This window comes from Phasianus colchicus, chromosome 3 (assembly GCF_987193195.1).
Source record: "Phasianus colchicus chromosome 3, bPhaCol1.hap1.1, whole genome shotgun sequence".
NCBI lineage: Eukaryota > Metazoa > Chordata > Aves > Galliformes > Phasianidae > Phasianus > Phasianus colchicus.
The window spans coordinates 74964139-75108317 of NC_143438.1; the positions used below are offsets into that span (position 1 = coordinate 74964139).

A 144179-nucleotide genomic window follows, 5' to 3' on the forward strand; every position below is an offset into this window, starting at 1 on the left:
ATTCTCCCTGATCAAGGGACATTTTAAACCTGGAGCCAAATCTGACTTGTAAAGGCTTCTGCTGTAGAGCAGTCTCCAGGACATCATGGGAACTTCTCTGGTGGTTTGTCTAGCCTGCTTCTCATGTTAAGTTGGTGGAGGCCAAATAATATAAATTCAAAGAAGGCAATTTTCATTCCTTAAAATGTTATTGCACAAAATGTAAATATTGCTAACATTTTCACTGTTTGGTTAGAGATTTTGCTATGCATTGTACGCATTCAGAGACCTACTTCTGGCCAATATCATGAATTTCTTCTGTGAAAATTGATGGGCTGGGGAATGTCCCTGTTTGTAGGCTGAAAGGGATGACTGCCTGACTGAGAGCAGTGGCTGGCCCTTGGGCCAAGTAGGTGCTAACTGAGGTGCTTGGGGAAATCAAGCTGGGAGGGCTGTATTTGGGCAGTGGAGAAGGGTAACATGGAAACCTTTTCCTGAAAACATGGAAGGAATTGAGTGATGGCCAAAGCTGCCTTGCAGGCAAGATTATTTTCTGGTTCTGTGAGAAGAATGTGGTCAAGGAGTGCTCCAGGCTGTGGGGACTATGCAGGTGGAAATTACTTGTCCAGGTGTCACTCATCAGCTGATTTATGTTCCTGGGTCTGAGACTTGTCATTTCGATTTTGTTCATTACAGCTCCCTCAAAAACTAAGAATAAAAAAAAAAAAAAAAGGAAAAAATGGGGAAAAAAAAAGAAAAAAAAGAAAGAGAGAGAGAAAGGGAGAGAAAATGAGTAATTATACTCCTTTATGTGAAAAAAAGATCTCTGGCTAAAGGTCAGTACTGCTAATGACTACCTCCAGACATGTATGATGCATACAGTGTGCCTGTCTGTAAGCAACTGCGTTGCTGGTAAAATGGCAGCATCCTGGCCTCTGAGGTCAAGGCTGAACCTTCTTCATCAGCTTCAGTATTTGCTCTGATAATACAAATTTCTGCATGGACCCCTGGGCATTGGATGTTTCTGAGGATGTTTTCACCTTTAGACTCTGTACCAAGGGCTCACAACCAGCATGCCTTCATGAGAAAAGCACTCAAACTGTGCAAAAAACAAGAAGAGGAACATCGTACATCGTAGGTGTGCTGAGAAGATGCAAGGTGAAGGTCCTACCACTTTTGGATGGAGTCCTGTTGACTGCCCTCTCCTCATGTACTCTGAGTCAAAAGCTGGAGAGGAGTCCATGGCACTGTGCAGCCCATAATGCCCTCTACACCTGTCCCCACTGCACCCCTCAAACCCTGCAGTCAGCGGGGAAGGACGCTGAAAGCAAAGAATGAGCAACATAAGTATGAGAAATAATGATACGGGGAATCCTGGATAGCATGTGGTAAACAAAACAAAGACGGAGCAGCCTCCCACTCCCAGAGACTGTATCTCACACTGCATTGTCTTTAATCATTACCCAGCAGCTATGACATGCAGTAATCTACTTCTTCAGCTTCATTTAGGATTTACATGACAAAGTCTTATCAAAATAGAACTACAGGGAACTCAAAACAAACACTTAATTAAAGTAGAGTGTTTCTAATTAAATCCAGTAGGATGAGCACATTACATGAATGTCATTTCCAATGGTGTCCTGAGAAGTGACAAAGCAAAGTGGCTGTGAGGTGCACACCCTGTGGAGGACCACCACGCTCTGGTTTCTATCAGAGATGTCTCCAGAAGCTGCTGGCAAACCACAGCTAGTAGTGACCTCTGAGAGCAACACTTCCCTGGATTGTCATTGTCACAGCCAGCTTCGTTCTGTGAGAGAAGCTGGGTAAAGGGAGGGATGAATGGGAAAGTAACCCACAGATTTCTTGCAGCTGTGGCTGAATGTGAGTTAAAGTGGCCAGTTTCAGTGCACAGACCTGGAATGATATACACCTTGTTCTCGGAAAATGTGTGCTCATAGACTAAGAAAAGGGAGATTAGCTGCAGAGACAGGAACTGAGGCAAACTTTTGGGGAGAATCCTTCAGACATCCTTCCAGAACAATACCTGGAATTATGTTTTTTCAAAACGTAACTGTTCGATTCTGTTGGTGAGGAGCCAGAGGCTGAGTAGGTCCAGAAGGATTAAGTCAGTTGTGTTTGTGTAGTCTGTGACAATGGAGCGGTTATTTCTTTCAAAAATAATGCTCACCCCCTCAAAAGAGGATCTCAGCAAAGGGCGCTGGAAGCTGTACTTCCCCAGCAAAGCACACATTTCAAAGAAAACCAGGCCAGGGTGCAGCCCTAGTACCAGTTTTAGGACACTTGTAGTCATACAGAAACCCTTATTGTGGGAGATACGTGTTTCAGAAGTTTTGTTCTGTCTCTCTGTTCATTTTTTTGTGTTTTCCACTGTTTGAGGGATCTGGTGCTGGAGATTGGGTTGCCCTCAGGGAACAATGGTTGGCACATAGGAACAGCAGGAGTGCTCTTCACCCTGCCTTACTCCAAAAGAAGGACTGGAGAGCTCACAAGGCCCCAGGAAATCCTATTTTTCTACGCTTCACAGTTGTTGTTTTTCTACTCCTTGTGCCCAGATGCAAGAAGACAACATGTTTCACTGCTGTTCACCTTATGCTGCTGTGTTTCTCCATGCTGCATGTGAACTGCACTAAAATCAAGTCTCTGCTGATGACAGACTTGTCAGTGGGACTTGAAGACTTCATACTGTTTTATTTGTACTGTAGAAAAGACTTGCAGCAAGATATTTATAGTAAGTCTATATGTAGAAGAATATTGTAATGCACTGGAAATAGATTGCTGACAGAGAAATAGCCTTTATTCACATATTCTCTATCATAAACTTCACAAAACTGTCAAATGAGACCAACCCCTTTATTGCATTTGGCCATCAGCAGGCAGTGATGTTGTGCACCCTGACCAGGAAGATGAGATTGGAGCCACCATGGAGCCTGTGGTCAGCATGGGGTGAGCCATTTTTTATTAAGTCTGAGTGAGGTATCAAACCAACCACAACATCTGGGGGAATTGCGTGGTGAAGACTTCACAAGATTAAAGAGAAAAGACCATAACTACCACTTCTCATCTTGGTTACCTGCAAGACACTAAGAAGTGTCTGATAGGTGGCAAATTAAACAAAAAAGGCACAAACGATGCAACCTTGGAGAAAACAGCCCTGGGCATCTTTAAGGAGTGTAGATATAGTTTGAAAATCTAAGCTGGAATGTATGAACTTCATGAAGTCAACAGGACTTATACATCAGCACAAGGAAAGAGGTCAGTCCCAGGGACAAGAAAGGTGGGAATTTCTGGCTTAGTAGCACTTATGCTGAGTGATTAATCACAGCATGTTGCTAAAAAGTCAAGCATGGCTTTCAAGGCAGGAGTTCATGCAATAACCAGGTTTTATGGGACACAACACAAAGTAAAAATTAAAGGTGTCAAAAACCATTCTTCATGCCACAAAGACCTTGTATACTAATTATTTACTTTGTACTGAGATCTTTTGTGATCAAATGAAGAAGCATTTGGACAATGATCTCAGATGCAGGGTTTGAATTTTGGGTGGTCCTGTGTGGAGCCAGGGGTTGGACTCAATGATCCTTGGGGGTCTTGTCCAACTCAGGCTATGCTACAGTTCTCTCTGTGACTTGAAGACCTTCCTACTGGCAGCTGGAAAGGACCACTACCAGTCACATTGTGGTACCAATGTGCTCTCAACTCAATAGCTCCAGCTTTGCACCACCACCTAGCAACACCAAGAACCAGGCCTGGGCTGCATGCACACAAGTTGGCACTGTAGACAAACCCAAAATCAGACTTATTGTATAATTACTTCTAAGAGGTAAAAATCTGCTTTTAATGCAAAATTAATCTTCAGTGACTCACAGCTCCATTGAACCTTACAGAAATCTTTGTGGTGGTGACATTTATTACCCAAGTAACAGATATCACCTTGATTATTTAGTTAGAATAATCTTAATGAGTGCTCTTGTCAGCATTTCTTGGATAAACTTCTCTTCTCTGCACAAGAGCACTTCACACTTGCAGACCAAAATAGATCTCCACCAGCCCACAGATTCCAATTATAGGCTTATGGTTTTGGACACTGCCTTGAGGCTGAGCTATCAACAGTTTTATTAGCAAATTGCAACGATAAACCTACACCTGTGTTGAAAGTTTTTCTTTATGTATTTTTCTTTTCTACCATGTTATTTTCTTCAAAATAAAAGCTATCATTTTCTCTGTTCTTTCACAGCACATTGTTCTAGTCAACGCTGTTTACCTTTCCTTTCATCTATTTGCACCTTAGAAGATTGAGGAAAACAAAAACTGTATTTTGCCAGATAACAATTGACAGAGAATAGTTTTAATTTAATAGAACCATGGCAGTATCAGTTCTGGACAGGATAGTTTAGCACCACCATGTTCTTACCCAGTAGGATTATTACAGACCCAGCAAAAACTTCACATATAATGGGATAGATTGGATTTAATCCCATGAAGTTGTGCTCCAGTTGGAGCAACACTTCTTACTAACCTCTCTGATATCACTGCAGGAAACTCATGTTCAGAACCAACGCTTAACAGTTAATTGTATTTCTGGGCACTTTAAAAACAAAAACAAAAAAAAAAAACAAAGAAAACCAGGCTATCTGTGCCACATTTTACCTGGAGAGTTATGTTCCAATTAAGAGTTTTAAGTAATAAATAAATAAATAAATAATCACTCTACTAGTCTGTTAGTAAGATCGCTCAGAAACATCTTAGGAGAAAGGAAAACCATAAATAAACATTTTTGATCCAGTTATATAAAATATTTTCCTTTTGGCATATGTTTTTTTTACAAATAAGTAAAAATTCTATGGCTCTCCAAGAAAGACACCAAAGGGGATTATTCCCTGCTTGCCTTGTCCCATGGTTTGTGCAGTGTGTTTTTACATTAACCTCAAAAAGAGGGAACATTTGAAAGATGAACCATAACAACTTTGAAATTTGTTACGCATCAGTAGAAAATTCATTTGAAGTCTAATGAGAAATTAAATTATGACTTGTTAATGCAATTTCATCTTGTTATCCAGCACACACAGTTCTTCAAAACTTAATCAAATACAGGTATTGAATTTTTAAAATGAATGCTACTTATAACAGCTAATTTGAGATTTCACTTTAAATTGTAGCAGCTTTACAACCTCAAAAGCCACCAAAAAAGGAACAGTAGATCTTAGATGCACTTTATTTTCATTTTCCATTGTTTACATGGCTTGAGCTATTGTCAGTGATAATGAGGATGACTCTAAAAGCAGAAGCAGATTGCCTTGTCCCTTAGCCTGTAGGCAGTGAGGAAGCAGGAAGCCAAAGCTGAGGCAGTCAAAGCCTCGCTGTTAGGTGCTCCTCTGTTGCTCAGCAGCTTACACTTGAGACCCTTACCTGAGACCCTTTTCAGCTTACTGAAGCAAATATACTTCTGCAATTATCAAAACACTAGAATCGCTGCACCTGGCCTTGCTGTCCTCCTCATGCTTGTCATCTCATGTAGCTGCACCAGGAAGAGGAAATGGAACTGGAAGGAAAAGAGATGCAGATATAGAAAATTATTTAGAAAAAGGATGTTTTGGAGGAAAGAATGTCCATCAATATCATAATAACAACCATCTTAGATTTCAAAAATGTATGAGGTGTAGCATTATAGTCTCGTAAAATTACATACAATCTAGTTCAGTAATGCATACAATAAAAATCCTTGGATTTGATTATGATGGTGAAATGGAAGCTCTGCATGGAAGAAATAAAGCTCTTCTGGTATCCCACAACATCTTACAGCTTTCAGTGCTGTAGACAGAGGTGGAGAGGTTTGATAGCCAAGTATTCAATACATTTTTTCTCCCTCTACAGCATACAAATATCTTCACTTTCCAGAAGAAAATGAGAACTTGGAGTTTTTTCTCTACTTGGAAGTGACTGCTCAAAATAGTGGCAGGTAACACATCACATGCAGAGGGAATTGCCAGCTCTCCTCTGAGCTCCAGCCCCAAGTAGAAAACACAGGAGCTGCCGAAGTCACTGGGCTAAAAGGTAAGGGAATCATGAAGCTCAGGAATAGCTGACAACCCACCATAATAAACACTTGAAAGGATCAGACAGATAGTAGATTCCTGGTGTGGAAGTCTATGCAATCCAAAATAAGTTCCCTGAGCACTTTCTCTGTGCAGAGACATGTCTTTGCCATGCAGCACATCTAACAGACAAGACGTGGCTGATGTGACAGAGCTAATGAGTTGAGATATGCAACAGGAAACTGGAGAAAAAGGCACTGCCTTGAATGACCCAGGGTAGAGCTGTAACTGTAAGAAGAGATTTGGGGCTTTTTTTCTTTTTCTTTTTTCTTTAATTTCTTTCTTCTTTAAGAACACTGCTTGCTGTGCATAGCAGAGGGGTAAAATCCATCTTCTTCCAAGCAAAGCCAGGAGACACATAGAGCTGAAAGTGAATTCCTCCACGTACAATGCTGTGACTGCACTCAAGCCCACTAAGATCTGGGGGAACCCATCAGGGGGTCACTGAAAGTCAAGTTGAGTCAGCCTTGAAATCATCCTCATCGTAAGACATTTCTGTTTATGGAAGTTCTTGATCATGGACTGATACATTTTTAAACCAGATGCTGACCATCTGCTCTGATTTCTAGTATGATTTAGGTTCAAAAATGCATACAAAACATTTCAAGGCCAGTCCATCACGTCATGATTAAACCCAGGTTGTTCTGCAGGAATCCATTCTCATCACTGGCTTGATGCAGAGCCAGACATACTGGCTGTATACCTCTATGTACATAGGGAGTTGAACAGTTCCAAGCACTGACCTGCAGTGCTTAACCACCAGCACAGATCCAGTCCCTACCCAGCAACAGCACCGAGCAGACCTACTTCTGGTGAGGAAAATGGGCACAGCCACTGTGGTTGTGGAACTGGAGAAGGGAAGAGTTTGGCCATACAGGCATGAGCCATGTTTTCTCATGCCCATGGAAGAATAAAAAGAATGTGTTAAACAGATAATGGCAATGTAATGACTAAAGAGCAACCATGGCTGGTGTACTTGATACCTACAGCTCCCAGTTGATGTAGCATTTGGCAAACATTTTGTGATTCCTTCTGGATCTTCTAACACAATAAATGATTGATTGAACTGCTCCCTCATGCCACTTTCAGGAATGGCAAAGTTCTGCCACTGAACATCAAGGATTCTGCAAGAAAGACCCAAAAATGCAACAGCTTCTCCTCAGTGGTGGACAGCACCAGTCCTTCAGCAAACCCAGGAGATACATATCAAATGTTCCACATACCCACTGGTGCCCCAGCTTCCATCAAGCTCTTGCAGGATCCCTCAGCTGGGAGTCAGAGCCTGCACATCATGCAGTGCTGGGGCTGTGGGCTGGATTTTGTCCACAAATGTGAGAGGAGGACACTGCACACCTCAAAAGAACAAGAGTTAATGAACTATAACTTCACCCTGATCTCTGTGTTGCGAGTTCCATAAATTGTATTCATCAATGGATGTGATTTACAGCAAGATCCTACTGCATCTCACTGACACTCCTGAACTTGGAAGAACTGTGAGGATGAGAGCAAGGTGCCAATTACAACAGGTCACATCAGGATTCCTCTCATTCACCTCTCCTGATGCTTGCAGAGCCAACTTCCACTGCAGCTCCTGGCCCAGAACTCACACTAATTAGGCTCCTAGTGCAAGATTCACGTTATTAAATGGGTAGGAATACAGATGCAGTGTGACTTTGTCCACTGGCCAGCCCCATCCCTGCCCCCAGTGCTCTCCATAGCTCCACCCTCCCCCCCCCGCAGCCCCATCTCTGGCTGCTCCCACCCTGATCAGGAGCCCTCCTCACCCCAAGCAGCTGGTGACTGTGTCCCCAGGAAAAAACAACCAAAAAATAACTACCCATCAGCGGCAGGGCCACTGAGACGCTGCTGCTGCGTGGGAGCAGATGCCAAGGAACAGCTGAGCGGGGGGCTGGGGTTTATTTTTAATTGGTAAAGTAAATTTGCCTTCTGCATGATTCTCTCTTTTTTTTTTCTTGCAGGAGATGTAAGCAGAGTCAGTGAAAAGCACAGAATGAGCCCTAGCACAGAGCTGCTGCAAACCGCAGTGCTTGCCATCCCCACCTCACCCACAGACAGCAGCTGCCTTCGTGCCACCCCCTGAGCTGATACCACGGCCCCCTGCTCTGCCCATAGGCCTGCACTCGCTCCGCAGTGCCCAGACCACAGGGCACGGCCCCACACCACTGTGTGCTTGTGCACCCTCAGGATGCAGCCCTTTGCCCAACAGAACCACGTCTGCGAGACCCTTGGAAAGTTTACTGGCTAATCTAAAAATCCCTCAGATATATTTATGAGCCTGTAAATTCCCTGCCACGGAAGCAGTCCCAGGAGCCAAGAGCAACATACGTGGGGTTCCCTGCTTTGCAGGGCTGTGTGTCAGCAGCTGCAGCCCCACAGGATGGACATGGCCCCAGTCATCCCCAGCCAAAGGCCCTCTTTTATGGCCTCGTGTTTCTCCCTTTCATCCCAATCGCCATAAAATCAGGACAGCTGCTGCTGACAATTAATCAGCTTCAGATGAGGTCTTCAGGGTGGCCACTGGGAACTAAAGGAACCCCCTCCCAGCTGTGCAGCCCCTTTGGTAGCTGCCTGCCCTGTGGGGGCAGGGCCCACACGGCCCAGCACGGCTCAGCAGGGCCCAGGCCCACTCACAGACTGCAGGCCTCCTCATGGGCTTCTGCTTCAAAAAAAAAATTCACACCTGTGCTCTAGTGTGCTCTGAAATACTGCTGAGACTTTAGGAGGGCAAACCATGCCACCATCCTAGCTTTGGTAGAGTGGGAAGTTCTGCTGACTGTGCCGTGGTGGCAGACTCCAGGTAGAAAGGCTTGCTGGGCAGACGCTGTGCTGCAGCCTGGCAGCTCCTGCACCCCAGTCACTGCCTGACAGAGGATCCCTTCTTCCTCATAACACAACTCGAAGGCAGTCCTTCCTGAGGCTTGGCTGTGCCCGACACTGAGCATCACAGGGAAGTACTTGGGCAGTAAAAAAAAATTCCTCTGGGCAGCCAAAAGCCTCATGCAGCTCTGGAGTTCAAGTTGACTCCAGTGCCAGAGGCTTTCAGCAACAAATAAAAACTAGTTGCCCATTAAGAGTTGTTCTTAACGCTTCTCCTGGATCTGCCAACTGCAAAGAAGAAAAAAAAAAATTTCAACTGCTCTGCCACTCCCATGAGGCCTGCTTCTTCCCCAGCTCTCATTTCAGATACATAAACTGTGTTTCCCTACCTGTACACACTGACATGCACTTTATGCATGTGCTGTTTCTGCAGAACACAACGCAGGGCAGAGAGCCACCCCCATCACACAAGCAGCCCTCTGGCTAACATGCTAGCCTATGGGTATTGTTATCACGTGGGCATCTTCAGCCGATGTTTCTCTCCCAGAACCAGTCCTGGAGAACTTAGCAGCTGATAAATGAGTATTTGCTGACTCGAGGGCTCCACCAGGAGGAAAACCAGCCCTGGTCAGCCCTTAGCCTACCACGATGGGTGGGAACGGTGTCAGCTTGCCAGGGCTGGCTGCAGATTCAGGTAGAGCTATGCATATTGTCCTCACTCCATCACTGTTTTTCTTTCCAGCAAGAGCTGGGAATTATCACCCACCTAGTGAACTCCACAGCAATATCATGATGGCTAGCAGTATGCTGTCAGCTTGTAGTAAGCATCTTTGGCTACTGTTGATCAGTTTATCTGTTTTTCCTCAGACCCATGTTCCTCTGCTTGAAAGAAAACATAAGGAGTTGCAAAGTTATTATACAAGCAGGGGTTGTCCTTACTCAAGGCTTCTGAACAGCTACACCTCAGCTCACAGAAAGTGACTGGTATGGGGCAAGCAGCGAGACCTCATGGAATGGCAGGGCAGGAGGTGATGCCCTAGGACTGCATGGTGCCATGTAGTGCTAACCCATCCCACCAGCACAGGATGTAGCCCACAGCTCTCCTTTAGGTGCCTCTTCACAGCTGGCAAGGCATAATGCTGCATTCCTCCTGGCATCTCCTTGTAGCAGTAGCATGGTATTTACTCCTGTTGAGCTTGGGATCCTTTCCAAAGCACTGCTCTTGAGCCCAGCAGACCCCAACACTCCTGGATCATGCCATCCCAGACACAGGATCCAATGCTTGTCTTTGCTGACCTTCATATGGTTCTTGTTAGCTCACTCCCTGTCAAGGTCTTGCTGTAGGGTGGCTCTCCCTTCAGAAGTGTCTGCTTCCCTACTTAATTTAGTGTTACCAGCAAACTTCATCAAGGCACATTCAATCCCACCATCCAGATAGTTTATGAAGACACTGAATAGTAGAGGGCCTTACAACAATCACTGGGGCACCCCACTCCTAACAGGCTGCCAGCTTGAAGAGAAGACACTGCGATCACAATCTCAGTCAACATCTCCATCTCCTGATATTCAGGTATTTTTCCCCAAATAAATACATTCCCAGCCACTGAACAGAGGAAGAGTAGCCAACTACCCTTAAAGGCAGAGGGCTGCTCCCCTCCAGCTCCAGGTATCAGACAGCACAGTGAAATTACTTTCCTGGAGTGTTTCTTCTTTGAATCTGAAAGACTCCCAGGAGGTTTCTCCTTAATCCAGAAAATTCCAGGACAAAAAATGTTCTCTGTTCCCTAAACTGCATACTCTGGAACAAGAAACAGCGAGTCAAGAGCTTACAAAGCACAAGACAGCATACAGGCACATTTAGCTTTCTCCCAGAAACCATCTGCTAAGAACACCAAGTTTCTCTGGCACGGCCTAATTATATCCTTTTAGATCACAATAAAGCACACAACTAGCAAACAAAGGCATGTTCCTGTCCATGTTCAAGTGTTATTGAAACTATACAGATATTTTACACACAAATAGAGTATGAGCTGTAATCACTTTGGTATCCCGTGTACATTTAGAAAATCTGAGCACAGAATAGTTTCATTTTAAACCATCTGTATACTCCCAATTGACAGCACTCAAAACAAATGCTTTTTATTTCTTTCAGTGACATCAAAACACTTTCCATTCCTCCAACAACTGATCCATTTACAGCATATTCTCCAACATCAATACAGTATTTGCAAAAGGTGCTGGATTTTAACTCAGGATTCCACAGTTCTCTTGCAGTTATAGAGCATTACTTAGCGACAGCAGATCTATTTTTGTCTCTGTATTTTCCAGGTCTCCCTCTATCCCCACAAGTACTTTATGTCAAATGATGCAAGCTCTTCTCTAGGAAAAAAACAAAAAGCTGTCCTGTTCATATGCTCACTAAGTATTCCATGATCTTACTGTGGCCAAACAAAAAGTCAGTTTTGCTGCTAATGTTCACAGCAGAGAAAGCTATTCACTAGGAACTATGCTACTGCAGTGAACTCACTTCATGGAGTGCGGCTACCTGGGGCTGTGGCTAATCTAGGCTGCTGGAGAAACAACCTTGTACCACCCCACCACCACTAAACGCTGCCAGCTCATCTCATGCCAGGTATATTTAGAGCAGCACAAGATGTTTGCAACAACAGAAAGAACTTAAAAAAGCTCTTATACAAATTGCTTAATCTTGTGAAAAAATGCTTGGGTTTAATAAAGCAGAACTCTTTGTCTAGCTCGTTCACACTTACATCATCCTAGGGTAAAAAAAAAAAACCTCTCTATTTGCAAACAATCCACCTGTATGTGAATAATATCCCTTTCACCCTATCACTGCAGTATTTTAAGGTCTTCTTCAAATGCCCTATTCTCAGCACGCAGTATAAAGGGACTTCAAATCTTGGGCGCGCAAACTGAAGCACACTAAAAATCCAACAGCAGTCCTTTGTAAGATGCTGCCAATCCATGCTACTTCAAGATTTGTTTCTGTAAGGTTTAATATTTAATACCTTACTGCAGAAGTTCTGCTGTGACAATGCTTTTAATAAATAGTTCACATTAAACACACAAGTTGAAGCACCTCAGTACGTTACTGGTGCTTCTCCACAGCTCAAGCAGCATGTTTGTAGCACCTCAAGGAACCATCCCTTGCAGCAATATGCCTTTTCCCTCTCATCAGTGCACAATGAAATGGAGAAGGAGAGAACATCCACCTAACACAACAGAGAAAGTACAGACAACACCCAGTGCTCACTGTTCCAGCTGCGCAGCATGGCAGAACCACAGACCGCTATAAGGCACTTGTTCATAGAAGTAGTGAAAAACAGCACAAGGCAGAGAACTACAGGATGTGTTTTTTCTCCACTATTAACAGGCTTGCTTTGTCAAGGACCACTCAAGGTCTGCTGACATGCTTCACAACAGCTGCAATACAAAACTCATATGTATTTGTTTTGTACTCCTACTGACAGCCATCGTGTTTGCAAACTGAGTAAAAACTGTTCCAGATAGAACCCAGGTTAATGCAGAGATCAAACTGTATCCCTGGGTGTAACAAGCTCCTACCTTATCGAACTCATGTCTTCTCAGAATCCCTTATTACTCTATCTGCAGCAGGACAAAAGGGAAGAGCTTCTACTGTTGATCAGATTTATAAACATGAAAATAGTAACCATGAAAATAATTTATAGCAACATATATACATAGAGTGATACTTCATCTGTTTTTTCAGACTAAAGTACTACAATAGGAGGTAAGTAAGCCGACTGCTTTCTTAAAACAGCACTGAAGTCTTTAAAAAAGTAGCAGTACTCAGATCATCTTTAAAGACAGCAATTACAGCAGATTAACCACATGAATCTTAAAAAGGCTGTCCTTTTAAAAAGCCTTACAAATTTTTTAAAAAGAATTCCTTTTTCTTTTTTTTCTTTTTCTTAGTAACACAGAGCAAAATGCATTTACTCTTCAAAAAAACAACATGAAAACCCAGGAAAAAAATCCCAGTAGACTCCAACTCCAGCAGAGGAAATGGAGACAACTTCACAGCAGAAAGTGAGATGGGGAGAGGGAGACAGTCAGTGCTAATTTGCCAAGGCATCAAAAATCTGCATCCAGAGTGAAAACATTGTCCATTGTTTCTGCCATAACAGCAAAACGTTGATACTCCGAAACCCGCTTCTCAAAGAAATTTGTTTTTCCTTCCAGAGAAATATTCTCCATGAAATCAAAAGGATTTTCTGCATGAAAAACCTGGGGAAAATAAACATTATTACACTGCTGATTCTGAAAAGGTAACAATGTGTAACAAAAAAAAAAATATATATATATATATATCAGATTAGATTATCCCTCAGTGTAATATGCTGTAGAATTTATGGGCGCAATGTAAGGAAGTTCAGTACTGTGTGCCCCCAGGAGTTTGAAGTTCATCTGTGCGAGGTGCTCATCAGCCTTCTAAGAGCACAGCATTTGAGCACAGCATAATTTCCCAACACAAAACTGCAGAGCAACTGAAGAGAAACAATGGCCTGAATTACTCTTGCTCTTTTAAATAGGGAAGCACATATATTAATGTTGTGGTTTCATCTGTCACTCACAGAAGTACAAGCACTAAAAGCAACCTGCTTGCAGGTACATCTGGAAAGCACGTTGTGCTGACAGCTTTCTGGGCTGCTCCAGCAGGCCAGCGTTTCTGCAGTTTCTTCACTTACCTTTGAGAACCCAAGCTCCATTAGTAACCGATCTGCAACAAATTCAATATACTGCTTCATCAAAGTGCAATTCATTCCAATCAGACCTACGGGTAATGCCTCTGTGAGAAACTCCTGGAAGTTAAAATACAGATGACATTTAGAGAAATGAAATTTAAGAGGAGAAAAGGAGAGAAGACACCTGTGTTTCACAGTAACACAATTTGTGATATTCCAGACTCCCCAGGCAGATGTCTGAATAAATAACATGCATCACCAAATTCAACAAGTATCTCCTGCTTTCAGTAGTTGCTTGTATCTTCCTTTATTTTTAGCACATTTTTCTAGAAAAGGTACAAGAATTTTTATGAGTGCACCCCTCCTTTTTTTTTTTTCCCACAAGATCCCAAGCTTCAGTGAAAGCTTGCGTTCAAACTTCAATAAAACCTACAGACCAGAGGAGTGGGAGAAGGAATAGATCCAGAAATCTCCAGTTTTCCTTGGCTTCCAGCTATTACAGAGCAACAAACCAGAGGACAGTGATACACGAGCACTGAGCTCAAGCATGTGCATGTTTAGGCACTGATGCAAGACCTTTCATGGCTGTAAGGCAAGGCCAGGGCATTTGTCATCATCACAGCAGTTAGATGACAACAGAAAAGAAAGGGTAAATTACAGTCCTGCAAAACACTCCGCAATGCAGAAACACGTAGCTGAAGTTGGGTAGCAGTTCCTATGAAAGAACAGCAAGGTTTTTTAAAGTTAGAACACAGCATTGTACCCACATCCAGAACAGACCCTGGGCTCTCACAGAGGACAAACAGCTATGCGTATATATGAGTAGGGAAAGACAAAGATCCTAAAGGTCAGAGGTAAAGCTCTTCTCCAAGAGCGAATGTTTTCTTCTTTTTGGCTTTTGAGGAAGAAAGCAGCCTGCCAGCTTCAGCTCCTCACCTATACTTGACAGCTGTATCAAAAAGTATCTGCTTTTTATTGTCACAGTTAAGGAAGAGGGAAAGAATGGTATAATGCATCAGGGATCCAAGCATTAAATATGAAATTCCAAAAGTTAGAAGTTAATTTGCTTATTTTTGCACATACATTTCCTGCTGTGCTGCTCGTGATACTGTCTGGCCAGACTTACCTGTTCAATTTCGACAGCATTAACAATGATCTCCCGGACCCTCTCTTCTGATGGTCTGTTCACTAAATAATGGAACATTAGACAAGCAAAATCACAGTGTAGACCCTGAAACAATAGAGAACAACAACAATAAAGAGAGTTTTTCCCTATTGCACAGTTTGCTCTTAATTAGAGGCAGCCTCAATTTAGGTTTAAGCTTCCTACACACTTGATTGTTGACAGTCCTAATGTTACTACACGTAACAGACACATAAGGGCACTTTTGGTTAAAAACTCAGTAACATCTGAAATCCAACAGGTGCCGCCTATAACAAAATAACAATCAGCATACACTTTCTCCAGTCCCATTTTGAGAGTTGTTGTACCGCTAAGGATTCCATGCAGAGCCATGCTGGGTTCCTGCCTCCTATCAGAGATGCTTTTGCGGAAAGACTCCTACATATGGACCTGCAGAAATATGTCAGTCAGCATAAACTCACTAGCCATTCTTGACTTTGAAATACCTATGCATCAATCTTTATTTTTTTAGTAGCCTTTCTTCCCTTGCTTTTCCTTACAGCATTTTCAAGAGTAGATTCAGATTAGAGTCATCAAATCAGAGATAAGTCATCTCTCTCTCCACACAAAATGCAGTTAGTGTGAAGGACTTGCTATCAGGCCCTCTATAGATTTGTAATGTTTTGTTTCCACATCCCAATTCAACCCACCAAACATAAGCCTGTACATTTCACCCAGCTACTTGACAGAGAGCCTAACAAACTGCACTCATTCCAAATGAGCACTGTGATACCACACCGCTCCTATTGACAACACATTGATTAAGGCACACGAGTACCATGAGGGCACATTCAGAGTGCATGATCAGGCAGGCTGTGGGTAAAAAAAGACAACCCACTGTTATCATGAAGGAGGGTTAAAACAAAATATGGAAGCAAAAAGTTTTTCAAAAAGGCTATGAAATCTGCATGCTTCAGGTCATGAAAGAGTCCTGAAACCATATAATCTGGCACACACGCCCCTGCCATGGACACATCAGCTATCTGGGCAGAACCACCAGCAGGAGGTGACTGGCTTCTTAGTCAAACCAGTGTGCTGTGCTGACTGCTGCCTCGGGCAGGTTGGCATCTCTAAGAATGAGAGTTAGCAGCTCAAGGAGTCTGCAGCTCAAAACCAGACTGAGCATCAACCATTTATCTGCTCAGATGCATCAGAAAACATTCATGTTGTAGTTTTCCAATGTAGATTCTTTAACTGTCACTGCTTTTTAACAGTATTTCCTGTTTTTTGATGCAGGTGCAGTGTGGTCCGTGCCTTACTCTTCATAATCAACAGCTTTGCAGCTGGAAACATGCCAGCGGAACTCAAAAAATCCTACACCTTTCTGTATTCAACACTGCAGAGAAACAGTTACACTGCTGTAGTGGGGAATTTGCATCCCATTCATCTACAAGTCATCTTTCTAACAAATAAATACTTCCTTATTTGAATGGATCAGCTCATGATGACTCACAGAAACAAGACATAAGGAAATCAAGACTGAAGAATTGTTTGGCTTTATTTACCAGTTGTAGCATTTTCTTCAACAACAAAAGTCTTTCAAATTAAAGACATTTCACAAGATGTCTCCTTTCAAATCAGTTTATCTAACCCACAGTGATTACTTCCATTATGATAAAGCTCTTTACTTTTAGACCTTTAGAACTCTGATAAATTCAATTGTAAGCAGATTTATCTTGCAAATAAAACTGATCTAGCTGCTTTTTCAGTGCTGACAGCGCCATAAATCGTGTGCTGCCTTACAGACAGGCCTCAGCCATAGGGAACTGCTGCCAACTAGTAGGCAGCAGTGAAAAGAAAGGGCACTCATGAGGACACAGTCTCACAGCCCACCTTCAGTGCACTGCCATGCACCCCTCAGACACCTCACAGAGACACAGACAGGACCAATATCTGCTGTTTCTGCAGCAGCTCATCCACAGCTGGCCAGGTGATGGATGCAGGTGGCTGTTTGCAAGCTGTGGGATCCATAACTAGGGGGATAAGGGGGTGGGATAAGAGACCTCAACCTTCAACACTGTCAGCTGAGTTTCACCACACCCAGACACGCATCCCCTGCTCACTGCTGGATTCGCTTTTTCACTCGTCCCTGCCCAAACGCTACTTCTGCACCCACTCACCTGCTTTGTTCCCTTTCTGCTTTTCAGCTTGCTCCAAGCCTACCCACCTCCACAGCGCTGACTTCCTCTAGCAAAACAACGGGTTATTTACAAATGCAATTCTGCCTTTCTCCTTGAAACTCACTTTTCTTCAAATACGTAGGACACAATACATTACCTCATCTCTGCTAATAAGTTCATTGGAGAAAGTCAATCCAGGCATCAGGCCCCTCTTCTTCAGCCAAAATATAGCAGCAAATGAACCCGAAAAGAAGATGCCTTCAACTGCAGCAAAGGCAACCACTCTCTCACCTGTTTAACATAACACATTTTCCATTAGACATGAAAGAGTGTGTTGCCAGTCAGCACAGTGCACCATTTGCATCAAACAGACTGATGCTGGATGGGAAGTATCTACTGCCACACCAGGGGCTGTAGCTGACCACATCTTTCAGCAGATCCTATGGCACAGAAAGTCAACACGTGCAACAGAACATAGCCACAGGCAACCCCAAGCAGAACAGAAACAGGGTACCCACTGAAACTGCTGCAGGAAAATGAGAAGGGAAAAGCCTCAAGTGTCAGAAGCAAGTAAAGTATTAGTACAGCTTTCTCTCTTTCTCCAAAGAGGCAGAAAAATGGCTGTGTAGCTAATATACAGAAGGGGAAAAGCTCCTATGAAATAAACAAAAAACCTTCATCACATCACAAATATTTATGTTATTCCACCTTTCATCCAAGAAAATCATAGCATTATCAGTCCCAGTTCTTTCTGTTCTCTACAGGAAAGTGTTTCTTCAGACTACAAGATTATCTGATTGCATATGCTCTATTTTAAACAAATCCAGAAGATTCTTGAATATATTTCAATATGCAGATCTTTAGCATTAAATGCTGCTGTCTTTTTCACCACTGAGAACTGCACAGACTTTTGTTTTTAAAAAATAAAAACAATGAACTCCAAACTCCATCTGTTCTGCATCCTCAAATGAGATGCAAATGCCACCTGCTGGCTTATCTGAAGAAATTCAACATGTACTTAAAGTATCACAGAAGTTACTAAGGAGAGAGTTTATCTGACAACACTAAAATTTGCAAGGTTAGCTCTAGACAGGAGGGGAGATGTGCTGCATAAACATCTCCTGGACACCAGTGTTTTTTACTGCATTCCACCTGACTAACATTCATATAAATGAGTTATGCTGAAACAAAATCTCCTGCCAGCAGTACCACAGATGTCTGCATACACTGGGAGGCTGATAGTATAAACACAGCAACTAATCCCTCAGTGTAAGAAATCAAACACAGCTACCCTGTTGAAGGCCAGCCTTCCAGTCCGGAAGGAAGCACTAACTAAGCATGCCACTTTCAGATAACATATCTCACAATCCATATGAATAAGGTCCAAGCCCCCAGAATGTTTTAAGATTGGGTAACTTTTCTCAGTAAGATGAAAAAAGCAGAAAAGTAGAAACACATTTTACAAAATTTGGATAGGATGAAGTTTGGAGAGAAGGAATTAAAAATAGAAAGAAAGAAAGAAAGAAAGAAAGAAAGAGAGAGAGAGAGAGAGAGAGAGAGAAAGAAAGAAAAAGAAAGAAAGAAAGAAAGAAAGAAAGAAAGAAAGAAAGAGAGAGAGAGAGAGAGAGAGAGAGAGAGAGAGAGAGAGAAAAAAAAAGGACACTGCTTTTATAGTCAGGAAACCTTCTGATTCCTTGCACGGCCCCATACTGACAGGAGCTGAATGAAAGAGATGAGGAGACTCAACATAAAGCAAGCAAAGCCAGACTAAGGAGGCAGAAGGACACTTCAGGACAACAGAATCTACTGTTCTGAAAAGAACTACGCTCAAAACAAAAGCTGTGAATAATGAATGTTGTAAAACAATGATACGCAGAATGACATTTTCTTAGTCTTGCCAAGTCTCACCATCTCCTACACTTTCGTCAAGTAAAGAGGATACTTCTTTTAGAAAATTCACCTGTCTGCCCACCATTCATTTCAGATACAACATATACTTTAATGTTAACATTATAAGCTGAACATTAGCATGGATGTCCTGCATACATTCTGATGGAAACTGATCTGGTGACCCAGCTCTGAGATGAGACACAGTAGCTGGAAACCTAGTCACAACAGTGAGCCAGAAAAGAGAGAGAGATGACTCTCGAATCTTTTTTTCCCAAGTTCATTCATAATGTTGCAAAAAAAAAAAAAAAAGATAATGTCACACACAAATTTGTCTATCTGAACGTGCACACAAAGAAAGCCTGGACTTGCAAGGCTTCAGCTGTCCAGTTCTTAACACTGGTGTACAAAATAGGAACCAACTTCATGATGTGCAACAGAAACAAGTTTTTAAGAAGATACACACCAAAAGTGGATTGTCTGTCTTCAATCCACTTCAGAGCCCAGTCTGCTTTCTTCTTGACACAAGGCATTGTTTCAATAGCATTAAATAAGAAATCCCTACAAAAGAAAAAAAAAGGGAACACCAGAATAACAAAGCAAAAAATGGATTTATGTATATCTGTCCTGATTGTCTACACCAGAAAGTGGAACCCATTACACTATAAGCTCCGAAATCACCCAATTCGAGTTCCTGCCCTGAAGGGAGGATGATGTCTGACGACAAGAGGCAGAACAGGGAGGCAGATGTGCAGAAAGTGGTGTACCCAAGGTCTCAGAGGAGCTGCAGAGATGGGAAGGGAACACAAACCCTCAATGCCAGTGGGACTATCCACCAGATTCTGCTGGCTCTCAGACCAAGACAAACAGCAGCCTGACCCTGCTCAAGGAGATAACCCTCACCTCTCCCAGTTCCACAAAAGGAATCAGATAAGTCCCCCAAGCACAAGATCTGTTCCCATGCTAAGCACCTCAGAAAACCTTGAAGACCTCCTGCTAGCCCTGTACTGTGGGGTTGCAGGACACTATTTCAACACATAGCATGTCACCGTGGAAACTGAGCTCTATCTGACCATCACCACAATTTCTGATGGAAAGTACTTTTTTCCAAATGTATTATCTTTTCAACTAGGCACATCTGCAGACCACAAAGGTGTGGGGGCTCTCCAAACAAACCAGTTATTTAAAAATAAGTCGCTCTTGTTGCATGGAAAAGCAACTGATGATAAAAAAGCTGAAAGGATGCAAGGCATTGATCAACATGTGTTACAAACGGCAGTTACAAGTACCTCTGGAGCACAATAACCACAAGAAGGCTGTTTAATGCTTAACAGAGTTTTGCAGTCTGCACTGCCTGCAATCACAAATATTAACCAGCCTTTTGAACACTCCTATGGAAGGTCATCAGTCAGTAATACTTCCCTACATTTTGGGGGCCAGGAGTGATTGCTCAGAGAGCTCTAAGGAAGTTCTCCAGTAAGTCAATGTGAAACAGCTGTTACCACCCATCCACAGCGCCAATGGACCAGCTAAAAGATTTCCCTTGGGTCTGCAGCCCATTCAGAAACTTACCTTTTTTCAGGATCTTTGATGTAAGTGTCTATAAGCAAGCTGTACATCTCTGAGTGAACGTTCTCAATGAGAATCTGGAAGCCATAGAAACAACGAGCTTCTGGGATCTGCACCTCCTGACTGAAGCGTGCCACCTACCAAAACCAAAAAGCATGACAGTGAGTACAGCAAAACTGGTCCTGCATGAGCCAAATAAGAAAGACAACAGACCTGTGCAACAGAGAAGGGAAGGGAGCAATTCAGGCCTACTTTATTAACAAATATGTCAGTAGGATAGGTGTGATGCAGAAGCAAATACAGAAAGCCAGCTAGAAGTAAAGACACCTGTTATGCATACTGTGTAAGAACTGCAGTGATGTGTGATGGCACACACAGGAAGAAAAGAGCAAAATGCTGCAGCAGTAAAAACTTCACAGCAAACAAAGCCTCATACTTTCTGTTCACCATGAAAAAGTAAATAGTATAACATTGTCATGGTTTTATGTTTTTTTTGATTTTCAGTATTCCACATCAAAACATCATGTACTGGAATTAAAGTGTTAATGCTCTAATTCTACGTACCTATCCCTATACATTACGGAAGTCATGGGATCTGACCCTTCCGGGTGGGGCGGGCTCTTACTGCCTGGCAGTGGGTGCTGCAGGGTGCTTTCCTAGCCTTTCAGGTTTCACTCGGTCTCGGGAACTCTCCCTCATATCTTATTTGATTTATTAGTCTCAATTTCAATTAGATTGTATTATATTGTGTTATCTTGCATTCCAATATCATAGTTAGTAAAATAAGTTTACCTCCATAGATTGTTGCCGCTGTTTTTTTTCCCCCCTTCCTTCCTTCCCATTTTGTGGGGCCAGGCGGGGGGTGGAGAGGGCAGGGGCCTACTGCCCCCTGTCACGGGCATAAACTGATGTAGTTAGCTCCGTGACAGACATGTTCATGTAATATATAAAAATTTATTATCATATAATCTGTGTTACAGATACTCAAGATCTAAAAAGAGCATTTCTGGTCTAACAGCAACCTGCAGTGAGACATTCTGCAGCCCAGAAGTGATTTCAGCAGAAAGGTTTCCCCATCATTTTGACAGCACCCACCCTTATGCCTGAAATATTCCAGGGTGCCATTTAGTGAGAGCAGAATGGGTTTTACCTAAATAAAGAACACTGAGCACGGCACAGCATAAACCCCTTGCTACTTCTCATCTAACACAGGTATGTGAAGAAGCATGGGTTCTATTAATTCACCGGTAACTGCAGATGAACACAGTCAGGCAGAAGTCTAAGCTTCAAAACTGTGTTCAAGAGGCATCATTTGGAGTCCTGCTGACAACAGTGGCTCCAACGTATCTCAGATGATGAGCAGAACAAGCTGCTTACTTCCTTTGGCAAAGGTGAGACGATGGGAAGCAAATACACTCATTTAATAATCTTATGCATTAATATGAGAAAACCAAACTGAAAAGCCAATAGCTAATAAAGTGTTCAAACTGTAAGGCTTTCTTACCAGATTTTCATTTACAATTCCATCACTGGCTGCAAAGAAGGCGAGAACATGAGAGATAAAGTACTTTTCATCTGCTTTTAGCTTGTTCCAGTGAGGAAGGTCCTTTGATAAATCAACCTAATGAAAAAAGATAAAAAAAAAAAAGAAAGAAAAAATGTTGCCATCCCTTTGTGCTTGTTATTCTGTAGGAACAAAAGTGGCCTTGTCAAACAATTGAGACGAAGCTTTGGCATTGGCTTTCACGATCTTTGCATGTAGAGAATTTAAATATGCATTAATATCAAGCACAACAAACTACTGCAGTACTGCTGCCTCTCTGCAACAGCAACATCCTGTGTTTGCTTTGCAGTTTACACTATTGTAATTCAATATATATTGTTTTTATTCCATGTTATAAATAAACCAGATTTCAAAAAGCATCAGTGTCTTACTGGCATGAGGATGAACATGCATCAACGAGCAGATCTCTCTCTGAGACATTTACAAACTCTACTTGAAATAAATGCTGGTACTGCAAGAAACCTGTGCCTAAGTGTGCCGAAAGATGTATGGAAGGCAATGTTGCCTTTGACAGGTGTTCAGCCTCCAGGCCACCCCAGAAGAGCACGTGTAGATACTGTGGAACTGCACTGCCTGTGACACTTGGTTCTCACCATGGCAGAAAACCACAAGTTCCTTAGCATTGGCCATCTTTCTTTGTCTGTTTGTTTCTGAGGGATTTCTGAGCCGCAGCAGCAGTTAAGCAGGGCCAGATGGGAAAACTGCAGCAAGGCCTAAAAAAGCTTTTAGAATTGTGTGTGTGCGCATATAATTTATGTACAAATATATATGCATGCTCATGATTAAGTACACACAAACCAATTTTACGTCTAACTTTCCAATTCATTTGGAAATGTGATGACAGATGGTAGGACAGTGGAAGAAGGAACCAGTGATAAGTAAGAGTAGTGCTATTCAGGCAGGAGTTTCAGTGCTTCGTAATTGTTTAAATCAACTTCTACTGACACCAGACAGCAGCCTCCCCAGCAGGCAATGGAATGAAGTCTACATAGTATTGCTATGCCAGGATGCTTTCTGGACTATTTAGAGTCTGCCATTCTTCAGCAATTGCAGAATTCTGCTCACAGATGAACAAAGATTACAGAAGTTTTGAGCTGCAACAAGGTGCTCACTGGCAGGTAATCCATGCAAATCCAGAAGTCTCCATTGCTGCAAGTGCAGTGAGCTAATTACTGCTCGGGCCTGGCTAATCAGCAATCTCAGGGAAAATGACATGTCCTAACTCACAGTCAGTTCCAACATGGCGATGAGCATCTAACCAGGGCACTCAGCAGCAAATTACACACACTGTTAGCAAGTATTTCTGATTATCACTACCTTTCTGAAAAATAAGTGCCTAATATTAAAGAGCAGCATTCTCATGAAACTGCTCAGAACTTTTTACATGAGCAAGGAGGTAGCTGCAGGCACAGTGATCACAGCAGGTCACAGCCTGACACAGGCTCCCTCTATACCCAGAGAAGTGCCCCAGGATACAATTCCACTTCATCCTAAATGAAACACTCAAACCAGGCCAACTGAACCACCTGATGGAAGCAGCTTTCCATCCACTGTTCCTGAAGGGAGTCCTACTCTGGTGCAGGCGCCTCATGTTCAGTAAAATGAACCCCAACCCATACAAAACACAAGCCAGCAGCAGAGCTAGGAATGACACTCCAGGCTCTATATCCCAGAGCTCACCTCTTCTGCCGTCCAAAAGGAGGCTTGGGCCTGTTTGTACATTTTCCATATGTCCGGGTACTGGATGGGGAAGATGACGAACCGACGAGGATTTTTTCTGAGAAGAGGCTCCTCGTGAGGTTTCAAGCCATTTTCACTTGGAGAGGAGCTCTGAAAATAAAGCACAGTCCTGGTTAAGGCTGCTGTTACTATTCCCTACTTTTCCTTCTGTCACAAAAATACATCCCAAAAGTCCACAGTCTCAGGCAGACACTCACCCACTCCCCACAGGCAGCTGCATCACCCTTCCCTGGGGTGCTCACCCCTTCACCCTCCATCCGTGCCCAGCTCAGGCGGCAGCACTGCCTTCCTGCCCTGCTCTGTCCTGCACTTCTCACATCAACCAGTCCCTGAGCAGCTGCACCTCTTGAGTGCCAAAGTGAGCACTTTTCTGCAGTACAAGAAGGAAACTGCAGCTGCACTTGCACTGCGCCCTCAAAAGATGCCATCAAACATGGTGGGGATGCATGCAAGGTGACAGTGCTGCCCAACGGCTCCTCAAGGCCAGCCTGCACCTGGCATCACACATCCCCATTCCGCTCCCTAACCCCAGTGTGCTGTTCCTGCACCATTCAAAAAGCAGCACGCAGGGCCCATCATGTAGAAAGATAACCTGGAAAATACTTCTGGTGTATAGAAGTGGAGGGAAGGCATAGCAAGAAAACTGGAGATTAACACTGAGGCAAGAGAGTGTGTCTTTCCCAATGGCCTCTAACAGCATGCCAGTAGTACTGTCAGCACACTCCACAAAAAGGTAACAGAAGAAGTGGGCCAGGAAGCAGTATATACAGACAGGAGAGTCCCAGTGGCAGGAAAACGGAGCATGGCTTCCAGGTTCCAGTGAGAGCTCCCTGAGAACTGCAGAAGTAGAAAGTGATACCAGTTTAAAAAATAGTTATAATTTTTAAAAATGTAAGAATGGGCTGGATGTGGCTCTGGAGAGCCTAGCATAGTTGGTCCCCATGGCAGGGGAGTCAAAACTAGATGATCTTTGAGGTCCTTTTCAACCCAGGCCATTCTATGATTCTATGAACAAGGAAGAATCGGTCCACAGAGAACACGCCGTGCTGGGGACTCCCTCTCTCTGCACCCTCAATATCATCTAAGCTCTTCTGAGGATGGAGTATTGCACATATGCTCTGTCTCTGCGTTCACAGGAGGCAAATCTTGCTGTGACAATGGTGCTCAGTTCTGAACAAATACAGATGACTCCCTGATTTCTACTTCTGTAATACAGTAGAAGCTGATCACTGCCAGGGCTCCCCTTGCCGTCCCCTTGCACAACAAGAGCATGACACAGTCCTAGGCCTGCCCTTCTGACCCCAAAAAAGCAGTGGGGGAACATAGAGCTGGGGAGGTAATCTTCACACAGCTTGTACACCTCCTGCTTCCATTTGGCACCCTGCATTCTTTCCTTTCTCATGATGGTGTACAAAGTACAGTCAGTAGGTTGCTCAAGGCAGTATCCAGTTGGCAGTCTGAGCATCTCCACTGATGAGAACTCTGCAACCTCGCTGTGCAACCTGTGCCAGTGTTTGACCCCCTGAACAGCAAGAAAGTGGGTTTTTAATGCACAAGTGGAACCTTCTGTCACTGCCTCCTGCCCTGTCACTGGCACCACTGAGAAGAGGCTGACTCCATTTCCTCTATTTTCTCCAAGCAGGCTGAGCTCTTCCAGCCTCACAGTGTATGACTGAAGTTCCACTCTACATTCCCAGCCTTTCGCCAAACAAACTCCAGTTATTCTGCAACTGCTGCAGGTTAAGTGCTGCTAGTGAAGACAATAAACCTAACAGATAACAAAGATTGCCTAATGGTACTGAAATTCTTTCCATGAATCTCATATTCAGCACACTAGGAAAATATTAGTATATATACACAGAAAATCACTGCCCTCCAGCAGTAAATGCTGGACTATACATGCAAGTATCTCATAGAATCATAGAACAGTTTGGGCTGGAAGGGACCTTGAAGATCATACAGTTCAACTCCCTGCCATAGACAGGGACACCTCCCATTAGACCAGGTTGCTCACAGCCCCATCCAGTCTGGTCTTGAGTACTTCCAGGAAGGAGCATCCACAACTTCAGTGGGCAACCTGTTCCAGTGTCTCACCACCCTCACAGTGAAGAATTTCTTCCTAACATCTAGTCTAAATCTGCCCTCTTCCAGTTTAAAGCCACCTCCCCTCATCATGTCGCTACATGCCCTTATAGAAAGTTCCTCCCCAGCTTTCCTGAACACCCCTTTAGGTACTGGAAGAATGCTATAATGTCTCCTCAGGGCCATCTCTAGGCTAAGAAGCCCCAGCTCTCTCAGCCTATCCCCACAGGGGAGGTGCTCCAGCCCACCGATCATCTTGGACCTATTCCAACAGCTCCATGTACTTCTTGTGTTGGGGGCCCCAATACTGGACACAGTGCTCCAGGCGGAGCACTCACAAGAGCAAAGTAGAGGAGCAGAATCACCTTCCTCGACCTGCTGGTCATGCTTCTCTTGATGCAACCCAGGATATTGTTGGTCTTCTGGGCCCCAAACATACATCACTGGCTCGTGTTGAGTTTTTCATCAACAGACACTCCCAAATCCTTCTCCTCAGGTCTCCTCTCAAGCCATTCTCCACCCAGCCTGTATCTGTGCTTGAGATTGCCCTGACCCAGGTGCAGGACCTTGTGCTTTGCTTTGCTGAACTTCATGAGGTTGGCATGGCCCCACCTCTCAAGCCAGTCCTCTGGATGGCATCCCTTCTCTCTAGTGTGTCAACTGCACCACTCAGCTTGGTGTCACCTGCAAACTTGCTGAGGATGCACTCAATCCCACTGTCTGTGTTGCCTACAAAGACATGAAATAGCACCGGTCCCAGCACCGATTTCAGCTACATGCCCTGCATTAATTACAGCAAAGGAAGAGAAAGAAGAGCACCGGCAGGGCTGGCACTGTGATACATCAGGTCCATGTCTGATAAAAGCCGTTGGGGCATACAAGGAAGGATGCCTTCCACGCTGCCATATAAGCCACAGGCTCCCAAAGGCGTGGGGCAGCGCTGGGCAGCGGAGGCTCCACGTGCAGCAGATGGGTTTACCTGACCAGGGAGATCGCCTGCACCCCAGAGGGAAGAGCACAGCTAATTGTTTCTGGCAGGCCAGAGTAAGCCAACCGCATTAGGGGAATAGCACAACACTGATTAAAGAAATAAGTGTGCGTGTACAGATGTTTTATCAGGCTTGTATTTAATACAGCACATGCCAGTTTCCAGCAGCTCGAGTACGGCTGGAACCCAGCCTTTGGAAAGATCGGCTGCGTTTCCTCCCCGCACGCCGTCAGCTTCACGCTCTCAGGCCCGGCTGCGCAGACCGTGCCCTGAGGACGCAGAAAGGGCCTCGGGCAGCTCCCCAGCAGAGCCCCTCAGGCCCGCAGAGTTAAGGAGAGGATTCTCCCCGCCCTTCCCTTCCCGCCGCACTTCCCGACACGGAGGCCAGCCGCGCGGGCAGCCCACCGAACCCCGAGGCCGGGCCGGAGCCCGGGGCCGAATCCCGTCAGCCGCACAGCGAGGCGCTGCGCGAGCAGCCCGCAGTCACGCAGCGCCCGAGGCGCAGCCCCCCGCCCGACAGGGCTCGGCGCCCCGCCCGCCCTTACCCGCTCCGGCCCGGCCGCCTCCCGCAGGGCCGCTCGCCCCCGGCGCTCCCCCATGGCCCGCGGTGACTGGGCCGCACGAGCGCCGGCTGAGGGCGGAACGGCCGCGGCCGCCCCTCCTCCGCGAGGCGGAGCCCGGCAGGCGGCGGCGCGGCCTCCTCCCGGCCCGGCCGTTTCCCGGCGCCGCGTTCCCCGGCCGCGCCGAGCCCTGCGTCCAGTGTGCGTGCCGCACGGCGGGCTTCGGCGGCGCGACTGCGCTGGCGGCCAGCAGGAACTCTGAGGAAGACGGCGTGCTTAGCTGGCGCTGCTTCATCGCCCGAAAGCGTCAGCTAGCGGATAAACGCTAAAAAGCACGTGGCAGAACCCAACCAACTCATGCGGCAACGAAACCCGCATTTTTTTGATCTTGATACAGACGTCAGAATACATTTAAGCAATCGGGTAACAGACGTGGTTGCTCCCAGCTGTAAAACTCTCGTTCCTTCCCCTGGACTTGCTTGTAGGGACTGTGAGAGCAAGCAGCGAGAGTGAAAGCATTGCTAAGATGTTTCTGCCCTTTATTGCAAGTCACTTCTTACGAACAGAGATTTCTGCAAGAGACTGTAATTGTCAGAGTTTTTGTTTCTTTCCTCGTCTCCAGGCTGGCCAGGCCCTTGGGCTCCAGTTTCTGTGGATGCATGGCGTATTTGTCAACACAATCCCAGGGAGGCAGGAGGGAGAAAAAAGAAAAGCCCTGCTCCAGGCAGCAGGGAGTGGTTTGGTGCAACCGTTTGAAATTGGACAAATGTGAAAGCAAACACCAGTGACGAGCACCCAAGACAGTTAGCTGACGCAGATCCAGGACTGAGCCACTCTGTAAAAGTAGAGAGGAGCACTTGAAGTGCCAGGAATAAACACTTGAGGAGGAGGATGTGGAGGTCTGATGTTCCTCGTGGAGAAGAGTCTGCACTCACCGCACCATCCCCATCACCGCTGCCTGGTTGCTCTTGAGTTCAGGTGACTGCTGGTCCCAAGCATAGAACAGGTTTGGTTTCCTTAAATGGAGTTTTCTGACAAGAAACACATTCCTAAGTGTCACATCACTAAACAGTGCACCAGAATATAGAACAGGCATTAAAATGAGAAAATACAGTCTTATACAAACATTTGCTGTTACCCAACTACTGCTCTTTTTGAGTCAGTTTTGAAGTTTCATTGCTCAAACGTACCCATACATGCTGTGTAATGTCTGTGTTTAACTATAGCTCCAGTCTTTCACGTACTGAGTACCAGGGATTCCATTTCTTCATCCAGAGCAAATGATGAGAGGAACTCTGAGTTGAAGCAAGCCCAAATGACCCATCAACACCAACACGTTTCATTGGTGCATCCAATACAGTGCTGATTTCCCAGGAACTCATGCTTCCTCCTCAACAAGAACAAGCACCAAAACTCAAGTACCAATCATACTATTTAATAACACTGACCTGCCTATTGATAGTTCCAGATCTCTGCCCCTAAATCCAGTCACCCCCAAATTAGGGACTGTCCTTGAAAAACCCTCGGCTTTTTTAAACCTAAACCATAAATTCACGTAATTAAAAACAGAAAGGACTTTGAATATTTAGGGATAATTTCTTAAAGACACACTTCCCCTTCTACAGATGCACAGCAAACATCTATTTACACAGAGCCTGAAGAATAATACAGAGAAAAAACGTGGCAAAGGACATGTACCGTGAAAGAGAGGATTAACAAAACAGCAGTTGGCTCTTCTCACATCTCCACAAGAATCCACCAACTTCTGTCAACTGCATATAAATTAATTACATAACGTACATGATAATGAAATATGGAAAAGCACTTGTGGAATAGTAAAATAGTTTACATCCAGATTAAATACATGTAGTATTATGCACGGTTTTGCAAGACAAAGATTACCGAGGAGAACCTGTACTGTTCTATTGAAAACATCACCAGGTGAATGGGACGTTTTCCTCCTTCTTCAGCTCCTAACCTACTTGGTGGCACAGAAGCTGAACTCAGGGGTCGTACCTTCTCTTTCTCAGGACAGCATACAAGTGCCAACTCAGCATCCCTGCCATCATTGCACTGGACCAAGAAATGGAATCTCTGGTACTCGTGTTCACCAAACTTTCATAGATCTCTCCTGAAAGTGCAGGGGTGTTATCCAGAGGAGCAGGATGCAGAAATCCAGAACAAGATGTCCCTGAAATTTGTCAACAGTAACATCCAAAATGCAGATCACAATTTGAGCTACAGTGCCTCTTTGCTCCCTCCCCCTAATGATACTATTTACTTTGAGAATATTTGTCTGTATTTTAAAAATACATTTATAGAGATTGCATTTTATGTAAAGAATGCTATTTTAGGTAGGTTGAAGAATTTTCATTTATAAATCAAAGTCAAATCAATCTTCCTAGCTGAAAATTGTTCATAATGTGCAAATCAGTATGTGAATAATTTCAGCATGTCCAAAATAAGCATTTCCTGGAAAGCCACCTTAGAAGTCTCCTTGCACAGAAGCTAACAAGGGTTGTGGCAGCAATGTGTTTTCCAGTAAGTTCATATTGACTACTGTATTCAAACATACACTGTGTTAGATGTTGTCATGGATGAAGGAAGTTTCAACATTATGGAGAAGAAATGTTCTGAAACACTGGGTAGCAACCAACTGCTTCTTACTAAACAGTATATCACAATGGTAACTTGTGATTAATGACAAAAATGAGCATTACATTCAGAAAATTGTGGACAGAGACACTGTGATGCAAGTCACCTTTAGAACAGATTTTGATTACAGGTTACAGAGATACAGAGCACGCATGAACTTCTAGCACTGAGGGGTCGAGGTGCTCAGTGAAGCTTTTGCATGACTAATCCGCACCCACATTGTGTGTGTGGATGTTCAGAGCTTAGGATAAGTGAACACTACGCATGCTGAAATCCAATTATTAGGATTTGCAAAGTCTTACATTTCGGTTTGGCAGACTATTTACTAAGAAGAATTAGGCCAACTGAAGAGTTTAGGTTAAAAGGTCAAATTATCCAGTTTAAAAAGAGAAAGCAAAACAAAGCTAGTAAGCTAGGTAGCTGTTTGCCATAGGAAGCTAGAGAAATGAAAGCATCAATGAGTGCAGAAAGGTTTAGAATGCCATTTACATAAATTCATGCACTGAGACATGATCTACAGCTTATAAGATGAAAGAGGAGCAGATAAGATTGCTGAAATTAGAATCACAGAAGGAACACTGAAGATTGTCCCGGTCCAACCGCCTGCTGTAGCAGGGCTGCCATCCCCTAGCTCAGGCTGCCCAGGGCCCATCCAATCTGGCCCTGGAATGCAGTACCCACAGCTCTCTGGGCATCCTGTGCCAGAGCCTCACCAAGGCCCTAATGTACTGAGCAATCTGTCACAGCATTAGAAACGACCAAGCTGTGCTAAACTAGGCCTCCAGAAAGAGCACTGTGTGAAACAGACCTGCTAGATACAAGGTGGTGTGACTCGTATGTTTCTGCCATCCGTAAAACTGAAATCAGAAGCTCCTACATGTTATTCTCTGTGCACTTCTATTTGGACACACAGTGAAGCAAACTTCTTTTTAAACAGTAGATCTGTACACAACTGCACGTATCTTTTAAAAGATAAACACAGGCTATTAGGAAATTTTCATTTTTTTTTTACACCTCCCTGAATGACTGATTCTGTACAAGATGGGTAGCACTTTTGATTCACAAGTTCACCAGTTCACTTTTTTCCAATAAATGCTACCTATAACCAGTAACTTACTTGCAGGAAAGAAAAGTAACTCCCAAACCAAGTGGAAAGAAAAGGCCACTCTGTAAGAAAAGTCTGTGTAATTTTTCATTTCTGGTAAGGTAAGCAATCCGAAGCAAGCAGTCTACCTTCTGGACTGGACAGAGTAAACTATCCAACAGAATCTATCACTGAGGACTAACTATGGGAAGACCACGCTAAAGAGTCAGTTCACTTTAGCTTCAGAATAGGAACCGGCGAGCTGGTGGCAACATTTTGTTAGTTGCTAACCTCTATCTTCTATTTCAGAAGTTATAAATATAGGTAATTATCTGGACTATATAAAAAGTATTAGAGATTTTTGCTTTAACTTGTTTCTCTACCACATCTTGGAAGTGAACTAATAGAAGGGCTTAAGTCAAAGGGAGACGAGGTGTATGATTTTAATAAACATTTTTTTTCTTATTAAAATCTTGATATAGTTTAAATATACCATACAGAGGAAAAAAAGCTATTTATACATATTTCAAGTCAATGACCACAGCATAAATCAAACTAGATTCCCTCTCCACTTCTGTCATCAGAATGCCTTGTGTGTATATATGGTGAGCTACTATGAGTTATCTGCATAATTTCTGTCTAGCTATACATTACAGGACTTAAAAAAAGTTTAATCTATATACAGAAATATATATACATATAACATATATTTATATGTTATACATACACATACACTTATATACATATACACACAATACATATATATATACACACAGTACTTTACATTTATATATGGCCTTTTATCCAAGGACCTTGAATACTTTTTAATACATCAAGTCTCACAAAGCTTTGTGAGGGAGGGAGCTTTAATTTTACAGACTGTAGAACTGAGGCCTATTCTTAACAGGTTCCTGTTGTTTGCTTTTGTTTATTCCTGCTTCCTACCAACTTCACAACATTCCCATTAGAGGCATTTTTGGTAATGAAATAATTATACCGGTTCGAAACCCAGGCAGAAGACACACAATGCTTTGTACCTCTCTAACTATATTCCTTACTATATGAGAATAGTCATGCCAGTAAATTTTCTCTATACTGCTCCTTAAATTTAGACTTGCATAGCTGTACTGGGTTTTCTCTTTTTAAAGAAGCATTAGCATAGTGAAATGAGATAATTTAAGATACACTGAAAATCACAAAAGAAAATCCAGAACAGACTCCAATCCCCACACACTGAAACAGTTCTTTTCTAGAATGATTGATTTAGAAAGTGTCAGTAAATACAGAAATAATTCTACATCTGTGTATTGATTTATCTGCAGATTAACTACATAAGCCTGAAACAATCAATTTTATCTAGTAAATAAGATTTTCAGCATCAGTTTGGCAACTGGTGATTGAAACTTATCTCAACCATGTTCCACACCTGTAGGTACTAAATAATCAAAACTGGAAAAAAAACCCAACCAATCACAAACACAGGTAACTTCTGGCCATCCTCAACTAGCTGACACAAAAGGAAAATCTAGTGGAACTGCAGAATTGAATTCCACTCAGATTTTAATGAAACATCAATTAACTCTCTCCAGCAAAACAAAACAAAAAAAACTTACTAACAGACTCATGGCATTGAAAAAGCAGGAAAAAGCCCTGTAAGCCCTTAAGCTTCAATTCTTCAGTCCACTAAGCTTTCAGAAATCTATGATACAGAAAAAAGCAGCTCTTGCCTTTAGTTATCACTCCAAGTCTCCAAAGTCATGCATGCACTGGGAAAACCAATACCTAGGTCACGTTCAATGACTGCCCTCCCCAAAGCAACCACTTCCAAAGTGAAAATACAGTAGAACCCACTACAACACAGTTTGAGAACTTTATTCTAAACTAATAACCTTGAGATTTTTTTTAAAACAAGCCACCTTCCCTTCAAACCAATACTGTCAGCAGAAGGGGTTGCCTGGCCCATTTGATTCAAGATTCTCTGCTAACTGTAAAATGCGGGTTGAATATCTTCTGCATGTCAATTTTTCAGTTACAAAATTCTGATTTTGATGAAGAACTGTGCTTGGTGTATGCTGTTAGCTAAATTATAAATGGCTAAATAAATAAAAACTATTGTTTCTTCAGTATGACTTGGTATTTTGTCTGTAATTTCTTTATTAAAAAACTGTAACAAGATACTTAAAAAAAGGCTAGATACAAAAGAAGTTAAGCTGCTCACGAACATTAAAGTTTTCCAAAAAAGTATCTTCAATAATCATGATCTTATAAACATTTTACAGTTACCAGAAAGTGCCCAGGCTGAGTTTACATAGTTAGACAATGTAGTACAAGTGTTGGGTTAGAACTGGTAGTGGAACAATCTCCTGACTGTCTGTTCACTGAAAAAGGGATACAAAATGTTGATTGTGATCTATGAAATACTGTGCATTGGCCTCAGCATATGTACAAAAAAAAAACCCCAAAACACTGGAGGTACAGATTACATGCAAAATATTAGTGGTGGCATCTGATGTGCCAGAGTTCAATGCAGCTAGAGCAAAAATTGCAATGAAAGTGGTTTCGTAAGTGAACGATCACAACTCTGGGATCTGAGCTGTCAGCAACTTTTTCTTTTTTTCCTTTCTTTCTTTCTTTCTTTTTTTTTTTTTTTACAAGTTCAATATACATGGTACACAACCGCAGCCAACCACAAATTAAACACCATAAAAAAGTTAAAATAAACCACAGAACATACTTAATTTTTTATTTTGAAATTCCCTACTCCCTCTATACAAGAACCTTTGCTGAAACACTTTCCACAAAGGCAGCAGTGAATTTTCAGAACATTTTACATATTTTCCCTCAGCAAAAAGATAAATCACAGTGTAAATTATATTGTTCTGCTGTCATCTTTGGCTGGGGTTAGTCCAAGGAGTTATTGACTAGCAAACTGTCGCAATCAGATATTGCCAGTGCTCCTTAGGCCTTTACATTACAAATTTAGTACAGGAATGTTTGCATTTAAATCTTTAAAGTACCACCAGGGGTATGACAGCATTAGCTTTCATAAACTTTTATAGACAAATGGAAAAATCTACAAAACTTAGCTAGTAATATTACACAGCAATACACACTTTTTATACTCTACACAAAACCAAAATTCTTGGTCTTAATGGCGAGTAACAACTTCTGTTTCAAAATCTGCTTAGAGGAATAGAGTGGGACATAAAGGCGAGAAATGCAAGTGTTTGCTGTAGGAAGGTGTTGGTCATCTGGTGGTCTTATTGTGATTGATGGCATGGGCTGGAATCCCTCTTCACTGGCTGGCAATGATGGACTTGACGTCCAGAAGTAAACCTGATAAAAAGAAGACAGCATTTAAAATTGTGATGGGCAAGGCTACAATTCACACTGCATACAAATGACTGTTATGGCATGAGTTTAAAAAAAATAATAACTGCACAGAATAGTTGCAGTAGTTTGATCACAGTACAATCCTGTCAGTATGTCAACTCAACTCAGTGATCACGCTATATACTTCTGTAATAGCTTCCTTCATTTCCTTTCCTGTGCTGCTCATTATATTATACACTTCTAAAACTAATAACAGCAGTGCTCAAGATGATCCTGCATCAACAAATCCTCAGTAAATATGATGTCCCCAGCTCCATTTGGGAAGATTTTAACTCTCAACAATATGAAACCAAAAAAAAAAAAATCTCTCACATCAGAAATCGCTCCCAAGCCGGTTCATGACCAGGTGATATAGCACTTGTACAGACAGAAATCAACAATGGAGAACATTGGGTTTATAGTCTCAAGGGTGAAATAATGACTTGCAGAGCAGAGCCACTACCCAAAGTATAATTAGAGATATTCCTTAACAATTATGATCCAGATTTTCCACTTTTCAGATTAGTCCTTGTTTCCTGTTAGCAAATCGTAAAGGAAAGATAGTACCTTAAGTAGTAAGTTAAATGCAAGTAGTTTTAAGAAGCGAATGGATACAATGTACAGGCAAGTTTTCCAAAGTGAAACAATCTTTTTTCTTTCATGCTTCTCATCAGCTATTCTGAAAGGGCTTTGAGAAAAAGGAGATGATATCATTACTGACATCTTATAGACAGGACACATGCATTGCCCTCAGGATACACAGAAGTTAAGAGAGCAACTAATCCAGGGAAAGAAAAAAAAAAAAAAAAAATCAATCTCAAGAAATCTAATATACCAGCCCACAAAACACTTGACTAACAACAGTAGCTTAGCTTAAGAACTATTTTGCAAGGAATGTGAGCATGCTTCCACATAACAGATTTGTAAATAAGGGCAAGAAAACACCACATTTACTTTCAGCTGCAAAGTCTAGGATTCACACCCTAATGTTTCCAGAACTGAAAGTTTAACCAATTCTTACTACTATAGTCTACCACCTTACTGTTAGCATACAAAGTTGGTATACACACTGAATGAACAGTAATGATACAAAAGTAATCCCAGCTGTTCTGCACGCTTCCACTAAAAATGAACAACTTACCAGATCTTGTCTTTCTGTCATACTCATCTTCTCAACTATGGACCAAAACCAACGCTTGAACTGCAAAAGCTTCTCAGCATTTTCTCCTATATGAGAAAAAACAATATACATTGTGTATTTATGTAATTTGTTGGTGTGCTGAACAATAAATATTAAGAGATCTGTTCTAAATATACTGCATGCAAGCTGGATCTCAGCCAGTTTCTGATACTGGAGACAGACTCATTTCAAAGCTAATATATGCTACTGAGTTTAAAGGCTAAGTCTGTCATACCTCAGTGTATCACACCCTCCCAACCAAAAAGTCCAGTAAAGCTAAATAAGTTTTTTTTTTAACTCTGTTTAAGACATTAGACTGCATACATCACATTTATAGTTCTAACATTAGGTCAGAAATTCCAGAAGGAAAGACGCACTACCAGTAACATAATTCTTTTATCTCACACCAAGTGACAGTGAAGTTGGAAAATGTGCCCTTTTTTTTTGCCTTCACTCAAGGTAAATGCTCTAAAAGGTATGTAAAGAACACAGAAATTTTGTCATCAACTTGAGTGACTTAGCAACTGATGACAAATTTTAAGAGATAGTTTCAGCTTAAAGCTGGTAACTTCGTGTAGAACAGTGTTAAAGTTATTCAAACAGAGTTGCAGAGAAGTTGTTTCATACCTGACTCATCATTGAAAGAGGTAAAGCTGATTAGCATTTGCACATTTACTTCACCACAGCCATTTACCAAAAGCCTGAAATCTTCTGCTGTCAAATCTTCTAATGAATTCTTTGGAAGTACATCCAGAAGACCCTTCCTCATTGCCTTAAGTGAAAACCACAAGATTCACATTACAGCCATTTCATTTACTGACAAGTTCCATGTCCAATTCCCTATCAACTTGAAGTTATAACCATTATACTCTTGGCTGTTCTTTTCTGTCAAAGCTTTATGATCCAAGATGCCAATCTTTTGAAACAAAAAAACTGCAGCAAATTAAGCAGCAGAGCAGTACAAGTATATGATTGCAAAAGAAAACACTAATGGTTTCAGTAGTATTGCACCAACTACAGGAGCAGATGCAAATTATATTCTAGTATTGAAAATATCAGATATTTTACTGACCTATACTGAATCTAATGAGAGTTACAAAATGCACATCGCATCTTAATTGCACTTTGCTTCCCCAGTCACTCACATCGCTCTTCTGCTTTAAAAATGTAATATACGTGCATATGTGTGTACACATACATACATGTTTCAACGTAAGTGTTACAATTTTCAACTCTTATAATAAAGAGAGAGTTTAAATACTTATTAATTCATGCAGACAGGGAGACTGAGTGACTTAATTCCAGGAACACTTTTTTTTTTTTGTAGAATTTTGGACTTAATATGCACACAAGTGATCTAGAATCTGCTAGCCTGACTCAGAACTGCAGCAGAAATTACAAAGTTTAGGTGCAGTACGCCATTCTTTTAAAAGAGCTTCAAAATTCAATGTTTTTAATATAGTTTTACAGTCAATTAATAGTTTTTTGCTATACCAGTAAAAAAGAACAAAGTTGTGTTTCATAACAGATTCTTCCTTTTAAAGCAAAACTACAGTCAAGTCAGAAGTTCAAGGTGAGTTATATACATTTTTGCCTGTAAGGCTAAACAAAAGGTGATGGAGATTACTAGTATAAAGTCACTGCTAAACCCAATTCCAAGAGGTCATTTAAGCTTAAGGTGCAATTGTATATACTTAACCAATGAGATCACATTTAAAAGGAATCATCTTTGATCATGTTAAAAAAAACTGGTCATTCTTCACAGCACCACATAACTAGAGGTGCAATTACAACAAAAAAAGATTCTTTTTAACGAAGCTGTCACACTTCAAAAAGAACCTGATTAGCAATACCATAATGAGGAAAGAGAGGGAAAAAAAGCCCACAACACTCTACCAAGAACTTACATGCAGAGGCTGTTCTGCTACTACCAACATTCGGTGTTCCGCATATTTCCGGACATATTCATAAACATTCTGAGGAGTGACTGGTATATTTACACCATTGGAAATAAGTTCAACCTATGGCAAATTACCAAAGATCATTGGAGGAAAGAAAGACAAAATGAGATTATTATTACAACAGACACGTATGTTGATCAGTGATTTATAGTTCAACATTTCTCCAAATTGAAATAAAATATACTACAACACCCTAATGTTAGAGATTCTCTAGGATTGATTATGCTCTCCAGGTTTTATGGTAGGCTCTACCTACACTACCTTCAAGGAAAGACGGACAAACTCAACCAAATGGAACACACACACTTCAATGTCTAAAGAGAATGCTGAATTTGAATCTAGAAAAAGGTAGAAGATCAGCTTTGAAACCTTACAAGAGCCTACATTATATGTACAAGACAACATGCTAAGTTATAAAATTCTGAAATTACAGTGAGTCAGCTTTTTGTCCTTACCTGCCCTCCACCCTCCTCCTTGCAGAGGTCTATTGCAAATGCTAAATCCATTGCTGCAAACACTGCATCAGCATCTGTACTTTGGGAAGCAAGTATAAGTTGCCGAAGGCTTTCATACATAACCGGATCAAAAAAAGCAAAGTCATGCCAGTTCACCTATTAAAAAACAAACAAAACCCTTACCTTTAGTTACAGAGAGATTCAAAATTATGTGACCTGTGCCTAATCGCTAGTATACAACAGCGCACATGTAACAACACAAAATAACTCACGTAACAAAGCATACAAACACTTAAAAATAACAGCAGTCAAACTCCTGTTTTCAGCATGCTGTCAAAGATGCTTAAGAATACTCAATTCAAGTGCATTAGCAGAACATAAAGACTTGTAAAGCCTTTCCTGCTATTATGGGCATAGATCTTACAAAGAAATTTAATAGCACAAAGAAGTTTAATAGTTCTGTTTGTTTTCTTGTTTTTGGAGAAGTATAAGGGGACTTTGTTTTTAAGAAATTCTTCTACATATTACTTAGATCAGTACAGATTTGATGGTGGCTGACTGAAGTTGGAAATGATTTGCATCAGTGCTCCAGAACACTGAAAGATTATTCTCCACTTAAGTACTTACTGCTGTTATACATTTAATGACTGACATATACTGCAGCTTCCAAAAATTAGTATAACACCACCTATTTTTTGCTGTTTCTTGCTTTGTGTATTATCAGGCTGTAAAGAAAAGTAATCCATTATTCACTAACTAAAATATCCTTGGATATACTGAACATGTAACTGGAAGAAATATATATTCAAAAAGAAAACCCTCAAAGGCAACCTCTCTTGGAAGGTATTGTGGAGACAACATATCTTCTTGTCACTAACACTATTTGTTAAGATCATAAATACACTGAGTAATTGGTTATGTGATCAGAATTGTTTTCTGTTATAAAAGGCCAACATTAACAAACTTTGGCTTAAGTTTTTGCATCAGAAATCTTACGATGCTATTAACTAATGAATGAAATGTGAAGGATTAAGTGGTGGGTTTTTTGAGGGGCAAGTGGGGAGGGAAGCAGGAGGGAAGGGCATTTTTACTAAATTTTAGATAACAATCTGAATTAATTTATCCCTGCACTTGTGAAAAAATTGTAATTATAATCCAATTCAGTTAGTTCCATCAAGTAGGAAAATGCTTTTGGGTAACAAGTGATGTTGATATAGTCCAACAGTACCTCTTCAAGCCATCAGTCTTAGGGCTAACTCAAAGGGTAACCTATTGCAAATCCTTCCATCTTAGTCAAATACCTGACTTCAAGTAGATCTACTCATTTCACAATCTAAAATAAAATAACTTCTTCAATTCAAGTTAAAAACATACCTACAGTTCCAGGACTAACTCTACTAGTCAATGCACACAAGGAAGAAAAAGCAGTTAAAGATGAGTTTCTACATGAATAAATCAAATTCAAATTTCTATGATCAACTTACCTTTCTGCCAAGAAGAACTTTGATTACATGTCTATTTAATGTGATAGGACACAACTCATTCTGCAACAGGCACAATCCTAAGATTCTGAAAATAAACATGATTTTTGTTTTAGTATGACAAGTTACATTGGTGATTTTTCAGATTAAAAAATTTAAAATAAGAATTAAGCTTCCCAGTCCTATCGATCCACAAAAGAAAACATTGTATTTTCTGCAGTATAAAACCTTAAGATTATCAAAAAAGATGAATTATAACATGAAGAGAAATATCCAGGTGTGCAAATTCTCCACTATTCAGCACCCAGAGCAAATAAAGTATAAATGAAGTTTCTGCAGCTTGCATCAACAGCACTCTTCCTTGGTACTTTGAATACTCCTCTTTTACATTTTTTTCAGACAAGTTAATCACATACCTGCCAATATTTCTGAAGCAATTCAGCCTTGCTTCTGTGTTTTTACCAGGTCTTGGTGTATAAAAACCTCGTTTTCCAGGTTGGTAGAAAAGTGGTGCATTATCATCCCCATCATCCGTATCATCTAATTCCATATCTACTACACTGCGGCTGGAACCATGTCGCTTTCTATTCTCCTGTTTTGAAAGCCAGAACAGTAATCCACAAATGTACTTCTAGCTACCAAGCCACTTCAGCAAGCTCTTGCAACCCGACTCAAAGACTATATTTTATAATGGTAATGTTTTATATTTTTGAGTGATTACTACTTAATCTTTTCAAAGGCATAAACAAATAGCAATAAATAAATAAAATCTTTTTATCTGAGTAAAGATATATTCTTGATAACCCCACAAGATAATTACATAAAACTTTGCATTGCATGATGAGAGATGGCTCCAGCCAGTTTCTAAAATTAACTGATAACCGGATCTCCCCCTTCTATTTAAGCATCAGTACATTACCTGCACTTTATCTGAAGAGTCTAGCAATCCAAGATCCAATATACTGTCAGCACCATTCTCCCTTGACAGGGAAAAAAAACCAAAGGCAAATGATGAATTAATTTCACAATAAGAAATATTCTGAAACCAGACAGATTTAATCAAACCAAAGTCAACAAGTCACTTATCCAAAGAAAAAAGTCTAGAACAAAGCAATGAGTAAGGTAGATGCATCAGTCAAATTCAGCACAGCACAAAGTGCTTTTAACCACAAAATCAGATTTCATCTCTTACAGTATCCTCAATACTTTACCTGCCATGTGCAATAATGAGTTCCATTGCTTCATCAACTCTTGCTCTAAGGGAATCTTCACTAGCTAGTAACAGAAGCAGCTGAGCAGGGGACAATTCCAACAACATTCCTGTGATCTTACTTGCAAATGCCTGGAGATACAGAATGACATGTTACTGTTCTCTGCCTGTTCTCCCATTTTCAAATATAGTTTTATGAAAGTTTAAGGACTTAAAATATAGAATGCATTACATGATACCTCACAGGCCCCATGACAAATTACAGAAGCAAAATCTGAAGAATATCCTAAAGAATACAAAGCAGGCATACACGTTCAACTATGTTCAGGTAAGTTAATAACTGACTACTAGGAAATTAATTTCTCAATTAAATGATGCAGGGATACTTGACATATCATTTAATGTACTAGCTAAGACATACTGGCTGCATTGCTTGCACTCGAGGGTAGAGCCTTTCTCCAAGCGCCTGTCTGTGTGCGGGAAGTGGATCAGGATCATCACTAGGATTTCCTTCTGATGCTGGTCTAAAAGGCCTTGTATCAATGGAAAGTTGTCTTCTAAAGTCCCTTAAAAAAAAGTTAGAGCAGTTTGTACTAATTTCAGAGGAAATAAAAATACTCTGGACTTTTTTTTATTCCCCCCCACACAAATTCTAAATAGCATTAGCATTTTATACCAGGAATATTTCTCATAGCTATATAGAGAGAATTATTCAGAATCAGAGAATCAAAACAAAACAGATATTTTGATACTATCAGTACTTCAGATGAAGCAGTCAAGTGTGTCACCAATGACAATACTGTTTCTAAACCACCCTGTAACTTCATGCTAGTACACAAGCTTTTTATTTATTGTTTTAGCAGAGATTTATGCCATACTGTTGAGACCATCTATCAGCACTAATATCAACTATATAATTTTTTAAAAAAGTATATGTGGCCATTTCTTTAAATTCATTATCATTTGGTCTCAAAAGTGAAAGAGACATTTAATTGAGTAAGAAGTATCTTTCTGAAAACAACCCAGGCAGTTATTCCATTTGACAAATCAGCTCCAACAAATTAAAAATGTCTCACTTACCTATCCCTGTCTCTCCGAGAACCAGCTCTTAAGCCACTACTTCTCCGCATTTCTCTCTCACGCTCCCTCTCTCGATCTCTCTCCCCCCTATTTCGCAATCTCTGCATCAGACCTTATGGAGAAGGAAAAAAACCATAACCCTCAGTATCTTTATACTGAAATTTAGGATGGAGAGAGAAGTATAAGAAGGATGCAGTTCTGGAAGGCAGTTTGAAAGACATGAAAGAAGTGGTTCTCTCATTAACGTAGTGATCCACGTTCAGCCAAGCTTAAGAAAGGAACCTGAAGTGTTTGTATGAACTTACAAATGCAAAAAAGATCTCAAAAGTTCATACAGTTTCAGAAAACATTTACAAATATTTGTGACAAGCCAGATGCAGCTGACTGAACAGCGAGCATTTTAACATAAAAAAAGCATTTGATGCTTTTACAAATATTATCTGTAAATTAACTGCAGCATTTCACTTACTTGTATGGGTACCCTTGTTGGCATTCTGAATACAATCTAGATTTGGCAGTTTCTCATTTGACAAAAAAGCCTGTGCAATGGCAGTATAAAAGCTCCGTGCTACACCACTGCCTTCTCCGGGCTCATCTTTAAAAGTAACTTTTACTCTGTGGACAGCCATCGGAGTGGTGGCACACCTGCGACCAAAATGATTGTTGAGCTGCCTCATGGTCTGCTGAATTAGAAGATCTCTGTCTCGATCAACCTAGTGAAAAAAAAAATAAACAACTTTTTTTTTCTGTTCTTTATCAATCATCATATTGAGAGAATTTCAGCTTCACAAGGAAGCATCTGGACACTTCCGCATAGATTCAAAAAATACCAAATAGATAATGGAAAACCACACCATAATCACAACACAGCTCATACAGTAAGGTTTTAGACAACTGCTTGCAGATTCTGAAACATAGCTTCTTCTATTAAGTTAATGCAACGTCTTATGGTTCAACTTCTAATGAGACAAATTTGGAAGAACAACTAACATTTTTTACCTCCAACGTTAAATCCCTGGATTGCTGGTTTCTAAGTTTTTCCATCTCCCTGCGGAACTTCGATTCCTTCACTTCAAAGCCACCTAGTTCAGTCAGGATCTTAAAATAAAAATTAAAACCAAAATCAGAATAAGGGAAGTTCATAGTTAGTTGGAAAAGTAATTGTTTTCATACTAAGAAGTACATACCGATCCAGGCTCTGCTCCAACATCTTCCATGAATACTCTACCAAACAACTCTAAAGAAAGACGCCAACGTCCCAGCAACATGTCATGAGATATAACCATGCCCATGAAGCTACACTGTGGTCTGGTAAAAGAAGGATAAAAAATAAAATTAAATTTAGATACATTCGGTGACTTCTGCTTTGACATAATATCTTGCCTCCAAGTAAGTTCTTGATTTCTGACAAACTGGTCTATCACCCAACTACACTCTAGAGGAACATGTAGAGCTCAAATGACTGTGTTAATTACTTGATTACAAGCTAAGCAAGATGCTAGATAAAACATTCTACACTGCACTCACAGATAAAACCAATCCACTTTAAATAATAAAACCTGTTATCTACAGTAAGGTAATCTGATCATAAATCCTCGAGAGGTCTTTCCACGTGCTGTACAGGGTTAACCAATACTACTTGTCTTAATATATATGGAATTATACACAATGAGCCCAGTCTTACAATGGCCTAGAGTGTGGCCAGTTAAAAATGCCTTCTGCCTACTGTGCTAAGCAGTTACTATGTATTAGCATATGAAGGAGCTAATAACTTGATACGCATTTGGAATGAACAAAGAATGAGTAAGAGTACTTGGCAGCAATTGCAATGGAGGAAAAAAGTCTTCAAAAATAAACTGAATGTGAAAGTCTAGCAGATCTACCAAGAAGAAAAATATAAAAAATGCTGACATAATGGAGTCTTTCCTCCTCCACTCCAGTAAACAAGTTGTGAGCTCTATTTACTTAGATTAGGCATTGTCTCCAGACTAAGAAGTTTCAGTAATTTAGATAAGTTAAATTTTTCAATTCAGAATTCTTCTCAAAAATGTGGTCACACTTTGTGACACAGGTGAAAGAAAGATGAAAAAACTTTCTGTATGTCACTCCTCCTTTTATGTAAAGCTGCATTACAGCTCTCCTTTTTAAACAGGAAGAGCAGACTGGACATTCATACTGAAGTGCTAGTTATAAACCTTAAGATTTTTAAGAAGTTAGTACTTTTCAGTTCTGTGTTATAATCCCCAAACTTCTAAACATAACCCTTTGCTCCTACAGCTGTGCTTGAGAATCCTCTACTGAGGCTTAGGATTTTGCATATTGTTGTACCAGTTGCAAATTTCAGCACTGATTTTAGCAGTTCTAGGTTTTAAATATTCACAAGTACTTAAGTACTTTATCATAAAAATGCTTAAGTAATTTTTATGAAGCCAGTCAAATGAACTTTAATTTCATAGAAAGTAATTAAGCTGGATGTCTATTCTTCATGATAACTTAATGGTAACTTATCCTAATCCTTCCAATCTTTATAAAGCCTTTATTAAATTATCTGTCTCCCATAATACACGTTGATTTAAACAGAGAAGTTAAATTTACGTTGGCTAACAGTCACTAAAATAGAACACTACCACAGCTGAAATTCAAATCCTGCTTCAAAAAGATAATTACTCCACAAGCATGCAACTTCATTGCTACTTGGAATGCACTCTTCTGGAGCTGCCTTCAACTGAAAACTGTTTAAAAAAATAAGAGTCAACTCCAAGTGAAGATTGTTCAATCCCTAACTGCATAAAATGGAACTGGTATCTAAAGACACAGGCGGAAGCTGTCAATTCCCATTTTTCACATGGCTTACTAATAAGTCATACTATGTCTGCAGAAGAAAGTCAGGTAGTAAAGGACTTTAGTAGTTTGCATAGACTTCGAGACTGTTCAACTGTTTATTTAAAAGCTACTAAATACAAACAACACATTCAAACTAAATAAATATACCTGTTTTAATTTAAAAGATTTTAGAGTCCTAAATATCCTTTTATCAGTTCAGTGACATTTCATACAGTAATTTTAAGTCCAACTACCTGAAAGATGTGAGAGGTGGTCCTTCGCTTTCTGTCAGTCCTATCTCTGCCAACAAGCTGCTTTTCAGTTGTGCTGCAAGGTCATGAGCTGAAGGCCCTGGTTTTGAACTCTCAGATTCTTCTGTAGGCACATTTTGTTCTTCTCCTTCTCTCTTCTGCCGATTTTGCATACTCATAACATTTTTTAAGTTGGCTGCATAAGACATTTTAGTTGGAAGAACCTAAACAAGGAAAAGTTAAAGTTAATTACAATTTATTGAAAGCAAAGGCTTTTTCAGAAAACACATTGTTCTTAAAAAATAGAAAAATAACTGCAATTGCTTAATTGCTTTGATAATATGCAAACTCAATGGTTTCAACAAATAGGAAACACAGTTTTCCTGTTTTACTTGTTTCACAACAGGCATAGGCATTCAGTAGGCATAATGCAGGCATGTCAGATCTGCCCCACACAGTAATATCTCTTATTAGAAATCATTACTCAATTGGCATTTCAAAATTAACATAGATCATACTGTAGCCTTTAAAAGTATCACCTGAAATCTGCTATTAATCAGTAACTATACAAATCCTAACATTTCAAAAAAAATTAATACTTAAGTAGAAACTAAAATAGAAGTCAAAAGTTTTCACACTTAAAGTGGTTTTGAATTATTGTTCTGAAAGCTACTTAAAATTTTTACTATAAATTGAAGCATCTTTTTTGGGAATTAAGGTACTGGCTTAAATTATCTGCATTGCTTAAAATAATAAAATCTTTAAATCTACCTCAAGGCAGTTTCTATCCACTGTAACTTCCATTAAGCACTTCCCACTGTTGGCAGAAGATGAATACAGACCCTGGCTTGGTCGACCAAACAGATCTTCTTTGCGAGCGTTTGGCTGAAAATTAACAAAAGCATTCTGGGTAAATAATATACTTCAGTTAGAAAAGAAAAAGTAAATTTCAGTTATCTTCCCGAATGCTATCTCTGGTGTCACCTGTAGTAAGTGGGGCTGGTCTGCCAAGGGAATGGCTTCTGCCAGAGGAACTTCAAAAGGATTGGGTGGAATGCAGCCAAGGAATGTCATTGAGTCTGATCGTCTGAAAAATGGATGGTTTTGGCCAGTCTCTGCTGGAAGGGAGTCATCATCTTTGTCATTGAGTGCAGCACCTAAACAGAGAGATGCCACTTCAATTTTCAGTTATAAAAGCAAAAAACTGAAATTATCAAAAATTAAGCATCCTTCTTAGCTATCTGACTGGAGGAGCAGGAATGCCAGCCACCTCCCAATAATTTTAACAGTTCTATAGATGTTTCTGCTGATCCACAACCCCCCATTTTTATTTTTTAAGTTGTTTGTTGTCATTTTTTATACCTTTCACTGCAACAAATTTTACTGAATATGCACTGCTCCTCTATACACACTACACTACTTTTGGCAACATTTTCAGAACTGTTACAGTTCAACTCAAATTCAAATTTTGAATTCGGCAATTGCACACAACTCCAAGGGCACAAACTGCAGCTTTTTTTTTTTAGAGAAAGTAGATGAAATAGCAAGTATATAAACAATTTATTAAAAGTCTCAACTAGCTAATTGGGACAAAAACACTACAAAAGTGTTGTACTTTAGCATGCTAAAAGAGCATTTCTGTATACTAACTTTGATTGGTGTCATCATCGTTCTCATGTTCTGAATCTTCATTGTCAAGACCCAGTTCCAAAAGCTCTCGAGTTCTAAAAGAATAAAAAGCATTTACAGCTGTAGAAGTCAATAAAAAGCCAAACCCTAAACGACAGTTATATCTGCAAGCTATAAATAATAAGAACTCTAAAATGACTGGTGAATAAGTAGAGCTGTTGCATGAGGAGGCGGTGTTCAGAGCTGTAGAGTACTTTTTATTACATAATCACTACATTACTCACACAGTTACCCCATTTGACCACCTCTAGAGCTTGAGCTGAAGTTAAAGCTTAAGACATCAGTGGGTATGTTCTTTTTTAAAGACTATGCCAATATTAAAAAAACAGGGAACCTTGAATTAGGGGAAGAATTACAGGTGAATAATAGTCCATAATATATTCACTTGTGTAGAATACACTAGATAACCTAAAAAATAATGCCAATCATATATCAAAATTAATCAGGTTTCTGAATTGTTTACTAGAGAAATGGATTCTACTGTATTATAAAAAGGATCAAGAATTTTGATTAGTATTCATTTGTGGCAGCATGTGGATTCTCAAATATGTTCTGGAATTACAAGGGCTGTCCAAAAGTAATGCCTCCTATTTCATTACGTCCTCCTGGATTTCCTGGAAACCAGATAAACCATTAACTCTGATTGATGCATTGTGATATCAACTAAGCTGAAGGTTCAAGCTGCCAGAGAAGAAAATCTTTCTCTCGCAACATAATAATAATAATTTCAGGCCTCATACCAGTCTGAAGATCATGGAGGACACTGTCAATCTTGGCTGGACTGTCCTTATCATCCCACAGTATAGTCTGGATTTGGCACCTTATGACTTCCATTATTTGGGCCAATGAAAGATGGGTTGTGTAGGCAACATTTTCCTAGCAATGATGCCATCATAGCAGCTGTGAAAGTGTGGGTGACCTCCACTAGTACAGATTTTTACAAGTGTGGTATGCCTGCTTTTGTTCATCACTGGCAAAAGCACACAGGTAATGGTAGTAACCATGTTGAAAAAGCGTTCTGTAGCTGAAAATCTGCTTTATCAATTAGTAATACTGTGCTCTTTGTATCTGTTGTAGTTTCCACGGAAATAAATAGGAGGCATTCCTCTCATAGTCGCTTACGTATATAGATAAACCTAAGTATTCGAGCTGCTGATTACCATCCAAAGATGAAAAGATGGGGGCATGTGCAACATTTACAAAAGTTTGTTTCTATGACTCAGACTTGGTACCTTTTCCGTTCCAGCTGAGGTGTATCCAATGTTGTCTGTTGATTCATCGCTTTAATCCAATAAATAAGCGCTTGAAAAACATAGGCTACATGTTTTAGTGAACAGACATCGAGAACAGGAAGAACATCTGAGTGCTCATCATTGTGAGAACGCATCAAAGACAGCGCGTAGTTCAGGAAATCACCACGTGCTGACATCATTCCCTGACGGGCACTGAGTAAAGTAGCACGTCTGGTGAAAGAAAAGAAAGGAATACAATGGAATTAGGCACCACAGGCATCCTTTCCAAGTTAGTCTCTGCATCTGAAATACAGATGTCAAAATTCAAAGAAGTACGGTAAGAGTAATGATCACGATTTCATGCTTCACTATGCATTAGTGGCTCAAGTGCAATATATTACTAACAGTTAATACTTCAGACAAATCTAGTAAATCAGAATAAACTAAATTGTAACACCACAAAAAGCAAACATCAAAATTACTGTTATGTTACCAAAGTAAATCCTTAGAAGTCTGTGAATGTAAAGATTTGATTGTAAAAACAGCAATGTAAAAATAGTACTCATACCACATCCAGCAATCAGACTGTTTTCATACCTTCTTCCCTCAAGCGTTCTTAAGCTGGCTTCCTCCCGGGCCGTCATCCTTTCCCTTCTGGCTGAGTTTTGAGAAGCATGGAGAGGATGATTTGGATGCCCAGGATCACCAGCAGATGCTAATGCAGAACCATAACGCAGCTGAGCTTCTGTGGAGTCCATTATACTAACCATCCAATTCCAAGTAGGAATAAGCTTTTCTTCTACATAATTCTATACAGAATGAGATTTAGTGAGTTTTACAGACAACAGATTTAGGTGATAAGAATGCAATTTCAGCAGAAGCCCTCACCCATGGCTTCTACATTTACTCCACTGCTCCCACAAACAGGTTATAAAAGCCCATTCAGGAGTGAAAAAATTTAAAAATTACACGGTACTATTAACAGCAAAAGAAAACCAATCACTGCTTGAATTCCTGAACTCTCTAACACAGCAGTAATACTCTTTCAGCTGATTTCTGAACTGAAGTCTGTTTAGATTATTTGCCTCTATACAGTATGCCCATATTCAAACCTATAAACACAGTCAAAACACCAAAGTTCCTCCTTCAAACAATTTTTAGTGTCTGAGACTAGTTTCTCCCTATGCATGCCAGGAACTAATTCTCCCTTCCAATTATTTCTCTAAAGGTGAATTTTGCATTTCACATATACTTTCAGAGATCAGCAGTCAAGAGCACAGTACCAAAAATATGCACATAAGAGGGAAGGGATGATTATGTCCCTGCAAGAAGCAAAAGCAAACAAGTACATTTTCAAAATTCTTTACCTCAACTATTTGAGCCTCGCTAACTTCCATATTTTATGAGACTCAACAGCTCAGGTCACAGAAGGTCAAAGAAGAATGTTGATATAAATATACAAACAACTTAATGGAACTAGTAAACTAGAGATACTTCAATCTATGTTCTCTCTCAAACAAGAAGAGCCTAGAAGAGTTGGTGTCATTTAGCCTCAAGAAACAGTAGGCTCTTAATGACTCTTTACCTGATGAAAAGGTGAAAAGCCTTCTCAGTGGTATCCAGTGAATGGACAGAGAGCAACAGGCAAAACTGAAATACTTGGAAAACTCATTTAAACAGAAGAAAAATCTGTTTTCACTGTGAGATCTGTCCAGAACTGAAGTAAGTTGCGCAGACTAGTTGAGAAGTTTTCACTCTTGGAGAATTTCAAAGTCCTCAAAAGCCTTCTCCACTTAGACTGCAGTGAATTTAGACTAGCTAGTCTCCAAAGGTCTCTTTCAACCTCAACAATTCTATAATTCTACCTCAGCAAAAAAATTCCACTATATTGAAATTATGCTTATCTGCAAACTTTTGGATATTCTTACCTGCAAGTTAACTGCATCTTGATAAGTCAGCTTCACTGCAGCTGGGATCTGGGAGTACACTAGATGATTGTACTTGGGAATGAGACCCATTAGGTCAGATATCTGTCGTATCACTATACTGTATGCTCGTGCTAAACTGCTTGCAGATGTTAAATAGCTGCTTGCATTGCTGGCTTCAAGTGCTGCAGCTGCTGCTGCAGCGCTCGTACTGATGGTGCCACTCCGACGTAGGTTTGATGGATCAATGTAAATCAAGCCTGCTGAACTCGCTAAATATAAAAATATGACATTAATTAATTTAAGCTTTGCCATGCATTTTATGTATTGACCAATATAATTAACATTTCTAGGAAAGAAAAAAACTTGTAAATATTACTGATCTTAACAACCATACCTATTAAAAAGTTACTATCTCCAAAAAAGAATTAAGTACGCTTACTGTAGTTAGTAACATCTCAAGAACTAAACTAGATCCCTCCTTTTGTTAAATTCAAACCCAGAACTGGAACAGTCAAGACATATCATTGCTATCCTTCTGAAAAAAATACGTAACATTCCATTCTTATATGAACAAAAGAAAACAGAGAAGAGAGCAAAGCCACGAATTAACTGACATTCACACATGCATTTTGCTCATACTTGCCTGCTGGGGTAGATGTGCTGGAAGGAGCAGTGCTAGTCGTTCTCTGGTTCTGGGTATTACGTACAGCCCACTGCATCGAACGGGGTGCCTGGGCAGCACCAGTGGCATGTGAGCTATTTGTGGTTCGCTCCAGAGGCTCATCAAGCATGAAGGTCTCCTGTTCCATGTCATCACTCTGACTGCTGCTGCTATCCGAGTCACTAGAATCATTTGATTGAGAGTCATCTTCAGAAAAAAATGCTGGAACACTGCTAGCTCCTATTAAAGAAAACAAGCAATGAGCAGTAATTGACAACTACAGCTGTATACACACATGCATATATCATGTTATCAGTGTAAATGTTTTCATAAGAACAAACTACACACACTATAAAAGTTCAGGTGCCACAACTGCTAATTTAACAAGCTATCCTTATGACATACTGTAAATTTTCCATAGCAGGTTCATAAGAAACCACTAAGATTATCTAAGTTTCAGAAGAGAAATTAAGAAATAATTCAATTCTTAAAATCTTCACTGATTTTGTCCCCAGGCAATGAGTTCTAAAATTGGGCTTTCAAACTGGACAGCACAACAGTTTCTTTTAAAGAAACCTTAAAGTGACTGGCCAAGTTTCGCATTTTCTTTTAAACCACAACTAACTGCTACACTAAAAATGAGTGAAACCATTTCATTGCCCTTCACAACGATACCAGATAATTTCTAGCTAACTAACACAGGCAGAAGCTTCATAAAAGTAGAGAAAACAGGTCTAATTTTAGCACAAGTTCTGAAAATGTCTGCATAGCTTTTTCCAACTACAGGCAAAGGAAAAGCAAAGGAAAAACAAGAAAAATGGAAAGATGGAGGTGGGAGAGAAGAAGGTGGGTGAAGAGGAAAAAGAAAGGGAAAATAAGATTACAAGGAAAAGGTATTTGTTATGAAATGTCATAATCAGGTAATTCTTGCTCTGCTCAATCTAACTGCAAAGTAAATAATTTCTCCAGGGCATCTTTGAAATGCCAGATAAGAGTCCAGATCCAAACGTGAAGGATAATATTTTTTAGATGAAAACAGCCCCGCCCTTGTTAAAGCTGAATTAAACCCACTAGCATTTCTTTGTCCTGTGTAACTTAGTTTTAATACCTCAACAGCTAGATGAAACACAAGATGATGTGGCATACCTGCTTCTGACCCAGCAGTAGCTGCAGTGACAACACTTCTGCGCCCACTAGCATTGTCCTGATTACTGTGGTTACTCTCACTGTCACTTTCTGTTTCAGCAGCAGCTAGCAAATCCAACTCCATATCACTGCCTACAAAAACAATATAAAAAAAAATCTTATGTTTAAAAACAGAAAAAAACAGAATGGCTGTGGTGGATCAAAGACATTAAACTAAACCCAGAGCCTCTTGCTATAGCAAAAACTAATAGATATGCAGGGAAAGAGCACAGAGAGAGTGCAAATATGCAGCAATACTTGTAGCTTATTTCCTCATTTTCCAGCAGTTAGCAATCCCTGGCCTTCTCACTCAATGTGCGTACACATTCAACACACACATGCTGAAAATTAAGGCTTGAAGGATTCACGGCATCACTAAAACCAAAAGACTTTGTGACTTTTCCCATATGTGTATTAGGACAATTAACAACATGCTGTTTCAAACAAATGCCCAAGAAACATCGGAAAACTGAAAATAACTAAGTAAATCTAACTAAACATACAGGTTCTATCCAATTTCAAGTTTTGAGATGAGTGTTCTAAATACTCAACAAGCAAATAAACTCGTTTTCTGTCCAGTAAATTAGCTGACTGGAAACACGAGGCACAGTAAGAAAGAAGGTCATTTTTTTCTTTATCATAGCTTTGGGCAATCTAATCCCAAAGTGACTCATACAAGATAATCACATTACAGGCAAAAAAGTTTCATACATAATGGATGAATTTTATCTATTAAAAACCTGATCTAGAATTTAGTGTTACATGATTGATTTGAAGCTCATGACGCTTCAGATCCCTTTTGAGAACACCTACTATAACCACTACTCTATCATTAGCCATTTGAGAGTAAACTATTTTTCAATCCACCTAAGAGTTTGTGTAAGAAACTGTACCAATACAGTCAGCAGCAGCAAATACAAAACGTAAAACAGAAGCTGGTACCAAAACTTTTTTTTTTTTTTTTTTTGGATATTTCAATATTCTCTCCTCATGCATGAAGAAAAATAAAAATGCTTCCACACGGTCCTAACACAAACTGTGTGACATAATTTTGCCCTAAAATCATCTCCTAAGCCCTTTAGTTCTCTCTGCTCATGTCAGTCTCACAGATCACAACCATTGGTGGCAATGAAGATCTCATTTTTGATGCACAGTTTGTTAACCTAACCAGCAATGTGCACAATGTACAGTATACATACCATCTTCATCATGCTCATCATGCTGCCCTTCTGCTTCAGCATTTTCTTCACCATGTTCTTCCTGCTCATCGTGATGGTCTTCCTCACCAGCTACCCCCTCAACAACCTCAACCTGGAAAGAATATTTTAATGTTATGTTACAATAAATTCCATATAAAAGATGATTTACATATTTTCAGAAACAAACAAGCACAACATTTTGATATAAGAAACTACTGAACAAGAAAATACATTTAAGAAAGATAACCTCACAATTGAATTGACATAAAGAGAAAATGAACTTTCAGCTGCAGTATTTGTTTACAGTTATTGAGGCCACAGCATCATAAAAAAATTGCCAACAAACAAGAAATTGCTTTGGATATTAGATTTTTATGCTGAAAGGATAAAACTGACTATATAACCTAGAAGTGATTTCAATATATTGAAGAATCACCATCCTCTAGTAACCATATACCTTCTAAGTGTTTTAATGGGGAGTTCTAATACAGTGTAAAATTACATACAAAGGATACTACAGATGCATTTATTGGTAGATTAAAGTATATTCAGCCAAACTCAAGGCATATCTCATACTCTGAAGAGACTACTTTTGAATACAAAATAATGTTGATTACAAAGTTCTGTGAAAGCAAAATGCTTATGGCATTTCACTGACTCAATAGTACTGTAGGGGATAGTTTCAGTTTTGCAAAGTGGAGGTCCTGATGTATGGATTTTTGGGTCAGGTGTTAAAGCATATGCTAATGCATCAGGTGCCATACTTAGGAAGTAAAATAGTTAGAAAACTGACCTCTTCCACATCTGCTGAAACTATATCATCTTGTTCTTCATCCCTGCCACGAACTGGCTGCGACTGGCTGATTCGTCTTTGCTGAGGATTCCTTATGATGTAGGATGACTGAGACTGACTAGAACTTAAATTAATCAACAAATAAATAAATAAAATGGGGAAGAAAGAGAATGTGTTATAACAAAAAAACATTAAGAAAGAAATAATGCAACACTTCAGATAGATAGATATCTTTTTTTTTTTTAAATGGAAATCTAACAACCCACTGAAATAGCTAGACAAAAAACAGATTGAAGCAAAAAAAAAAAAAACTTCTGTAGGTTTATGATGAAAGTATGATCAACTTTGTTCCTAGATGGGTGCATAGGAAGCCAAATGACTTGCTGATAGCAAAGCCAAACTGAAATGGTAAATTAGCACAAATGGAACACCTAAGCCAGTAAAATCTTTTAAACTAGTAAGAGAAACACCAAGCTTCATGTGTAAATACATCCAAATTCAGTAGACCAATTACATTCAGATAAAAACTGGCAAAAACATTTTCTGATATCTCTCAGAGGTAAACAGTGAAAGGCAAGAAGAAACTATTGTAAGTTGAAACAAGAAATTGCACCAAAACATGGTGTGGAATTTCCACTCTTGGAGAGAGTCAGAGCCTAAATGGGCAAGGGCCTGAGTGATCTTACAAAACCTGAGTGGGAACTTCGGGGGTACAGGCAGGAAAAGGGGCAGAGTTATAACTTAAGACTTCTGGACATCACTATCAACCTAAATCACTTTAAAGATGTGTCAAGTAGGAAGTACTTCCAAAATGCTTGGCCAGAATTAAAAGCTTCACCACCTTTCTGTTAGCAAAGTGCTAACAATAAAACATAACATAAACAACAAAACCACCCTAAACATTCTCTGAAAAAACAGCAAGGTTTACCTGGTAGACTGGTCAGATGATGGTCTTGGTGGTAGAGGCTCCACAGAAAACAGTTCTTCACTTCCCTGCATGGCATCTATACTAGTGCTAGCTAGAGTAAAGGGTGCTGTAGGACGTGCAATTCCCATCCTGACTGGAATAATTAGAGATTCTGCTACATTGCACAACTCTTCAACAGCATAAGGCAATAATGCCTGGAATACACGTTTACATTTCCCAATTGGCTGTGGGATAAAATTGCTAGAAGGGAAAAAAACAAAAAATTTTTTTGAAGAAAAATAAAGGTTAAGTAGGTTGTCTTTTAAAAATTCTTTGTATCAATTTTTTTCAGAAAGTTGAAATAGTTATCTTTAATACATAGTGTTGCTATATGTACATATATATACAAAGCTACTGAAGTCAGTTAAAAACACTCATCATTCAACAACGAGATTAGGGCTGGATATTTAAATTACCACTGACAAACAGCCATAGACTGTATTTTATTTTATTTCTTTTAAATCAATTTGATTAAGAAAACCTACCAGCAAAAATCCTAAAGTTTTAAACAGAGAAGGTCAGCATTTATGTTAATAAGAAAGTAAACTTAAGCTACATGATAGCAGCAACTACTACGCAGTTTGGACGTACACTCCATCTGAAACAACATTGCCTACAGACTGCAAATTAATTCAAATTATTAGAATTATTATTTGTCTCTTGGTGATTAGTATCAACTTACGTTGAGAGAAAATTAAAGAATAAATAAAAGCAAACAATGAAAACAAACACTCTCCACACTTACTTTTTCTTTTTGGAAGAAGCCATTTCGACACTAAGAATGACAAACACCCTTGCCACAGAGCGCAGGAATCTCATTGTAACAGCAATAGCTTCTTCTCTGCGTCCTGGTGTATACTTGTTTTGTAATTCTTTTACAAGAGTACCCAGTAGAGTATCTAAGAGCTACAGAAACAGATCATTAGAGTCCAATAACGGTATGTGTGAAACAAGTCAGATTAAGATTCAAGAAAACAGACCACAGCGATAACTGTGGGATTTCAAAAAAAAACCACAACTAATTTCAAGTCATTTTTAAATTAGTCTCCAAGTGTTTCACCCCAAATACCCTAGAACATCTTATTATATCACAGGAAGATAAGAAAGATGGAGAAAGACTTTTTAGCAAGCTCTGACATAGATGACAGGCAATGGCTTTAAACCAAAAGAAAGCAAATTCAAACTGAATATCAGGAATATATTTTTCATGACGAAAGTTGTGAGACACTGGAACAGATTCCCAGAGATGTTGCATACAGCCCGTTAATGGAAGTTTCTGAAGTTGCAAAAGGCTATGAACAACATGATCAACAGAAATGTCTGCCCATGGCATGCAGGTGGACTACATGATCTTCAAGGGTCCCTCCCAATACATGCTGTTCTACAATTACTCAGAATCTACGTAAGACATGGCTAAGCCTGCTTACCAAAATGTCAGCTGTGCACTTAACGATAAGGCAGTGTGTAAAACAGTCCAAGCGAATAGTCCCACTCTGCTGATTGAGGTAAACTTGTTCTTCAGGCAAAAGATGGCCTATCCTACTGCTTGCACTAAGACTTGGAAAAGAAAAACAAAGAAATTAAATAAAATTTACGTAAGTCAGCGCGTCTCAAACATTAGATCAAATTTTACATTGATGACTGTTTGTAAATACACACGGGTCTTTATTTTCTTGGGAGCCAAACATTATCATAGATTTCAGTGCATTCCAGTCTTGCAAAACACGTTCCAAAGCAAGCTGGGCAAATCGAGGAGGTTCTAAATCGTGATCAGGCATATCAGAATCTAAAGAGAGAAAAAAGCAATATAAGGAGGAGGTACTGGAATACAGAATTTGCCATTTATTATAAATACCATTTATTAAGCGAAACCACTCTTACCCTCAGGATTTGCAGTTTTACGATTGCGATCTTCTCTAATTCTAGGTGGTCTGTATTGGCAATGTTCCACAGTTTGCCTGGCAACTGTCTGTACTAAAAACAGCAGAAGATGTTCTCCCCTATAGTGAAAAAAAGTCAATTAATGGAGATATGATATACCATGTCTTTTAAAGTAATAAAGATTAATCTGCCCTAGTCATTGCACGTAGCATGAACTTGCCTGCTATTTGGCATAGTTACAAGATTTGTGGTGGTAAGCAGACGATAAAGGAGATCAAGGCGAGCAGATTTCTGTCCTGCAATTAGCGTTTTACACTTGCACTTTTCCCAGCAATCACAGTAAGCTGTGGGTGATGTTCGTTTCAGTCTACAAGAAAGAAGAAAAGAAGCAAAACTGTTACAGCAGTCCACAAGGTATCAAGTATTTTCTACACAGGCTGGGGTGTAAGTGTAAATATTAAGATTCCTGCTAGAGCTTTCCCTTATTAGCAAGATACCAAAATATGGCTTAAAAGAGCAGTGTAGAAACTGTGCATTTCTACACTTGGCATTTGCTATTCTTGTTTCTTATGCTCATTTTATGAAGGCAGTTTCACTGGACAGCTTTTCACAGTGCTTTAAAGCTCATCCAAGAAAACAGTCGCATCCAAAACAGCATCCAGCCAAGAAAGTTAGACTGAGAATCCCTTCTACATGCAGTAAAATCTCAGTAATTTTATAATGTTGAGAAAAATCTTTATAATCAAGTCTGTTAGCACTGTTATTATAGCAAGGATATTAACATGGTAATGTTTATATACAGTAACAGTGGTATAAAACATCTGCACCTTCAAAGCTGTACTAGGCTGATCAGACATCCTGACTGCTCATTTAACTGTAGCTCATTTCTCCCTTTTTATATTTGATTTCAGGGATGAATATACTACACTTGTTTCTGAAAGTTCACAGAACGAGCTGTCATTGGGATTCACTGGCTTCAGAAAACTTTTGGAGATGCCCAAAATGAAGAACATCATTCTTAGATAATTAAGCACTTATGGATATTGGACTTACTCATTTACTCTGAATTTTATAAAATGGAAAGTAAAAGACCACCCTATGTTACTATTTCAATTCTGACCGATAAAATCAATTTTACAGAGAAGAAGGGAAGGAAAATAAAGACATTTAAAATAGTTTATTAATCTTATAATATCTGAAGACTTTAACCAAGAAAAAAAAACAACCTGAACTAATTAATCTCAGAGAGAAATGAAGCCACAAGATTAGTTTTATAAGAACTAATTATAAGAAATAGAACAAAGGACTTACTTGCAGTCATGTCCTTTGTGACACACCCTTGCACACTCTGTGCAACAACAAAGAGATTCTAATAGACCACATGTTCGGCACTCAAATATATCCTAAAAAAGTTAACCAAAATATTATGTAGTTCTTTCAAAACATATGAGGTTAAAAAAAATTGCACTTGTTCAAAATGATGTCTTCACTAAGCAGTCAGTCAGCTCTAGGAAGTGAAACTGTTGCTAGAATATTCACTGTTTTCAAAGAGCAGTTTCCATTAAAGTTTTTGCTAAAGTTAGTGAAGGGAAAACCACACCCATTAACAGCAATATTCTGACCAAAACTGCCAGCCTCAAGAGTAAGAAGCAATTAGGGGAGGCAATGACAATATACAATTAGAAGTTACAATAATTAAAACAATACCATTTTAATCATTTGAAAAATCAGATCACTAGACTAATACAATACATGGCTGAAAAACATAACTTAAAAAAAGCCTTACTTGGTTAATATGCTCTGCACCAGTCCAGGTAAAACTGCACGTATCATTACAACACAAAACATACAAAGGAGAGTCATCTGGATTTGTACCAGAAGGACAAACCATTCCCATAAATACGTCGTCTTCTTTTTCACTTGAAGTTGCTTCAGCTAAAGGAACAGTAGAATACCAGCGTTAAAAAAAAAAAACACAACAAAAGAACAGACCACAATAGAAATTACCAACAGTACCCATACAAAACGAAAGAATGACAGTACAAAATCATGTACAGAATTTTAAGTTTAACTAAAGTCTTCTTTACAGATTTTTGAGAAAACCTTTTTTTGTCACTGTCTTAGTGACAGAGTTATTTTCTTCATAGTGTCTGCTATGATGCTAGGTTTGGTTTTAGGAGAAAAGCACTGATGTTTCTAGCTGTTGCTGAGCACTGCTGCACAGAGTTGAGGCTGTTTTAGTTTTCTCAGCTTCTCATGCTGTCCTACCAGCAAGGGGCTGAGAGGAAACAAGGAGATGGGAAGTGACAGAATCAGGACAGCAGATCTTAACTGGACAAAGGGATATTCCATGTCGTATGAGATCACACAGAAGATGCAGAAGGAAATTTAAAAAATAAAAAAGGGAGGAGTTCATTGGGCTGGCTGCCACTGTGCATGAATTAGTGGGGCATCAGTGGTGAGCAATTGCTTGTGAATTGCTGTATCTATCTATACACAGATATCAATATAGGTATCACACTGGGACGTGGGGGGAGCGAGCAAATGACTGTGTGGTGCTTAGCTACGTGCTGGATTAAACCACAAGTCACATTACAGGTGTTTAGAAGCTGCTATCACCAGCAACTCTTTCCCTGTTTTAAATTCACTGATACACCAATCAGTACAAGAGATCACCACTTTAAAGGATTTTAAAAGTTATCTACGAGCAATATTCTTATAAAGAACACACTCAGTCTGAAAGACGCCGTCACACATCAGTTCTAATCTGCTTATGACCCTATATATGAAGTTTAGCTTCATATATGACTAATTAAACACTGCTGCTTAAAAGTCACAAAGTCTGTGTTTGCATAAAAGTCTTCTCTGTAACAGCATCTAAGTTGGCATGAAATAACACGATTTCCAAAACACGCAGAAGTATATGCTGTTCTGCAAAGAGTCCAACCATCAGTTGCTCAAACACACATACATGATACACTGTTAGCAATGAATCTGAATACATGCTAGGGCCAAACTTCAGAAGGAAACAACACACTAATAATTTGTGAAACTAGTGTACCTTTAGCAATTTTCTGAGCAGTTTCTAGAATTGTAATTGCAGCAGGATACGCCCGGCCACTAACTGCCGACATGAATGGTGTCATGCCTCTTGCATCCCTGGTTGGTGGGGGAGAGGGAGGAGGAAAAAAATCAAACAGATCAAAACACTGAATTTATTTCATTTTAAACAAGAAAAGTACAAAATAAATATAAACACTCAACAGTGCTAACTTCATGCAAACCAGAAAAACACTGTGAGATTAAGTACTCCTACTTATTTTACTTCTATGAAATAAATCTAATTTCAAAGGATGTCAAGATACAAACATTGACAGCTTTGTAGCATTCTCCATTTCACAAAGTGTGCCTTTAAATAACCTTTTGAAAAAGGCTTCTGTGCAATACATTTAAAGCGATATAACATTAAAAAAAAATAGTGAGAATCTACTCCAAAAAGCTTACTTGGCTGAAAGCAATTCTCGAAGATAAGGTTGTAAAACAACGCTATCGCACAGTAATTTCAGTATGAAATGAGCATTTGCCTTCCGATCTTTTGATTCCACTACAGATGGTTCAGTAGAAGGCCCTATAATGACAAAATAAAAGTGCACAGGAGTCGTTTTCCCTCAAAAAATGACTACCTATTAAAGGCAAATAATTCAATGTTTCACTTGGGTGATTAACCAGTAGGACTACTACCCAGCAGTTTGCTAGGTGTGTAACATTTCACTGAAGTACTGAGAACTTCAGTTCCAAGTTACATTCCTAAAGAGACAGTAAAATTAGTAAGCCTAATTTTACTTAGCAAAGAATAATTTTTGCATAAAACTTCACATATTCTGCACACTTCTGCTTTAATACAATCTTCATTTGGTAAGAGGCATTTGCATGTGTAGAAGGTGCGTGCAAGCTTTTTCAGCTTTTCAGTTCATTTTGCTTCTGAAGCATTATCAGATAAGCACAGTGTTCTCACCTGGTATCGTGGAGGTGCTCGGTCCTTGGCCGGTGCCGGTCGCTGCTGTGGTAAGAGATCCCACAGCGGGGGCCAGGATAAAATCAATGTCACCATCTTTCAGTAAACAGAACAGCAGGATGTATATCAATATATCAAGACATCCCTAACAACATGTTCTTTCTGCAATGTCTAACACGCTGCAGGTTTTCTGTATTTAACTGGTACTCTTTCCTACAAACGGCCACGTTCCTAGACTAGCAGTCAACTACTAGGCATGTTTTACTAAAGTCTGACATCAACACTAGAAAGACACAAAAGACACGTACTAAATTTTAAAAGAGCATTTAAGTCTTCAGTAAACTCTTAAAGCACTTCCTGCTACCTCACTGATATTAAGCGTTTAAGTCTCAAAATGAAGCCTAACAAATTTACCTTAAATGCCATCGGTTCCTTCAGTAAATTTTACAGTTCAATCTATTAAAACAGCAGACTTGCCTGTATCTATTGCAGGAGGATCTGGAACCCAGCTGGGAGGAGCTATTGGTGGAGAAACAGGGTCCTGGTGATCACTCGATGAAGCACCAGCTTCCTGCCTGCCCAGTCCAGCAGCTCTCAAGGATCTTCTCATCATTTCTCTTAACCTCAGACTGAATAATAAAATTAAAAAGAGTAAAGATACTAAAATTGTAATCTACAATTAGAATATCTTAAAGCAAACTTTCATGCTGGAAAAAGAAACCAGACTCTTCTTCAGCATGGAGTAGAATGAACAAAGGGATAAGCCTATCCTTTAGAGTCACCTCAATAAAAACAACTATACGACAACGACAGTTTAGGATAAAAAGAATCCAATTCAGTTCCTCCCCTCTCATGTTCTATTTATCTGACTAAGTGACCACTTTTCCACAGAAATTCTCTTTAAAGAAAAAAACTTGTTCACCATTAAAGTACTTCCAAGATACCTAATTCATCTTGAAGAACATGAGAGCTTATCCTCAAATTGTCTTTCCTCATAAGGAGGAACATTTCCACTTTACTACTGAAAAACGACACCGAAACCCCAGAAAATGGAATTAGTTTAGAAATATCCCACCATTAGCTACCAATCCAGAAGGACTACTCAAAGATGTGAGATCTGACTTCAAACTAGTAAGAGAGCCAATTTTTGAGCTACACTGAAGGAAAGAAATAAGAGACTGGTAGTAGTACCGAAAATCAGAATACAGAAAACAAGAGAAAAACAGTCAGTTTACCTTCTGCTACTTGATGATCCTGCTCGACTTCCTGGACCATTACTTGACACAACTGAAATTGCATTTGCAATTGCTTCCACAGCTGAGAGCCTTTCAGCAAATGTATTCCTTTCAGAGCGCTCTGCTTCTGAAAAAGTAAGAACAATTTTAGGGTCAAACTTTTACTTTGGAAAATTAAAAGGAAGGAGCATAAAGTAAGAAATGCCACTAATCATAATACGTTCCCTGCAATTTATTTTATTAAGATTTAGAGGGACACAGTAGGCTCAAGTAGTTACTTTGGGTTTTCTTTTCTTGACCTTTTTTTTGCTTCTGTGTTTTGTTTTGTTTTTAAACGGACAAGCATTAACCATGATTTTGACAAGGTTTGATTTCTAAAAGGAAGGAAATACAAAGTACACACATTCCAGAACAAGTTTTCAGTATCATCAGACAAGAATCTAATACAGCTGACTGTAGACACTTGCTGAGTACAAGGTTCCAAAGTAATGGCAATTAAAAAAAAATGAACAAAATGAAACGAAAAAAATAAAATACTTCACAATGAGCAGCAACACAGTTCTAGGTCACTAAGATGTGCTCTACTTATGAGTATGCTTAGGAAAATTAACTGTGGTGAGAATATCATACGGTACTGCAACCAGTTTAAATTTAAGTATGAACATTATTTCTAGTATCTAAAATCCAAGCACCACAGTATCTAAAAGTCCTAGTCATAACCAGGATTGAGTTGTGCCAGGTGCTGTACAAACTATAAAACCCTGCCTAATTGTATATAGTACAACTTGAAGCAACCACTTGAACAAGAAACCAAGTTTCATTTAGCAGGACAAAGGCCAGGAGAGGAACAACTTTCACGTCAACAGAGCCAACAGCTATTTTTATTACAATCTAGAAGGAAAGAGTACCTTTCTGACTAAAAAGAAAATCTTTGAAGTGAATCTGATCGTTCTTTCAGAACACTTCCCAGAGTTGCTACAGCTACTGCTCACTCTAAGTCTTCAAGCATTTTACCTACTTTGGACATTTCATCTAGACCTGTCTTTCCTAAATCACTTCCACTGGCTAGACTCAGGAAACATCAAATCACAGAGAAACGCAGTAACCTGTCCCCAGTTTTGTATGGTCTAGGTCCACTTCTGTAATTCTTTTATCCAAAGCAGGAGCTGTGAGACAACTAAACACAAGGTCTGAGAAGACAAAAAGCTTATCCCTGCCCTCACTTATTCCCTTTCTGGCAGTTCAGGAGGTAGAGAGAAGGGTCTCAGTCAGGCACCACCTTAGAAAGGACCTTAGGTTCCATAATTGCCAAGAGACATCAAAACCAGAGCCTGGAATTAAAGCCTTTAGTCCTACATCAATCTTCTTTCAGTTCAACAAATGGCTGCATAACTTACAGACAGTAACATTAATCACACTGCCCTCCAGATGATGCACAGAAAATAAGCTTGTCCTAACATCATTCACTAGCAGTTACAAGTAGAAGGTGAAAGTGAATTGAATATAAAGACATGAATACCCTCTTATAAACAGGATTTGTGAGAGAGAGGCAGAGGGGTGTTAAAGTCCATCAGGTTCACATATTTTTATTTCAGAAAGTTAAATTACATCCAAACGAAATTACTGAAAGAATGCCAAGGTTGCAAAGACAAGCACTCAAATTAGGAAAAGTCAGATTAAATTTGCCCATGCATCCTTATTTTAGCTTCCTTGTGTGCTTATAATCAAAACAGTCTTCAGCTATATAGATAGCTTTTTGGTGGTGGTGGTTTTCTTTTTTTTTTTTTTTTTTTTTTGCTTTGCTTTGTTTATTTTTTCCCCTCAACAAGACCCCTGCCTCAATCAGTGCACAGGATGGACGACACACTAGAGATGAAGGGTTGTACAATGAGCAAGCTGTTTGTGCCTTGTTTGCTGCAATTCTGATCAGCATGCAGTAAAGCATTAACAGCTTGGAAGGAGAGGGGAAAGCACCGTCCTGTGTTTAACACCATTGAACACCACTCCGGAGAATGGATCCTATTTCCATCACATCTAGCAGCACAGAGAACTTTGTTAAACACGTTTTCATAAATTACAGCAATACATTTAACTCAATTGTGGACTGACTCACAGAAATAATTAACATTCACAAAACAAATAAAACTACTATTGAATCCATCTCTGGAATAAAATGTTTTAAAATAACACCTACACAAAAAGGTGAAATTATGCCCCGGTTTCTCCAACAGAACTCTCAAAATTAGCCAACACTTTGGATGCAGAAAAATGTCAAGCTATGCTACCTTCAAAAGATAAGAAATCTGTACCGTTATCCCTATCCTATAGATAGGGATACTGAGAAACAACTGAGGTCTACAAATGACTAAAACTCAATGACAGCACCATACAAAAAAAGTCTCACAAGAGAGTTCATTCATTATTCAGTGCAGGTTTGTATGGTGTGCATAAGTAAGGAATGGGGCCACACACTGAATGATGAGGATAAAAAGAAATATTGAATAGCTACCCATTCGGTGAGCACCGTCCATCTTGTGCACTGAATGAGGTAGTCCTGTGGAAAAAATAGCATGACGGTGTAATTAAAGACCATTTCACAATGCATACCCACGTACAGCACCTGGGTCAACTTAATTCTGGCATCTCCTAATTTTAATTTTTATTTTTTTAGGGTTTTTTTTTTTTTTTTTTTTGAGTGCTTGACTTAGCAACCTTGTTGTTCCGTTAACATATTTTACACAACAGTATTTAATAGATATTTTTAAATGGTATCAGTGATTAGCATTAACAAAAAGTCTCTCATGTTTCTTACTATGTCAACTGAAAGTAACATTGGAAGCATTCATATAACACTTGAAAAATATTAAATACTGTTCCTTTAAAAGCTTGCTAGTGATGTAACAGGGATACTAACGACAAAGGTGAAAAATATTTGCTTTCACTTAAAATTAACACAGGGATGCAAAGAGCTTGCCTTTTATAATGAATAAAAATAGTTCAGTATTCCCAACTACTGAATTCTTTTAAATTCTTTAAGACAGTAATGTAAGTGTCACCTCATCACCTTTGACAAGTTCAGAAACATTTCAGGTGCTACATTTTAAGCTACCCGTATCTGAAGAATGCAGCTTTTAAATCAAGTTATCTGGACAATGCATAAGTTTACTTTCAAACTATTTTCATGACTCTGTTGAGCTCACCCTCTTCCTCTTTTGTTTCTTTGTTGCTGGTTGGAAAGCATACAGACACACAAGCATGCAGAATATTGCGGTTTCCATCACATCTGTGGCCAAGGAATGTCTGCAGCACTTGTGGGTTCTGATCCAAGACAACTGCTTGTTCAAGATTCATCAGGTATTGTCTGCAAGCCTCAAAGTCACATCGGAGAATGTGTTGCATTAAGGTTTGTTTCTGTACTCAAAAGAATAGAGTAAGTTAAATGAAAATGCAAAAACCATAGGCATACAAGTTTCATAGGTACTTCTCATCTTTAATTTTTTAAATTAAAAGAATAGCCTAAACATAGGACATTCTCAGCAGGAACTGCTGAGAACACAATCTCAGTTACAGCACTACTAAAAAACGTGAGGAAAAAAAAAGCATCCAGGCAAAGGAATTAAGAGGAAGGGCAGGTTCAAGCAGCAGAAGTTATCAAGACTTGCAAAAGCATGCCTCTGGCTTTGCCAATAGGTTCTTAGGACAAATCACTTCCATTTAATTTAACATGGGAAAAGTGGTATAACTGGAAAAAAAAAAGCAGTCAACATTAACTAGCATTTACATATTTGTTTTAGAGAAATGATAATGCACGCTGAGGGGTAAATAACTAGATGCTGCTGAAGGTCTGGGAGGTTCATCTCCAATATAACATGGTTACATTCAACAGTGGCTGAATACTCCATTGTGAAATCACTCCCAGCCTAATGGGTGCATAGCAGCACAGCACAGATTTAACTAAAAAAACAAATCAATGATTGGTTGATGTTAGCATGATAGATAAATTCACAGCTAAAACTGTCCATACAGCACCATGGATGAGTACAGGAAAAACTTCTTTACTGAAACGGTTGTTGAGCACTGGAATAGGCTCCCCAGGGAGGTGGGGATGTGTTTAAAAACCATTTGGACGTGGTGCACAGGAATATGATTTAGCAGAGGGTTGTTAGGATAGTATGGTTAGGTTGTGGTTGGACTTGATGATCCCTAAGGTCTTTTCCAACTTGTGCAATTCTACGATTCTATGAAATTCAAGTGAATTTTTTTTAATTTTGTTAATTATTTTGATAATTTACAGTAAATATAAAGGTACAAAAATGTGCTACTTTCATAAGAAAATAAGATGCCTGGACCTCTCAGAAAAGCTTTGAGAGCATGAAACAAGATTGTATATTAGCTGCGCACAAGGAAAGAGTATTCATTAAAACCAGATAAGAAGCTATGGACTACCAAAAACAGATCTTTCACTCTACATCAATTTGTGCTTTCATGTTTCTAAGAGAATCTTGGGCTGCCCAGAGAGGTGGCGGAGTCACTGACCCCGGAGCTGTTCAAGGAACATTTGGATTCTGTGTTGAGGGAACATGGTTTAGTGAGAACTACTGGTGACAGGATGGTTGGACTGGATAATCTTGTAGGTCTTTTCCAACCATGGTGTTTCTGTAATTCTGTGAAATTGTTTATGTAGTAAAAACACAAGCTTGCATCTAAAATTGCCTGAAGCATAATTTCATAAAAGCAAGAGAAAAATAGCATATAATTCTGTATTAAAGAAACTATTTTACCTCAACAGCCATAATAATAATTGCAGCTTTCTTTTTGATGGTTGAGTTGGCAGGAAGATTTGTTAAGGAATGAACACCCATTCCGAGACTACTAATAGGTGGAAGATCAAGCCAGTCAGGGTCTCGTATCCCTCCCATACAGTCTTTTGCCATTGGATAGATTGTACCATTTCCATCTCTAAGAATAATAGGAGATTCCTACATTGGGGAACAATAGTTAAGAATTAAACTCCACAATTTACGAATATTACACTTCACAAAAGGGTCCATTTTACACTTGATTGCCAACAGAGACAACTGTTGACCCAAAACTCTCACTTATGTCATTGTCTCCTTTAATTCCAAACAGGGCCACAGAACATAGTAAACTCCTTTTTTAAATGCCCAAGATTTGCTTAAGACAGTAAATATTATTTAGAGTGCCTATCTTATGACAAGTGTTCACAAAGAAACATTACTAATGAAACATATATCTACTACTTACATTACACTTTCAGATTACTTAAATATTCACAAGTAAGCTGAATATGCTGAAATACAACAAAAATTCAGTCCCTTCATTTAAATAATGTAATTAAAAAGTGCTTAAGTGTGTTAGACTTCTATTCCATACATCCCTTCAAAATATTAATGGTGGTACCAAGTTTTTCATAATCCACTCTTTTAAAAGCTACTCTTCACCAGTACTTAGAGAGGCCTTACAGAAAGTGTACCATTTCACTTAAAGATGACAAGAGTGAAATGTAGTGAGGTTAAATGATTGAAATACAACACCACAAACCTGTCCAGCTGTAAAAATAGCAACACTTCTTTCGTTCTGACCCAGGAATGCAATGCTGCTAGTAGGGAAATTGTTTTCCTGTTCAGCCTTTCCAGTAGCAAGGTCAAATATGCAGTATCGAACCCAATTCCCAGTTTTCAGGACGGCATGAACTCCTTCAGAGATACAGGAAAAAAAAGTGTTAATGCACAGTATTCAGTAAAAAGTCTTAACTACTGCATTACTAAGGTCAACGAAAACAACTATTTAAGCGAGTCTGACAGTGACAGTTTCCCACTAAGGAGAGAGAAGAGTAGTGAAGGACATAATGTAGTATCTTTAAGAGGTTTATTCCGAGTTACCTTTTGAATCTACATTTACTGCTAGAATCTCTGTTTTTTCAGGAATACACAGCTTTTTAGGTGTCCTTTGAAAACAGTCTGGAACTTTCGGAGTTCCCCCAGTTTTCACGACCTAGAAACATCCACAAAACATTAAGATGCAGTAAAACACACACTGTTGACATTTCAAAACACTTCATTTTTTCAGTATTTCACAAATACACACCTGTAGTTCATCTATCCTGAGTAGCCTGCAATCCTGGAGAAGAGAGGAAGGATCTGGATCTGAATTAGAACTGCTCTGACAACTTGCATTACTGGAGGTGCCTGGAAATTTGACAGCAACATAAGCACCATCCACTTTTAGCACCTACAAGCAGAAAACATTACAGTTTTAATAAAGGCTTTAAATAGACACTGTTTAGCCTAACATTCTTCAAAATAAACCAGATCTTTGTCAGGAAAATAAAAAGTTGACCATCACTGATAAAATCCTACAGCTCTTGGTCATTAGCCTTGCTGTTCTGCTGAAGTTTCTGAACGCTTAAAAACTGTATTTCTTATTATTTCTTAAGCAGGTTGAAGGCCCCTTCCCTTCAGCATCCTACCTCCAACAGGAACCAATGTAACTGACTGGAGAAGTTCCTACTGTTATTCTTCTCATCTACTGGAAGCAGCGATAACAACTTCAGGTTTAATAGCCTGGATACATACTTCTTACTGATTCGTTTTATCAATTTTGGAAACACACACTATCTTTTGGCAATGAACATTATTTAATAGCTGAATAAAGTTAATGTAGACTTTAACTTCCTATTAGCTCTTCTACTACAGGAAACAGGAAATCACTTTTTTTCTGCCATATTTTTGAGTTTTTGTTTGAGTCTGTTCTGCAACTTAGTGCTCATTCCTCAAGGTGAATGTATTATGAAAAAAACTGTTGGTGGGTTTACTATCTATTGCTTATACTCAGTGATAAAGTTCTCCACTCGGTCCCTTAGGACTGAAGGATAAAGTCCATCCAGAAACACTTCACGTGTATTATGTCTCTCTTCCCCCCAAGGAAACTAATTTTTTCAGTCCTGCACCTGCACAGTTATTTCTGCTACTGTAAGCCTCTCTGAAGAGTTGCTGCCATGCATATCTAATCAGAACTGTCAAAATAGTTTTCCTTGACAGCTGAGAATATCACCAAACAGCAAGGCCCTCTGACTTTCCACCTGAGACCATAATCTTCTCAAAAGAAAAACAAAGCTAGCTAGCAGTCATGAAGAGACCTAGATACAAGTAACTATCAGTACTGAGAAATCAGAGCCTAGTCAAGACTTCCTACATAGAAATTGCCTACAAAGCAATAAAAACCTAACTGTAATAAGTTTAACATCTCAGAGGCCCCCTGGAATGAAAAGCAACTTTCATACTTTCAAGACATTGAAAACAATAAAAATCCAGGCATTTCCTTGCTTTTTCCCAATTTGTCTGGTTAAGTTAACTTACTAAGTACAGTAGAGAAAAGGATTTATTGACAATCATGGAGGTGTTAGAAGACTTCTACTACAAAGAGTATTACGCATAGTCCGAGCACTTAGTAACCACATAATGAAATTTTACTCAAGTAGCAGAGTTGCTAGTTGTATCAGCAGAGCAACAGTGCTAGCTGCAAGAATGCTACTGAACCTTTGAAAACTCAGGCCTAGTCACAAGATTCATGAATATTAACTCTGATCTACAACATACAAATATTTGTTCTGAGACTAACAAGACTCTAGACAAAGATCATAGAATCAGAGTATATTGACTTGGAAAAGATCCACAAAGATCATCAATTCCTGACTCCACACATGACCACCTGAAAATTAAACCATACATCTGAGAGCACTGTCTAAATGCTTCCTGTTTGATTACAAAATTTAATCAAAACTCATTTAGATTTTATTTTCTTCAGTCAGTCAAACTAACTTGAAAGCTTGAAATCACATGCCAGCTGTTCAAACACAACTTCCAGTTTAACATGCAGAATTCTTATTTTTTAAATAACTAAAGGTGCTTTGTAAGCTGAGATCACCCAGAGCAATACATCAAGGATGTGATTTTTTAGAACATCATTCAGCAAACAAATGGAAGACCAGCTGAAAGTATATTTACAACTCTAAGAGGCCAGTACTTCTTAACCCAGAAAGTTTTAAATGACTCCAAACTCATTTAAATACATTTCTGCAGTCAAAACTTCTATATGCTTCAGAAGTTATCTACGCACTGACCAGCCTGATTCTTTAGAAGTCAAATTATCTTTCTGCTTAATTCAGTAATTTAGCTTGTTGTGATCTAACATAACTGTTTAATAATGAATAGAAACAGCAATCCTGGAAGGCTGCAGGAAAATGCTGCACAGAGCATCCCTTTGGTAGACCGAGCTGCCTCCAGCCTTTTTTCACAATTGATCCAAATTACATGTAAAACACATAACATGGCATGAACTGTGTTTCTCTCCTTAACGTAGGCACCACTAGACTATTTTTTTTGTAGTGGTTTTGCCTGCAGGATTTTATTCAATCTTCAAAGATGAAGTGTTAAAAAAAAAGTGACAGGAGGAAAGTAAATGACCGTATACATCACTGAAAACAACAGCAAGCTCTATGAGGAAAGAAGCATCTCTATCATAAACAACAGTTACAAAATAGATTTGGAATCAGTTATTGTATTCAGAAGACAGCCTACTCATTGCTTTTTCTACTTATTGGTTTAAGCATTTCAGTGAAAATATGAAAAGATCAAAATTCAAACTGTTCTTTATTTCTTATACTACTTCGTCTTGAGGCATCTAACAAAGAACAAACACCATTACAAGTAGAAGTAAAAAGCTTGTGTAAGAGGCAAACAATGTCAATGACTTCAATTAGACCTCATAATCTCATTTACAAAAACTGAAGTGTTTTAATGAATTAATATGTTCCCCTTTGCAAAAATTACCTAGAACACAAAAAATCATTGTGGATCTCTTCCACTCAAAGGTACTGCTCAAGGCACATCTTCCACTTCTGCACAAGTAATACCACTAAGTATGGAACCTTGGCTAAATCTACTGCCTTCTCTTGGACAATGAGTTCCTATTCTGGATTTTTATACAATTCTTAATATGTTATCTAAGGGCCTCCATGAATGAAGCAGAAAACAATCCAGTCTTTAAAACTTGTGGAAAACTTCTCTGGGCCTTCCCATTTTTCTTGGTTTGGACAAGCTTAGCACTGAACTGCCTAGATGATTTAATTCCTATACCACTTGGACAATTAGTTTATCTAAAGTAATTTAAAAAAAAAAGAAATCAATGGTAGATTTCAGACAAACCTTGCCAACAGGAACATTCTTAACGTCTTCCACAAACACAACTTCCCTCAGAGACCACTGCTCCTCATTCACTTTCTCCTCCTCTTTTGGAGCAGGAGTTGATCGTCGTCGTTCTGAGACAAGAAAAAGTAACTACTGAAAAAAGAGACTTGAAATATTTAACCAAAGTACCAAAGGGCATTGTTCACCAAACTCTGTTTCCTCCACAAAAGAGCATCAGTGTTCAAATCTAGAAATTAAGGACCAGTTAAGAGAAAGCTGGATTTACAGATACTAGAGATACCTAACAGCATACTATGCTACTTGAATGCTTTTTTCCTCCTGTGATATTAGGGCAAATAAAGACCATTAGACAAAGAAAGCTTTTTGTTTAAAGACTTTTAAACAAAATAATTACAAGAAATTATTTTGGCAGGGCTCAGACATTTAAGTTGGAGGTAACAAGACTGACATTTTAAGACTCTTCATTCAACCCTGCTATGGTGCTTTCTATCACCTTTGCATAAAGTCTGTTTGTCCATATGGATTATTTGGTAAGCAACTAGATGAGCAGCACATGAGGCAGAAAATAGTGTCTTAGCAGCAAACGTTGTTGTCCAAATAGCTATCTGCACAGTAACAACAGGAAGCTCAAATCCACTCAGAATCAAATTTAAGCTTCTATCTCTAAATTAACACTGACAAGAACGTTTATCTACTGAAGTTTCTATAAGTGTAATTAAGATGATCAAAATATTGAAAGCAAGAAGCAGAGAACAAGTTATAAGATTAAACTTCAAACACTAGATCAAAATCCCAAGCAAAGTTTATTCAGTAATTAATTATGGATAGAAGCATGTAACAGAATGCATCAGTAGCAAGCACTTGTACTGTCCAATAAATTACTTCTGCACATCTAAGCGTAAATGACTCTTGGTCATAGAATGAGGCCATTTAATTCTTTAAGTGACATTTCTTAAAACTGCACTATGTAGACACTATGTAGACACAACTGTACTACGTAGAAACAAAGGCAAAGAAGATTCCTTCCATTGATAGTATTGTAATTAACCACTTTTGGTGTGTGGATTTAAATGTTAAAAAACAAAAAAAACCTGCGAAGTACAGCCATCAAACTTCCCTGAGTGCTTTTATACATCAGCGCATAATGTCTGGTTTTATGCATTTTGTGTAAAAAAGGACAAACTTCACATACTTAAGTTTATTTTATTCACTATGTTCCAAAGACACTTTTGATACTGAGAACTAAATGTTTTATTTGCTTAGATACACTTTGCATCAAGTAGTCACTGTGTGTCTTACTACATTCAAGTTTAACGTTGATAATTCACTGCTTATCTAAAGACTGTTAAGCCTTTACATATATTGTCAGACCGTAATATGAAAAGCATTTTCACTTTTTAATTAGATTCTTAAGTTAATACAGCATCTTTCTAGAACTGCCTTCTACAAGAGCTTCTTATCTATAGAAATGTTTTATGTTACTATGAGCTATCCGTTACTTACTATATGGCATTGATGCACTGCTTGCTATTGAAGATGCATCACTGCAAGTGGAAGCTGGGGAAGGTGGAGGACCCATCTCTGTTTTCACTGGTTCCTGTTTACTTTCAGGCCTAGAATGAAAATCGTTACTTAAAATTAAGAAAGAAAAAGGTGATCTCTTCCATGGTAATGGAATGAAGTGCCACTGTGTCCAAGAAACCAGCCATATTCTAGACTTTAAGTAGCAGCAGCATTTAAAAAAAAAAAAAAAAGCAAAGCTTTAGTGAAATAGCTTCATACTTTGGAACAAACATCCTAATTTACATGGTTATGCATCCAACATTGTTAATGATGTTCCGCTTCTTAATCATTATTACCTTCAATAACATTAAAGGAACATACAGATAACATTACAGTAAATAAACATCCTTTGTTCTTTACTTGGAGACGAAGAACTGCTAGCTTTATACAATAAGCTGAAACAGAAGAACTGTTGTTCAGGTTTTTCATAAAAGTGTTTAACAATTTGTTTTGAGAAACTGGCAATCACTGATCCAAACAACCATCCCAACCTTGGAAGGGCTGGAAGAGGTCTCAATGCCATGAAAACTATCTTTTCAAGCCCTCAAGTTCCATAAACAAAACCAATTTCAGTTATTCAAATATAAAACCTCAGAAACATTGGAGGAAAAATTCTCATTTAACAGTCTTTTTGCATTTCTGCTTTTCATAGTGCTTTTACATCACTGACACACCTTTCAAGCAGTGAGCATTTCTGCACATTCAGCAGTTTGCAAGAAAGCTAGAAACTGAAAAACATGACCTCCCTTAAGTCTGCATCAATCAGCAATTCAAAAGAATATCAAATAGACGTTCTGTGTGTGTGCATTCTCATTCTAAACACACTTACTTGGCCTCTGTAGTCTTGCTAGCTTTCTCCATATTTTTCAAGCTCTCTGGTGACCGAAGCTGAAATCGACAGCTGTCATTCATGTTCCAAACAGATTCCATTAACACACCCACTTTTGGAATTCCAGCACTGATTGAAAAAGCAACTGCTCCAGCATGGTATAGGGGGTTATTTCTTAAGCACACCTACAGATAGAAATATTTATTTCTATGAGAAGGATGTATTATGCCAAAGGAAACCACATGTGTGCATTTTCTTGGTAACATATGTAGTAATCAAAAAATAGGAAAGAAACCTTATGGAAGCAAGTGAAAAGAAAAGTCAGCATGATGTACTATGCACTTTGCTAGAAGAAAGAGACTAGTGTGCAATTCACAGCTGAAAACAACAGCTTTAGCAGTGTAACCGTTTAATACACAACATTCAGATGCTCAACAACAAAAGGAGTGATTCAGCCAAAAACAAAGACTCATCCCAGAGCTGACTAGAATGGATTGGGAACCAAAAGAAACGTGCTCCCGAGGAAGGGATTGCTTTCTCTCACATTAGTTCTAATAATAATCACAAAAAGAATGTTCTCTCTCTGAATCAGTTATTAACCATTTTGGTAATGGTTTCAAATCAAATGCATTTTCTACTGAATATATAATAAATCCCAGGTCTTGATTTTGCAGATACCTGAAATGGGAAAAAAAAAAAACACCCCACAACCAACCAAACAAAAAACCCACAACCCACACACCTACACAGCCAGGTACATCATTGAAAGTCATGGTATTACTAAGATTTCACCTTCTCAAAATACAAAATTGGTAGTTGACTTAAAAGGCAACAAAACCCCCCCATCCTGCATAGGTACAGTTAATTCCCCCACGTTTGCAGCAATTACCACACCAGTAAGAAATAACATTAATAGGTCACACCACCTCACTTTAGAGACATGTAATTGAAGTATACTACCTTAACACCAAAGTTATTGATATATTTGTGCACAACAAGAATGGAACCTGACTTTTATATTATTATTTGTAAGCTCATCATACAACACTGGAAAAACATGAGGTGATAGTTGCACTTGCCTGGGTTCCAACAGTTATATTTGGCATGGAGGAGATACCAGCACTGGACTTGGGCTTTTTATTTTTTGCTCTGGCTTTTTCTAGCATTTTCTTCCTTTGGCTGAAAGGAACTACACCCCTGTGGAAAAATACATGTTGTTTTTTAAAAAGCAGCAAAAGAAATTTTATTTCTATCTTTGAACAACTTGTTCCTTCTGCTTCACGTACTTATGATTCAATATAAAAGCCTTTGTCACTTTCCCCTAAACAACTCCAAAAATGACACGTTTCTCTCTCTTCATCCTCACTTTCCAAATTCACCTCCAATAGTCACTGTATTGGAGAAGGAGGAATAGAGTCTGAAAAACACAAAGCTGCTGAAAGGCTTTCATTTTAGTTTGATGTGCTTTGAGATCTCTATCTCAGATGGCGTGTTCCAGTCACTGCCTTAAAGTTGCACATTCTCCTCTCCTATCTTGACAGCATCCTTCCTTCCTATGACTAGTCAGAATTTGCAGTTACTGAGGAGGTGGATGTGTTTTTTTTTTTTAAAAAAAAACTTTTAAATCCTCTCCTTCTCCATGGAGATATGGCTGAGGGACTTCAGATTCCTATCACAGACGAGCTGATACAAGACAAAAAAACACAAAAACTATGCAACAAACCACTGTTTTTATTATGATATCCACTCAGTTCAGCTGAAAATAACACTTACACGCACAGTTAGCATGCTTATTTTGATACTACAGAACTGCAGCACTTCACGTTTTAACCAGTGGGTTAAAGCTTTGGATGCTTTTCTTAGAAACCCTCCTTCTTCATGATAAGTTAAAAAAAAAAAAAAAAGGAACAACTGCCAGTGTTACAGGGACCAAAAATCTTGTCTACAAACAACTTTAAATACATTGCAATACATTAATAGTAGCAGAAGGCTCTCACTATATCCAATTAGTATAAAACCACTGACAATATTTGCAGAAAGGACACATTGATTAATAAATAAATACAGTCTTTAAAAGAAATTTAAATGATAAAATCCTACAATGGTTTGGGTTGGAAAGGACCTTAAAGCCTACCCAGTTCCAACCGCCCAGCCACAGACAGGGCTACCAACCACCACGTCAGGCTGCTCAGTGTCCCATTCAACCTGGCCTTGAACACCTCCAGGGATGGAGCACCCACAGCTCCTCTGGACACCCTGTGCCAGATTCTCGCCGCCCTCCAAGTAAGGGCTAGCAAGTCTTTTTATAAGTTGGACCAACCACTCTAGAATTCAATGCTTTTACTGTTTCTAGCAGACAAGTATCTCCAATGTTATCAGAATAACAACTCTGTGGAAACTAAGCGAGGTATGCAAACAGTGACATAACAAAAGCACCAAGAACCAGAAACGTAATTTTGTCATCTGAGACCAGAAGTTAGAATAAAATATAGCTGTGCTTAACTACAAGCGTAGTTACAACTGTCCAGAGTAATGAGAATTTAGTAAGAAAGCTATTTCACAGAATCAATTTTAAGTGCTCCAATTTCCAACTTATCTTCAAGCATTTAATTCAATCCATGTCTAAAAAGCTACTGAAGCTTTGGGTACAATGTATAATGCAGCGTGCTGCTCCTAACGATCTGACAAAAATAATGCATACTGACAACTTATCAGTAATATTCAATAAATTCATTCAAATTACAAATAAGTGTCAAATCTTATCTGAGTGTCTTATTTCTGATGATTCCATTGAAAATCTTTTAATTATTAAAATATTTTAACATTTTATATATTACAATGTTTATGAGTTAGATAATTTCACCAACAAGTTCCAGAGGGAGCATTTGATGTTATTCCTCTCTTCTTTAGAGGGGGAACACAAACAACAGATCAGAACTTCTAACAGAACTGACAGAAGAAGGTGGACTTCATGTTTGGGTAAGTTTCACATTTTTAGTCAAAAAAAATAAAAGCATGAAAAGCCTAGGAAGGTTATTCTTTGATATTAAGTAGTTCTGATACAACTAAATGCTAAAACACTTGTGTGCATCCCCTAAAAGAATAATCTTATTCTCTCATAGACGTTGTAACTCAGCTAAAAAGCTTTAGGTGTGAAAGAAGAGAATAAATACATTGTTAAAAGAGAATCTAAGCTCAAGAAGAGAGCTTCAGAACCCAAAAGAACTGCAGTCCAGTAATTTTGCAACATTTCTCACAAGCAAGGACATGAGGATATGAAAGCAGCTGCTACTACATGTAAACAATATTTACTTACCACCAGTACAAGTTATTCTCTAGCTGAGCACATGTATAAAGAGCACAACAATGTAAGGAAACAATCCGTTCTCCCTGAAGCTCTGAGTATGTCTGTGCAGTGTGTTCTAATTTAGATGCTACTGAGCTTAAAGTTTCATCCACCCAGGTAGCAACCTAAGGGAGAAAGGAATAAAGAAACAGAAGATGGAAGGAGCGTGGGGGAGATAAAAAAAAATAAAAAAAAAAATCAATACTGTCACTTAATAAAAAAAAAAAAAATATATATATATATATATATCAGAAAACACGACAAAAAAAGGTGACAAAAATACAGACAAATACAGACAAGCATCATAAAAATACAACAAACGGCTATTCTTCACCAAACCAAAAGCTTCAGAGTTTCACATTCACTCAACTGCACAAAAAAGTGAATTCAGATAAATTCATTTGCAGTACTGAAAGCTTCAATGTCCTTAGCTTTTCCAGTACTTACATACAGAATGCTAACAAGCATTTTTGCTCCAGACTCCACATCATTTTTGCTGTAATAGCAAGAACTCAGGCATTTCAGTAATGAGGTTAAACAGATATGCTTCAGATATTCTCTCAACTGTTCAATTGCAAGTCTATCAGATCTGAGTGGTTTTGGTTGCTTAGCTGGGTTTTTGGTTTCATTGCTTGTTCCCAACTGTTAACTTTTTTGCCCTGTTACAAGACATCAATTGCATATTTGCTCTGTTTTGCCTTTTTTTTTTTTTAATATACCACAATAGGGGGAAAATGAAGAGAGATGAACAAATTAGTTAAGTATTTTCTACTACTGTTAAAGGATCAACTTCTCTACGATACACCGCAGTAACTGGAAAGAAAAAACAGCACCCCAGCATCATCAAATTCAGAAATCAGCGGACATCTCGTACCTTGTTATTTTCAGTGGCAACAGTTGCTCTAATGCTATTTGCAGAAAGGAGTACAATCTTTTCATTGGTTAATCCCAAGAACATGGCGCGTGGGTGGTGGAGGGAAGGATTCTTTGGAAACAACAAAACAATATTTTAGATATTCAAAGCATATAAAACATTCTGAAGGTAGGACTTAAAGATGAGTAGTACCTGTGCATTTCTATAAGGCTCCGATTCACTCCACTTCCATTGATAGAGTTCTCCTTTACTATTAACTGCCACAAGCTCAGAATATAGGGCTCCAATAGAGATAAACTTTGTTCCATCCTGCAAAAACAGACATATGAAGTCTACTGAACTTGAAAACAAAGATGTATTCAGCTTGTCTAAAGCTCAGCATTCCCTCAAACATCAAGAAAGCCTGCAGTATTGCCATTGATAGGGTGAGGAAGGAAAGAAAAAGTGTTTAGATGTATTTTACTGTTTAATTGCAGGAAAATATTTGGCGATTAACTCTGGCAGTTTATTGAGAATTTCCAGAATATTTTAAGAATAGAACACTACCCATGGAATTAAAGATGGGAATATGTCTTGATTCCTGGTATTTTAAAAACAGATTACTTCTAGAATTCTAGCTTTTTGAAATGAATAAAAAAAAAAAAAAAAACAATGAAATTTCACTATTCCATTCCTAAGCATTCTCATGAACTTATCTAAGAATTTTCAAATCCACTGCCCCATTAATAAAACAATTCTATCTTCTACTTCTGAAGAGAAATAACAGCAAACAAAGTCATTTTTTTTTTTTAATTAAAAAAAATTGGTGTGCTCAATATATCACTTTAATGCATCACTAATATCCAGCAAGCCAAACAAGCTTTTGATTATGGGTTACTTCTCTTCCCTCTTTTTTTCTTCTTGTTTTAAGAAATGTCATACAGCATCTTCCTACTATTCAGAGAGCATTGCTTTGCTCAATGCTTTATCCAGGTAGTGTACAGTACATTACAGGCCACTTTTTCTCTTACATTTGGTTGCTTATCTGTGTTACATCAACTATTTGACAGTAACAACCACACCTCTCCAAGTTTCAGTTTCCCCTTGCAATGAAAAGAAATTTCAAATTACAGACTTGTGAAGACAGATAACTTCACAAAAATTTTACTTCTGTTTATTGAGAAACATTTGCAAGGCCAGAGCATTTAACACTCCTCAGCAATTGCAGCTAGAAGAAAAATACTTCTTTTTTTTCTGAATTTCTCTGTTGGTAGGAAGTAAAAATTCACTTGGGGAAAAATATAGCTCTTAAAAATGAAACAATAACCTAAACTAGTACAGAATCAAGTGATAGAAAATTATGTCTTCTACAGCTTCAAAATCTGAAGGACATACACATGGTAAGTAGTGCATGTAATCTGCAGAATAGAAATCTTCCACAACAGCATATTTAACTGCCTCTTTTGAATTGAAAGATAAGCCATATAAGCAATTCAGCCATCTGATGGGAAGCTGAACCCATGTCAGACTACTAACAGAGCCCACCATCCAGTACGTTCATCTGCTCCCTAAATTACAAGGCTTTCCTTCCAGCTTCAGAAATTCACAACTGGGGAAAGGGGGGGGAAAAAAAACAAACCACCACCTATTTTGGTTTTTCATAAACCTAGATGCACTTTTTTGTGAAAAATTATTTATTTACTTCATTATTTTCATGCACAGAAATACAGACACTTCAAAAAGTATGAGCATATCCCATTAATAAAAAAAATTTACTATGTCTCTTATAAGTAGTTCAAAATGCTCAACAATATTTTGGGAAAGAAGAGAAAGGTGGCAACAGACAAGGAAGAAATCACAAAGAACTCTCTTTAATAATATGATAACAGAATTTAAAATTTGTTAAGTCATAACAGTTCTGCTCCAAAGGGCATCTCCCAGTGCAGCACAGAACTAGCATGTGAACCCAAGTCATGATTAACTAACATCATATAAGTATTGCATATTCTGAAAGAGAACCTACTGTAGTCTTAACAAAACATGCTTCTATTTCATCAGTACAAAGGAGTCTTCGGAAGTTAAGTAGGAAAAGCAATTTTTCATCATAATTTTTTAATTCTTGCTAATCTGTTTTATGATTTATTTTTTTTTTTAATAGCAGATTTATATGACAAATTCAACACTAAAGAGACTCAACATTCAAAGCCTTTTCTCCCCTTAAAATATCAGCAGCTCTAATCAGGACCACAGTCAGGACCATGGCTACATACAACCACTGGTCTGGTGGTTGACAACCCTGCATGTAGCAGGGGATTTGAAACTAGATGATCACTGTGATCCTTTTCAACCCAGGCCATTCTATGATTCTAAGATAAGGCCATTCAAAAGAGTGTCAGCATGAAGATGCACAAATGACACGACAGCCCTGGTACCATAACCAGAGCCTCAAGTATTCAACTCTATATTCTGAGTCCAGATCAGAAAATAGCTTGAAAATGATTCAGAATTCAGATTACTGATTAAAATCTTTACATCTCATTATCTAAACAGAATATACCCACTTCCAATAAACTAAATAAAGACCAGTTTGCACCCAACTATAGTCAAGGAGGAAAGAAATCGCCATACTTTGTTACAGAACAGAGTGGTTCTGCCACAGACAGTACCAGGTTTTCACTGGTAAGAGACACAGATTAATAGTTCTACTGTCTAATAAGATTTGATCTATTAGAATTAGTTTATTTGAATTCTTGGACATCTGACTTGACTAATTTGGTGGGAAAAAACTCCGTATGCAACATGTTTCACTACATTAGTGTTTTGGTGGTACTCCACCTCTCATAAACTCAAATTTACCATCCATCCTTACCACAGAGTAATACAGCTCTGTCTCAAATGCTAAATGTGAAAGTAACAAAAAATGAAAGAAAACAATACTGGTTATCCCATAGCAGTTCTTCACGTCCTTGAATCTTTCATCTAACTTGCTTTTAACTTCCATTACTATCTCCAGCATCTTCTTTAGGACTCTCAAAAGGACAATAAATACTTGGGATGGCCCTTCAACTAAATCATCTCCCTCATGATTTATCATGAAGAACTTCTGTCAGGAAATACCACCAACAGAACTTAAAAGAGGGGCTATGAATGTTCAGCTGAAGGACAGAATAGAAGGATTGACTAATGTTGCACAAAGATGAGAGGCCCTTCCAGTAAGGCACACCTTCATTTAACTGGAAGCTAGGGATTATAAGAGTGCATATGCAAAAATGTCTGTGGGAAGAAGTACCATTACTTAAATTGCACAACTATGAAATTACATACTCTAGCAAGTGAATTCCATAAAATACATCCAATAAAAGACTACAGTAATTATCCTAGGGCATAACTTGCTGAGTCTGCAAATAAGAATAGGTGGAAAAAAGAAGGAACAAACAGGACAAACATCCTGAAGTAGCAGAGTAATAAGACAAAACAGTAATAATGATGATGGTAACGTTACGTTTTAAAACCACAACAGTGTTTTATATGGAAAACACAGTACAGTATTCCTAACATGAACTAAATGTATTCTGTTATGCTAAAAACCCTGAGATCTCTCTTTCCAAGCTAGATGACCTTTTCATTCAACAATCGTGACAAAGGGAGAGGGATGAGACCTGCTAATTTTCACTGACATAGAAGCTCAAAGCTAATTGCCAGACAAGGTCTGGCTGGGAGAGGAACCATTTGACCCAATATTCTTTTTCTGGGTATCTACATTCCTCAATTCGAACACCAAAACCAAGACAGGAATTAGAGGTGAATGGCTGTAAACAGAAATAAGATTTGAAGTTTATCTCCCTCTTCAATCTATCCATACTTTGTCTAAAAGGAAAAGAATATTAAAAAAAAAACAAAAAAACAGAAACAGGAAAATAAAGTATTAAACTGAATCAATTGCTTTAAGAGTTTCCTACTGCCTGTTAAATTTTTTGAATACCTACAAAAGGAAAAAAAACAACAAATCTTATGACTTTAGCAGGGATGCAAAACAAAGAAATAAAAACAGGATTAAAAAAGAATTAACTATCAAAAGGAATAACTAGTTATTTATAATCTTCGTAAGCTTATAACAAAGAATATACTTTATTGCATTCTCTCTCACAAACTAAAATGAAATATTCAAGAAGAAAACATAGTATTAATGTAGAGAGACAGATTTATTGCAAACTGCAAATAAAATGGACAAAAATTTTCAGTACCTTATCTGGCCACCACTGCAAGTCTTCTCCTAGAGAAACAGGACTTTGAACAGGTGCATTCTTCTTGTCCAGGTTTGGTTCCCCCTCCTTACTTGTAGAGCCTCTTTCATTATCAAATGAGGCTCCATCAAGCCACCTTCGTTCACGCAAACGTAAAACGGACTCACGTTCACGCAACAGCTCAGAGTCTCTCTCTAAGGGAAGAAGGAGAACTGGTATGCAATTGGGTCACACCAGTGGGATAAAAGTAAGCCACTCTCTAGTAAAGACCCTTCAGGATGCAACTAACAGCAGTTAAATCTACTCACAAAGATTAAAAATAATTAAGTCCTGACATGCAACATTCAGTATAATAACCTTTCCAAGCATGTGTACTTTAGAATTACTAAATATAAAAAATGTAAGCTAAAAATAAAGAAATCTCACAGTTTTGTGTGCTATCAAAAATGCTACAGCACTTCTACTTGCATCGTAAGAGGCCAAATACTTGAAAAATAGCAATTTGAAGTTTTTTACTATAATATGCAGTTTTGTAGTACTGTTTTTAACCAATGAAGAAACAACAAAAAAAATTCTGATCTACACTGTCTGTTAGATTCATTTACGCAAACCAAAAAGAGTATTTATTAGAGAGTTTCATAACAATCTTCCCCCAAAAAACAGTAATTTGAAGAGGTTAAAGAAAGCAAGCATTAAAAAAGCTCTTGGTATACAAGCTTGATAATCCAACCCCTTTTGTTAGAAGCAATATTCTATAAGACTGGATTTAATAAATTATGTGCATCTGTTTTGAATATGAAATAAAAACTTTTCAGTAGTCAGACAAGTTTTAAAAAGGATCCTTGTAGGAAAACGTTCCTTACCAAAATGCTTCCCCTCCAATTGGCCTACAAACTGTCTAAAGGCAGTACTCTGCAGTTCGCTCATGCAGATAAATTTTTTAAATCAGGTAATCAAACTAACTTTCCAAGAGTCAACTATGCATGGAAAATAAGGATTATAAAATTCGTGGTAACGTCTTATATAGAATAACCTTAGGAAAGGAAAAAAAAAAAAAGGAGGAATTTAGAAGGAGTTATGTCAGATGCTGAATATTTGTACATGCACATAATGCATTTAACCTATTCAATACTTCACTTATGCTTACACAAGTCAACTGGAATTATATGTATGAGATGACCACATTACTGTATCAGTTTCAATAAATTACGCCAAGTCTTGGGTCTGTTGCAGTATTAAAAACCTGGCGAAGTTTTCACATAAGCCAAATACAACAGCTTTCTTACAGATATATTACATCAAATATTCTACTTCTCTTCTAGCAAATATGCCTCTGACCCTTGACTAATCATTCTCTAACTGGAACTTACTCATTCAACAATGAATATACTGAAACTGGTTCATGAGAGGCAATAAAACTATACTAAAAAAAGCACAGGAGAGGTTGGATTAACAGTCTGGAAATACTCTAGGCATTTGTACAATGGGTTCAAAAAGCTCCAAGTTGCTGCATGTTTTGTTTAAATGTTATAACTGTAATACGTTTTACAAAGCAAACAAAAAACACCTTAGCATTGATCAAGGTGTTTATATCAACTGCCAACAGTTCTCCCAAACCAGCTACAAAAACACTTTCAAAGGAAAAAAAAGTGAAAAAAAAAAATTAGGTTTCTTCTCCCTCCCTGACAGTTAAATATATTTCTCCTCATTCTACAAAGTTAACTTCTGTCATGGATTACCTCAGGAAATGTGAAAAAACACTGTGTAAAGAATAACCCAAAACAGGAAAAAAATGATTAAGAATGCTGCATGTCATGAGTTGTTGCTTATTTTTGAACCAAATTAAATATTTGTATCGCATAATATATATTAGCAAACACTACAGAGTTTAAAACAAAATTTAGCATGCAGAAGTTTTACACCTTGCAACATCAACAATTAGATTTTTAACAACACATGATAATGAAGGTTCTTATAGAACTTACCTGCTGAGGCTCAGAATAATAATTTTGATGAGTAACAAAAAAATCTACTTGTCTACTCTATATCTGACATCGCATCACAGTCTACTTTCATGTTAAATTGGAATCTAAACCACCAATGTGTACTACCACTAGCTTTGCACAGTAAACTACTTATCACAAAGAAAAAAAGGTGCAAAATTACCTCTGGATGAGCCTAGCCTGGAAAGTGATGAGCGCCGAAAGGATGGATAACCAAAGTAACTAATATCTTCTGAAAACATAGCATCAGCATCAATAATGACACTTGGGTGAGCAGAATGTATGTCAGCATCCAGAAGAGACATAAGATCCTCTATAAGAGGAGACAAGGGTCTTAAGTGAATAATCAGCTACTTAAAACATCAGCTAGAGAGACCATCAACTAAATAAACATAAAAAAACACCTATCTATTAGTTGAATTTCTGCTCTTCAGATTCACCAGTTCCAACTCATGTGCCTCCTACACACCCACATTTACAATCAAGCATGGTAGTCTAGTGCACAAAACTAGTTTCCTTACAAAAACTACTCTGTCACTTATCTAACCACATTTCACAAACAAGTCTTGCCCAAAACATTTTTTTTTCGTAGCCTAGGAATTCAAATTTTAGCCTTTCACTTGGAAGAACAAAGACCTAGAGCAAGGTGGATACAAGTACATAGATGTGCACAGCACTCATGCACATGGCACTCTTAAAATGATCTAGAATTAAGGAAGAATGGTGAAAGCTGGCCTTTGCAAAGCCACATCTTTGATGTCAAAGACTACAGTTCCTCCACTGAACATTTCTTTCAGAGAATTACATACTTAATTCCCAAACTTTCAGCTCTTCAAATCTTCACATGGTAGCTACATTAAGAACAACAATGGTTATCTGGAAGAAAGAAATTGTTTCCATTTTTTAACACCGCACATTTAAAAAATAAAAAATACCCAGGAGGATGAAACTATATGATTTTGTGACAACCCGAGCTACTCTTTTAAATACCCAATTTTCACTAAATATTGAATTTCACTGAATTATCAAACAACTTCCCTCTGCTTACTAACCAATAGCTAGCTACCACACAAGGCTGCTGAAAATGCACGTAATTGAGCAAAGTCCAAGAACACTGCCCAACAAGAAAAGCAAACCAGATGACCATCTTGCCAATACAGAAGGAACAGTCCTATTTCTCTCCTTTAGCTCTATGGCAAGGGATCTCCTTGGGCCAAGGTGGGAAATCCAAATCTAAAAGAAGTCATTTCAGGCCATAAACTTGCCAAACAAACAAGCACCAACATACAAACAAGAGGGTATCCAGAAACTGAAAAGTTGCCCGATATCCTCGCTCACTGTGAGAACTCATTAAGCTGTTTCCTTTAGTGACACGAAAGGTGTTAGAGACATTCACATCCCTACAAATCACAACACTAATCCTTGCATTTTTCAGAGAGAGTTTAGAACTTCAGTACATACCAGCCATCAGCTGCCCCCAGCAGAAATGAGTTAACATAAAAACAGAGCTATAGAAGTGAGCTCTGTAGACTTCAAAACATGCTGGGAGAGATTTTTGGAAAAAAAAAAAAAGTTACCCACTAAAAGTATAGTCTGTGCTAGAAGCACAACGTTTGGAACTGAGTGGTCCATGCAGTACATTTTAGAAAGTCATGCTGCTCATGAAGCCTAGTAAAAGAGAAAAGTCTTATTTGGCAAACACGCTCCACCTTACCAGAACATTTCAGATGTCTCAAGGTGGTCTTACCCTACTGCCTGTTTTAACCATTTTGCATTGAAACACTGAAGTAGCAGAACATCTCACCTTAAGAGCATCAACTTGTAAGAGCAATAGTTCAGAAGTTGGAAAGACAGCCAATATTTTTTGTTGTATAGTTTGATGTTCACACACTGCTGTTCTTCCCTTTTCCCACGTTCAACCCTATCACTTATTCCTAGGTAAGCTCCAACCTCCATACAGTCTCACAACTTGTTCTTGCACCCAGGTATAAACTGAAAAAAAAAAATCTTCATCTCTATTAGGAACGGAGTTGGTCAGCATAGAAAAGAACTCACCAGCCTTATTCAAAACGCACAGTATGTGCTTTACACTAAGCTAGAAATTCTCTTCTAAGAAGATGCACACTAACTTGGAACACTAATACACACCCACCCACCCACCCCTGGAAGTATTTTAACATCTTGAGGTTAGCCTTGTTTCCAAACAGGAGGGTTAAAATTCAAACAATCATATCCAAGAACCAAAACTATGCATTTTTGGCTACATATGCATTAATGCAAGTGAAGAAATCAAACCTTTCTTACCCTCTTCTTTCAGCTTCAAATCAGATTTTAAATTTTCTTCCAATATTTATGCAAGAGATTCCCCTTCTGCCATCCTCTATACCAGCAAACAAAGGTGCTAAAACCAGTAGGGATAAGAGCCAAATCCAGCCCCTTCAAACATTGCTGGAATTGTTTAGTTCTGTGAAAACACAGATACTGCAAGGCTACACCTAGTTTAAGAATCCAGGTGTGGGGGTAGAGGGAGAAAAGAAAAAAAGCCCACTAAACCTTTTCTATGACTGTTGGGGTTTTTTTCCCCACTTTTCAGGACAGTCCCATATGATATCATTCATTTCCTGTGCAGTGAAAGATCAGAATCAAACCCTTCAAATACTAATTTAGATGTGATGATTCTGATCAGTCCATTTACATAAGGATGTACCTATCATTTCCTAAGTAAATTTGATTGAAAATTGGCATGAAAAACATAGCCAGGGCAGCAGAAATGAAAAAGAAAAAAAAAAAGGGTGACACTTCTAATAAGTATTTAAACACCAATTCAAGTACTGAAAATATTTCTATTTTCCAATGCTCCATGGATAGGCATTAACACCATTTCCTATGGATCCATTATTTCAAGGCACTGCCGAGACTGATCAGGACATCAAGCAGAGCTCACATCAGATATTTACACTTGAGAGAATCATGAGGTCTTCCTTATTCTCAGCTGCATATTTTTATGAAACATGCAAAAATACGTCCTCAGTATCTGCACTTCTATCAAACTGGCAAAACTGTGACACTGAACACAAAAACATGTATTTTGGTTTCCTAGCCAATCAGACATCAGCAGAACTCCAGAACTCATTTCTTGATAAGTTATGTTCATTCAAAATATTACTAAACTTGATGTTCATCCTCAGAATAAAGAGGAAAAACAAAAACCAAAACAAAAAAAAGCATACTAACAAAACCATAGCAAACATGCACACAACTGTCTTCGCTAAAGGAAAGCCACTGAACACCCAGGTTTTAAACTGATCCCTACACTGCGTTCTGGTTCCCACCTCTCCTCATTGCAAACCAATACAGTAAATACTGCTGATGAAAGCCAGTCTCTTCTCTCTTCCAAAAAAGTGGATTTTTACATTTTATTTTGAAACAAGTTCATCTCAGATTCCAAAAGTCAAAGTAGTCTGGATACTGCTAAAACCAAGTTTCACAATCTCCACCAGTGAGAACCTAATAAATGAAGTAGAAGTTACCAAGCAAATACGCACACATCTGAATTCTACAAAACCAGACACTGATAGCACAAAGCCTGGAAGAAGCCTCTAGCACAATCTGAAATGAGCAGGAAATTTTTTCTACACAACTTTGAGTCTTTACTACGAAAAACCATTTTTTTCTATGCAGCTTCTTGATTTTTCCTCATGTATTCATTATTTATCAAACAAAACCCCACTCTGTTCACATTACCACCATAAAACAACAGAAACAGGGCTCGTCAGAAAAGTCAGAGTACATAAGGCTCTAGAAGTAAAACTACTAAGAGAACTTCATTAAAGCAATTTGTACAGAAAGTTTAAGACATTTTTTACTCTCTTAAGAGATCTGTGAAGAATTGCTTCTTTAATAAAAAATCAGATTATAACCCTTACAAATATTAACAGGAACTATAGCACAACTGATATACCAATGAAATCCTGATGTATTAAACAAGAACTTATTTTCCAGCCACAGTGAAATTTATTTCTTCCATTCCGTTTACTTCAAATCAAGTGTAAGTTTCTCTTTAAAAAATAAAAATAAAAAAGCACAAACTTCTTTGCCTTGGGAAGTTTAGAGGAATAACCCAAAGGGCTTAATTTAAGAAAAGCACCAGACATGCAAAAGGGAAAACATAAAAATCAGCATACTCTTTTTAATTAAAATGCAAGAACTTCCAAAACCCTAAGGCAAGGAGCAGCCTTGTCATTTACTTTTGTTGTGTTTGGAAGGAATAAAACCTTTTAATTTGACATCATAAAAAGTAAAAGTTCTTTACCTTTCAGAATCATTTATGGATACCTGACTAAAAATAGAATGCGCGTAGCAATTATTGGTTATTTACAGATTTCTTCCATGAACTTTGTTACAGGTCCAAAAAGAACATCCAGAGGCAAGACCACAAGAAAAATGAAAATTTTAGAGTAAGAAACTTAAGAAATTGGTTCTATGTTGCTCTGAAGGGCAAAACGTTGTGTTTTTTTGCCTCACAACTATAGGTAAGGTTCTCTAGCCATCAGGCTCTCTTGCAATCACGTGATACAAGTAAGGACTGGTAATTTATACTACATCATACACCAGCAGTGGAGTCACAACAGCACTGACCACTGCTCAGCTCCACTTCCCCTCATGTTTTGATCACATTCAGTTAAAGTGCATTTCTGTGCAACAAAGTTATTTGAGTATTACTGGCAAAAGTAACAGACACAGAAAACACTGCAAGTTCTACAAACTGTGAATTACATCCTCACAGACAGGGATTAAGACAAAACAGATTTCATTTCAATTGAAACTCCATCTCTTTTCCCACAAACACTGGGAAAATTTAGCTCAGTTGCTCTGTGGGATAAAAGAGAAAAAATATTCATACTAATCTCATACTATAACAACATTCATCTCTTACAGGAAAGATTAGCTAAAGAGGTGAGATGCTTTAAAAATTCAGCCACAAACAAACTCCATTTCTAGACAGCTGCTGAAGACAGTGAAACTCTGCATCCTAGTTTAACCTATCATCTCAATTACAAGAGGCAGTGCAGGCACCTTAAAAATAAAAGCAGCTAGTTACAGGTTGTCAGATGGTCCCCTATTCACTGACCTCTATGATCCCAAGAGGTATTATAAGACAATAGCTAGTGCTGTAGAAAGCTGGTTAGTACAGTTAAAAGGAACATTTACTGTGAATGATTACTAGCAGTCATTAGTCTTTTGAAGGCAGGACCTGGTACATTTACAGTAGGAACTACTGCTTTGAAAACATGCAAAGCATTAAGAGAATTCAATTATGCCAATGCACCTAATGCTATGAAACTGACTGTTAAAATAAAGACTCAACTTAAGGAGTCAAGAAGCTTGACAGAGCTGCAGCTTTGCTGCAGAACAAAAAACCCTTTGTCTAATCGCATGATGGACAAGATAAAGATGAAGGAAGCCCATGAATCTTCCTGGTGAACCAGATGAGCAGAAAAAAATATCTATTAGAAAAATAGCAAAATGTCATTCTGACACACAGAAGGAAAATTAATATGTCGCCAGAGTTTAGAAGTGCTCTTATCACGCAGTGCACCTGGTACAAACAGTAGATTTGGCTGCAGTTTTCAAATGGTTGCTTGACAAGAGTCGGATTACCTTATTTAGCCAATGAAAAGACTCAAAGTCTTTCCTAAAAAAAAACAATTGCATGGGACAGACAATATTTCAAAAATTGCTGGACTTCAATTATAGCATTAAATCTGTACTGCCAAATACTACAGTGTTTATGAGAGGTACTTAAGATGACAAATAAATTCTCAGTATAACTGTAACAACTGTAAACCATTTTGCCCTCACTTAACCGCTGCGCCTTGAGAATATGCGTTAGTAGTAAAAATAACATGCAGGTGACTGGAAAGTTTTAGAATTAGCTCTTACAAGCAAGCCACATAGCAGTCTCAGCATCTCATCAAGCAGCAAAATACAGATGTAAGAAATGCTCATGTTACAAAGCTAGGGTTCTTAAAAAATAAATCACTTTCATGCCACCCATGGAATCAACAGTTATTCTTTAATGCCTAATCTAATCCCTCAAAACATCCCACTGCATCTTTTGTTTTGTGCGTCTTTACACTTTGCTCCTGAAATAATTGTCTTCACTGCATACCTTGCATAGCACGGAGCATGCTGTGAGTGTTTAAATACAGAAAAATAAGAACATACTGACATTTCCTTATCAAAAGTTACAGGATACAAACCTCCAGGAAGGTATGATTCACTTGCTGTGTCATCCCCATCATCTCCATCTTCATCATCACGACTTAACAAATTATTTACAGCAAGATTTACATCAAGATTTGTTCGCTGGAGTTCCCGAATGATAATACTTCTGGACTTCCCTTGTAAAACAACTTGTGCCTGTAAGTACAGAGAATAATTATTGCTAACCACGGTCATCTTTCCTAAGATGAGGATGCTTAATTCTAAAGGTAGTCTAACAAAAACCAAGAGAGTCTCAGAAGTCACTGACAGTACATACATGCAAAGGCTCATTTCTTTTCTCCGCATCTTGTACTAGATATTTTACTTTCTATCATTTTAATTTAGGCTAAATGACTCCAACCTTGGTGCTGCATTTCCTTATGGGTCACCTTAGGATTTACTTACTGAAACATTTAATGTGGTATGCAAGGAATAACACTGAAACAAACTATTTCTGAGAATTTCCTGTATGTTTCTACAGAAGTGTTAAAGTATGTCAATCAGCAGATTTCTGCTGATTTCTGTTTCCCAAAACTACACTTCAACCCCTGTATTTTTGACACTCGATTCTGTTTCCAGCGTCCTTCAATCTATAGCCACCTCCTCTGCTTTTCTTACCATTCTGTTCCTAGAGGCTCACTTTCAGCAGTTTCTGAATCTTCTGGGTTTATACTAGAAAAGCATAAATATGAAAGAAACCTTCCAAATATTAAACAGAAGCATTCTGGTTTCTTCCACAAACTTTAGGCCCCAGAGCATTTTACATTTCCAGACTGACTACCCACAGAAAAGATGACAGACTTCTGGAAGGTTACAAGCAACATGAAGGTGCATACAAAACTACTACTGGATGTTCTCATAATACAGTAAAAAGGAGGCACCAAATAAAATAGTTTGGTAATAAGAAAAAGAAGGGAGGGAGGGAAGGGAGGGAAAGAAAACAAGATTTAACAGGGTACAAAGGCAAACTTTGTCGTAATATTAAATGCCAGAAGTTATTTACAAATTTTTGATATACAGCAGAATGTATGTTTTATAGACCAGCTCTGGAGCTCTCTCCCCCCTAGTCTGTTTTAGACATTTTTGTTGAAAGACAAAGTATGCTTTTTAAAAAGTAAAATATACAAAGAAAAAAAAAAAAAGGAAAAAGATGATAGGAATGGAAGCAATGCTAAGACTTTACCAACAAGCCACATATTAAAATACAGAATAGAGCAGTGTTTCTTTTTTACGTACAGTATCAAATACATCCATAAGCTCTCAAAAAAAAAAAACCCACCTGGGTACAAATAAGATAGACAAAACAAAAAGCACAGCTTAAAGAAATATCTGGAGGTCACATAACTTGCTGAAAGCAGGGCTAAGTTCAGGGTAACTAACACCTTCAATATCTTGCTGCTGTGAAGACAGAAGCTCCCAGCTTTTACTAGGTTTGCAATTAAAGAAGAGACAGGAAGTCAGTCTGCTACTGGTGTGTCTGCAGATACTAAGCCTGCTGGTTCCTATCTCGTGCCAGCCATGCCATAGGCCTCATAAGCAGATTATCTTAGGCCTAGCAACTCAGTATATGTATTCTAAATGTAGCAGACCAGCAACTTGTCTTGAACTAAGAATTAAAATGCATTCATCTGTTGTGTATTTTGAACATGTTTTCTTGAAGCACGGAGAAAAAATTGTTTCAACAAACTACTGAATCATGAATCACATAAAATCCATCAGTTTATCGAGGTTGTGGTGCATTGACAGGTAAAAGCAAAACAACTTATACAAGAAGATAATCAGTTCCATTTACTAAAAAATTAAGTGCAGGTTTTCATGAAGAAAAATTATTTAAGATTAAATAGGTTGGATATTTTTCATCCAAATCTAAAAGGGATTGCTCCTTTTACTAAAAAAAGTCAGCCTGTCCCCCTTCCTTACACTCACTCAAGAAGCAACTTTGTTATCTACACGCTTGAAATGAATTTTAAATATTTGACTTCTTCAAATGAAGAACACATGACATTCCTCATCAACATTGAACAGACTACAAATATACCTTGTCTTAGTGAAAGTTTGGGAAATGAAAATGCAAGTATTATATACCATTAGCCCTTGGAGAAAGCACAGTACTATTAAAACACTTTCCTGCTCAAGTTTTTGAAAACAAGTTCAGGTACCTGTGAAATGAGTTCCTCTGGAATGACTGATGCTGGAATCACAGGCTGTGGCTGACTCCCCAGCAGACCGGATCCTCTGTCTCTCCCTGTGCGTATAACTCTGGTCTGCCTTCGAGAATCTCGAGCTCCAGCAGATGATCTCCCAGAAGATCCTCCTCCACTTCCACCAACCCCTGAACTCCAGCGACTCCTAGAAGAATTCAGATATATTTATTCTTATAGCACCATGTCAAGAAATATGGCATCAGTTTTACTATCAATAATAACTTGTAGACTGTCTAAAAAGTACAAGAGATTGACTTCATAGGCAGACGTTACTAGAGTCTCTCACAAAACTGGTAAGAGCACAAGGTTATTTGATAAAGTTCTGAATCAGACAAGACATATAAAGCAGGACTCCAACTCGAAGATGCCCAGACCAATCCCCTGAGCTTCTAAAAGCAACAGTATCAGAAGTATAATATCTAACACTCAACCGTTAACTTTTTACTATAAAAGCACAAAAGCAAAGCTTCAAGGTCAGTGGATTGGCATAAGGTCTCTGTACTCCTATGGCTCTTCAAAATTCTGAGACTTGATTCACATTAATAAACTGCCTTAGACTACTCTGAAAAAGATCAAGTAACAGACTTGACTGCAAGACAAACCTGACACCAGATAGTTCTTTAATTCACATAGGTTTTCTAGAGATACTCTACTCTGGCCCTACTGCTACTGGAGAAATCAGGACCAACTCTACAACAAAGTATGTAGAAACTGACTGAATAAGCAGCTTTTTTTTTTTTTTTTTCTTTTTTAAGAAGTCAATATTAAAACAAGATAATAAAGAACAGTGATTTGTGGAAACAAACATCTCACTAGCATTACAACTTTCTACTAATCTTAACACCATAGAACTGAGTCAAATGAATCTGCTCTGGAAGTAGACTAGATGCTCTGTTGTCCTGAAAAGCTAAAAGAGACTCCAGTTTGTCTTCACAGTTATTGCACAAATCAACTTAAAGGGTATTGCATATGGTATTATTGTTATTTTAAAAATAACTTTCAAATCTAGTATGGAAAATCTATCAAGACAAGAGAAACATTCTCTGAAACAATATCTAAAATTCACATTGAAAGTGTATCACCTGTAGATGTAAAAGCTAGTTAAATAAAAAATAACTGCCTTACATTTTGCAGTTTAAGTTAATTGCTAATATCTTTTTCTTTCCTTCTGAAAAGACCACACAGCTCAAGCATCTACCTAAGGTGAGGTCCTTTCACAGACACAACCACATTTTCAGGATTCTACTCAGCAAACACACAGACAATAGCTCCAAACAAGACAATAAGCAATACAATGATGACATCAGAAAACATCTTATCTCATGATTTATAAAAAGAGCTCACAAAAAGATACTAGCAGGGGGAAAAAGAGAAATTTTATTTAAAGTAAGCTAGTTATTTTGCTGCTGCAGGCTGGTAAAAGGGCTGAGGAAAGACAAGTCCTTTCTAGACAAAAACTTCCATTTCAACTCTTGGCAGAGAAGACAGGTTTAAGAAAAGCTTATGTATTAGATGTTAATACTTGACTACAGATGCATCTCTACCTCAGTGTTGATGACAGTTGAGAGATCTAACATTTATATAATGGCTCAAATATTCCAAGTGTATCCTATCTTGACAACTAAGAGGCATCAGAAAAATGTTTCCTTTAAAAAAAAAAAAAAAAAAAATCACACCATACCAGCTAGGTACTGTACTAGCTCAAGTTAGATCAGGCCTGGGGAGACCCACTGACTCAGTGTATTGCCATTTTCAGGCATTAATTTTAGTGTAACTAAAAGATAATTAAAATGTGGTTGAAACCTGTTTTTTAAAGAAAAAAACAACAGGGGACAGACTTAATTCCTTGAACTCTATAGTATTTAATACACACACTCCTTTATACAACCTTGGTACAAAAACACCTTCATAAAATTCACCTCCCTTTTGTTTGCAAAGCTTTTTTTTTCCCCCCCTCTTTCCAGACACCTTTTAAGTAAACTTGCATTCATCTGACATGCTCTAAATCCCTTGTTATACACCTTTAGCTTAACAGGTCTGTGCTCCCAAGAAGAGCGTGTGGAAGAAAAAAAAAACATAAGGACATAATTCAGACTGAAGCTCTCTAACCTAAAGAGATTACTGACGTTGAAACGCAATCTTCCTGTTCTCACACATCTCCACTGCCCACTAGAATGACAGCCATCTTCCAAATCCCATGATCTAATTTAAGGACTCCACCATTTCAACGTTTTAAGATTTGGTTTATTATGACAAGCACTTTCATTTAATAGAGAAGTCACTGTATCCACTGTTACTCTGTGAGTGGTGCACACATAGGAAGAAATCAGGAACCTAAGTACATAGCTTCAAATAATTTTAATGATTATGGTCAGGTAAAAATAAATTCAACGCATTCCTCATCTGAGGAAAAATATCTTGCACTTTCATCAGCAGGTTTTTAAACACGACAGTACTAATATGCCTTTTAACAAACAAATTTGGATTCAGAAGTACGAAAGTTTCACAGGAAGCCGGGGCATAGGGTATCTTTCATGTAACTAATCTTCCAGCAAAATTAGCTTCTGTGGTAACAAATTCACATTGAGGGAAAAACTGTAGTTCTTCTCCCCCTTTAACAAGATATTCATGTGCAGAAAGTACAGTTTCTAAAAGCAAAGCTCTTTATTATGGTTAGTCACCTCAGAAAAGCATGTTCAACTTCTTCTAAAAGTATGTAACAATTCACTGTGATTACATACAGATGATTTATTTAAAATTGTTATATGGAGGGACACCATCAATTTTAAAGCTAACAATAAAAAAATTGAGTCTAAAGTTGATTCAGTACACAGTAAAACTTTAAAGGTACTAAGTCATAACCTTTTAAAATGTTTCCTTCCTATTAATATGGATAAAAACCCCAACTAACAAAATGCAGTTTATTACTTAGGGCAGGAGTAAGGGAAGGCACAATAAAACTGAGCACACAAGCCTACAAATATATGGAATGAAGACTCCTCCTGCAGAAGTGAACTCCTTTTACTTTACAAGACAATCCTATTAGACAGCTTAAATTGATCGCGTCCCTCTAAAGAAACTGTATTTCACAAAGAAGCAACCAAAAGAAACAGTCAGAAGAAGACAACAAGGCCAAAACAAGTTACTCTCCACACACATACGAAGAATGCTCCATATCCTAAGTGCTGAAGGGTCACTTGCATATCTGTCATTTTAACCAAGTCAATAATGTTTATTATACCCTATCTATACAACTGCTGTATAATTAATGATATGTTCCCTTACACATACTGCATACAATTTATATATGTGTATACACATATACTCAAATATGGAACAAACAGATTGCAGCCTCAATCCTATCAAAACTTACCCAAGGGTGTTGCCTGCCAGTCTGCCCAGAGTTTCAGAACCAGACAGAAACCATGGGGAGTCACTAGTCCTGCCTGGCCTGGATGTCCTTCCTGCCCCTGAGCCACTGCTCAACTTTGAACTGAAAGTAAAAGATGGTAAATCAGTCACAAAACAATCCCAAATGGGTTAAGAACAAAACCTGGAATCCCAGGTCTAAATTCTCAGGGACTTAGTCTGGTAACATACCAGCTTAAGCAACACCCTTGGGGAATATTCCAAACTAATCTAACTGTATATTAAGAGGTAAAGTGAAGAAAGAAAATGGGAAGCATGTCTACTAGTTTGTATGTACACCAGCAATCCGTAACAGCACAGCTGCAAATACACATTAAGCTAATCAGTGATTTGAGATAGCCGCTGTGTTTTCAGTTAGAATCAGCAATTATCATTTATACACATACACTATCTGTAGACCTGAGCCTGAATTTGCCTCTTCAAGATTAACAAGCATTTCACATCCAAACAGCAACTGTTACATAGTCCTGTTGAAGACTTACCTGAAGCTGAAAGTAGCAGATCTAGAAAGTAAGCCTTTCCAGATGGGACCGCTTTCAGAGTGGATTCTAAAATGGGCTTAACACTTTAAAACAATTTCTTTCATGATGACTATTTTTGGTGGGGGTATGTTTCTTTAATTTATCAATATCCTGTCTCACTTATGTTTTAGAGCCAAATCTAGTGTTTATTCCTACACCAATTTGTCAAGCTAGGCTGTTTGGCTGCATCACCGTAACTGTTCTGTATCTACTCAAAATACCCATTCCATAGGCAAACAAATACCACACCAAAAAAGCAGTCAAGCTGCTTATACGCTTCAAAGAAACATTTAATATAAAGAAAAGTGTTTCTTACCCATCGCTATTATCAGGTTTACCCAATTCCAATCTGTCTGGCTGAACTGAAAAACCAATCCTGCAGACTCTACCATCCTATATTTAAAAACAAGAAAATCAAGCGTCCAAAATTGAAATGCAAGACAGCGTTACAGGAAAAAAAAAGCAAGCAAAAACAAGTTTTCAGTTGCTGAAGAATGTTTATCAATTTGATGTTTGAAGAATTAGTTTTAACTGTACAGTATCAAATTGTCATCTAAACAGATTGAATCATTTACCTCAAGAAGAAATGCAGCATGATTTGGTCCCACCACACACTGTTTAATAGTAGCCTGTTCCAATACATTCAGAGGGGGGTGGCTGAAAACGAAAAGTGAGCATATATAATATTTTTAAACTTTTGAAGCCAGGAAAAAACAAAAAACAACAACAAAAACAACAAACAAAAAAACAAAAAAACAAAAAACAACCACCAAACAAGTGGCATATGGAAGGAACAATGTGCAGCAAAGGTCACTGATAAAAACATTCAAGAATGACTAAACATGTGTATCAGTTGAAGCAACTGTGATGCGTTTCCAGTTATTAAGAACAGAAAGCGTAGAACAAAACATTAAAAGATGACAGATTTTTCATTTGATTTGATCGTTAATAAACAGCAAGTGCCATACTTCAAGAGTCATTTGATAAAGTGAGTATTTAATAATTTAGCATGTCATAACCGAAAATCTAACATCCACCTTAATAAAAATTCTCTTATGTAAGGCATTTCTGAACATTAGTACTAGTAGTGAAGCTTTAAGGCTACAGATACAATACAGTCTTAATCCTTATTGGAAACATCATACTTTCCTAAATTACTTACAGCATCATGTAATACACCTTACCTGTTTAAATTATATTTGTTCAGCTTCTCCGATACTTCCCTTAACCTGGAAAAAAAAAAAAAGAAAGATATTAGATATTATTTGAGAAATATCCTCTACTGTACATAACATCCACTTAACTGGCACAATTACAACATGGTTTTGTATAGTTGGCAGGGATACTTCAAGATACTACACATTGATTAAATAGAACATCTAAATCTCACATTTAACTATTAACAAACCGCTGAACAGCAAACAAATCTGATGACATCATAGAAGGGGACAGTGAAAGTGCACTATTGGAATTACTACCAGATGCAATGAAGCTTAATATAAATGCTACTCACTGCTCGGAGTCTACATCAGAAATGAGGGTACTCAGTTTCAAATTTTTTATTTTGAAGGTTTTTTGTTTTAGAGTGTTACCCTTCTACTTACTTCCTTGCCACAGAATCCATGATCTCCTGCATTTTGGTATCTTTTACAAGTCACTATCAGAACGTTGCCTTGTTACAGTCATTAATAACTTCGCACACAAGCAGAGGAAGCTGCAAGCACTAGCTCTAGATACGATTTTACTTCCTTCTAATGAGTTTCAATATAGAATCCCACAGCAGACATGATTTCCATGTTCTAAGGAATCCAAGCACATGGCATGTCTGAGCTAAACAGAAAGCTCCCCAGAACCAAATGTACAGGAAAACACATACAAAAGCCAGCATCAAAAGGCACAAATGAAGAACTGACAAGTAGAAAAAACAACCTGGACAAAACTCATATTTTATGGGATTATTAAAAGTATCACATTTATTAAAAGGGACTGTTTCCAAAAGAACCTCCAGCTCACCTGTATGGTACGTCAAGTGGAAGATAAGAACCCAGAAAGTTGGTCAATCCACAGACCACTTCTGCTTAGCCAGTACAGAGTCCCAAAATAGAAACCAACAAAATTCCTGCCCTTACCACTGACCTAGAAAAGATAGTCTCATAATACCAGGCACTTCAGGTAGGTCTTGGGCTTCTGCCTTCCAAAATGCAAGAGATCTGAAAGAGTTCCTACAGAGCTTCCAAACTTAGCTAGAGTATTTGCATTATAGAAACTAAAAAAAAAAAAAAAAAACCCACAACACATTGAGATGAAGCCTGTAAAATAAAAAACTCTTCCTAATGAAAGGAGTCGTCTTTGTTATGTTTATCTTAATGCCAAGATTAGTTATCAAGTTAGGTTATCAAGTAACCAACTCCACAGCACCTGGGGGGAGGATGGAGAGGTGAAGGGGAGAAAGAAACCACGTGTCTGTTAGAGAAACAAAATAATTTACACTGATAGAAATAGCTCAATACAAGCACAAAATAGAAGTATCCCAGTGAAAGGGGAGCAGGCAGGAGGCAAACACTGGCAGCCACGCTCTGCACTCCCAGCCAAGCTGCTGCTCTGTAAGGGGGCACGGGCAGCATCCCAACTACCAGCCACAGCTTCTTCACACAGAGAAGGGAAGATTCTGTGGAGGCCACGTCCAAAAGGCAACATGAACTTCATATTCCACCTGTGTATAAGGTACCCCATACAAGTTATGAATTACTGTGGGATACTGAATGAAACCCCAAAGATGAATGGCACATCATCCACAAACACTATGAAGTCCTATAAACAAGCAGGGATCTGCTGCATAACGTATGGCTAGGTAAACATCCTTGAGGTTTCATGTCTTAAGCATATCACCAGGAGTTTCCAAGGAACACTGACTGGGTCTCTGTTAGCATTCCTCCTCTTGGCAAGTAGGAATGGGAAAACCACCTCTAAGTTCACAGCGTTGCCTGAAGAAAAGCTGGCAGCACATAAAGCAATGTTTCACTGGGAACAGTTATTAATGGCCTACCCGCAACATCGAGCTCCTTTATGAGCTTTATGTCATGACTATAGTAAGAGACTTATCCAATTTGTAAAAAATCATCTTCACCCCTTTTTAACTTGTTAAAAAAAAATGATAGGGAAAACATTCAGCAAGGTAAGAGTTGTATGCTCTGTGAGACTGTCAGCAATGCCAGTCTGAAGAGTAGATCTACCTGCAACAAGTCAAGATCAAAAGAGAGCTAACCTGGCTCAGAGAAGTTGCTGACAACACCAAGAGTGAGAGAACAGGTTATAAGCTACAATACTGAAAGTATTACACTTGCACAAACCTCCCATCTGTTCTGCAGCTGCTGTAACAGGCTTGAACCACAAGGCCTTGAGTTTGTTACAGAACATCACTAAGTTTAAAAAAATACAAAAGCCCCGACCAAACAAAAAAAGCCAGGAGGAGGTCAGTGCCCTGTCCCTGCAGGGGACTCACCTCATCCCTGTGCTGCCACTGGGGTTTCTGCCAACCACAGCCACAGAACTAAGGCTGCCGAAAGATAAGCATTAAACAACCATGCTGGATGTTCTGTGCAGAGAACGTGTTTGTGCAATTAAAATTCTAAATCATTTCACAAAAATTGTTTCCTGCAGCAATCCATTACTCTGCTTGCAGAGCTGCTGGTTGTGCTACAGCATTTGTCCTGCAAAGGGTCTAAGTGCAGCTTTAAGATCGGGTTAACTGTAACAGTGAGATTCCGTCATCTCCCAAAAGCAGAAACATAGGCAGAGATGATTTAATCAATTCTTGCATTAAGGAATGCCAACACTGAGACCTCTTATTCAATCTTTCTTATCTCTGATCTCCAATATGCATGTCCAGAGAGGTTAAGCCTTAAAAAGCAAAATCTCGTTAAAGGCAGTTAAGCCATTTCAAAGGATAAAGGCAGAAGCACTGTGCATTTGGCTCACAAGCAGATTTTTGGTGAAACACACTGGACAAGACGTCAGTGTCAATGGCTTCTGTGTTAAGATACACGTTCTTTAAATAGCCCAGCCAAAATTGATGCAAAATCAGTTGTGAAGAAAGACAAGCAGACAGCCTGCCCCAGCCATGTCAGGGTTTCCTTTATTTCCGTTTAAGCTTCTCCAAACTGATCAGAAGAGAAAGGAGCTACACTCACATCAAGCAACACAAAAGACTCCAGGTCAAGACCACAGGAAGTGAGCCTTCACACGGGGCACTCTATGCACCAGAAGTTGTTATTTCTCTCAAAATACACTTATTTTTTCCAGAGAAATTTATCCGAGGAGCCTTCCACCTGTGCCATCTCACCACAGAAAATCAAGCAAGGCTCAGAAATGCAAGAGAGCTGCAGAGCAAACTCAATTCATACTACTGTGTACAGTACTGAAGTTCTTCCGTAAATTTTAAAGCAATTTTACTTAATTTACACAAGTGCTGAAATTCACGTTAGTTAAATTTCATCTCGTAACTTTTATCCAGTTGATAAGAATGGAAGTTTTCTTCATGAAAGTATGCAAGTTGTCCTAAGATTTAATATAGCCTTTCACTGTAAACGTTCACCACACTCAGCTTTCAAAAGGCATCCCTTGCTGGTCATCCCTGGGGAACAGCCATCTTTCATGAGCACTTTCATCACGCCAGGCTCAGTTCACCGCCCAGCAAAGCAACCAGAGGACGTGAGCTGAACTACCAGACCACTCTAGGGTGTTTTTTTTTTTTTTTTTTTTTTTTTACTTGTTCCACTTATGTATGTCCATCTTCCTCTCCAAGCCATGTGTTAGGAAGCTAGTAGTTAAAAAAAAGGAAAAACATTTTTGACACTCACTAGACATGTGCAAGATCTTCTTAATCTGGTAAGTATCATGAAAGCATGATGCACTGTAGGAATCTCACCCAATAGCTGTAGCAAGAATTGCATCATTTTCTCTTCAAAGACTTACCACTGAACAGCAACAAAAAGCATTTACAGGTGCTAATATCTCATCTGATGTGTTGCAGCTTTAGGCCAATAAGAGTACATTAAAACAATTAAAGCAACTTCCACCATCTCCAAGATGAAAACCTTTACTGAATCAGAGGAAACAATTTTTCACTTCTCTTTAACTTTAGCCTAAATTTGTAAGTGTCAACTGGGTATTTAAAGAACACACCATAAAACTCACTGAAGTGAAACAATCCAAACATGGCATTTAAATACAGAGAAGTAAAGTAAGATGTTCACACACTGCACATCTCCAGAAAGAAGAAAGCCTTTTTGCACTCTGCAAGTAACACTGTGGAGTCCCAGACACAGTATCAAAGGATTCTCTTCATTTTTTTTCCTGAAGTTGTTCCCTTGCAGCATTACAGCATAGGTGAAATCCCTTCAGAGCAAACCTGGCTTTCTGAGGCACACAGCTCATCACAGCCTTTTTTCTGCATTGCTGAAAAGCAGATTCTCTCTTCTCCACCTGTACTGCAGGCACAGCAGTACAGGTGCTTTCCCTCAGAGCAGCTAGCATCTTGGCTCCTCTACAAGAGCTCATGAAGCAGCACAGTACCTCCTCCCTCACATCTGGCCTACAGCAGTCCTGTTTCAGGGCACAGCTTCATTCAGTACAGCTGTACTGCCACAAGAGAAGCAGACAGCACACCAGCAAACTCCTGCTAACTACCCACACCCAATCATCCATGGAGGGCAATCCCCAACACATGATCTGTCCCCACATTATGGTTCACCTCACTGGAATGCTTCATTAAGGACATTTAAATCCCTGCTGTAGAGACAGATACAGTTTGCCAAAGTCAGCAAATCGCGTCAATGTCTTCTGGTGGCAGGGAGGGCTGCAGGTAGTGATGCTTTAAGTGAGGTCAAAGCAGAACAGAAAGATCTTCATATCTTCACTGAAGGTCAGACAACACCTCTGCTCTCTCAAGAGTTTAAAAAAAGAAGATTAAAAGCCATAAATTCTTTTCTCATTTTCTTTCCTTTCTTTTTTTGAATAACTTCTTTGTATTTATCAGAAAGAAAGATGTACCTCTGATTACTTTCACACTTGATAGAGAACAGCAAGTCTTCATGTTGCAAAGGAAAGAATGAACACAGATCTTTAAGAAAACAAAATCTTGCAAGATGAAGAGAAATCCAACTGATCCCACCTTCACTAAAGGAAGCATCACAAATCTGCAACTTCCAGCGATAAGAGTAAGGCCTACAGCTCTCATCAAAACCACTTCCAGATCTGTAACTATTTCTTTTCCAGTTAAAGCTTTGGTAGAAGATAGTGTAGAACAAACACTTCTATGTGTAAGTAGTGTCAAACTCCAAAGAGAAAAACATGCAGTGAAATGACAACATGTAGTTAGCGTTCAGAGGCCCCAGTTAAGATCCACCTCACTGCAGAGGTACACAAAGTCCAGAGCACAGAGCGCTGAAGCTTCCCTAGCAGCTGCTTTCCAGTGAACTGCAGCTGTACGGCTATCACAGCCTTGGATCACTCGTGATATTCCCAAATGTCTATAGTGATGGTTGGAGCAAGGGGAAAAAGAAAAACCAAACCAATCAAACAGAAAGTGTGCTCCTATGTACTCCTTCCCACTCTTTTTTCCTAAAGACACAGATTTCATAAAGTGGTGAGAGCCTCCAGCAGCCTCCATGCAATCATCTGCCGAGTTACACTACTGCTGTCACAAAACTCAGTTGGCAGACCTCACGGCTGGCAATAAACCAACACTGATAGTTGGTAGCTCCAACACAGTCAACTTCCAAAATAGCATTAATCATCTGAGTGTTTCTGGGTTTTATTCCACATTCTACATTGTAAGATTTACATAAAAAGTTAAATATCAGAAACGCAGGGGATCAAGGTTGTTTTGAAGCATCTTTTCTGGCAACAGGTAGTAACTGGCTTACTGCAAAAGAGCTACCCAAATTTCATCTCTTTTTGGATATACACAATGTGAGAAGTCTCCAAGAGACACCTTATGGTATAACATAACAGACTTGGGGTTACAAAAATAGCCACTGAGCATGTCTGCACTTCAAGAAGAGGCAAGCTCTGTGTCTTTGTATGGGTACAACTTCTCTGTCAAATGTACCAAAGATCTCGAAATCAATAGAAAACAGCTTTTTTTTTTTGCCTCTGGAAGGGAAGAGCGAAGTAAGCAGTACTGGGGAACACTGACAGACAAACTCTTAACTATGTGCTCTACATTTTACTTGTCAAAATAACATTAAATAACACTAGGCCAAGAAGATACTGAATTTAATATGTGAAAGGTGAATAACTGTTGTTATAGTGGACTAATCTGTATCGTGACCACTTTCATTTAAACTGATTAGCTCAAAACATTGCCCCAAAAACACGTATACCTTGAAAATTATATTTTCATGCTTAATTCAATACTTTCTCCAGTTTTTAATTTCCCACTTCAAAATCCTCTAGCCACTGTAACTAGGCCTTGGCCCCATGTTCTCTGGGGCACAGAGATGCCCACTAAGTGCAGTCTTCTGCGTGTGTTAATCAAAACCAAGCCCATACAGGAGTTCACTGAATTCAAGTGTAAAACAACCAACTGAAAAGCACATGTAGTTTTTCTATCTGATTTTCTTTCCCTTAAAGTGGCTGTTGAGTCGATACAGGGAAAGACAGAACTTTTTATATCGAATACTTGTAAAATTAGCTACCAAGACTGCAGACAGTGTAATATCACCACTACAGAAGGTGCTCCGAAGCCCCCTCCCCATTTTCAAACACATCTCACATTCTACTGCTTTTAATTCAAGAACAGCTGACCATACGTGTTACAGCACAGAGCACACTGCAGAGCTTGCCGTGCTCCGGTACGTCTTCGGTTGCTTTATTCAAGCATTAAGTAACTTCTTACATAACTGTCTGGTACACAATCACATTTATCTACTCAAACTTTAGAAAGTTTAAGAAAAAGGGTTTAATGAATGTGCATAATACCTATGTGGCTTAGTTATATATTTAGGACATATCTCCTTTGAGTTTCCACAAAGCATACTTCTGCAAGATTTAATAAATACACTATAGCAGAACTGCCTTAGAAATATGCAATTGATCATAGATTTTAACCTTTACAAAATAATTAAAACGTGGACGTTGACTGATAGCTTAGATTTCCCAGAATTAAAGTTGTTTTCTGACAGCTCTGACATACATTGCCATCCCTAAAATACAGCTATCAAGATATTAATCCTTACTTCTTTATTGGTAGAATCAACAGAAATGCCTAAACTGCACAGATAATTTGAGAACGAAAAAAAACGAGGCTGTCTTTGTGGCCCAATTGCTATTTTCCTGAATTCCTCGTGACTGGTCACAACTACTCTCATCCCAGATCACATTCACAGTGCAGTTTCACATTACAGTAGCCAAAATAAACTTGCTGCTTTCAAAATGGAAGGAACTCAATCCTGTTTCCTCTTCCCTTGCTCTTCACTCCCATTCTTCTTCCTGCAGCACTTTCCAAAATCCTCCCCTGTTTAGTCCACCTACCCTGATGTGTACCTACTCAGGAGTTATACTCACCAATCCACAAAACTGTGCTTACTGCACAGTTTACCATCAAGCCAGTTCACCGTGGGATCACTCACAGCTGATGGAATGTGAGAGCTGAGACAAACAAACCTTTCTCATTCTGTGAGGTCAGTTACTTTGATTTACACTTTCTCATCAAAGTTCCAGCAAGGACATTCACAGCCAAATCGCTCAAAGGAAACCGCCTTTGGGCCACAGCACAAAATACAGACAGAGAAGGACCCTGGCAAAGCAAAGTCCAAACAGGCATGGACAGTGTATGTATAAGCAACCTCAGCCAATCAGCCGAGTATCAAAGGATGCTCACAGGTAAATTCTGAGCAGCCAATGAGAAATTTGCTTTGGAAGTTATGAAGTATACATACACGCAATTTATTTAAGCTGTTTAAATAACAGAAGTTACATTAGTTTCAGTGTGGAATAAATCACATTCTTGTTTACCCACTATATCAGAATGAGGTTGCCCAAAGATAAGTCAGATTTCTTATTCAGATCTACAAGGAAAAAGAAAAAAAAAATGCCTCACACATTTAAGAAAGTAAAGAAAGAATGTGCAGGCAGAATTTGCACTGAACCTACTTTGGTTCATAGATGAAGATGATAATAAACTGAAGAACATGCTCAAGTTCCAAAATTATTACCCTTAAGAAATACTGAAATCAAGAGATCAAACATTTATGCCCTGCTTCCTATGTATGAACCTCACTGGTGGTATAAACCTAAAGTCTAGCAATAATAACACCTTGACAGCCCTGCCATTCCCTCACTGCAGTCTAGAAGAAGTCAGCACATCTCCAGTCACTGAAGCTCGTGAAGCAGTTGTAACTCGTGGAATTCAAATGCCACATTAGCAATGTTTCCCCACAAACAAACACACCTATTTCTCTTTGAGGTAAGCTAATTTCACTAGATTAGGAAGCAGTTTAAAGCACACCAAAATAAACCACTGACTGGAGCTCAAGTAATTACAGAAGGCTGAAGTACTGCACCCCCACCCCCCCCTCCTGGGCAGGAGGTCTCCCAGTAGGACCGAGGACATGGAAGATGAAGTTCTGGACTGCAGACACGTGGAATATTCCCTCTCCTGCAGGCATCTGGGGCCAGGACACAGTTCCTCATCCCTGCTGGCTTCCTGCACAGAGCCACACCACACCCTGCCCCAGCTCCTTCCAGCAACATCTGCTTGGGATTTTTAACCGATTTGCTCATCAGTATATGCAGAGGGGATAAGAAAGTCTGCAGGAGCAGCAGCCCATGTATCCATTCTTCACTTGCCCATTACTTGGAAATGATGCTTTTGGATACCAAAGCAACGAGATACACAGGCACAGGCTGAAAGAATATCTCTTGCCAGGTACTTTTTTCACAGAAGTTGATTACCAGAGATTATAAGCAACATGGACTACGTAAATTTAGAATGCGAGTTCATTTCTCAGTTTAGACATGGCCTAAATTAAGTAACGTTCAAATAACAGAGAAAGGCACTGAATGTATTAAGGGAGAATTAACTCACTTAGAAGCAAGAGACTCCTTTCTTCCCCCAACGCTGACTGTGCATAAATACCCACAGAAGCCCAGAATGAGCTTTCTGTCCCATTACTTCAAAGAGCTTACCGTGAGAAAATGCACTACATACCACTCACCTTACATTCAGAATACCCAGTTTAACTAAATTCATTAGGTCTCACCTTCACAGGGGAGAAAAAAGCCCATTAACCAAGCATCAATAACCACTTCAGAAATGGCATCTTACCTTCTTTATGCTGTAACTTGAATGGCTTAGCTGATGAGAATTTTCTTGTAAGAAAGTAATAGCAAAGGCAAAGCCTTAAGACAAATCCTGTCCTTAACGGGAGTTCATTTCAAAAAGCCACAAAGCCTAATGCAAGGTGAAAGACTTCCCTTTCCACACAGCAGCAAGTTCAGCTGCTCCTGTGAGGTTTCATAACAGCCAAGAAATGGTTATTTGTCATCATTACACCCATTTCCTACCCTAACATAAAATAAAAAAATAGGAAGCAACAACAACAACAAAAAAATTAACTAACACTTGCTATCTATCCAATTGTGTGCCAAACTTCCTTTATGAAGTGCAAAGTCCCCAACCCCGAAACATACATGGAACAGGTGGATAACCAATAAATATATTTAACTCACACTGCAACAGAAGCTGGGCATCTCTTTTTCAAAGGTTAAAGTAATTATTTATGTCCCAAATGCTTTATGAAGTTGTTTTTTTAAACTGCAGGTCATACTGATTTTTCTCACATCAGGGCTTTCATATTCAGTTCAAATAGAATACATTGCTGGGGTTGTGGAACCCCAAGCTGTCCATCTTCCCAAATAAACCTACCAGAAAAGGCTTAACTACTTCATCCAAAACCCAAGCGCAGTCTGTCACTCATGGATGGTTGGACAGGATGCTCCTGTGGGTCTTTTCCAACCTTGTTGATTCTATGATTTTGAACGAATGAATCCTAACGGCTTCAGAAGCAAACCTAACAGTGTACTCCATGGGCTTCCTCCAGTGCAGCTAGCTTCTGGACATCTGAATGAGCACCACGAACAAACAAATGTTGGAAGCAGAGAGAAGCCCAGTGATTGCCATCAAGACACAATGCTAACCATTTCAAAAAATGCTAATTAAGGAGTACTGTCCCATTACACCTGCGCAATCAGGCATCTTCCAAATTGTTGGATTCTACCATTACTTTTTCCACTGCAAAGCTTTTCACTGTTCTCCAGGTTGCTGCAAGAGTAAGAGGGATACCTAATTGCACAGAAAAGTGAGTAAAAACTGCAGGACAGAATGACATAAACTGCACCAAACCAAGCTGAAGAGAACTGCCTCCTCATATTGTGGAGACAGCCTAAGAGCAGAACAATACTTCAACAGAAGGATGTCTTCCAAATTCAATTCACCCACTTACCATATCCACACAGATGATTAAGCACAGTGTTATCAAATACTTTCTTATAAAAAACTGAAAGCCATCAAGTATCCTGAACACATTAAGATCACAAGTTTTTAAACACGATTACTGCATCCATGAAAGGAATATAATCGACAGTGTTCTTCGTGCACTACTAATGAACCTGGACAACAAAGAGTTATAGTCCCTAAGTCAGATTTTAAGATGCGATCATTATTCAGAAAGGAGATGGAAAACAAATCAGGCTGTGGCCACCATCTGCAGCACTGACTGCAATGGGCAAAGGATGGAAGAAACGTCACAAAAGGCATCATAGAACAGCCTGGGTTGAAAAAGACCACAATGATCAACTAATTTCAATCCCCCTGCTATGTGCAGGGTCACCAATCATTAGACCAGGCTGCCCAGAGCCACATCCAATCTGACCTTGAACGCCTCCAGGGATGGGGCATCCCATCATCCAGAAATGATAAGTTCCAAGATCCTAACTGCTACTTTCACAAATATGGAAATTCATTAAGCTCTCTTGATCCTGATCTATAGGGACAGAACAGCTACCGCTAACACTGACTTGGCATTTCCAGTACCCTATTTATGAATTGTTGTAACTTCACCACACTTCAAGTTCTGTTGCACAGCCACCACACTTGTAAAATTATATTTATGAAATGGAAATGTGTGCCTTGCAGCTCAGATCAAGAGCTACCTGATTTTTTCAGAACAAGTCACTACTTCAGGGCACCTCTACTGCCTTCTCCACATATTAATTACCACACCTGATGAAGCTTCCCATATCAAGCAGAAGTCATAAGTGCTGCTGCTGCTGCATTAAGGAGCAGAAAAAATAACTTGGGAAGCATTATGAAGACTTCAGGGCCACCATATTAGATGGTAAGTCAATAAAACACGTACCATTAAAGAAAAAACTGATAAGCTCTCTCACTCCAAGCAAGGCACGATAATTACATGCTAAATGTTTTCTAAAGGGTCTATCAACATTAAAAAATAAAAAGAAAGATAAAGAAAAAACATTGGGGTCCTTTCAAGTTCAAAGTCCTCAGTCACTGCCCTAAGTGAAAACAGCCCAAGGAGGAAACAGAACTCCTAGCACAGCATCACCTGTCTGTCTGTCACTCTAAGGGAGCAGGATGCATGCCAGAGCTGTGTGGCAGCCAGCAGGCAGCCAAGCAACCCCTTACAAATGGGCAGGCCTCCTCCGGGTCGGGTCCTGAAAAACACATCAGCGGGCTAAGAAATAAACAAACACATCACATCGAGATGTTGCAAGTCCAGGACCCATTTTATCTACAGGAGTTTTCTTTCCCTCTGTAAGGGCAGGGATGATGCAGCTTGGCAGAAGTTTTATCTCTATGATGACCTATTTTCCTCGCCATAAGCTCTGGGACCTCAGCTGTGCATTAATGGAGATGTCTCAGCAGAGATTTGTCGCTTCTCCTAATGCAAAGTGCCAACAGCAGCAAAGTTAGCTGGACCCTGACCTACCCTGCAGCCTGGTGAGATGAGAAACCAGAGGAACGGCACTAAAAGCCTGCACTCCTATAAATTATAAATATCAAGAAGCTATTTATAAAAAACAAGTAACACTTTTCAGCAGGGTAAAAAAAAAAAAATAATAAATGTAAGTCTCTATACACAGACGATTAAAAATCCTGAGCTATTTGCACATATATCTCTAAGAAACAAAGACTAAGACCCACACGTTCTTAAGAACAACGAGGTAAGCGCAGCGGTGGCATTTACAAACTACGATGCGGGCTGACCGCGATTACTGCAGGAAAACACCGGGCTGCAACGCAGAGCGCTGTCAAACCCGCACCAAGCAGGCAGAACTCTCTTCCAAGATGTATTTCCTCCCGAGCCCTTCGGAGTATCGCCCGCTTCGGCCCATCCGCGGCGACGAATAAAGTTGGCCGCGAGGTCTCCCGGCCGATCCTCGCCGAGCCGCCCGCGGCGGCCATCAGGAGGAGACGGGCCGTGCCTTTATCACCTCGGCAGCCGCACGGCCCGGCAGGCAGCGCGGAGCAGCGCAGCACAGCGCAGCGCAGCCAACCCCCCGCACCCCTCCGGCCGCCCCGCATCGCCCCCCCGCAGCCCGGAGCTCCTCTGGGGAGCGGGGGGGGGGGCAAACTTCGGGGCCGAGGCTGCGCGGAGACGGGGGGTTCCGCTCGAGGCGGGCGCCGAGGCCCCCCGGGACGGCAGCGGGGCGGCCGTACGGGAGGAGGGGGATCCCTCCGCGCCGCCCGGAGCTGCCCGGTCCCTCCCCCGCCCCGCCGGGGGCCGAGCCGCGCCGGCGGCCCCTCCCCTCCGCCCCCCGCCGCGCGGGGCCTGCCCCTCACCGGTCATTGAGCTGATCCTCGGTGCCCGGCAGCGGGTGCACCACGAAGTGGATCGAGGTCATGGTCGGCGCCGCCGCCGCCGCCGCCCCCCCCGGCGGCGGGAGAGAGGGAGGCGGGCGGGCGGGGGCCGGGCACACAATGGGGGCGGGGGGGAGGGGGGCGCTCGGCCTCCGGCCCTCCCCCGGGGTGCTCGCGGCCGCCGGCGGAGCGCCGGGCTCGCTGGGAGACGCGCAGGACTCGAAGCGGAGCCGGCCAAGCTACGACGGCGCCGGGAAGAAGCTCGTCCCGCACCGCGCTCACACACGCGCCGCCATCTTAACTTCCAGCGGGCCCTTCTCCCTCCCTCCCTCCGTGCGCCGAGCCGGGCGGGGCGGGGCCGCGCCGCGTAGCCACGCTGCAACGCTCGCGCCGAGTGGCGGACGCGCTGCCGGGCGGGGCCGTTCCACTAAAACCGCCGCCGATAGGAGGGCGGCTCGCGCCGTGCGCGGTGACGTCACGCGCGGGGGACGCAGCTGACCGCGTGAGGCGGGGCGGTGAGAGCCTGGCCCGCGCCTCGGGGAGACCCGCGCGCCGCCCCTCCCCCCCCCCCCCCCCCCCCGCCCCGGCCTCCTCTCAGCCGCCGCGCCTGGCGGGCCGCCCGCAGCTCTTGGGGGCGGGGTTCGCCGCCCCGGCGGCGGCGGCCGAGGGGTTTCCCTGCCCGCTCGCTGCCCGCGCTGGGTCGCTTTCGGAAGCTGCGTGCGTGCGAGTGGCGGCGGCGCGGCCCGGCCGCTCCGTGACGGAGCCGCCCCTCGCACCGAGGAGCGCGCGGCCGTGCGGCGCCGAGAGCTCCGTCCCACAGCGCTGAGGCTGAGCCGCGCGTAGCGCGTTGCCGTCTCGCTTCAGTGCAGATTGAGTAACGAAGTCAGCGAAACGGGCGCCCGTCCTTACAGAAACCGACAGCTGGGCTGGGGCTGTACGTGTAAGCTGTTCAGGTTGTCGTTAAGGCAGAGCCTAACAGGTTCCTAGCAATACACGGGGCGTGGGGTGTGATTGATTCTGCTCCGTGCTGAGACAATACAGAGCTGTGCTTTTAGAAACGGGCAGATCCCTTTCTTTTTTCTTCTTTTTCTATTAGAACGGAGCTAGGACCTGCTGGATGACTTAACTCATAGCACAGCGTTTGTTTTGTTCTGCTTTATTACCATTGCTGACGGTTTCCCTGAAGTATTCCCATTGTTTACCGCAATGGGAGATTTCTTCTAAATCGTCTCGACCTCAGCCATTTTATCACAATCTCTGGCGTGTTCTGACAGTCACCTGAAAAACTTGGCAGCTCAGTTTGTATTTATTTTATTTTCGACAGGCAGTAATTGCATATTTGCTTTTAGCAGTCATTTCTCTTTTCTGTTGAGCTGTTGGGCTAAGTGAAGTCCCGTGGTAGGTCTCGCTGCATCCTTGGGGGTGTTTCTACTATATTTAGTGGAACTTGGGAAGGTACCGTTAATTTATGTTTGCTCCTGGGATTAAAACCTAGTTTCCAAAGCATTGACATTTCCAAATAACATGACTTATTCAATGAGTTCTCTTAAGGGTTGGGCATAAGGATGAGATTTCAATTACTTTCAATTACTCTATTCCTTCCGCCCCTCACAAGCTAGTCTTAAAAGTTAATGGGGTATGGAAACCTATTAGATAAAGGACAGGAAAAGAGCTGGAAAAGTCCAAATGGAGCATATGTCTGTTAGGGCTCAGCAATCTGCTGCTGGCATTTCTAAGTAGTCATTTTCTGTGGCTTTCTTTACATTATGACTGAAACTCAGTTTTAGCCATTGCCTATGGCTGTGCCAACACAAACACTCAGCATAAGCAAAAGGGAAGAAAAAATTGATTCCACTGGAACTTGTGCTCAGATCCAGAATAAACTTCAGTAATGTAAATCTCGGCTTTTATTGTTCACCCCGAGAGTTTATACCTGGTCTCAAATGGCAGATAATCCCAAGAGAGGACATCAATCCTAACATTTAGCTGGCATATGTTATTCTGATGTGGACGTGTAACACAACGAAAGGTTCAGCATACTGCCAGAAGCACCTCAGAACAAGGATGAAAGACTACATTTCACCAACTGACCTCTGGAATATCTCCCATTATCCACTGGTGTATTTCTTATGTAAGAATCACATAGGTGATGGTGTTTGTTGGACCTTAGAATCTTCTGAAATGAATCCGCATACAGTTGCTTTCTGATCGTACGACTGTTCATTCAGTCATGTTTGTTAAGGACTTCAAAATAAATGACTTTTCCCAAGACCTTTGGGTTATCCAACTCTGTTGGAAGACAACATCAAAAAAAATATTTCCTAAGTCATGAAAAAACCTCAAGAACAGAGCCACATTTTCTTGCTTTACAAAGTGTGTTTTTAAGACAAGACTTCTGTCTTGGCCTAAGAAATTCAGTTCCCTTTGTTACACAACTCTTCTGCACACAAATGTTCTATTTTCAGGCTGCTGATAACAAAGAAGCTTCCTTGTGAAGGTGCAGCTATAAATACACCAACACCCAACCAGCAGAACAAGTTTCTTGCTGGTGTTTTTGTCTAATTTGAATTTTTGCCAGCTTGGAAATGCCATATAAGTTAACTCCTGTGGACTTATTGTGGTCATGTCTGAAATTGGAACTTTGATAATCGTCAGCATCTGAAGTTCTTGGAATCTGAGAAGCATGTGGTGTAGAAAGGACTTCCGGAGGCCATCTTGTGAAGCTCTCTGCTGAAGGCACACCCAGCTCAAGTGGATGGTTCGGGAAATTTCCTCCAGAAGCATCTTCTGAAAAAGGGCAGGCTTATTCCCAACAGCTTGCTCAACTCACTCCACAGCTGCAGGTCTGGTGGTTTCTATTGCAAGTCTGTTAGTCCTGAAGGGAGGGAGCTCGGTAGAAGTGGGAGGATTGGGGTAGAAAGACTGCAAGGGACTTTGTTCTGTAAACAGTGGAAGCTGATGGTGGCATGTGTGCCATCGGCAGTGGTACCCATGGCTGATGCAGCTCACTGATGTAGGGGAAGAGGCCCTGAACGAAAGCGAAAGCCTCAGGCATCCAAGGAGGACCCTACTGTGCATTTTCCAGGCTGTTAACTTTGGATGTCAACAAAGATGACATGAGGCTGGCAGCTTAACGTGATATTTTGCCATGGAAGAAATGAGGCCAACATTCTTGGAAATGTCAAAAAGAATGCTCTGTAGAAGACTTCAGCTTCCTGACTATTCCCAAGATTGAATAGAAGTTTCTAGAGTGATCAGCAAAGTGCACTATAAAGAAAGGAATCTTGTTCCTAGCACCTTGTGCTACAAACCCAAGCAAAGCAAGTCTCTCGCTACTTCTGTCTAGGTACAGAGTAAGAGTATTTTGTTTGAGGTGGGAGTATGAAGCTTTTAAACCACATCCATGTTTTTTGCATCACTTAAACTAGCTGTCCATTGTTTGCGAGTTAACACTAGGAATTAAAGAATTCCAGGTATGGAGGTCTGTGCTGCTTGTCATTTGCTTTCTGCTGTCTTGGGTTACATTCTGTCATGCTCTCATCTCAGATTTTAGTAGCCTGATTTTTTTAATATGTTGCTGATTTATGATAGCTGAAACTTCATCTTGAACAGTAGATGCCAGGTATAGTTTATAGTCTCTAATTTTCTGACTTGTACCTGGCTGTATATTGACAAGGTTGCTGTAAGAGAAAGATAATTTCTTTGTTCTCTCATCAAAATGATGCTGGTCTTGAAGAAGAATTGTTGTTTGAGGCCACAAAAAATAAGGTAGTTTAGTAAGGCTCAGAGTTGAAGAAAACTTGTTTCCCATAAGTTTTTCTTACAGCGGGTCTGGTAAAGTACATACTGTGGCTCTCTGCTCTGTGGATTCTCCAGTAACTAAAAAACATTGAAATCTGCTGCAGTCTTTCCCGTCGTTGGGTCAGTGAAGCTAGCAGAGACCTCTGAGACCAGCCTTATGCCAAAATTTGGCTGAAAGAGGCTCAGATGTTCAGAAATTAATGTGGTGAGCCAGACACATCTACACTTAGTACCACACACAGACTATAATGCATCCGTTTGAAATCAAGTGATAATGCAGATACCCAATCTCCGTTCCCCTTTCTTGTCTCATCTGCTTGGCATTTCCTCCTCTAGCTCTGCGGTGAAGGACTCCTGGATTAGAAATCAGAATTCTGCACCCATTTTTTCTTTCTTTTGTGTGCTCAGAATTACTTTCTCTCAGTTAGGGAGTGTCTGGAATTGAGGTGGCATCTCTGTCAGTACTCAGTACAATTTGTAGATCCACCAGTATCTGACAGACTGCAATTTTGTTTACTGCCCCTAAGCCTTCACTTGGCATTGCAGCTCACCCTTGTTAATGACCCCTTACCTGCATGCCCCTCTGCCAGCTCCCACAAGAACACATCTAAATACATTTTCCTTCCAATCATCCATCCAGGATGTCTTGTCCAGGCCCAGCCACAAAGTTCAAGTGATGGATTCCATATATGTTGAACTGACCCATCCACCAACCAGTGTGACTGAGCATGAGAAGAGGAGCTCATCAGGCTTCCTGGGCATTTTGCAGGAGCTGAACTCCCCCTGAACAGTGGCCATGGACAGCAGCACTTTGAGTCTGTGCTTGGGAGGCAGTGTGTAGAGAGCACACAGACGCAGTGTATGTGGTGGATATATTTCTGCGACTTTGTGTCACCTGGGCAGATGCTTCTATGCAGGCAATGGAAAAGTGGGGTTTAGCTGGTTTGCATCAAAATGGATTCCTCTAAATTTCCATTGGGTTGGATTCATTACTCTTGCCTTAACCATATTTACCTTCAGAAATGGCACCTTTGAAAAAGAATCACCTTGTTTCATGTACCGTCTTTAGAAATTATTGCAGTGTCAGTTTGTTACTGGCAGTGGAGACCTTGCAGTGCAAAATCAAGTGAATTATTCCATGGGCTCCGGTGGAGCCAGGATTTAACTTTCTGTGTGCTAATCTATTTTCTGGCCTCTGGTCCTCTGTCATCAAACAATCACCTGCCACTGACAGCTAATTATAATATAGAAAGAAAGAGTAGGTGATTCTCACATTTGTTTTCGATTCCACTTTAAAAATAATTGAAATTCCAGAGTTCCAAGAGGAGCCAACAGTGGTGACCAAACACCCACCCCACGTGCATGTTGGGGTGCTCATGCTGAGCAGTCCAGCTGTGCCACCCGCAACAAACACCTGCCAGCTTCTCCAGAGCATTAGTTGCCTTTCAGAAGCATGGGTTTCTGTCCAGTTTCACCACAAGGGAGGCTGGGCTGAGTGCTCAGACCGATTGAAATGGCAGCAGGAAGAGTGAGCTGAAGGCCAGCTTCAAATTGAGACTCCTGATGTGAGCGATAACACAGGCACACACAGAGGAAGCTGAGCTGCTTGTGGAACAGCTCCTGAGTAGCCTCCATTTACAGCTGGCATTTTAAGCAAACCAGAGACTGTGTCATTTGAGAAGTGATAAACAGTGACTGTTGGGGAGAAATTTGGCCTCTGTAGAATGAGGGTACACAGAGGCTGCAAATTTGCATGCCCTTCTGAAATAACTCTTCCAAATTTGTCAGCCGGAGGCTTTGGCTGAGGGCATACAGGTATGGTTTTGAACACAGCACTCCAGCAGTGAAAAGCTCATCACTCGGACCTCTCCATTCTCTTTAAATGATGGGCTTTGCTTTCAGGAAAGATCTCACTGTTCTGCTAGCGATCTTGTGAGCGTTTTCTTTCCCCTTAAATCACTAAGGACATTTACACAGAACAGGAAGGCTGGTTTTTGAATTTTCCTCTATCCCAGAAGCATATTCCCAAGCTGAGAACATAAATGCACCAGGTCATCTCAGCCAGTTGCACAAGCGATTAAATGTCAGAAAAATATATGTTGATTCCCGTGAAGAGAGACAGCTCTAACTGATGGAAGTCCCATGAAATGATGCTTTAGGATTTCTGTGGTAATGATGCTCAAGAAAAAAAAAAAAAGCAGCAGGGGCTCCAAGCAGAAAGAGAGGCAGTACAGAGAGACCAGAGAACTGCTTCTGCAGTTACTGACATGAATGGAGTAAAGCAATCTTGAATAAATACTCTGAGAGATTTTTTTTTTTTTTCCTTTGCAGTGGGGAGGGACACTGTTAACTGGTGGATGAACATTTTATTGTGGGTAACAGCAATTACAACACCCGTCTGTGGTTCACACCTGTGTATGTATTCAGTGTTGATAGGTGGGTAGTTAACAGGAAAAGGCAGGCAGGTTTGCAAATACAGAATTACCAGCTAGTACCTGAATATACACCTTCAATCAGTGTTACCTCATGCTGTAAACTGAAATGAACTGGGGTGTTTATAGATGTATCAGGCTTTAATTTGTGCTGAAATTCTTCACGCTGTGTACTGCCATTGGCTAAATTTTTGCCAGAGTTTCAGTTAAAAGGGTTAGCTGTTGCAAAAGGTGGTGATAGACAAAGATGTCCCTAGATCATCTCTGAAGCATTTTATTAAAAACTGTATGCCACTGAAGTCTGAAGGAGGGCATTCAGAAAGGAGGGCATCACATGAAAGGTCAGAGTTCACTTGAATTTGGGTTATGAGCACCGGACAAAAGGAAAGCTGAGCTAAACGTGCTGTGCAGAAGCTTGTTAGCGTTTGACAGATCTATTCACTTAGGATTACATATGTTCTCTCGTTCTTTTCCCCTTATACAGCCTGCTTGTGCTGCCCAAACCAAGCCGGATCTGCTTCCAGCTCTCCGCAAAGCTGCTCTGTGTGCCTCCAGGGAGGGGACTGAGGCTTTTCTGCCCCCAGATGCTCCTCCAGGCAAAACGCCAGAGGAAGAGGAGCATCATGGAGAGAACCTGCATAAATTGAGAATGTTTTTTTGGTGTTGCCTGGTTTCTAGGGCTGGGAGTGCATTTGTTTGGGTACAGTAGGCACTGACGTGGGATCAGCTGTGCTCCAGTGGTGGCCATTGCAGACGGGTTCAAAGTTAAATGTGTATTGGAGCATTTGGTTTCAGATTTCTTAGGCTTTCAGCATTTAAAACATACTGAAATGCCAGGTGGGGCATCTCCTACACAGGTGAGCATCACTTCAAGAAGATACCGTTCTCTACATCTGTCTCCTAAAACGAGGGAGCAAGGAGCTCTGAGGCATGCAGCTCAGCCAGCAGCAAGCACCTCATAACTCCAAGCTGGGGGTGGGAGTCACATGCAGACAAGAGACTGCACTCAGGTGTCTGATCTTTCTGATCTTCTGTAGATCTGTCAGCAGAGCCAGAGTGCAGTTCAGCTGCGCTCCTGGGGAGCTGTGTCCTTCCCTGGGGTCTTCGGGGGACTGCGGGACACCTCAGTGTGAGCACAAGAGGTGGCTGCGGGCAGCCAAGATGGCACCGGGGAAGAACGCCCAAGGCTCTGCAATAGCAAAGAAACAACAGCTCCCTGTAAAAATTGGGTTTGCAAGCGCAGTTGAAGACTTCAGACAAACACACTGAACTGAACCTTCTTGTGACGTGAAACATTAATATCTACCACTTATTTCTGAAGCCGTGTTTTAGATTTTATTTCCGAGACAAAAGAGTCATTTTAAATTATGCAAATGAGCTGCCAAATGCGAGGCATTATGCAGATTTCTGGAGGCATGCAGCAGAGTTAACTCTTTGTGCTACAGCTTGCTGCCAAGTGCCTGAACAACAGTACTGCGTGAACACTCGTCAGACCTCACAACTGTAGTTATGATTGTCCTACAACAGGACTTGTGACACGAGGCTAACCCTTGTGCACACGGTGATTAACTATTGGTTTTACATTGACATAGGAGATAAAATTGCTGCAGTGCTCACCTTGCATTTCTGTCCAGCACAAGCTATATCCAAAATCAGCCTGGAGAAGTATCATGGCTGTTGGCCACTGTTTAATATGAGTTGTTTGAGAGTATTTGAAGTGACTGTCATGGGAGAAAGATTAAATTGCCTTTTCAAGCGTCGGCAACTTTGAAAACAACTGGCAGTATCAAGAAGTCATCCCGGCTCTCTGGTTTGGCAATAGAAGATAAAGGAGCAGCTGTGACTTTCTGGAAAGAAGGGTTATTTAAAGAGCTGCATGTTTGTGGTGGTTTGTGAGTTCAATAGCTCATCATCCCACCCAGATATAGAGGTACTGAGAATGACTCAACCAGTAACAGATGGGTTTTGATAGAAATCCAGGTCCTGATCTGCTTTGGAATCTTGCCCTGGTCTCTGCAACTGATGCCAAACATAGCTGCACTGGTGCAAACATTGGTCTTAAGCAAGAAATACAATGGTTTAGAGCAGTGAAGCATGACAAATGCTAGGATTTGGCAAATTCCCAATGCACACAAGGGTGTATGCACAGCTAATCTCTGGTGAGGATGCCTGCTGCAGAAGTAAGCCAGTCATAGCAGCAGCCCAGCGTGGATTCACACAGGGTGGCTTTGAAAGGACTGCTTCCAAGCCCAGCCACGCTCAAGTGGGACAGCAAACCCCACCAGCACGTGCGTGTTCAGTGTCAGGCAGCTGCAGTTCCAACGGAGGGCTGCATGCAGGAGAGCCTGACCTCGCTTTTCCTCTGGCACAGCAGTTACTCACAGCTGAGGGAGAGCTCCCAGAACAGTGCAGGGCCAATGAATACACAACGGCACTTGCCATTCATCTTCCAGCTGCTAAATGATGCAGGGATATTTTCCCCCTTTGCTATCTTTGAAGAAGTGTGTGTTTGTGCAGTGAATGACTTCAGTAACAATGTCTCAGAGCTCCTCAAGGAGACTGGGGCAGTTCGGGTTCCTCTCAATTTGCATGCCTTCACATCCAAACTCAGGTTTGCTGTGCACACACAACTGCTCACTCACTTCCTTTTTAGCTAAAGATGTCGGAGCAAGCTGTTAGAGTGGCACAACATCCTGGATAAACTCTTCAATGTCTTCAAACCTGGATTCTACCAATGCACTGACAGACTTAAGTAAAACTTACTGACAGTTTTAAACTGAATGCACTTGTGGCACACAAAGGTTAGCAAGGGTTAGCTGCTTTGGTTTGCTCTCACGTATTTGCAAAGAGTTGTCCAAAGCACAGAATCAACATCTGTTATTTGAAACAGGCAAAAGGAATAAATGCAGAGATTAGAGGAAATATTGGTCCCATGTCTTCTTTAAAAATTGAAAAGAAAAAAAAAAAAGAAAAAAAAGATCCTGGAGTTTTTCAATTGCTCAGCAATTTCAGCAATAGAACTGGTTAGTGAAAAAAGTAAGAAACCCATCACTTCTAATAAATATTTCAGGGATTTGTTAGTTTTGGAGAGAGCAGCTGAAAAGGATATAAATCAGACAGTACTGCTGCTACTGTGCTTACCCTGCCTGCTGAAAAGAACTGAACTTGTTTAAATAGGCAGAAGTGCTGTTTTATGAAAGCCCACATCTCAAAACAAATTTGAGCACAAAGACCATGAAAGGAAGTTGCTAGGAAACCTCTACATTGCATTTGTGAAGTCTGCAAAGCAGGCACCTGTAAGAGAATTGTAACCACCTGCCAGCCTGAGTACTTCCTAAAAAAAAGTGTGCAAAACTGCAGTCCACGTTCATTTCCTTAAATGAAACCTCAGGAAATGCCTCACAGTCCGTGCTAAATCTGTGCAGCTTCAAGGGGCTGTAAACCATTCCAGGAGCCATCACTGATGACCAGACATGAAGGTCCCGCCCACATTTGCTGCCATAGCCTTGACCTCTGTGTTCAGGAAGCTTTGCTGGCTCATGCCTGCAGTCATCTTGATTAGGTTCTTAGGAAAGATCCTTGTTTCCTGGGAAATTATACTGTAACCTTGCCAGTGCTAAGATTCAAATGTGGTAGCTTTCAGCCATGGCAGTCCTTTGGAGGCAAGCTCATGCAGCCCCATCTCTGTGCCACTTGGCCTCAGGATGGTTTTTGCCAGCAGATGTTTCATGTGGGCTTGTTCCCACCCCTGGTATGGTTTTTCCTGCACGAGGATGCTCCAGAAAGCTAAGGGGAATGAACTGAAAATGGGAAGGCTGCAGGTCCACTGAGTCAAATGGCTGTTAATGCCCAAATTTCTACAAAGTAGCCATAATTATGAGATCTTAATTGTCTTAACTCTGAATTACATTCCTATGGCTACATTTTAGCTGAACATGATCATTCAAGCCTGTTTTTTCAGGGCAATTGATATCTGAAAGATTGGGAAATCATCAAGAGCATATTTTTCATTCATCATTAAGTAATCTGTCAGTACGACTCGTGACTGAGATAAGACACGTCTGTACCTCAGGTATTGCTAGGATTGCTCATCTATACACTTCCTCAACAGACTTCCAAAGATATGAGATGTGAGGTATGTGAATGCTGTGAACACCATAAGCAAAGCAGGCTGGCCATGGCTGAAATCTCACTGAACTTCCCATGTGTGGGACTCCTGTGATACTGCAGCCCTTAAAAATCCCCTCCTGCCCACGTACATCCTTTCTACATCACCACATCACCACAGCCTGCCCAGCACATTCCCCAGTCCTCCATCTACTGAGATGACCTGGCACAGCTAAAAGCCCTTTGCACACAAAAGCTGAGCCTTGGGATCTGCACTCCTTCAAAGAATGCAGTACATTAAGAGAAACAAGGACAGTGTGCTAGGCCTAAAGATGCTCTTTTGAAGAAAGTTTCTCTTCAAAACACAGGGATTCACTTCACAGCAAGGAAGGCACTCTGGAGTAGATGTGCTGATATGCAGTATGTGAAGTGCAGCTGTTAAAGGATTCTGCGTTTTGCTTTGTGTTGTCCCTTGACACATAAAAAGGAAAGATCCAAATCTTCAGTTTAACATAAAAAAAGCTGTTAGGAAATCCTTTTTTACACAACATATAATTAACGCATAGAATCAGCCTTGGATATTACTGACAGGTTTAGACTAGCTTTGCACTCGATGGTCTAGCAATGCTCGTTTGCTGTGTGACTGTGTTGCTGGGTAGGAAGGGCTCTAAGACATTATATAGTGGCAGAGACCCAGCTATTAGTTATAAAAAGTATATATTTTTTCTTTCAATATATCTTCTGGAACATCAACATTTTGCAAGATCTACAAATACATCTGGAGCTTTCCTAGTTCAGGCCAGGTTTTCTGCATGTCAAAAAAGATTACATACTTGCACAGAGAGCTTTTCCAATGGTGTCAGCTAGAGGAATACTACATCCAGAAACTCTCAGCTCCCATACTTTGGGACACAGAAAGCAGCATTCGTTTCACCTGTTTTGCAGTGTGAGTGCCCACACCTGAGCTGCTTCTCGGCACCTTCTTTGTATCCAACTGGGAGAAATAGGGACATGACTGGCTTAGCTGCATATTAATCATGCCCTGGGATCACCTCTCTTTCTTCATTGCCTCAAAGGAAATTCAGATGGGAATGGATGTGTGTTCTGTAGAGGTTTGGTGGGGACTGCATGGGCCTGGTCAAGGTGATTGCTGGCTACAGGTGGGAGCCGTCTATCCCTGCCCAACTGGCTGTGGTGCCCCTTCAAGAGGCGCAGCTGCCCTATAGCCAAGTTGTGCTCCTGGTGTGAATCACCTCTGCAGTCACCTAGGAACGTGCCACCACGCACCTGCCAGCTCCCCACATTCACCTGTTGCTGAGCAGCACCCAGGCAAGTTATGCTTCCGAGGCAGAGCTGCTGAGAAGCCAGGAGAACAGGAAAGGCAGGCTAAAATGCAGATGTTGTAGAAGGAAGAAGTGACTGGCATAGCAGCAAGAGCTGCTCACGTAGCCCAGCAGCACCCATCCAGCTCACATCAGGATGCAAGGCAGCAGCACAGTCCTCCTTGGAGAGACTCTTCCCCTGAGCATCCAGCACAGGCAGTAGCCATCGGAGGCAGGATGCCAGAGCAACCCCAAAGCCTGTTCATTTCCACAGCATCCACGTGCATAGGCAGCATTACCTCTTTCCTCAGGCCTGAGCCTGACACCGGTACTGACACCAGTGGGTGATCTGAGAGATCAGTGCTGCCTCAATATGCTGTGATCACTGTGGTTCATCAGGGTGTGGGCTTTATTTTAAACTTCTCCTTAACATCAGAGGTTGCACTCTGGCCCTGTCTCATGGGCCAGCAGTGTTCCCAGGTGGCCAAGGCCAATGGCATCCTGGCTTGTATCAGAAGTAGTGCAGCCAGCAGGAGCAGGGACGTGATCTTCCCCCTGGTACAGCCCTGGTGAGGCCATACTTCAAGTACTGTGTTCAGTTATGGGCCCCTCGCTACAAGAAAGACATTGAGGCTCTGGAATGTGTCCAGAGAAGGGCAATGAAGCTGATGAGGGGTCTGGAGCACAAGTCTTATGAGGAGCAACTGAGGGAACCAGGATTATTCAGTCTGGAGAAGAGGAGGCTCAGGGGAGACCTTGTTCTCTACAGTTGCCTGAAGGGAGGTCACAGAGAGATGGGGATTGGCCCCTTCTCCCAGGTAACCAGCAGTAGGATGAGAGGTAATGGCTTTTAGTTGCACCAGGGAGATTCAGGTTGGATATTAGGAAACATTTATTCTCAGAAAGAATGTTGAGACATTGGCTGCCCAGGGATGTGGTGGATACTGTCCCTGGAGGTGTTCAAGAAACTTGTAGGTGTGGCACTGAGGGACACAAGTTAGTGGGCATGGGGGGATGGGTCACAGTTTCGTCTAGGTGATCTTAGTGGTCTTTTCCAACCTTCCTGATTCTATGATTCTGTGATTCTATGTCCTAGCAGTGCTGCTGCCAAAGGCAGAAGGGGATAATTAAAATTGTACTCAGTGGCATACAGAGGCATTCAGAATTCCTTGAAAGTGGAGTTGATCAGAGCAGTGGTTTTATCTGATCTTTGATCTGTTTCACAAATAAAGCCCTCTGGATGTGACTGGAGAGGGCTCATGCTGTGAGCTGAGATTTTTATAATCACAGGTGTCTGGAAGTGCTTGTCAGCCTGATTTGTGCCTTTTTTCCAGTCTAATGTATAATACAATTAAATTATAGTTCTTGTGTTATAAGGGAGACCTCACAGGTTTCTTGGGAGAGGATGCTAAGCTCTGGGGCTACCTTTTTTTGTCTCTCAAAGAATTTTTCTAATTTCTATTCTTAAGACATTTAATTTGATAATTACCCACAGAAGAAGAAAATCAATTCATACAAGTCTTGGATAACAACACTTCATGGAGACATCTTGTGCTCTTTCTCCTCTGTATGTAACTGCAGTTTAGTAACGTGTTTGCCTGTAATGCCACTGCTGAAGCTCTGGCCTGTTTCTATAAGATTCATAGCATGTAGAACCTTCCCTTGTACCTTAGGATCTGGTTACTTTTGGGGATGATTCAGTTTTTGTTTACGCAGGTGTTCCCAAAATTAGAAGCCAGCAACAGAAAAAAATATGATGAAACAAAAATCCGTAAATTGAGGAACCTCTTTCGCAATGCTGAATCTCTCAGAGCCCAGCCTGTGCCCAGTGGTATTTCCACAACCATCAACCAGCTGTTCCTTCAGCTCACTGCTGCTGCTAGCGCTGCAGAAACAAGCTGCCAGGAGCTCTTCAGCTTAACCACGGGGTTATTTACCTCTGCGCTGGGGATACCATAGATAAAATCCCTGTGGTCCTGGGATAGACTTGGTGGAGAAGGTAAGGCTGATACAGCTTCCAGTTCACCACTAGCAAGGATATTCCTGTCACCAGGTAGGACCTGTACTGCTGCAACACTCACACTTCATCACTGCCATCACTACAATCCTTACTTCCTGTGGGCAAGCAAGAGCTGCTCACCCTTCTTGGATCAGGGAAGAAAACTTGAGAGAATGAAGGCAGAATTAGGGTGTCTGTTTATTTATGTTGCCAGAGCCCATGCCTTTTCTGTTCATAGAGAGAGAAGCTGTCACAGAAATGACATGAAGTAGGTGCTGAGATGTGACTACCAGTAAAACACATCTTTGGTAGTCCAGAGTGGTTGGCCAGTATTGATGAGTGACATAAGATTATTTCGTAACTCAGTTCTCATTAAAACTGGTTGGGTTTTTTTCAGTCCTTAGCAGAACAGATGAGATTGGAAATGTTTCACATAATCACAGCTTTTACTGAGATATAACAGAATTATTAAGCACCTTCAATGTTTTTCAGCTTCATGTGAATCGCATAAAACATCAAAACACTGGCATCTAAGCAAAGGGCTTCAATGATCTTGTTTTGGTGTTTATACTAAGTTTCAATTGGAGTGAAAGGAAGTTTTAAATAATCAAATTTCCCAATAAAATGTGAGTTCTGAGATTTCAACAACCTCAAGCCTCCTTGTGCAAGCCTGGAGAAGCGCGGTGATGCTGCTGGCAGGCACATCTCTGCCTGCAGTAATTGAGGGCAGCCAGCCTAGCCAGCCTGCTGCAAAGGGAATTCCCATGCACATCCCATCAGATGCTCCTGGTCCTCTTCCAGAAAACACTGATTGAAATGCAGAGGACTTCCCCAGCATTCAAGTAACCTTGGCATTTCTCTGACAAGTGGCTAGGCCTTACCTCCATCATGCAGAGAGAAAAACAAAAGGTGGCTATGCAAGTATGTACTCTTTTCCATTGAAGTAAGCATGGATGTTGTAGAAATAAGAGTTCTTTCTTATATCACATTAGCACATTAATTTCTACACCAGCAGCAATCTTTTTCATTTCTTGAGGAGTGTCCTGAGTAGAAGTGGATGTCAGAGTGGATATCAGACTACTAACTAGCAACATAAAATGCATTTTTATAGAGAATAACATCTTCTTTATTTACATGTCGGTAGAAAAGATGCCTAAATATTAAGAACAAGATCCAGCAAATGCACTCCGTACTAAACCCATTGGAGGCCACTGGCTCTTGGCACCTGTTACCAGTCCTGAGCTCGTGCCTTCCAGGGCGAGCTGTGCACTGCTGCATAGCACCCACACATCTCTTCTGCTTACCTGAGAGCTGGAAAGTACAGATAGCACTTGTCCTCAGTTGTTCCACACTTTAAATTGCTTCTGGGCTCCAGACTTGCAGTTTGCTGAGCTATTTGAACCAAATGGGAGCAGCTGGAATACTGAAATGTTGGCTGAAAACAAAAGTGGAAACAAGGGGATTTTCAGAGCAGCTTTAGGGTCTGAAAACTACTGCTGCCATTCTGTTTGCACTACAGAAATGTTGGCAGCCTGGATACGATCCTGTTTGAGGCAGAGGGAAGGCATTTCAGTGTAAGCAGCAGGCTGTTCTCTTTAAGCAGTACAACACCTTTCAGATGCTGCTTCTGGGAAGGACAGACTAAGTGGAGGGAGAGAGAAGAGCCTTTCTGTAGCATCACCCCTAGGTCCCCATGATGTGTCAGCAGGAAGCTGTTGCTGTGAGTATATCTTCCAAGTGGCCCACACTGCACAACGTAGACTGGTAGAATCATTAAGGTTGGAAAAGACCTCTACGGTCATCTAGTCCAACCGAGCTGAGCTGTCCCAGAGGCTACCACTGTGAACCAGCAGAACTGGAGCTAATGTGGGGATGTTGAGGCATCTGGGGTTAGAAGAGGCTCTAAGGACAAGCGTAGTGAATGAGTGCAAATGCCGTGATGAGACGGGCACACCACTGACTTCTCTCCAAGGCACAATGCAGCAGGGTGTTCCAGTCATGATCCCATGAAGAAACGAGATAATGCATCTTTAGCACAGATGCTGGATTCTGCAGTGAACTGAAATCTTCTGGAGAGAGACTTGTCACTCCTTTAATTGTGTTCAAATATGCAAAGGTAGACTGAAAATACCATTAGCAAGTCAGCAATTAATTAACTGTTTTTCTATAAATAGGGAAGGTAACATTCATTTTCTTCTGTCTGGTGGCTAGACCTCATCAGGAGAAAGAATTGGGATATGGAAGGGTGCCCCTGCTCTCAGATCTCACTGCTTAGTCCCTTTGGGAGTACAGAAGTGAAAGACAGACCGAGATGTCAGAAAATCAGAGAAAGGAAGCCGTTGTAACACTGACTGAAGGTCTTTTAACATTGACTGAGCAGCAGAGTGAGGAACCACTATAAAATATTCAACAAATCATTTAAATTTGAATTGAGGGAACTCGATTGCTCCATTATGAATTTTAAGTGGAGAAAGAATTCCTTGAAGAAAGACGGAAAAAACAGTTCTTGATCTAACGAGAATATTTTTTTCCCAGGAAAATTGAAGAGTGTTAAATATGTTGGTAAAACCAAGAGGATACCAAGGGATTCTCCTGTTTCTGTAAGCAGTGTATTGGGAATCCAGAAATAACATCCCCAGGACATCATTCTGTGCAGGAAGTCATCGACCCTCGAAAGAGGAGCGGATTGAGCCTGAGAGCTGGCTGCCTGGGTCTGCTCCAAGGCTTTCAGCACTGCTTGGCTGGGCACAGAGGTGCACAGTTACACGGCTAATTACTTCCATTGCATATGGAAATCAGGAGAGGGGAAAATGATCATTATAATCCATTTGAGCATATGGTTACCTGCTTTCGGTGTGTGGCTGCAGTGCCATGTTTGTGATTTCACTTTCAGTTAAACAACATTGCGCTTACCATACGAGGGTTATTACAGACCAGGCTTAAAGAAAGAGCCTTAAAGCACACTTAATAACGTGGCTGGAGTTTTAAGAGATTCTGGTTGATATTTGCAAATCAATATGTCAGACATGCTGTCAGAAGCTGGTAGTCTAAAAATATGTTGACCAAACACCATTTGAATTGATCAGTACTTGCTGTACTTGATCTGTTCTTGCTCAAGGGAAGACAAGAGATGTTTGAAAGATCAGGTTTATTTAGGCATTGTGTTTGGAAGGGCAGTGAAGGCCCTTAGAGTATGATTACTTTTTTTGTTCTGTGTTTGTTTGTTGGTTGGTTTGGGTTTGTTTTGTTTTGGGTTTTTTTGTTTGTTTTTTTTTTTTCTGCAATTTTCAAGTCATTTTGAATATCTTAAAGTCTCCATGGGCTGTCCTGACAATCTGGGCTCTGAGGGGTCTCCAGCTCCTCACTGAGGACAGGGAAAGGCAGTCATGCCGAACAGTCGACAGCATTCAGAAAGGCACATTTGACTTTCCCTCAACTCTCCTTTTACATTTTAAGAGCAAAGTTCTCAGCTTCATGGGTGTCAGGAAGATCCTGAAAGGCAGGCAACATAAAAGCCCCTGAAACAAAGAAACAAAGAACCTAAATTGTGTTTGACTTAGCTGAGTTGGAATGCTATTGCTTTTATTATCACAGTGGGAGTGAGTTCAAGACCACCCATGAGACTGACAAGGGCCAGATCAGAGATGGATGCTGTGGTTGATGTGCTCCTTCCTCCTCCCACTCCCCCTCCTCCACATGGCAGGCCAGACCTGGCTGAGCAGCTCCGTAGGTGTGCAGCAAAGCAGAAGCAGGAGGATGTGTTATTCTGGTTTATTCTGGTGGTAAGAACAAATGATCTCAAAATAACCTTTGCAAGTCAGACTTGATATCAGACTTGACAGCCCCAAATATGTTTCATTGCCTGACCTTAGCAGAAGTCAAAATTCACCTTTACTTCAGTGGGCATCACCTTGACTTCATGAAGCTGATGCCACATAACGCCACAGCAGATTTAACCTGGTAGTTCTTCATTTCCCAGTGACACACAGCATTTACATGTCAGCATGTCACCAGCAGCCTCCACATCTCACCCACAGCAGTACATGGCACACCGTAGAGGAATCCCGGGAGAAAACCCTGTGCTAGGTCCACCACATGAGCTGCTGAGGTAACAAGTGGGATGGCAGAAGCCATTCGCTCCCTTCTGGGAAAAGGAGCAGAGCTGGTTCTTAAAATGACAGGCAATACAACTCCAAGGTGGACTTAACCAGAGCCAGAAGCAATTTCCATCCATTGTGTACCTTTTCAGCTGTGTCTGGTGCTTCTTTCAAGTTGGGCCAGCTGGGCATGCCCACAGGAACTGGATGCCATTTCCCCATGCTGAGAAGTCCCCAGCTCTGCCGGAATGACGCAAGCCAGGCTGCCTGCAGCGTCAGCTCACGATTACCCAGAGGAGCAGGCGGGTTCTCCTGCAGTCACAGGAAATAGCTGCGGCACTGCTTCCCTTTGTGCGGCACCCATCTCCTGCTGACACATCCCAGAGGCACTGCGGCATTACTCACGCTGCCTGGCATTTCCTGGATGGGTTCTCACGGCCCAGCCTGCTGCCAGCGGGGAGAAAGGGAAGGAGCGGTCATGGCTCGGGCCGCATGGAAGCAGCCCATCAAGAAAGGCTTGTTTGGCACATGGCAGGTCAGCCTGCCTCAGGAGTGAGCTGGGTCCATGAGTTAAATGCTCCCCGTGAGTCAGGAGCTTAACCATTCATTACAGAGTTGTGTATATTCAAAAACTGCTTAAAAGCAGCAGGCACAAGCTGCTTCAAGCTGGTGTGGCCACACTTCCCATTTGCATTGTCACTTGATGGTTCCTCTGCTGCCTCCACAGCTCGTCTGTTCCCTAGCTGGCCTTGCAGGCTGAAAGTACAGCGGTGCAGTGTGGTGTGACATGGCACAGCATGGTGCAACATGGCATGGTGTGCCACAGTGCTGCCCCGAGAGATGCCCTCCCAGCCTGGTGCTCCCTTTCCTCCATCCCCAGCGGGAAATGGAGGATCCGCTGCATCTGTGGTTCTTGACATAAAGCAATCACTGAAGTGAGTGGATTTAAATATAGCCCTGAGAGAGCAGTGTGGTATGAGGTGGTGAGAGGTGAAGGCTGGAGATCTCTGGTGTCACCTTTGCTGAAGAGATGCCTCCTTAGCAATCCCGTCTGCAAGTCTCCTCATGTCTGTTGCATCTTCTTAACCTGGAAATGACTCTTGTCCTTCCCGTATCTGTGCAACACAAAGGAAACAGCAAGTGTCACATTCCTGCTTCATGATGACTTCACATCTGTGTCCTCCACTGACTGCCATGGGCACAGAACCTCTCTGGGTTCTCTGCAGGGCCTGGCGGTGCTCTGGTGGTGGCTGACCACCCTGAAAACATCTGTTACTTGAATATAGTGTCACTGGAGACAGTTCCTGCTGGCTGGGAGTTGATCTCACTGGGAGAACTCACTGCAGGGGAGAGCATGTATGTTGTCCTTGTCTAGTGACACAAGGCTGCCCTCATCCTGGCCTGAAGGTAAGCTGCAGAGAGAGGGGAAATGGGACCTTCATCTTCCACCTGGCTCAGGCTTTGCTCTGTGGGACAAGTGAAACTCCCAGCGATGGAGGGCATGGCCACAGTTAGCTTTGCTTTGTGGGAAGAGGTGAAACTCCCCTGTGATAGAGTCCCCATGGACTCTATGGCCACCAGCTTCTCCACAAATTGTGCAGAGGTGCCTGTTCCTTGGCAAGCAGGTCTGGCCACAGTGAACGTCAGAGTGTTCCTCTGAACCAATTTGGCCATGGGTTTCTCTATAATGCTGTGACTCAAAGGAAGGGAATCTTGAGGGGGAAACCAGGCAACCCATCCCCTGCCAACATTTGCCAAAAGAGCCAGAGCTAGCTGCTTTTGAGGTCCTTTTCCTAAAGATGACATTTGCTGGAGTAACCTATATGGAGACGCTACTAAAGATAATCATAGAATCATAGAATGGCCTGGGTTGAAAAGGACCACAATGATCATCTAGTTTCAACCCCCCTGCTATGTGCAGAGTCACCAACCACCAGACCAGGCTGCCTAGAGCCACATCCAGCCTGGCCTTGAATGCCTCCAGGGACAGGTCATCCACAATCTAAATCACGTGTGGCTAACACAATGCTGAAGCTAATTTCGTGATATTCAGCTACTGTAATCTGCAAACAGAGCTCAGTGCTTGAAAGAGGCAGCAGCCTCCTTCCAGAGCCATTGGAGGCTGTAACAGGTACACACAATCAGGAGATCCCCTTGTTGCAGCCAAGGCACGTACACACTTCTGCTCTGTGCTTAGGAAGTGGCAGTGAGGATTATTATCACCATCATGTTGATCTTTATACAAACATCATAAAACATAAGATAAAAACATAACCATTAAATTGTCGGGCCTCGCCAGCCAGCTGTTGCTTGTAAGTGCCAAGCGATTCGTTTGCAAGGGGGGCCGTGGTGGCCCGCTGTCACAGAGCAGCCTACCAGAACAACAGAACAACTGGAGAAGTTCTCTCAATGCTTGCTGTGTGGCCCTCAGATACAGGACTCGGTAAACAAAACATCCTCTGTGAAATATATGATTGAGGCTCCTGCCACACGAGAGGGACCTCCTGAAAGGTTCCTTCGTGTGGAGCTGGAAAGATCAGGAGCACCAAAGCTTTAGAGACAGAACACTGCAGCAAATGTAAGCAAACTGCTTCAGAAGGGACTCTTCAGTCTTTGAATTCAGCTTTTAAATAAAACATTCATCCTGAGACTAAAAAAAGACAATACCTTTTGTGAGTAATAAAGCATAAAGCAATTTTTTTTTTTTTTAGACGAGACAATTATTCAATATAAAATAAGCTGGCTTTTTTGATTTATTGAAAAGCCAAACTATGCTTTGCCTTAGGAAAACAACCCACCATACAGCTCTCTGCTTTGCAGATGCCTCAGAGGCAGGGATGCTGCTGTTCTGGTTGGGATTAGCATCTGTGTGGCGGTCGGCAGGAGGATGGTTTATGTCTCAGCTGCAGCACTTATTGGAGATGACGGGACAGAAGCTGCTGGTGAGCATCACTGCTGGGAACAGCGCTTTGCTGAGAAGTTCTGCCCTCAAAGTATGTATGAAGCATTTGGCTTTTAACAACTGTTTGCTGGCATATGTGGATGTAATTAGGTACATATCAATCAAAGTTAGTTGAATGTTTGAATTCAGTCTTGCAAATGAAACACCAGCATTTTGGTGTGTGCTCCTTGTGCATCCTCGGCAGTGACCTGCTCCCATTTGCTTCCCAGGGTCCCTGCTGGCCTCCCCACTAGTGGCACTGATGCGCTGCAGCATGGCACAACCCGGGTGAAGAGTTCACCACGCTGTGATGGAAGCTCTGAGCTCACTCTGCACCACACAGGATGACTTTTTGCACCACGCATCACCGGCAGCCTGCCTGCCCCAGAATGACTTCTCAACTGTCTCTGCCTTAGTACACGCTGATACACAACCTACTATAAGGCCTTAAAGCCCAAATTTTCCAAAATGGAAACCGTTTTCCATTCACATCATCTCCTGTGAGTTTTTCTAGAAGTCACACAGGACTTTTTGGGCCAAGTGCAAGGTGCTGCACAAATACAAACTGGGAGATGAATGAATTGAGGGCAGCCTAGCACTGAAGGGCTTGGGGGTTCTAGATGAAAAACTGGATGTGAGCCAGCAATGTGCACTTGCAGCCCAGAGGTATGGAACAGCTCTTCTGGGACACCGTGGAGCTGTGACACGTCAGCAGGCCCGTGACATCACAGGGTTCCCTCCTAAGTCATAAGAGTCCCAGGAGCACCTACAGTTCTGCTCCGCAGCTCGCGCCTGCCCGCAGCTTTCCGGACAATTTTTTACTTTCCCAAGTGCAAATAGCACTTGGGCACTGATGCAGTTTGTCACAGCCTGAGGATGTCTCTGCTCACTAGGTTTTTGGAAGACCACGAGTGGGATTTTAAGCAAATGGAGAGAATGATGCAGAGGCAGATGCAGCTGCTGGACCGGCACCTGCAGGAGCTGCGGGAGGAACTGCTGCCCTGCTGCCCCTGCAGCCACCTCCCACCACTGTCCTGCCTCTGCTCGTGGTCCTGCACAGCTCCCAGCCGGGCTGTGATGGCCGCACGGGAAGTGGAGCGAGACCTGGCCAGGTAATGGCTCCTGGGGCTGCAGCACAGCCTGGGCCAGCGGTCAGAGCGAGCCCCTGCAGGGGGGTGCAGGCTGACACCGGTGTGCATGGGAGGGACAAGGTTTGGGATTTCTAAATTTGGGGCCTAACCACTGTTGTGGTGGCTTCAAGGCCGTGAAAGGAGATGAAGATTGATGTCAGTACAGATAAATCCAAAAGGCAGCCCTGCAGGAAGGAATAAAACCTTTCAGCTTGAGCTGAGGCTTGGCCACGCCCTGAGGAACCAGGAGGGATGGGAGGTCCCCAGCCTTTTGTCACACACCGTGCCCCACTGGTCACTGCAGGCTCTAAGTGCTGATGCTGATTGGGCCACAAACGGTGCTGGGATCTCTGACTGCAGTGGCCATGCCTGTTTCCCCTCTTATGGCCCCGTTTCTTCTTTCACCAGGCACATTGTCCTCTTAGTTTGGTGCCTTCTGTCCTCTTCAGCTGCGGTAAGAGAGGCAACCCTTCTGTTGTGCATTCCATGCGTGGTTTGACCAAGAGCCTTGCTTCTGGTCAAGCAGACTTGCTATTTGACAGCAACAGAAATCATTTTAACAAGTCAGTGAGCCTCCAGACCAGCTCCACAGCAGAGTTTCTGTGATTTTTACCAGATGTGTCTCTTCTCCCCTTCTCCTAACTAGAATGCGATCTATTGCAACCACCCATTTGCAACATAGGACAATGCATAACATGGGCACACACAACAGAGAAGGCATGAAAAAGAGCACTGGGCTTTGTGTTGAAGTGAAAAAAATCTCAAATTCCCAGCTGTTCCACCCCAAGAGGACACACTGAAATGTGCCCAACCACCAATACCTGCAGATGAGGCCAACACTGTCGCATGTACTGTATTTGAAGATGGAGCAAATGGTTTATATTTGCTTCTTTTGAGCTCATAGTGATCCACCCATTCCTTCGTGAGCTGGACTGAAGTGCTCTCTTCTTGTTTTTATTGCAGTGTACGGAGAAAACTGAACAAGATGTGCAATTCTTTCCAAAACCGCAAGGTTTTAGCAATGATGGATGTGAAGGGTTTTGACCCAGAGGAGGTCACTGTGACGGTGAAGGACAGGAAGGTCCAGGTGCTGGCGGAGCACGAGGAGGCCCACACCACCACACGAGGGAAGGAATATAACTACAAAAAAGTCAGGAAGGAGATCACCTTGCCACCCGGGGTGAGCGAAGACGAGGTGATGTACTCTCTAGGGCCAAACAGTGTTGTGAAGATTGAAACAGCACAGCGACACTGCCCTCGTCTCCTGAGGCTCTGAGCTCCTGAGGCGCAGCTGGGCGGGCTGTGCTGAGTAGTTCCTCTGCTCCTTTATGTTGATCCATAGGTACTACCAACTCTCCTTGCTATTCCCAAAACAAAACAGCATTCAAAAAAAAAAAAAGTGTATGACCCTCATTTTAAAGGATTTTGGTGATCAAAAAGGGGGGGGTACCAAGAAGAAAACTCACAGGTACAGGTGAATATTTGGCTGGGGTCATTGCTGGAGACAGCATGATTTAAAGCGGGCATTGCTGCTGCTTGTAATCTTGAGGATTTCAAAAGCCAAATGAAACCATTGATAAGTCGTGTTTCTATAATAGGGGCACTGCTCTCCATCCCATCACTTCTGTTTGAGCTGTTTGATATTTTCTAGGGCTCAACAGAAATCACCTCAAGGGAAGGAGACTCCTTCCAAGGCAGCACCATGGGCTAGCCTGCTAGTGAAGAATTGTCCCAGCTCTTTGGAATGCGGTGTGTCTTGATTTCTTCTCTACATTTGTCTGCATTTTCCTAGATCTCACCTGTCATTCCCTGTGAGATGCCACCTCTAGCAAAAGTCTCCTCACTCTGTTAGTGAATCACTTCTTCACCCTTATGGAGAGGAACACCAGCAGAGCTTTCTCCTCTTTCCCACAGAGCTAGTGGGTTTCCAATATTATTTAATTATAGTTAGAGAGGAAAATGCCTCTGGGCACTGGAACTGCACATGTTGTAGTAGTATGGCTTCACAATGTCCCACGTTTTCTCACAGAACAGTTCCTCTGGACCAGCTCTGTCTCTTGGAAAAATTCATAGGAGGCCACCAGAGCTGTGTGCTGGTTAGGTGGTGAGAATAGGCCATCCCAGTCCACGTGGGGCTGCAGCACGATGAGGTGCTGCTGTGGGAGCAGCAGACAGGAGCCCTGCAAAGTTAGCTTTCCCTTAGAAATAGCAAAAAAAAAAAAAAAAAAAAAAAAAAAAAAAAAAAAAAAAGAGCACAAGCAGTACCATTTGTCCGCTCAATTTGGCTCTTACAGATTTTGCACTACTAGGAAGAGCCTCATTGGATGGACAGAGGGTTTTAATTTAGAAGGTGTTGAAAATGTTGCAGAGCATTTCCCAGCAGATGAGTGCTGTAGCATGGGTCAGAATCAATAGCTCAGGATGTTTACAGCTGGGAGGGAGTGAATTGTCTGAACTTTCTTCAGCTGTACCGAATGGTGTCATTTGCTGCCATTTGGGCCAGGCTGGAAAAGTCAGCAGTGCTGTGGCCTCTCTCCAGAATCCTCACAGAACAGCTCCATCAGCCATATGTCCCAGCAAGAGGCTGAGGATGGGTTTGGCTGGAGCCAGCTGGGTAACTCAATTCAGTGCAAGATGTGCTGATTTGGGCAGGTTCAGCATCCAAGAAATCTTAAATATCTGGTATAAACTTCAAGCTTTATGGGCTTGGAGTGTATCTGGTCTGCATGTACAGGTAGCCCACTTTTCCTGGTGTTGTTGGAAGACATCTAGAAATGTGCCTTGACCCTGCAAGGAGGTACCTGGGAGACTCCTACTCTCACCAAGATGGGGAGATCATGGTTCTATTGACAGATGTTATCCCTACATTTCAAGACCAGAAGGCACTATCAGATCACGTGTCCTCACCTTTATACCACAAATCAGCAGGCAAAGTGTCACTTCCAGAGCAGAATCTAGTCTTGATGTGAAGACTTCAGGTGACAGACTCCAGCACTTCTCTTGTATTTTGTTCCAATGACTAATTCCCTTGTAATTAAATGTCATGCCTGGTTACTAGCATGAGAATGTCTGGCATCATCAGTTCATGAAATGCTCAGAGGAGGATGCTATTAAAGCAAGATGTAGGAAAAAAAGTGTTTTCTCACAGAAATGAACCACAAACAGTCATTTTTTCCTACTGATAGGGCTTTTAGTGCTTAAAGTCATAGATGACTCGGAGACTGGGAGGTATGTATTGCTTTGGTTTAGTTTATTTTTCTTATTTCTGTTCTTTTTATGGAACTTAGTGACAACTGTATAAGTGTCCTTTTTCACTTACCTGTGCCTGAAGAGCAGAATAAGTATTTTCAGCACAAACATGCCCCATCCTGATAAATGTTTTGAGAGTTATCTTATGTATTTTCTTCTGATGTAAAGTAAATGGAAGTCATGCACTGTTTTTGACAGCTGATAATGACAGATTTTTTTTTTTTTTTTTTTTTTGGTGGAAGATTAATGTGCTCTATTTTGTTTCCCATTCAGAAAATAGCCACGCATGTGCTATTAGCAGGGACATGGCTAACTAGGTGGTTGTGTGGGTGGCAAAGGAGGTGTTTGCCTTCCCCTAGCACATACACTGTACTGGCAGGAGGGAGCTGAACAAACAGCATCTCCAGCTTGTAGGTGTATCTGCCCTTAGACTCAAACTCTGTAATAGCATATTTGATTTTGTCCCTGCCTTTAGTAGGTGCAAAGGCTCAGACTGAACAAGCCTAACAGCAGCATTTAAATGACTGTTATTTCCATGTAACCTGTAGAAATGTCATTTTTCTTTGCTGTTCACTGTTTGCCATTATTTTACCCAAGATGCAAGCTTGCTATTGTACTACTGGAATTGCTGCATTCAGTTCTGAGGCTCCCAGCATAAGGACATGAACTTGTCCAGGGGGTCAAGGGGAAGGACACAAGGATATTTTTCTTTTCCTATGAAGAAAAGTTGATGGAGCTAGGCTTGTTCAACCTGGAGAAGAGAAGGCTCCAGAGAAACTTTATGGTGGCCTTTCAGTACCTAAAGGGGGCCCTATAGGCTCTGCAGCTGAAGATGAACATTTTATCAGGGAGTGTAGTTATAGAACAAGGTGTAGCTGTTTTAATGTAAGAGAGGAAAGATTTATAATAGATATAAGGAAGAAATTATTTGCTAAAAGTGTGATGAGGCACTAGAGCAGGCTGTCCAGAGACGCTGTGGAGCCCCATCCCTATAGGTGAGGGAATAGCCTCAGTTTGTGCCAGGGGAGGTTCAGCTTGGATATTAGGAAAAAACTTGGAAAGAGTGGTGAGGCACTGGAACAAACTGCCCAGGGAGGCAGTGAAGTCACCGTCCCTGGAGTGTTCGAGAAATGTAGAGTTGTGATACTGAGGGATATGGTTTAGTTAACAATACTACTGGTAGCTGGGTGGACTAGATGATATGAGAGGTCTTTTCCAACCTTGAAGATTCTGTTATATGTCTTAGGAGATGAAGAAAATTCCTAGCTCATTATATATCCCATGCAGTGCTAGAGTGTGGGCCAGGCAAAGCACCCTGCCCATCTTTTCAGTAACAGAAGCCAGTCACTCAGATAGGTCTGTGAGCACCCGCATGCTATGGATATTCCGGGGCCTATCCACAAGTGTGCTTGGAATCAATATCCTCCAAACACTGCTTAGAGGAGAGCTTGCTAGATGAATACCCCTGTAACACAGCCTGGCATTCTCATGAGAGCATCTCCCTCAAAAAAATCACATTGCCACTAGGTGGCAGATTTATTGCTTTTTTTTTTTTTTTTTTTTTTTTTTTTTTTTAATTTATCCTCGTGTAAATATTTGTTAAAAGCAAAATCAACAGCGATGCTTTTCCAGAGCAGGAAGGCAGGTCTCTGCTGCACCATGCATTCGTGTCTGCAAGGCTGGCAGCAAACGGAAGGGACAGCAAGAGCCCTCCTTCATGCGGCTGCGATGTGTTCTGCCATGTTGAGCTCTGCCACAGCTGCTCTGCCAGCTCCCGTGCGTTGCTGTGTTCTGCAGCACAGTGTCACACAGGGTTATTCTGGGGGCCAGTTTTGGCCGTCCCTATAGAGCAAATACCCTCTCTGAATTCCCTGGCACAAGGAGGATGTCGGAGGGTGATTATAGCTCCAAACGCTGCTGCATTCCTGAACTCTAGCCTTATTGGGGGCACTTATAAATAGACAGAGTTCTGTGGTGGGAGGTCATCTGAGGATGCAGCCCTCCTTCAGCCGGGTGCTTCCAGGAGCACATTTCTTCTGAGCCTACTGCCTGGCACAGCCCTGCACCAGGACACCACAAATCGCAGCTGGGGGTGGGCTTGCCGCTGATAATCTCACATTTTTAGAATATTCCTTTGATTTATGCAGAAGGAAGGGTAACTAAGCATGTTTGAAGAGACAGAGGCTCTCCTGGTATTAGCATAAATCTCACTGACACTGTTGTGCTACTTTTCTCCTGGGTATGGGGGTTTAGCTGGATTTCAAACATTAGCACAAAGACTCTAAAGGTAAAGGCCTGACATTTTTACTCTTGCTGATTGGAATGGGTTCTATTCAGGCTCTTTGCCTGTGATTATAGAGACACTTCTCGCTCCCTGAAAACAACGTTAAATTCAAGAGTGCTCACAAAACCCCATAAAAGTAATTTATTGTGCATCACTGATCACCCTCAAGAGGCTGAGACAGCATTAGCATTTTTATAGGAAGCGCTCCCAGACCCTTTTGCACACACTCCACCTACTCCTCTGTTACTGCTATGTCCATGGGAAGCACGCAGCTGTGCCCAGCCCCACACCACAGCTGGCACAGGCTCAGCAGGATGTGGGCTGCCTGGCTCCCATCGCAGTGCTGTGGGACATTCAGCTCCATGGGTGCTGGGGGCTGAAGTCATGGCACCAAAACCCAGCTGGGCTGTAACACAGCTGCATTTCACCTGAAATAAGGGCAAATGAGGCAAGGAAATAACCTTAAGATGTCTAAATAAAGAAGAACAGAAGTGATCTCATGCTTTCTGCCAGCTACATCAGTAAATGCCACAGTAATTCAAGACTCCAAGACAGTTGTTTGTTCTTTAATTATCGATTTTAATCAACAAAGCTGTAGTAGAAGTTTCATAAGAGCTCATGCAGCTGGTGCACATTGACAGTCACTTGGAACCAAAGTGGAGCAAGGGAATTGCTTAATTTTGGCTGAGGCTCTCTGGGCTGTGGGAGTTGTAACAGCAAATGGAATTGTTGCTTCGTCAGCTGATGTTCCCTCTGATCCAGCCTTGGCTTTTCCTCTTCCCCTGCATTTTTTTTTTTCCTTATTTTAGGGCAGTCACACGGAATGAAGGGGCAGTTTGAGGGACTGCCTGTGGGCACAGATAAGCACGGCTTGTATCTTGGATAATCCTGGATACAGGAATAGGTGTACACAGAAACATCTGCAGCACAAGATGATTTTCTGCTTTATCTGTGGTCCTAAAAGAAAGTAACTGAATCCATTGCTCCCCCTGGCTCCAACCTATGCATTGAACAGATCCAAGCTCTGTAGCATATAGGCTGTCCAGGGGGGTGGGTCAGGAAGCTGCAGGCATCCAGACCTTGGGGAGCTCCCCGTCTGCACAGAGCTTGGCCCTGGAATCCTGTGTCTGTGAAGCGGGACCATGAAATAACACTACCAATGCAGGCATCCATGTGATTGATTTTCAGTGCTTCTCAGGCCTGTGGGGGTCAACCGTAGCTTAAAAACTTCCTCTGTAACAAACTTTCATAGAGACAATTGTGATATTTACGATCCCTTGGAGATGCCCTTGGAAACTCCAAGGGAATGATCAGAACTGTGGCCAGGGCCTGGTATGACCCTTGGCAAGTGAAAAGCTGGCCTTACAAATGGAATGGCACTGAGGCCGTGTCCCACACAGCGAGGTCTGGCATGACTGAGGTCACGGCTGTGGCTTCGGCTTCAAATCATTATGTTTGTCTTAAAGGAGAAGAAGGAAATCTGAGAGCAGCCACAGGGCCTGTTGAACAAATTTCTCAATACAGCAGTGTTTTTTAGCTTTGCTGCTGAGTTACCTCAAGTGCTGCCATTAGAACAGGAAACACTCAGAATGTAATTGTGTCAATCTGCTGAGAATTGCAATTTGCCTTTCTCAGATTTTTTTTCCTTCTGAATTGCAAAGCGGATTGTCACATGGGAGGTGCATGGAGGAAGGAGGCCTGGCTGCGAACCACGTGTGACAGCACTGCTGTGTTGAGACACAAACCAGGGTGACACGCAGCGCAGATGGATGCACCGTCTTGTCCCCACTACCGGTGTTCTTACCGTGCACAAAATGGGATGAACGCCCGCATTCACCTGTGCTGCCTTCATGCCTGGCAGCTCTGCTCACAGCCTCTTCATGACAGCGGCTTTGCAGGACTTCAGGATTACCTGGCACAAGGCCTTGCCTCCCCTGGGTGCTGCAGAGCCTGCCTTGGTACATGCAGGGCCATCAGCGGCAGCTCCTCAGCTCGGCAGCAGCACAGAAGTTGCTCCCAAGGCCTGTGCTGATCTGTGAATAACAACCCTCCCAGGCTCTGTTCAGAAGGCCTATTCAAAAGCCAATTTTTCAAACCCTGTGGAACCACCACACCAAACTTGGAGCACATCTGGAGTGTCCCCTTTTACCTCGTACCCAGCTGCCCTCTCTCTGTGCAGTCCTGACTCCATCTGCAGGCTGTAGTCCTCCTCCTCCCAGCCACAGCCTCCACCAGGAGGTCTGCACAGCCCCCAAAACCCCCTTACACACTGCATCACCCAAAGCATTGGAGCTGTGCTGGGAACAACACAAAGAGGAAGGCCGGGGGACATGAGACCTGCTGGCAAGCAGTGGCTGCAGCAGTAGGGGTGGTCACATCTGTGCATCACAGGGAAAAGTATAGCTGGGGCAGGACTTTCTGTGCCCCTCTGGCCCATCCCTTCTCCAGCAGGGACACCCAGAGCAGGGGGCCCAGGCCCATGGCCAGGTGGCTTCTGAACATCCCCAATGAGGAGACCTCACAGCCTCTGGGCAGCCTGTGCCAGTGCTCCGGCACCGCGCTGCACTGGGCACCACTGAATGGAGCCTGACTGCATCCTCTTGTACAAAGTCTTCTCCTTGGATCTTTACAGACACTGATAGGATCCTCATGGGCCTCCTCCATTCTGAGCTGACCTCTCCTCGTACCAAAGATGTTGCAGGCCCTTCATCATCCCAGTGGCCCTTCTTTGGAAGAATGAAAACAGAATGGAAAGGGTTCCAGTCCTGATGCCCAAATACACAGTAGTGGTAACACAAGTATGTTGTCTCTTAACCCCAAATTAAAAATAGCGATGTGCCTAAAGCCACACCCTCAGAAGCAGATTTCTGAGGCTTTGGAAAACAATGTGTCCCACATCACCACTTGCAATGCAATGCTTGTCCCCTCCAGGAACCCCTCAGCAAGGAGCCATGCATGTGCTTGTTCTGACTAACATCTCCGGGCAAAGCCAAAACTATTTTGGACATTCTTTTGGGGATGGGAGTGAACTATTCGTGAACTACTGCATGTTTTTCTCTGGAACACTGAAATACAAGCTGGCTGTGTTAGTCCTGGTGATTCAGGAACATAAAGAATTATAGAATCATAGAATCACAGAATAGTTTTATTTGGAAGATACCTGAAAGCCCACCCAGTTCTAGCCCCGTGCTGTGGGCAGGGCTGCCACCCACCAGGTCAGGCTGCCCAGGGCCCATTCAACCTGGCCTTGAATGCCTTCAGGGAAGGCACATTTACGACCTCTGTGGGCAACCCGTGCCAGTGCCTCACCACCCTCTGAGTGAAGAATTTCCTCCTAACAGCTAATATAAATTTTCCCTTTCTTAGTTTAAAACCATTCCCCCTTGTCCAATCACTATCTTCCTGTGTAAAAAGTCAGTCCTCATTTTTTGTAAGTTCACTTTAAGTACTGGAAGGCTGCTATGAAGTCTCGCTGGAACCCTCTCTTCTCCATACTGAACAAGCCTGGCTCTGTCTGCCTTCTGTCACAGCAGACTCTGAGCATCTCCATGGTCTCTTCTGGACTCGCTCCAACAGCTCCAAAATAGTTCAAGTGACAGCCACCTCTTGTTTGAAGAAAGTTGTGTGGGGAAAAAGAAAAAAATGGATTAAATCTTCTCCCCATGATCCTAGAACCAGCAAGTCTTCCAGGCTCTGCTCAGCAGTAAGCTATAAGGGCAAGTTGTGAAGCATGGGGGCACTCTGGGGGCACTTTTGCCCCATTTGCTGTCTCTGTACATCTTGTCGCAGTTTCAGGTCACATCCAGGTGGTTTTGGCTGTCACCTCTGGGCTGGGACTTCTGCAGCAGCACCAGGAGATACCTGGTGAGAAGAGCAACGCAGGAAGATTCCTTTTAGCTAAGAAAAATAACTCATCAAGGCAGGAAAAAATAAAAAAAGAAGAAGAAGAAAACATATTGTCCAGGCAATGATATTCATTTCTCCAAACTAAGAGCTGCTGTAAATCTCCTGTGCAGTCAAACATCTGTTTGAAAGGCAGCTGGCACTGCAGAGCTGCATTTGTTTCTCTGGAAGAGAGCTCTGTTGTGACGGGGCTGTTGCCATGGGAAATATCAGTGTTTGTCAAAACTTTAAGGAACAGCCCAGCACACAGAGGCTGTCAGCCTGAGTGCGGGGCTGAGGGCAATGGGAAATGGTGGCAAAAGGACTGCAGTGCGGGTGGGGATCTGCTCATTAAAAATTTTAGAGAAGGAAATAGGCAGCAGTGGGGGAAACAGAGTGTCAGTGCTGAAACACAAAGCACAAACAAAACGCAGAGCAAGAGGCAGCGCACGTCATTGGAAGCACCATTTCATTCTGCTTCAGCGACAGCAGGAGTAGCACCACGCTCAGCCCTGGCACTGCACACACAGCTCAGGGCTGTACCAGCAAAGCAGAACAAGCCACAGCTACGCTGCTCAAGCAAAACAAATGCTTCATTCTGCAGGCTGCCCTACCAACACACTGCATTGGCGGTGTGCGGAAGTGGTGAGAATTGATTCCTTGCTACACTGATGATTTTTATTCAAGTGATTCAGGAAAACCCCACCTTTCAGGACAATTAAAAATTTGCTTAAGTGTTGGAACGGTTTCAATGTGTGTTTGAATGGCTCCAGAAGCCAGTACCGTGCTTCTTAGACAGAGCCATGGCAGCAGCAGACCAACTGGAGCTGAAGAATCCTTCTCCGTCCCAGCAGCACCATTGCAAAACTAAACCCATTCGTACCTTTGCAAAATTCCATTTGACAGTGGTGGCACATTCATTGTTCCTTCCCTCCACCCGAGCACGTCCCACAGCAGCTGCAACCACCCCAGCTGTACATGGCAGAGCCAGACAAGCTGCCTCTGGGCTGTGGGACCTGAAGCCGGGCTGTGGGCTCAGTGGTGCCTTCCTGACCACACATGGCACCACCACCATCACCACACAGCCCAGTGTCTGTGCTGCAGGCGGCAGTGACACACACCACTGTGGCTGGCCTGGCCTGAGGCGTCAGACCCATCCAAGGGCCCTCTCACCATGCCTTCATCCCCCCTGTGTGCTGGGAGCACTCCTCACACGGCCCGGGGAAACAGTTTCCCCAAAAAGTTAGGTTTGCCCTCTAGATCTCTCTGCATCTAGAACAGATTTCCTTTCTTTCTTTTGCTTTTTATAAATAGTCCGGCCTTCCTGCAGCTATTTTCCTGGCCTGGTGACTCACCATAGACTCATCAGGCTCCTTACATCGCTCGAACAGGGAAGTCTCTGGCACAAATAGAAAAGAAAAAAAGAGAGATCCCCCAGCTGACATTAATAACTGGTTATGATGTGTTCCCATGGAAGACCTGAAACATGTCCTGCTGCCCCAGGGCTAGAAGGATAAGTGTTAAGATGAATCTGTGCAGGACAGAGGCGATGCCACCTGGTCCTCCCAGTCTGTGCATCCTGTCTTGTCTCCTGCCTCCTTCGGGGCACTCACAGACAGAGCAATTGCTTCTCCTTAGGTCACTGTTGAGTGGCTTTGAGCAATTTAGTACACCAAGAAATTAACACAGCTGCCAAGCTTTCCATTTACTTCAGAACAGGGCAGGACACTGAGCAGTCCGCATGTGATGATTTCTATTTTTCTTCCCTATTATGGAGAGGGGGTTGGGATTACCAGCTTCCTTTCGGGTAATTAAGTTCCAAGAACCCTCCTTCCCAGGCAGGAGCATTGGGAATGGCTGAGCTCTCTCCTGGCAGCAAGCTGCTGGTGCCAGGCACCCAGCTAGCACTGCGGGGGATCACGGCCTTCGCAATTAGATGATGACAACTTGATGGAATTCAGCCCAGTCCATACTGATGACACGATGAAGGGAGCTTATAAACAGGAGGGGGAACGGCTGTTTACAAGGGTGGATAGTGATAGGACAAGGGGGAATGGTTTTAAACTGAGACAGGGGAGGTTTATGTTAGATCTTAGGAGGAAGTTTTTCACCCAGAGGGTGGTGACACACTGGAACAGGCTGCCCAAGGAGGCTGTGGATGCCCCATCCCTGGATGCATTCAAGGCCAGGCTGGATGTGGCTCTGGGCAGCCTGGTCTGGTGGCTGGCGACCCTGCACACAGCAGGGGGTTGAAACTAGATGATCATTGTGGTCTTTTCAACCCAGGCCACTCTATGATTCTGTGATTCTGTGATGACTTTGCCCTTCATGGTGAAACACACTAGTCGCTATCAAGTTTCACCAAAACTGTGGTACCATAAGTAAAGGTTCTGAGTTATTTAACGTATGACATTATTATCACCTGATTTATATTGCAGCACAGCAAATGCATCTGCGGGCTGTCTGTGCATTCTCATCAGTGTGATGAGGAGGCTCAAGATGTGTGTTGTTCTTGCTGATAAACTGTCAAACTGTCCTTTGGAGCAAACAGGATGCAGCCCATGTCAAGGTACCCTGGAAAAGAGAGCACTGTGTGACATGTTCTACCCCAATGGAAATGTATCCCAGAAACATTCACTGTGGCTGTATGCGATCTTCCCCAGCCCTTTCCCATGGAGAACGAGCCCTCAACACGCCTGTTCATTCATCCAGCATTTCTCCAGCCCTGATTGTGTGTTATAACTTTTCTGACAGCTTTGTAAGTGTTTCCGTGGTGACAGAGTTATGTTGCCAAAGCAGACAAGTGAATCATCTATTTGCAGGAGACAGGCGAGCTGCCACGGGGATACCTTGTGTCCCTGCGTGCGGAGCAGCCCT

At 41.0% G+C, this 144179-nt stretch overlaps 3 protein-coding genes and 1 long non-coding RNA gene across 17 annotated transcripts; 1 reads left to right on the top strand and 3 right to left on the bottom strand.

The window, feature by feature from the left end:
* Window positions 1-4857: 4857 nt before the first annotated feature.
* Window positions 4858-27465, bottom strand: RRM2B (ribonucleotide reductase regulatory TP53 inducible subunit M2B). Of its 7 annotated transcripts, none has more exons than XR_016465271.1 (11): window positions 27333-27465; window positions 23658-23807; window positions 21918-22034; window positions 20417-20550; window positions 19311-19405; window positions 17115-17248; window positions 14781-14885; window positions 13658-13771; window positions 8439-13196; window positions 7080-7445; window positions 5468-5539 (listed from the first exon to the last, which is right to left on the bottom strand). XR_016465271.1 is itself a non-coding variant. In XM_090137857.1 (9 exons), the coding sequence occupies exons 1-9, from the start codon at window positions 27384-27386 to the stop codon at window positions 5453-5455; spliced, it is 990 nt and encodes a 329-aa protein (XP_089993983.1). In that variant the 5' UTR covers window positions 27387-27465; the 3' UTR covers window positions 4858-5452. The 7 variants fall into 7 exon arrangements, 2 of the variants coding, with proteins under 2 accessions (XP_089993983.1, XP_089993982.1); XR_016465274.1 differs by lacking the exon at window positions 5468-5539 and having other exon boundaries at window positions 5564-7445; window positions 8439-9218; window positions 9320-13196; XR_016465273.1 differs by lacking the exon at window positions 5468-5539 and having other exon boundaries at window positions 5564-7216; window positions 7316-7445.
* Window positions 27466-27499: 34 nt separating this feature from the next.
* On the bottom strand, window positions 27500-110415 carry UBR5 (ubiquitin protein ligase E3 component n-recognin 5). 7 transcript variants are annotated; one of them, XM_031591096.2, is made up of 60 exons: window positions 110041-110415; window positions 97358-97402; window positions 96749-96830; window positions 96490-96566; window positions 95597-95716; window positions 92179-92368; window positions 90016-90175; window positions 83916-84065; window positions 81750-81961; window positions 77719-77835; window positions 77527-77637; window positions 76623-76777; window positions 74386-74503; window positions 73307-73491; window positions 72418-72527; window positions 70912-71024; window positions 67793-67936; window positions 67588-67699; window positions 67247-67401; window positions 66466-66663; window positions 64885-65095; window positions 64194-64238; window positions 61685-61811; window positions 60927-61078; window positions 60450-60545; window positions 59939-60062; window positions 59496-59593; window positions 58221-58369; window positions 57746-57837; window positions 56655-56801; window positions 56435-56553; window positions 56213-56339; window positions 55981-56110; window positions 55299-55459; window positions 54515-54754; window positions 53587-53710; window positions 52794-52905; window positions 51556-51687; window positions 50392-50649; window positions 49749-50017; window positions 48418-48629; window positions 47821-48051; window positions 46550-46623; window positions 45884-46056; window positions 45671-45784; window positions 44903-45123; window positions 43013-43133; window positions 42825-42923; window positions 42295-42538; window positions 41826-41937; window positions 41167-41302; window positions 40747-40877; window positions 40455-40515; window positions 39952-40127; window positions 39539-39623; window positions 38055-38210; window positions 37546-37659; window positions 36266-36410; window positions 35600-35685; window positions 27500-34422 (listed from the first exon to the last, which is right to left on the bottom strand). In XM_031591096.2, exons 1-60 carry the CDS (start codon window positions 110100-110102, stop codon window positions 34210-34212), a joined length of 8433 nt encoding a protein of 2810 aa, XP_031446956.1. In that variant the 5' UTR covers window positions 110103-110415; the 3' UTR covers window positions 27500-34209. The 7 variants fall into 7 exon arrangements, with proteins under 7 accessions (XP_031446956.1, XP_031446960.1, XP_031446957.1 ...); XM_031591097.2 differs by having other exon boundaries at window positions 27501-34422; window positions 41167-41311; window positions 81750-81943; window positions 110041-110414; XM_031591101.2 differs by having other exon boundaries at window positions 27501-34422; window positions 41167-41311; window positions 110041-110414.
* A 16362-nt stretch (window positions 110416-126777) lies between these two features.
* LOC116227658 (uncharacterized) lies at window positions 126778-131402 on the bottom strand. Of its 2 annotated transcripts, none has more exons than XR_016465275.1 (4): window positions 130615-131402; window positions 128834-128931; window positions 127961-128260; window positions 126778-127237 (listed from the first exon to the last, which is right to left on the bottom strand). It is a non-coding gene; the product is annotated as an uncharacterized LOC116227658 (long non-coding RNA). The 2 variants fall into 2 exon arrangements; XR_016465276.1 differs by having other exon boundaries at window positions 127348-128260.
* Window positions 131403-131510: 108 nt separating this feature from the next.
* On the top strand, window positions 131511-133288 carry ODF1 (outer dense fiber of sperm tails 1). The gene is made up of 2 exons (XM_090137858.1): window positions 131511-131869; window positions 132851-133288. The coding sequence occupies exons 1-2, from the start codon at window positions 131634-131636 to the stop codon at window positions 133161-133163; spliced, it is 549 nt and encodes a 182-aa protein (XP_089993984.1). The 5' UTR covers window positions 131511-131633; the 3' UTR covers window positions 133164-133288.
* Window positions 133289-144179: the final 10891 nt, after the last annotated feature.

What these genes read in the sequence shown, in the direction of transcription:
- RRM2B (XM_090137856.1), bottom strand. Translation starts at nt 27,386, where the DNA reads ATGGGGGAGCGCCGGGGGCGAGCGGCCCTGCGGGAGGCGGCCGGGCCG. An exon ending in AGGCGGCCGGGCCGGAGCGG is followed by an intron (nt 23,808 to 27,332) that starts GTAAGGGCGGGC and finishes CTTTATTTTCAG; the next exon opens with AGCTCCTCTCCAAGTGAAAA. An exon ending in AACTTATTAGCAGAGATGAG is followed by an intron (nt 14,886 to 17,114) that starts GTAATGTATTGT and finishes CTATTGTTTCAG; the next exon opens with GGTCTACACTGTGATTTTGC.
- UBR5 (XM_031591101.2), bottom strand. Translation starts at nt 110,102, where the DNA reads ATGACCTCGATCCACTTCGTGGTGCACCCGCTGCCGGGCACCGAGGAT. An exon ending in ATATAACTGTTGGAACCCAG is followed by an intron (nt 73,492 to 74,385) that starts GCAAGTGCAACT and finishes TTCTATCTGTAG; the next exon opens with GTGTGCTTAAGAAATAACCC. An exon ending in TGATGAGCATGATGAAGATG is followed by an intron (nt 51,688 to 52,793) that starts GTATGTATACTG and finishes TTGTTTTTGTAG; the next exon opens with GCAGTGATATGGAGTTGGAT.
- ODF1 (XM_090137858.1), top strand. Translation starts at nt 131,634, where the DNA reads ATGTCTCTGCTCACTAGGTTTTTGGAAGACCACGAGTGGGATTTTAAG. An exon ending in GTGGAGCGAGACCTGGCCAG is followed by an intron (nt 131,870 to 132,850) that starts GTAATGGCTCCT and finishes TTTTTATTGCAG; the next exon opens with TGTACGGAGAAAACTGAACA.